Here is a 144,179-nt window from a genome sequence, read left to right as displayed (position 1 = left end):
GACACCCCGGGAACATTGAACGACAGCTTACCTCCGTCCGCGGCTCCCGCCGACAATGCGGAAGGAAGGAGGTGGGCGGGATGTTTACGTCCTGCTCAACTCCGCCCCTCCGCTTCTATTGGCCGGCTGCCGCGTGACGTCGATGTGACGCCGAACGTCCCTCCCACTCCAGGAAGTGGACGTTCGCCGCCAACATCGAGGTTGTATGGACGGGTAAGTACGTGTGACGGGGGTTAATCGTTTGTGCGGCATGTTCAACAAATTGACCGTGCCGCACATACGATGGGGGCGTTGCAAATCGCATACGATATCGTATGCGAAATTGCAACGTGTAAAGCAGGCTTAAGGAGAGCAAAATCACTTTGCTATTGGTATTACTTGAATCTCCTAGGCCCTAATGCAAATGATATATCAGATGCCAGAGTTACCTTGAGTAATTTTTTTAGCCAGTGCTGCCATAAATCTGGGCCATGCACAAATATTTTTTTTCTTTATACTTAGATTCCTGACAACAGCTTAAATTGCCATCAGGCTTTTCCATCAGTTTCTACTGCTAAATTGGAGGCCGAAACGAAAACGCAACTTTCTCATCCGGTTCCTTGAAGGATCTTTTATAATAATAGTTATATTGGTGACTGTAAATGATCCCAGAGCAAACCCATTGGATCCATGCTGCTACCAGTTTATGTCCAGCCATGTAGGAGAGAGAAAAATTCTGTATGGCCAGATATACAAAAATGAGGCCTAATACCAGTGTTCTTTGGTATGGCAGAGGCTCCTTCAAGCCTACTGTGGCACCCAAAAAAAAGAAATGCACCCCACGCTTTGAAATATGCAGCCTCCTCAATGACAGAGCACAAGGCACAGCTGGTACGATTGCATTATTTTATCATTTGTGAAATATTTTATTATTATGCGTTTTCACCCTCGCTCCAGTGCCATCGTAAGCCGCTGGTAATAGAAATTAATTTGTTTACCTTCTTTAAGAGGGAAATGTAATCACAGGGAGCGTTCCTAATCTCTGTGCGTTACAGTGAATGCTCACATAGCATGGAGGCTCTCCTCTGAATGCCGCACCATACATACACATTTCCCCGGGCGCTGTGCTGCATGCAAAACCTCCAAACAAAATTAAAGCTCCAAAAGGATTGAAGACAAGAAGGAAGAAATTAGCATATTATTGCAATAAAATCCCATGCAGCCCAAGACTGGGGGAACTAGTCATTATGTTGTGTGTGCAGCACTATTACCGAATAATCTCTATTTACTGCACATTGAACGTCAGCTGCTGCCGGGACATTGACATTCTGTAGATACTCGCCACTTCTCTCTCCTGTCCAAGGTGTACAATTCCTGCGCACTACCCATGTCCAGTGTAAATTTAAGCCGCTATGTGCCGATACAGCTTGGATTTCAGATTTCTGCTCTGTTTATGGAATAGTTGCGCAATTTTGCAAATATGAAAAGAAATAGTAAATCCTCACTATTGTGCTGATGAAGAGAAGAGATACTACTGAAACCCAAGCAACTCAAATTTATTAGGCCTAAAACACACGTCCGCAGAAAACACGTGCGTGTCTCGCGGTCCGTTTTTCGGGTCCTTGTTCCGTTTTGGATGTCCGTTTCTCCGATACGTGTGACATCAGTGTGATGGCGCATGCTTGTCGTGCGTGCGTGTAGAATGTCCGTGTATGCGTGAAATACGTACGTGTCATGTCAGTGTGCAGTCCGTGTGTCTTGAGCTGTTTCACCATTAAAAAAAACAAAAAACGCACACGGACGGTACGGATAGCACACGTACATGCTCCGTGTCACGTACGTGCAGGCACGGACCCATTGACTTTAGCTGGTCCGTGTCTGCGTGATGCCTCCGAAACGCAGACATGTCATCCGTTTAAAAAAATGCACACACGTATAAACCACACGGACACACGTTTCGTGTGGCTTTACATGTGTGTGCCTGTTACCATAGGGTAACATTGGTGCATGTGTGTTCGTGCCGCCGGTGCATGTCAAAAAGTCACAAACTCGTACCGGCGGCACGGATGCGTGTTGCAGGCCTTAAGTAATGAATTAAGCGCCTTGTTCTCCAGCAAGAGTGCAATACGTCAGTCAAAATGAATCAACCTCGTAGACTCTGATTGGCACCGATTACAGATAAAGGAGAATGTACTTAAACAACAACACAAGCAAGTGCCCTAATAGAAGGTAAAAACTAACTAATACATTTTATCAAAGTGTCAGATCTTCAGTGTTGTCCCATAAAAAGATATAATAGAATATTTACAAAAATGTGAGGAATGTATTGATTTTTGTGATGTATGGTATATGTCCCCCATCCTAGGCCCCTTTAAGGTATATACAGTATGTCACCCTCTGGTGTCCCTTCCTGGTACATAAATCCCCCATCCTGGTATATTTGTCCCCATCCTGATATATATGTTCCCTAGCCTGGTATATATGTCTCCAATCCTGGTATATGTCTCCTATTATGGGCCCCTTCCAGGTATTTATGTCCCCCATCCTGGTATATATATACCCCATACTGGTCTATATACCACCCATATTAGACCCCTCCCTGGTATATATGCCTCATCCTGGCATATATGTCCCCTTCCTGGGCCCATCCTGGTATATATGTCCCCATCCTGGAATATATGTCCCCCATCCTAGCCCCACCCTGGTATATATGTTCCCATCCTTTTATATACCTCTCCCATCTTGGGCCCATCCTGGTACGTATATCCCCCATTCTGGTATATGTCCTCATTCTAGTATAGATGCCCCCATCCTGGGATCCCACAATGTGCAGTTTTCTCTTCTGTAGCCTATGCAGAGGCAAGCAGCTGACATTGCATGCCTGGTATGATGATGCATGACATCAGTTTCATGCGATGCCAATGCCTGGCACACCAACGTCAGGTGTCAGCCTCCAATTGGCTAGCAGTGCATATTGTGTTGCAGGAACACAACAGATCTCTGCGCCGCAATACACCTCAACTGAATGTGCGTCCTCGGATGCACATCCAGCTGAAGTAAGTGGTCGGGTTGGCGGGCTCCTCTCCAGCATGGGCCAGGTCATGGTCACACCCTCTTTCACAATGACCGTTACGCCCCTGAGCAGAAGCCTCTCCCTCCTGCCTTGCCTGCACTAGTGAAGCACTGCCCCCTTTGGCTTCAGCAAGAGCCCACCTGAAAATAGAACTGATCAGCAGGAGATTAACCCATGTCGCTGCAGAATCTCTATAAAACTGACGATTTCAGGACCACGCAGAATATATATTACTCTAATAGTAAGGACCAGCACATTCTTGAGTCTTGTTATCAATCACGCTCCTTTTAGGTACATGCGACACTATGACAAGCACATTCAGAAAATGAGCTGTTTGAGCGAGGGGCCTATATAATGTTATTACACAGGGGACCACCGCTAGCTTCCTCTTCCCCCACAAATGTGGCATATTGTATTGATTTATAATTAATACCTTTTTAAAAAATCCCATTGATATAATGTGTGTTTCTATTTCTCTGCCCATCAATCTGTCTCTGTCTCTCGATCACTGACAGAATGACAGAAGACATCCTTATGGTTTAATTACAGTTGATGCAAAAGTCTATTAAATTACTGCTCATCAATGCCTGAAGAATAGGAATTGTATCTTTCAATATGTGGTTATATCAAGAACCTGCAAATGCCGAGCTGCCGAGTTGATTCATTGGCTTTGATTCCAACAAATTAGTACTCACTGAGCGTGCACCGGTTCCCTCTGCCGAGCGCCCTCTCGTATTGCACTCAGAAGGTTACACATTTGCTGTTCTCCAGGAAGGGGATGATTTAATGTCAGCAGCATTTTTAACTATGTTCTTTATAGACTTTGAATGCATCCATGATTATTTTTTTGCATTCTACAAATCGTGAGCGCCCCCTGCCTTCAGGAAGACGTCATGACAGCCACAAGTCTGCATATCTCCAGCCTTTACTAACCTTTGGCGTAATGTCTTTGATCCAAGATTTTTTTTTTCCCTATAGGCAATTATTAAGGTTTTATGTGACCGAAGCGTAAAAAGAAGAAATTACAGCCGGATGATTTTGGAGGACCGCTCGTCATATTAAGCCAAACCGAAAAAAAATAAGAATGAAAAGGAAAAATTTACTTTTAACTGTAATATGTGACATACTAAAAATGCACAATCCCTGAAAAAAAATCTTTGAACCTATTTTTTTCAGTTCATTTTTAGAAACACCAACACAAAAAGATATTTCAATATCTACATTATATACATATTTATAGATTCCAGGGTGTATCTAATTATAGAACTGCATTCACAATTCTGCAGGTTTCAGAGCAGAAATCTCCCAGAATTCCTTGCTGAATAGAAACACCTGCTGATGTGTGTCCAAAGATGCAGTGCCTTAACTAGAGTTTGATGGGTCCTGGTGCAAAGTTTGGACCTGGGCTCCCCCCTACATACACGGACACTCGGGTATAGGATAATGACGCTGACACTTGGCTCTTACCCTCAGCACCCAGGTTTCTTATGATCTGAAATCCCTCTATCAGCACCTAGCTTTCCTATGTTCTGATATCCATCTTGTCCTCAGCACCCAGCTTTCCCATGCTCTGCTATACATTTTTTCCTCAGCTCCAAGCTTCCCATATCAGAGCATGGGAAAGCTGGGTGCTGAGAGAAGATATATAGCAGAGCATGGGAAAGCTGGGTGCTGAGGGAAAGAGACTCTTTCCCTCAGCACAAAACTTTCCCATCCTATTTTGTCCCCCCTCGTATATAGTTCTCCAAATAGAATAGTGACCCCCACATAGCCTTCCATATAGTATAAAGGGACTCACATAACCCTTCATATATTAGAATGCACCCCCACAGTCCTCCATGTTTTATAATGCATTTCCCATAATCCTCCATGTATAAAGTAGCCCTCATAGCCCTCCAATTATTATAATGCAACCCCCATAGTACTCCATGTGTTATAATTCACCCCATAGTTCTCCATATATTATAATGCAACCCATAGTTTTCCATATATTATACTGCACCCCATAATCCTCCATATATTATACTGCACCCCATAGTCCTCCATATATTATACTGCACCCCATAGTCCTCCATATATTATACTACACCCCATAGTCCTCTGTATATTATACTGCACCCCATAGTCCTCCATATATTATACTGCATCCCATAGTCATCCATATATTATAGCCTATTTTTCTGCTTTTTACAACTCAGCTTTATATAGTAGCAGCAAAATAAATGCGGTTTTCATTAATTGTCCTTCCCAGTGCTTCCTTCAAAAGAACACCCCCCACACTGTGCCTCTTATGATACGTGGCTTCAACAATACCCTCTCCTATAAAATATTGCCTCCACATCATCCCACTTATATAATACTAGAAGGTGGCCCGATTCTACGCATCGGGTATTCTAGAATTTACGTATTGTGTAGTTAATGTATGATTTTTGTTATACAGTGCCTACAAGTAGTATTCAACCCCCTGCAGATTTAGCAGGTTTGATAAGATGCAAATAAGTTAGAGCCTGCAAACTTCAAACAAGAGCAGTATTTATGAACAGATGCATAAATCTTACAAACCAACAAGTTATGTTGCTCAGTTAAATTTTAATAAATTTTCAACATAAAAGTGTGGGTCAATTGTTATTCAACCCCTAGGTTTAATATTTTGTGGAATAACCCTTGTTTGCAATTACAGCTAATAATCGTCTTTTATAAGACCTGATCAGGCCGGCACAGGTCTCTGGAGTTATCTTGGCCCACTCCTCCATGCAGATCTTCTCCAAGTTATCTAGGTTCTTTGGGTGTCTCATGTGGACTTTAATCTTGAGCTCCTTCCACAAGTTTTCAATTGGGTTAAGGTCAGGAGACTGACTAGGCCACTGCAACACCTTGATTTTTTCCCTCTTGAACCAGGCCTTGGTTTTCTTGGCTGTGTGCTTTGGGTCGTTGTCTTGTTGGAAGATGAAATGACGACCCATCTTAAAATCCTTGATGGAGGAGCGAAGGTTCTTGGCCAAAATCTCCAGGTAGGCCGTGCTATCCATCTTCCCATGGATGCGGACCAGATGGCCAGGCCCCTTGGCTGAGAAACAGCACCACAGCATGATGCTGCCACCACCATGCTTGACTGTAGGGATGGTATTCTTGGGGTCGTATACAGTGCCATCCAGTCTCCAAACATCACGTGTGTGGTTGGCACCAAAGATCTCGATCTTGGTCTCATCAGACTAGAGAACCTTGAACCAGTCTGTCTCAGAGTCCTCCAAGTGATCATGAGCAAACTGTAGACGAGCCTTGACATGACACTTTGAAAGTAAAGGTACCTTACGGGCTCGTCTGGAACGGAGACCATTGCGGTGGAGTACGTTACTTATGGTATTGACTGAAACCAATGTCCCCACTGCCATGAGAACTTCCTGGAGCTCCTTCCTTGTTGTCCTTGGGTTAGCCTTGACTCTTCGGACAAGCCTGGCCTCGGCACGGGTGGAAACTTTCAAAGGCTGTCCAGGCCGTGGAAGGCTAACAGTAGTTCCATAAGCCTTCCACTTCCGGATGATGCTCCCAACAGTGGAGACAGGTAGGCCCAACTCCTTGGAAAGGGTTTTGTACCCCTTGCCAGCCTTGTGACCCTCCACGATCTTGCCTCTGATGGCCTTGGAATGCTCCTTTGTCTTTTCCATGTTGACCAAGTATGAGTGCTGTTCACAAGTTTGGGGAGGGTCTTAATTAGTCAGAAAAGGCTGGAAAAAGAGATAATTAATCCAAACATGTGAAGCTCATTGTTCTTTGTGCCTGAAATACTTCTTAATACTTTAGGGGAACCAAACAGAATTCTGGTGGTTTGAGGGGTTGAATAATAAATGACCCTCTGAAAAAACTTTTCACAATTTAAAAAAAAAAATAAAAAAAAAAATCACATTCTTTTTTGCTGCATTTCACACTTCCAGGCTGATCTACAGTCCAAATGTCACAATGCCAAGTTAATTCCGAATGTGTAAACCTGCTAAATCTGCAGGGGGTTGAATACTACTTGTAGGCACTGTATATATATATATATATATATATATATATATATATATATATATATATATATATATATATATATATATATGTTGTTGTGTGTAGTTACCAAGTGTTTGTGTAGGGGCTGTACATGTTCTGGGTGTTGTCTGGGTGTGGCGGGGGGTGAGAGCGGTGTTGTTTGTGTGTTGCGTTGTGCGTCGTTATTTGTGGAGCGCTGTGTGTCTGTATCGTTGTGTATGTGTGTTGCCCGGTTTGTGTGGGTGTGTGTGTGTGTTTTGGGGGGAGGTATGTTTTGTGCAATGTGTGTGTTGTTCGGTATGTGCGTATATTTGTGTGTGCCGCGGTGTTTGTGTGTTGGGTGTTGTGTGTCTGTGGCGTTGTCTGTGTGTGGGGGTGTCTGTGTAGGGCGGTGTTTGTGATTCCCAGTGTGTGTGGTGTGTTGTGCAGTGCGTGTGTGGCAGTGTGTGTGTGTGTTTTGGGGGGAGGTGTGCACCCCCCATCGTGGTCCACCCCTCATCGTGCTCCATCCCCCATGCTGCGCACCCCCCATCGTGCTCCATTCCCCCATGCTGCGCACCCCCCATCGTGCTCCATCCCCACTCCCCATTGTGCTCCATCCTCCATGCTGCGCATTCCCCATCGTGCTCCATCCCCCATGCTGCGCATTCCCCATCGTGCTCCATCCCCCATGCTGCGCACTCCCAAACGTGCTCCATCCCCCATGCTGCGCACTACCCATCGTGCTCCATCCCCCATGCTGCGCACTCCCCATCGTGCTCCATCCCCCATGCTGCGCACTCCCCATCGTGCTCCATCCCCCATGCTGCGCACCCCCATCGTGCTCCATCCCCCATGCTGCGCACCCCCCATCGTGCTCCATCCCCCATGCTGCGCACACCCCATCGTGCTCCATCCCCCATGCTGCGCACCCCCCATCGTGCTCCATCCCCCATGCTGTGCACCCCCCATCGTGCTCCACAGTCACACATCAGACAGTAAACACGCACACATCTGATCGCATACGCTCACACACACACCCCACTTCTCCCTGTGCCCACCGGTGGGCGGTCCCAGCAGCTGTGCTGCACGCCGTGCTCCTCTGCCGACACTCACAGATCCGATCGCATACACTCACACACACACACACACACTCACACACATCCGATCGCATACACTCACACACACTCACACACATCCGATCACATACACTCACACACACACACACTCACACACATCCGATCGCATACACACACACACTGACGATATCGCACATACGCGCTGACACACTCACAACATCCGGAGATACCACATGCTTCCGGCCATGTGATCCTCCGGCAGGTCCTGGAAGATCACTGCACAGTATCGCCGCCGAGAAGCAAGCGATATCACGGGATGTTGTGAGTATGTGGATGCGATCTGATGTGTGTGTGAGGTGTGTGTGAGAGTGAGTGTGATCTGATGTGTGTGTGTGTGTGTCTGTTCTTATGTGTGTGTGAGGTGTGTGTGTTCCGCCGCTGCAGGACGTGGATGCGATCTGATGTGTGTGTGAGGTGTGTGTGTTCCGCCACTGCAGGACGTGGATGCGATCTGATGTGAGTGTGAAAGTGTGAGTGTGAGTGTGAGTGTGCGTGTGCGTGTGCGTGTGAGTGTGCGTGTGAGTGTGTGTGTGCATGTGAGTGTGAGTGTGAGTGTGAGTGTGAGTGTGAGTCTGAGTGTGAGTCTGAGTGTGCGTGTGAGTCTGAAGTGTGCGTGTGAGTCTGAGTGTGAGTGTGAGTGTGCGTGTGAGTCTGAGTCTGAGTGTGAATGTGAGTGTGCGTGTGCGTCTGAGTGTGTGCGTCTGAGTGTGTGAGTCTGAGTGTGTGAGTCTGAGTGTGTGAGTAAGTGTGTGTGAAAGTGTGAGTCTGAGTGTGTGTGAAAGTGTGTGAGTCTGAGTGTGTGTGAAAGTGTGTGAGTCTGAGTGTGTGTGAAAGTATGTGAGTCTGAGTGTGTGTGAAAGTGTGTGAGTCTGAGTGTGTGTGAAAGTGTGTGAGTCTGAGTGTGTGTGAAAGTGTGTGAGTCTGAGTGTGAGTGAAAGTGTGTGAGTCTGAGTGTGAGTGAAAGTGTGTGAGTCTGTGTGTCTGTTCTTATGTGTGTGCGTGTGTGTGTGTTCCGCCGCTGCAGGACCTTGATGCGCTCACCTCGGGGCGAGAAGCCATTCCGTGTGGGGGGCGGAGCCTGGGCGAGTGGCCAATCCGTGCGGGGGGGGCGGACCTGAGGCGAGGCGAGCGTCCAATCCGTGCGGGGGGAGGAGCCGAGGCGAGCGGCCAATCCGTGCAGGGGGGCGGGGCCATGGCGAGCTCAGCGGCCAATCAGCTTTGTGTCACCGTAAGGACACAATTTTGGAGCAAGACAGACAGACAGACAGACAGACAGAATAAGGCAATTATATATATAGATAACTGCCACACCATTGCCCATTAGGCTCTATGAGTGCCACACTGTCCTCCCTTATGTTCTATAACTGCCACACCACCCCCTTATGAATTCTACTTACCACAATGTCCTCCCTTATGAACTATAACTGCTACATCATCTTCCTTATGAACTATGAACCTCCACTCTATCCTCACTTTATATTGTCCTTAACTCCCCAGTCCCCCACATTCTTCCTCCTCTCCATAATGTGTCTCCTCTTCACACTGTTTCTCCCAGCCTAACCCTACTGACGCTCTTCCATGCATGCTGACCCATCCCCATACTGTCCCAACACTCTGCACAGTCTCCATTAAGTTCCTTCATGCCACCCCCTCTTCATACTGTACCTGTGTAGGAGGACGGCGAATAGCGCCCTCTCCTATAAGGTGGTGTAAATATGTATTACACGTGTACAGATAAAGATAAGGTGTGATGTTATATATTGTAAATGCTGTATATAATATGTACAGGCCCCTGTGCTGTGTTTGGGAGAGGATATAATACAGGAGCAAATATAGGTGTAAGATTAGGTATAATATTAGTAACAGATAAATAGACTTAGTGGAACTAGGGAACAAGCAGCAGGTGGTGGAGGAAGGAGTAGATTAGGCAACTAGATAGTTAATAAGATTTAGTAGGAACACAGTGAGAGTACAGTAAAGGGTTGTCATAGAAATGGAGCTAAAGTGGGAGGAGTAAGAGAGGGATACAGTATGTGAGCATAGAGGATTTAGTCAGTTAGTGAGCGGCAGGAGACTTGCCAGGTAGGAGCCTGTCTGAGGTACTGGAGGGAAGCCCTCCATAAAGTGTCGAGATCTCACCCGGCTTACCGGCGGGAGATCGACTCCGGACCGGTGGGGCACTGTAGCCAGCCAACTTCAGGGGGACCTCGTACTGGTGCCAGGAGAGGCTGCACGTCCGGGGTGCAGGCAAGAATGAGACACAGCAGCCGCATGAGGAATGGATATCGGGGGAAGATAAAGCTACAGGACTTAGCTGCTAGAGGAAGCTTCCTAGGGCAAGTCAGCAGAATTTTCCCCTGAGGACAGAAGGACACAGCACGGGAGACCTATGGACCAGAAGCACGGATACTGAATGTGCAGGAATAAAGAAGTTTCAGTTGTTTTATTTAAGACTGTCGTGTGGTTATTGCCGTCTCCTCCCCATCTATAATGAGGAGTCCTACAAGGACACATGGGGTCACTCTCCAAGATAAAGATTCATCTTCACACATCCCTGTCTACAGAAGTTAGGGGAAGCAAGGCCGGCCATCACATGGCTCCCCTCTTCATCTGCACAGTATTCCTTACTTTGAATACTGACTCCCCCACCACCCCATCTATAGTAAATGTCCCTATGAGTGTGTTATGATCCGGAACCATGGAAGATCACAATAGATCATTGTCAAAAAGGTGAAAAGAGCATTGGCAACTAATCTCGCCGCCATCCCCTTACTAACCATCAACACTAGAAGTAGCTGAGGGGTGATCTAACATCCTATGCACCGCGAACCCAGGCGGAGAACTAGCTATCCTAAAGGAAAGAAGGATGACTAACTCTCTGCCTCAGAAATAGACTGTAAAAGGTACAGCAAGCCCCCCCCCACATTCAAAGACTACGGTGATATAGGAAAATACAATACACAGATGGATGATAGGATTAGCAAAGGTGAGGCCCCACTGACTAAATAGGAAAGGAAAGGAAAGGGGCTGATGGTGGCCAGAGAAAAACCCTACAAAAACCCAAATACCTGATAGTACAAAAAGGTCCTCAGATCGCACAATCTGCACTCCGTCCTATATCAGGCGCTTTTGTAAAACCAATGAACAGAAAACAGGAATAATTACAAATTCAAGAAGCAACAAACACATGGACTTATAGGAGCAAAACTCCAAATATAGCTGCAGGGAGCTTCCCAGCTAAGCCACAGAGAGGTAAGATTCCTGCATGCAAATAAACTGACAATAACCACAAAAATTGAAAACCCAGATAAGAACAAAAGAACAAAACAACTTAAGAAAGAACCAAGCACTTATCTGGGGTAGATGTGGTCAGAAGCAAGATGAAAAGGCTAGTGAGCTACAGGACAATGATCTGTGGTGCTGGAGGGACAGCATGATCATACCACTGCAAATTGAAGTGGGGAGCTCATTGGTGCTCCTCTGACTCTGGAGGCGCCAGCATGCTCGGGTCTTCATTTGTTTACCCTTTTTAAAGGCATGAATACATATGAGATGGTGATACTGCTCCGATTGACTATGGCCAGAAATATGTACCTGGTTTAAGGGGCAGATGGCAATCCCCTGTACCGGCTCACCAGCATGCTTTATATGTACATATATGTGTCGCATAATTGTGAACACTGAACTTATTGTATATAAGTTTACCACCTGCTTGCTGTCAGTAATGACAAGATAATGCTTCATACTGATATGTCATGCAGTAATGTTGTTATTCAGCCACGAGGGGCCGCTGTCTTATAGCACAACAAAAAAACTATACACTTGTAAAACACAGGAAGAGGAAGCGCGGCCATTTTGGAGGAGGCAGACTGGAGTTTAGTAGGAAAGAGACAGGATGTGTTGGAGAGTCATCCAATACCGTCCACAAAGAGAAGTATCCCTACGGGAATAGATCTGTGGCTGTGTGTAACTAATCATATCCATGACCAGATCCTCATCAGTCGGTAGAGGAATTGCTGTCCTGGATGCCGCTTTAAGGCAAGAAAAGACCAAGAACCAGCGTGAGCCGTGTTAGACACTGTGAGGGAGCCTAATCATCTGTTCCACAGTTCACTTGCCACAGGGGATCCTCATCCATCCATGTCCATCTTTTATTTGTCTGGAACAGACCTGGGTCGGCAAAATAGTTAACTGAATAGGATAACTGAAGTGACCACTAATATATATATATGAGTGCAAGCCAAAAATACATACTATATATAAGAATAAGGCTGCACATCAAACTTAGATAATGGTATAATGCCTCAAGCATATGGAAAAATATTGGAATATACAATGAAAAATGCTACTTGCTAATTTGAACATGTGAATAATGAATTGCATACCTGCTATGAATATTAGGAAAAAGGAGATATTTAGCAATCGCATTGATCAATGTAACTGAGCCCCAAAACCTCGTCAAGGTATATCTCTATATTGGGGTCCCTAGCTCTGTGACCCTAACTGTGTGTCATCTCATTGCAATTAAAAACTGCTATGGGTGGAGAGGGGTAACTAAGGACTTTCTTATATAGGAGATGGAAAAAACATGGCCGAAAGGGGCGGAGCTGTGTTCACATTCAGAAAAAAAAAAAAAAAACTACATATAACTGAATAGGATAACTGAAGTGACCACTAATATATATATATGAGTGCAAGCCAAAAATACATACTATATATAAGAATAAGGCTGCACATCAAACTTAGATAATGGTATAATGCCTCAAGCATATGGAAAAATATTGGAATATACAATGAAAAATGCTACTTGCTAATTTGAACATGTGAATAATGAATTGCATACCTGCTATGAATATTAGGAAAAAGGAGATATTTAGCAATCGCATTGATCAATGTAACTGAGCCCCAAAACCTCGTCAAGGTATATCTCTATATTGGGGTCCCTAGCTCTGTGACCCTAACTGTGTGTCATCTCATTGCAATTAAAAACTGCTATGGGTGGAGAGGGGTAACTAAGGACTTTCTTATATAGGAGATGGAAAAAACATGTTCAAATTAGCAAGTAGCATTTTTCATTGTATATTCCAATATTTTTCCATATGCTTGAGGCATTATACCATTATCTAAGTTTGATGTGCAGCCTTATTCTTATATATAGTATGTATTTTTGGCTTGCACTCATATATATATATTAGTGGTCACTTCAGTTATCCTATTCAGTTATATGTAGTTTTTTGTTTTTTTGTTTTTTTTTTTCTGAATGTGAACACAGCTCCGCCCCTTTCGGCCATGTTTTTTCCATCTCCTATATAAGAAAATCCTTAGTTACCCCTCTCCACCCATAGCAGTTTTTAATTGCAATGAGATGACACACAGTTAGGGTCACAGAGCTAGGGACCCCAATATAGAGATATACCTTGACGAGGTTTTGGGGCTCAGTTACATTGATCAATGCGATTGCTAAATATCTCCTTTTTCCTAATATTCATAGCAGGTATGCAATTCATTATTCACATGTTCAAATTAGCAAGTAGCATTTTTCATTGTATATTCCAATATTTTTCCATATGCTTGAGGCATTATACCATTATCTAAGTTTGATGTGCAGCCTTATTCTTATATATAGTATGTATTTTTGGCTTGCACTCATATATATATATTAGTGGTCACTTCAGTTATCCTATTCAGTTATATGTAGTTTTTTTTTTTTTTTTTTTCTGAATGTGAACACAGCTCCGCCCCTTTCGGCCATGTTTTTTCCATCTCCTATATAAGAAAGTCCTTAGTTACCCCTCTCCACCCATAGCAGTTTTTAATTGCAATGAGATGACACACAGTTAGGGTCACAGAGCTAGGGACCCCAATATAGAGATATACCTTGACGAGGTTTTGGGGCTCAGTTACATTGATCAATGCGATTGCTAAATATCTCCTTTTTCCTAATATTCATAGCAGGTATGCAATTCATTATTCACATGTTCAAATTAGCAAGTAGCATTTTTCATTGTATATTCCAATATTTTTCCATATGCTTGAGGCATTATACCATTATCTAAGTTTGATGTGCAGCCTTATTCTTATATATAGTATGTATTTTTGGCTTGCACTCATATATATATATTAGTGGTCACTTCAGTTATCCTATTCAGTTATATGTATTTTTTTTTTTTTTTTTTTTTCTGAATGTGAACACAGCTCCGCCCCTTTCGGCCATGTTTTTTCCATCTCCTATATAAGAAAGTCCTTAGTTACCCCTCTCCACCCATAGCAGTTTTTAATTGCAATGAGATGACACACAGTTAGGGTCACAGAGCTAGGGACCCCAATATAGAGATATACCTTGACGAGGTTTTGGGGCTCAGTTACATTGATCAATGCGATTGCTAAATATCTCCTTTTTCCTAATATTCATAGCAGGTATGCAATTCATTATTCACATGTTCAAATTAGCAAGTAGCATTTTTCATTGTATATTCCAATATTTTTCCATATGCTTGAGGCATTATACCATTATCTAAGTTTGATGTGCAGCCTTATTCTTATATATAGTATGTATTTTTGGCTTGCACTCATATATATATATTAGTGGTCACTTCAGTTATCCTATTCAGTTATATGTAGTTTTTTTTTTTGTTTTTTTTTTTTCTGAATGTGAACACAGCTCCGCCCCTTTCGGCCATGTTTTTTCCATCTCCTATATAAGAAAGTCCTTAGTTACCCCTCTCCACCCATAGCAGTTTTTAATTGCAATGAGATGACACACAGTTAGGGTCACAGAGCTAGGGACCCCAATATAGAGATATACCTTGACGAGGTTTTGGGGCTCAGTTACATTGATCAATGCGATTGCTAAATATCTCCTTTTTCCTAATATTCATAGCAGGTATGCAATTCATTATTCACATGTTCAAATTAGCAAGTAGCATTTTTCATTGTATATTCCAATATTTTTCCATATGCTTGAGGCATTATACCATTATCTAAGTTTGATGTGCAGCCTTATTCTTATATATAGTATGTATTTTTGGCTTGCACTCATATATATATATTAGTGGTCACTTCAGTTATCCTATTCAGTTATATGTAGTTTTGTTTTTTTTTTTTTTTTTTTTTCTGAATGTGAACACAGCTCCGCCCCTTTCGGCCATGTTTTTTCCATCTCCTATATAAGAAAGTCCTTAGTTACCCCTCTCCACCCATAGCAGTTTTTAATTGCAATGAGATGACACACAGTTAGGGTCACAGAGCTAGGGACCCCAATATAGAGATATACCTTGACGAGGTTTTGGGGCTCAGTTACATTGATCAATGCGATTGCTAAATATCTCCTTTTTCCTAATATTCATAGCAGGTATGCAATTCATTATTCACATGTTCAAATTAGCAAGTAGCATTTTTCATTGTATATTCCAATATTTTTCCATATGCTTGAGGCATTATACCATTATCTAAGTTTGATGTGCAGCCTTATTCTTATATATGTCAAAATAGTTAAGGCTCCCTGCACCACGACAATGAGTAACCGTGCACGCAACACATTACATTTTGGCGCCAAAACACTTGAGACTGAGATTGAAGCTGTAGTTAGTTAGATATATTATCGATTCAGGCTAAAGTTTATTGCAAGATCAGTGACCGGATCCTTTGGTGCCGCTGCCACGTTCCTTATTTCCTGGATGTTATAAAGGACTGAATATCCACACATTGGTGCCATCCTGGCCCACAAAGGACTTCAGGCCATATAGGAACTTTTCCAGTAGCAAGTTACTGAAAGACATTTTATTGCAAGATAATGGCTTAAGGTTATTAAAATTCTTTTTTCTGCTTAATAGCTGCTAAATTTGGTTAAATGGTTAGGTATACTCGGTTTAACTCTAAAAGGATTATTTCTCAGTTTTCTCTAGAAGTCACACCAGGGTGGAAATGCATTCGGTTGGTGTACAGAGATATTTGAATATAAGTTTGTGAACCATCGTGCTGCACCGGAGGTGACAACAGTCATCACAAGCATATACGGTTAGGTCCAGAAATATTTGGACAGTGACACAAGTTTTGTTATTTTAGCTGTTTACAAAAACATGTTCAGAAATACAATTATATATATAATATGGGCTGAAAGTGCACACTCCCAGCTGCAATATGAGAGTTTTCACATCCAAATCGGAGAAAGGGTTTAGGAATCATAGCTCTGTAATGCATAGCCTCCTCTTTTTCAAGGGACCAAAAGTTATTGGACAAGGGACTCTAAGGGCTGCAATTAACTCTGAAGGCGTCTCCCTCGTTAACCTGTAATCAATGAAGTAGTTAAAAGGTCTGGGGTTGATTACAGGTGTGTGGTTTTGCATTTGGAAGCTGTTGCTGTGACCAGACAACATGCGGTCTAAGGAACTCTCAATTGAGGTGAAGCAGAACATCCTGAGGCTGAAAAAAAAAGAAAAAATCCATCAGAGAGATAGCAGACATGCTTGGAGTAGCAAAATCAACAGTCGGGTACATTCTGAGAAAAAAGGAATTGACTGGTGAGCTTGGGAACTCAAAAAGGCCTGGGCGTCCACGGATGACAACAGTGGTGGATGATCGCCGCATACTTTCTTTGGTGAAGAAGAACCCGTTCACAACATCAACTGAAGTCCAGAACACTCTCAGTGAAGTAGGTGTATCTGTCTCTAAGTCAACAGTAAAGAGAAGACTCCATGAAAGTAAATACAAAGGGTTCACATCTAGATGCAAACCATTCATCAATTCAAAAAATAGACAGGCCAGAGTTAAATTTGCTGAAAAACACCTCATGAAGCCAGCTCAGTTCTGGAAAAGTATTCTATGGACAGATGAGACAAAGATCAACCTGTACCAGAATGATGGGAAGAAAAAAGTTTCGAGAAGAAAGGGAACGGCACATGATCCAAGGCACACCACATCCTCTGTAAAACATGGTGGAGGCAATTTGATGGCATGGGCATGCATGGCTTTCAATGGCACTGGGTCACTTGCGTTTATTGATGACATAACAGCAGACAAGAGTAGCCGGATGAATTCTGAAGTGTACCGGGATATACTTTCAGCCCAGATTTAGCCAAATGCCGCAAAGTTGATCGGACGGCGCTTCATAGTACAGATAGACAATGACCCCAAGCATACAGCCAAAGCTACCCAGGAGTTTGTGAGTGCAAAAAAGTGGAACATTCTGCAATGGCCAAGTCAATCACCAGATCTTAACCCAATTGAGCATGCATTTCACTTGCTCAAATCCAGACTTAAGACGGAAAGACCCACAAACAAGCAAGACCTGAAGGCTGCGGCTGTAAGGCCTGGAAAAGCATTAAGAAGGAGGAAACCCAGCGTTTGGGGATGTCCATGGGTTCCAGACTTAAGGCAGTGATTGCCTCCAAAGGATTCGCAACAAAATATTGAAAATAAAAATATTTTGTTTGGGTTTGGTTTATTTGTCCAATTACTTTTGACCTCCTAAAATGTGGAGTGTTTGTAAAGAAATGTATACAATTCCTACAATTTCTATCAGATATTTTTGTTCAAACCTTCAAATTAAACGTTACAATCTGCACTTGAATTCTGTTGTAGAGGTTTCATTTCAAATGCAATGTGGTGGCATGCAGAGCCCAACTCGCGAAAATTGTGTCACTGTCCAAATATTTCTGGACCTAACAGTAATTGTTCCAGAGCGAAGGGGGTTAGTAGGTAATCAACGGATGGTTTAGACAGATGCTCATGTGCCGCCCCCGTGCCAGCAGCCGGCGCTGCTCGAATCCGGGCCTTCAGGGGTGGTGGCTCGAGGGTCTCTGGACCCGGGGGTCTCGCGGACACGCCGATTAAATGGGGGGATGTAGATGTACGGGCTAGGTATTAAGTTCGTGACGCCACCCACGGTGTGGTGACGTGGGAAACCACCGCTGCTGTTATCGGGCACCCGGGGGAGATGTTGTGCAGTTAGTTGTTAACCCCTCCGTGGGCAGGGATGGTGGCCTCGGGACCCGGTGGCTCAGTGCAGGGGATGGTGACCGCAGAGGGTGCTGGTGTACTCACTGTTAGTAAAACACATAAGTCTCTGGTAAACCAAGGTGATGGTGGCCGGTGCCGCGGCCGGTTGTGTTCGGGTTCCCCACCCAGCTGGTGGTCTCTATCCTTTTCCTGCACTGCTTTGTGTAAGGTGGACTTTCCTAGTGTGAAACTCAGGAGTCCGCTCCCGGCTGGATGTGGCCTAAGGAGCCGTGCCTGCAGACGCTAGCCCGTGGGATCTATGGGCCCTGGCGGTGACCTCTTATCTCTAATCGGTGGGCTGTTGTCTTCTATGAGGGACTTTGGGTGGGACAGGACCTCTAGTCCTGGCCTCAATCGGTTAACCAGTTCCGCTTGGTTCCGGTCCTGGCTTCAGGGTCCGAGTACCCCCCTTTGTGCTACGGTTTCCGGGTCGGTTCCCCGTGTCGGTACCGGCGGGCTACAACCCTCTCTCGGTCCACCTCGGTTCTGCGAGCCGTCTTCCCGTCTCCTGCTGACGGAGACCACCGTCTGCCTCCTAGCCAGTGGCACCAGGGCTCCTGCCCTGGTACCGTTCAACTTGAACTTCCTTGCTGGAGCTACACTTAGCTCCAGCCCACACTCCTCTCCAACTCAACTCCAAACACTTTTCTGTTTTCCCGCCCCGGGCTGTCTGGTCCCCTGGGTGGGTGTGTCCCAACCGCCTGGTCACGCCCACTGGTGTGTCTATCTTTCCCTAAGGGTTGGGTGACTAGGGTTTCTGGTTGGCTGTGTGTTTCCTAGTGAGGGAATGGTGTAATGCGGGGACCTAACTGTGACTACCTGGTTTTACCAGGGCGTCACACTCACGTAGGTAAATTTATAGTATTCATAGTTGGTGCATATTGCTAGGGTGCTCTACTGTGCAGCACAAGGGTTGCCTTCCGGTTGAGCGTCTGTAAAATATGTTAGTTTTATTTCCAGAGTAAGTACATTCAGATAACTTAAGTAAAGTATATTTGGTGAGAGGATTAGTGTTGGAGTCAGTGTTTTCGTTCATGATTTTGCTGTATTCTGAGAATTCCCTTTCTCCTTCTGGATTTGGTGCAGAAAATTTGGCGTTTTGCTGCATTTTTCACCCATTCAATTCAATTGAATTGAAAAATTCATGCAAAAATGCATAAAAAAATGCAGAAAGATGTCCATTTTTATACTGCATTTTTCCTGTCAAGAGGTGCAGAAATGGTACAGAAATTTGTGCAAACAAGTACTCAACGTGTGCATATAACCAGAAACGATGCATCTTTTCCATGGCAAAAATGCATACAAGAGAAAAAAACAAGACAAAAACTCAACGTGAAAATAAGCCTTTAAGTTCTTCCTTATCTTCATTGCTATCATTGTGCATTCAGGACATATCATTAACCCTCAACTGGTGAGGTGTGATTTTTATCACGCAACTGATGATGTGGGGGCTTCCTATACCCCAGTGTTTAGAAATCTCTAATTTTTACAGAAAATGCAAAGATCACGTTTGTTTTAATCGTTTTCTAATTGGCGATTGATTACACATGAGTATAACACATTTTTGACACCCACAAGTATCGGAAAATGTAATACATTGATGATTCATACCAGCATTTTCCAATGAATGCCTGCTGAACAAAATTTCCCTGGGGTGTTGCAAACCCCACCTCACCAGTTGAGGCTTAAGAAGATCTTATTTATGTGTGGATCATCCCAAAAAATAAACCATTGTGACAAGTCATCTCCAAAGTCACCATCAAGTCACATTCTTTGAATCTTTAGCCCCAATTGTGTCAAAGTGTGGTTCCTCCAGGGGATCTTCTGAGGCTTTTTTGTTGGCCAGTCTAACGCTGTGTATATGACCTTTTCCATGTATATATTTTTTATTACTAGACATTGAATTATAGGATTTTATTCAAGATTTAGCTCTTCATGTAAAATATTTAATTGAGCTTGCGGAAAACATATTGTCAGTATGCAAAGAACATAGAGATCAACAGCACCAATCTACCCTTCAGTGTGAAACATACTGTCTGCGTCTGACCTCGGCTCAGTGGGTGAGGAAAAAGTTTAGTTTTGACAGATAGCAAAGATTCTTGGAGCACCTTTTCTAAGCTTTCAGACTGTCAGCAATTTCTTTTAACAAGAAAAGACAAGGACGCATCTTAAGATTTTCTCGCTTTTTTTTTTCTTTTTCTTTTTTCTTTGTAAAATGTACAGCAAAAGCTTCTGGAACCCATCATTAATACAAATATAAGTAGGAAGAGTTTCGATCTTTCCTTCAATCTTTCACCCAATTACAGGCATGAGCTTCATTTGGGATCTGATTTCAAATAATATGAATGGAGCTTAGGGATATAACCCAATGTGAAAACATTTACTTTTATGGTTAATAACACTGGTCAACAACAAAATTGCATCTGGTTTGTAATATACCAAATCATATGTATTTTTGCCTCCAGATTCCAAATATACCGTCAGAAATGGTGTATCACGTAAGATTTTTTAGATATTGCGGATATTGCAGATTTTTTAAATGTGTTTTGTGTACTTGCTTTGTGACCGCAATCCCTCTTTTGTTTTTTTTTGTTTGAAATTATATCATATGCTTTGACAAAGGATAACTCGTCTGAAACACGTGGCATTTCATATTTGCTTTTACCCAATGGATCTATGTCCTGTACATCTGGATTTTAAAGCTTGAAAATAAATACCAAATTGTTATGCACATGGAAGCTGGTATCTTTTTCTCTATGGTTTTACTAAATTCTGCTGCCTTCTGTGTCTGTGGGATAGCCGAGACACCAAAAACCACTACACCGTCAAGGAATACCTATTGTTGATATTCTGGTCCTGAGGAAGAGGTTTCATACCTCGAAACGCGTAGACTTATGGAATAAAATATTTGTCATTTAATCAACAATTCTACATGATTTCTGGCGAATGCGCGGCATTAACCCCTTCTCCTCTCCTGCTTTGAAGACTGATATAATAAAATAGGATAGACTATGATGGAAACACTCTTAGTGGTATAACCTTTTATTAGAAAAAATAACCAAATTCTAGACAGTGCAATATAGACTAAATAAATATAAAATAAATATAAAGAAATATTACATACATCATCACTATACTGCATCCAAAGTACAGTTGTATGAAATTATATCATACCAAAAATATACAGTACACAGTGTGGATATATGCAACGTGTATATGATTTACAAGAATAAAAGCAAATTATTTATCATATTGCATATGTAATCTTGTTAGAATACAGGGGATTCCATAATCTATTACCTTGTGTATCACTAAATAGGAGGTTTCACTTCAAGGGAATGTTCACCTATTAATGCCATATAAGTTTCAGATCCATGAAGAGTCGTAGCTTTTCTAAATTCTTTGTGCATATATGTGTGAATTAATAAATGTCTCTGAAATCGGCACTAGATGGAGATCACCGCATATCGTTTTACTATTGAGGGATTATTATGGAATCTATGCAATAAATGCATAACCTCCCACTAGTGACAGAACGGAAGCCCGCCATTCATTTAAAGGGAATTTGTCAGCAGGGTTTTACTATGTAAGCTGAAAAAAGCATGATGTAAGGGTTAACACATAACATTCAGGGATGTCTGTTTTGTCAAGGTCCAATCTGTTGTTTATTTTCTATGTTTGTTTCAGCAGCAAGACCCTTATCATTGCTTGGACTCGCGCATGGCAGTCCGGCATGTTCCCCCCCCCCTCTGATTGACACCTTACTGTCAATGTACAATCTTTATTGAGAGCCTGGTGTGGGCGGGATTAGCTCCCTCAGCTCTACTACATGGCTAAATCAAATAATTCTGATTGTGTCGGGACAGTTGCACCCAATAATCTAATGATACATCATTGGATTCAGGATCTCTTTGCATACATCTAAGATGAGGCAGCAAAAACCTGCTGACAAATTCCCTTTAAAGGCAATCCGTCAGTTAGTTGACAACCCCTAAACCACCACATTATTTTTTTTAGATAATTTACATTTTTGGATAAACTGTATATATTACATCATGGCAATTATATATATATATATATATATATATATATATATATATATATATATATACAGTATATGTCTATATACAGTGCCTTGCGAAAGTATTTGGCCCCCTTGAATTTTTCAATCTTTTCCCACATTTCAGGCTTCAAACATAAAGATAAAAATTTTAATGTTCTGGTGAAGAATCAACAACAAGTGGACACAATTGTGAAGTTGAGCAAAATTTATTGCTTATATTAAACTTTTGTAAAAAAGAATAAACTGAAATGTGGGGCGTGCAATATTATTCGTCCCCTTTACTGTCAGTGCAGCAAACTCACTCCAGAAGTTCATTGAGGATCTCTGAATGATCCAATGTTGTCCTAAATGACTGATGATGATAAATATAATCCCCTGTGTGTGATCAAGTCTCCGTATAAATGCACCTGCTCTTTGATAGTCTCAGTGTTTTGTTTAAAGCACAGATAGCATCATGAAGACTAAGGAACACAACAGGCAGGTCCGTGATACTGTTGTGGAGAAGTTTAAAGCCACATTTGGTTACAAAAAGATTTCCACAACTTTAAACATCCCAGAAGCACTGTGCAAGCGATCATATTGAAATGGAAGTTGTATCATACCACTGCAAGTCTACCAAGACCCAGCCGTCAATCCAAACTTTCATCTCAAACAACGAGAAGGCTGATCAGAGATGCAGCCAAGAGGCCCATGATCACTCTGGATGAACTGCAGAGATCTACAGCTGAGGTGGGAGAGTCTGTCCATAGGACAACAATCAGTCGTACACTGCACAAATCTGGCCTTTATGGAAGAGTGGCAAGAAGAAAGCAATTTCTCAAAGATATCCAGAAAAAGTGTCGTTTAAAGTTTGCCACAAGCCACCTGGGAGACACCAAACATGTGGAAGAAGGTGCTCTGGTCAGATGAAACCAAAATCACACTATTTGAGCACAATTCCAAACGATATATTTGCCGTAAAAGCAATACAGCTCATCACCCTGAATACGCCATCCCCACTGTCAAACATGGTGGTGGCAGCATCATGGTTTGGGCCTGCTTTTCTTCAGCAGGGAGAGGGAAGATGGTTATAATTGATGGGAAGATGGTTGGAGCCAAATACAGGACCATTCTTGAAGAAAACCTGTTGGAGTCTGCAAAAGACCTGAGACTGGGACGGAGATTTGTCTTCCAACAAGACAATGATCCAAAACATGAAGCAAAATCTACAATGGAATGGTTCACAAATATACGTATCCAGGTGTTAGAATGGCCAAGTCAAAGTCCAGACCTGAATCCAATCGAGAATCCGTGGAAAAAGCTAAAAACTGCTGTTCACAAACGCTCTCCATCCAACCTCACTCAGCTCCAGCTGTTTGCAAAGGGAGAATGGGCAAGAATTTCAGTCTCTCGATGTGCAAAACTGATAGACACATACCCCAAGAGACTGCAGCTGTAATCGCAGCAAAAGGTGGTGCTACAAAGTATTAACTTAAAGGGGACTAATAATATTGCACGCCCCAATTTTCAATTTATTATTTTTTATAAAAGTTTAAAATAAGCAATAAATTTATCATAAAATTAAAATTTTTATCTTTATGTTTGAAACCTGAAATGTGGGAAAAGGTTGAAAAATTCAAAGGGGCCGAATACTTTTGCAAGGCACTGTGTATATATATATATATATATATATATATATACAGTATATACACAGTACAGACAAAAAGTTTGGACACACCTTCTCATTGAAAGAGTTTTCTTTATTTTCATGACTCTGAAAATTGTAGATTCACATTGAAGGCATCAAAACTATGAATTAACACATGTGGAATGAAATACTTAACAAGAAGTGTGAAACAACTGAAAATATGTCTTATATTCTAGGTTCTTCAAAGTAGCCACCTTTTGCTTTGATTACTGCTTTGCACACTGTTGGCATTCTCTTGATGAGCTTCAAGAGGTAGTCACCAGAAATGGTTTTCACTTCACAGGTGTGCCCTGTTAGGTTTAATAAGTGGGATTTCTTGCCTTATAAATGGGGTTGGGACCATCAGTTGTGTTGTGCAGAAGTCTGGTGGATACACAGCTGATAGTCCTACTGAATAGACTGTTAGAATTTGTATTATGGCAAGAAAAAAGCAGCTAAGTAAAGAAAAACGAGTGGCCATCATTACTTTAAGAAATGAATGACAGTCAGTCCAAATAATTGGGAAAACTTTGAAAGTGTCCCCAAGTGCAGTGGCAAAACCATCAAACGCTACAAAGAAACTGGCTCACATGAGGACTGCCCCAGGAAAGGAAGACCAAGAGTCACCTCTGCTGCGGAGGATAACTTTATCCGAGTCACCAGCCTCAGAAGTCGTAGGTTAACAGCCGCTCAGATTAGAGATCAGGTCAATGCCACACAGAGTTCTAGCAGCAGACACATCTCTAGAACAACTCTTAAGAGGAGACTTTGTGCAGCAGGCCTTCATGGTAAAATAGCTGCTAGGAAACCACTGCTAAGGACAGGCAACAAGAAGAAGAGACTTGTTTGGGCTAAATAGCACAAGAAATGGACATTAGACCAGTGGAAATCTGTGCTTTGGTCTCATGAGTCCAAATTTGAGATCTTTGGATCCAACCACCGTGTCTTTGTGCGACGCAGAAAAGGTGAAGGGACGGACTCTACATGCCTGGTTCCCACCGTGAAGCATGGAGGAGGAGGTGTGATGGTGTGTGGGGGTGCTTTGCTGGTGACACTGTTGGGGATTTTTTCAAAATTGAAGGCATACTGAACCAGCATGGCTACCACAACATGTTGCAGCGGCATGCTATTCCATCCAGTTTGCGTTTAGTTGGACCATCATTTATTTTTCAACAGGACAATAACCCCAAACACACCTCCAGGCTGTGTAAGGGCTATTTGACTAAGAAGGAGAGTGACGGGGTGCTACGCCAGATGACCTGGCCTCCACCTTCACCAGACCTGAACCCAATAGAGATGGTTTAGGGTGGGCTGGACCGCAGAGTGAATGCAAAAGGGACAACAAGTGCTAAGCATCTCTTGGAATTCCCTCAAGACTGTTGGAAGACCATTTCCGGTGACTACTTCTTAAAGTTCATGAAGAGAATGCCAAGAGTGCAGTAATCAAAGCAAATGGTGGCTACTTTGAAGAACCTAGAATATAAGACATATTTTCAGTTGTTTCACACTTTTTTGTTAAGTATTTCATTCCACATGTGTTAATTCATAGTTTTGATGCCTTCAATGTGATCTACAATTTTCAGAGTCATGAAAATAAAGAAAACTCTTTGAATGAGAAGGTGTGTCCAAACGTTTGGTCTGTACTGTAAATATATATTTATTTATTATGAGGGAGAGAGCCAACATAGCCAACATATTCTGCAGCTCTTGTACAATTGAACGGGGACACGTACAGACAGTAATGATACTACAAAGTAACATAGTTCTGGAGTTACAGATGAGTGAGGTTCCTGCTCGCGAGCTTACAATCTATAAGAAAATGGGGGGGACACAATAAGTATAAAGTGCTTGTCAGCTCTAGTTCAGCCATCATTATAATAAATGGGGGTTCTCATATAAAGCTGCATGATCCTCTCATCAGCCAGTATTGTCTACTTGAAGTTACCAAGTGCTATTGGGTGCATGGAGGATGTGGAAACAGATCAATAGAAGGAACCAGATTCTGAGGAAAAAATAGAAAGGGGGAACAGTTAAGCGTTAAATCACCTATAAGCATGTCTAAAGAGATGTGTTATTAGGGCACACTTACAAATGTGGGGGATAGGTATTAATCAAATCATCTGGGGTAATGCATTCCAGGAAACTGGCACAGCACGAGAGAAGTCTTGGGGATGAAGGTGAGAGGTTTGAATGATGGAGAATGTTGTCTTAGATAAGTTGTAAAATGAAGAGCACGGGTAAGGGGAGATACAGATATGAGGAAAGAGGTGTATGGTGGTGAAGAACTGTTTTTTTGGGCGAGAGAGATATGTTTGTATTCTATTCTGTAGCAGATGGGTAACTAGTGTAATGACTGGCATAAGATGGAGGCGTCTATGCAGCTGCTGGACAGAAATCTTGGCTGCCGAATTTAGGATGGATTGGAGAGGAGAAAGTTTGGTAAGAGGGAGTTGAATCAGTAGAGGGTTGCAGTAGTCCGGACAAGAATCAACAAGCATCAGTAAGAGTTTTAACAGTTTCAAAGGTGAGAAAATACTTCCTTGGCTGCTCTTCTGTGCTACACATGCGCCGGAGGCTGACCGTCATTTGCAGTACGCACTGGTTTCTAATGAAGCTGAGGCAACTAGACCTCGCTTCAATGCACAAGCCCAGGAGACATGGCTTCATACCGGATTGCATGACTAGTAGGACATTATTGGTATACAACATGCTCATGGTTTTAACATAAAAGTTTTACATGATGTATTATCATACAGTTTAATTAATTAAAAGCATGATGCTATAGTTAATAAAAAGCACAATAACTTGCTAGTGGTGGTCTGGAGGGTATAAACTTACTGACAGGTTCCATTTAACATGATACGGCTTTATCTTGGAATAACAAAAATAATTGGAGTTATTCTTATTTTCTAAAATGTGTACATTTACAAAGCCAAAGTGCTTGTAAAGACAATTTTAAAATGTAAAGTACTTATTAATAAAATGTTGTTCCATTCTACCCAAATCTTTGTTATTGCCTACCACTTGTTTCTGACCACCGCTGCTGTTGCACTTACAAGCTCTTTTCTGTTGAGCTTCTAAGCGCTCTACTTTGGTTGGCTAAGATGGCGGGAGAGCACAATGTGATCTCCTCATCCTCAGTTCCACTCACAGGAGAGATCTCCTCCAGTGTTCAGATAAACAGTATAGTGTGGAGCGGTCTACTCGGAAAAAAGGAGATAGCATCAGCTCTTTAACACATCATTTTGGACCTATTAGTGGACATTCACTTTAATAGCAGCTCATTCATACAGTCAATACTTTATTATTTCCTAATTTCCCAATTAATTCAAATTGCTGAGATAAATATACATTACAATATAAAAGCCCTATGTATAGAATAGAACAGACAAAAAGAAGAGCAGTGTAGCGTCCGCATCCCTGTGGGGACACCGATTTACTCACCACCACGGCCAGGTCGCGTCTGCCCCCACACTCCCCCACTCCACATGTGCTGCTGCCTCCTTCCCCTCCCGATTCCTGTGCACGCAGGGCAGGTCTCTTGGCAGTGTGCTTAGGGCACGCGTGGGCACCGGCCCTCCTCTTAAAGGTCTGGTGTGCTATTTCCAAGAAATACCTCTCAGCACTGTGTATGTAAGGCACCCTCCCATTAGGGGAGGTGCCGGCACAATACCTTAGTCAGTATACCAGTCTGTCTAGCTAGTTGTCAGGGCCTGAGCTCCTGTCCCGTTATCCCTGTGTCCATCACCTGTACCTGAGTCTGCCTTCCCATACCTATTTGCCCCTTCCGTGCCCACCATACCTGTCCATACCCACCTGTCTGTCTGCCCCGGTCATCCTGCCTGTACCTGCCTACATCTGTGTCCGTACCTGAGTCCGTCACCTATCCTGGGGGTTAGCTGCCACAGTCCTGGTCACTGCCCTGAGAGTGGTACCTGGCATCTGCCTCGCGGTAAGCCCCTCACACTAAAGGGTAAGCTCGAGTCCCCCCTGTCCACTAACCCCACCGGCCATGAGTGTTACAAGCAGTCACCCATTAAAACCAATGATTAAAACTTGCATTTTTCCCGATTTTAGAAAGTCAAAAAGAGTCATCTGATTGGCTTCCCATTGGCGACCTCTCTAGATATTGCCTGTTATAATTTTCTATTCCAGTCCTGTATGTTTTATAGATGTTGGTTGTAGATATAATCCAACTAATAGCTATGAATACAACATATATTTAGCATAATAACATTATAGGACAGCTTTATGAGTATGTATAGTACATTAATGTTACATATATTAAAAAAAGACAGTAGCATTCTTGTCTATTCACAGTGGTGTTAGTACAATTGTGTATGCTCACTATGAGTGCCATACATAGATTTTTATACCCGCCCGCCCCCCACACCCAGTTCCCTAATTTTTATCATCACAGGTATGTCGCTCGGAACAAAAAATAAAAAGGCTATGTACAATTTCCGTGTCGCATTGGTAATATAATGCTAAAAATGTCATATCTGGAGGGATCCCATCCTTGAATTCCCTGGCAATGGCTATAAGGTGGCTACTGTGCTAGGAATGTCCCGGGCCACTTCTTCCTCTATCCAAACTTCATTCTAGCAATCGGTGAGATCGCAACGTTGGAGCCCTGCAGGAAGGACAACTGTGGCATAATCTCTACATATAATAATGGGTTATATATTGATTTTCTCAAATATAATGGAGTATAGTGTCAAATCAGAAAGTGGTGCGGTAGATGGAGCCCCACCAGTCCAAAGACAACAGGACCCAGGTACCATTTTTACAGATTAATATTCAGCGGTTTCATAGTTTTTAAGACTCGGGTACATTGAGTTCAATCTATCATTTTAGGATGCTATTATATTACTATAAATGTAAAAGCCTATTCCCATTTTAGGCTTTCATAGCATAGACAGGAATAACTCTGTCTACGCTCCGTCCACTGGAGGTTAAGCTAAAGCTGAGTTCACATGTCCTGTAATCATTCATTAGAACAGATGCTACCAAGATCCATTGGGAAAAAAGTTCTGCAAACACAATAATAAGCAGCAAAAAATGCAGCAATAAACGCAGCAAAAAAACACAGCTTTTTTACTGCCAAGAGATCAGGTTTTGCTTAAGGAAAGAAATGCAGCAAAAAACACAGTGTGAATATATCCTTAAATGAAATCTGTCAGGTAATTTTGTAGTACAATACTAATGTTATCTTTAAATAGGGCTTACCTTTTAGAATCAGTAACTGTTATAGCTCTCCCTCTTCCTGTTATCTTGTTGTAAGCTCCATAGAATTCAGTGGGACCTAGTAGCTATTCAAGCATATATAGCACCCCCGCGGTCATGCTACTAAAATCTGCAACCTGGTTCCTGGAGTTCTAGCTCTGGCTAAACCTGCACACAGCTAAAACACTCACACAACCCTGAACCACAGGAGGGTTGGCCGTCCTATGGTGTAAAGCCTGTCCAGGAAGTGGAAGTTGCCTAGGAGGTGTAAATCCAACCCTCCTGTAGCTAGGTCCCTAGAGGGAAGGGGAGGGGTTGGTGAGTGAAGTGGAGGAGAAAATCAGACAACTCCAGACAGAGAGAGGAGAAGGAGGGAGGAGGATGCCTGGCTGGGTGTCTGGTCTGGGTACGAGGCCTGGGGTGGCATGATGCCCAGGGTAGAAGCAGCTGGCTGCGGGGTCTGAAAGGGGACTCTGACAGAGCTGGGCACACACGCCACAAGAGAAGTACACAGAGGAGACCATAGCCAGGCTGCATGGACAGAGCCGGGACAAAGGGAACCAGGAATCTGTCCCCAGCACCAGGGGAGTGTAACATGTGAGTAAAAATCATCAGTAAAGACTCCCTGTTCCACTCGGACTTTGCATGCTTGCATTCCTTTCAGCCTGCACCTCATCCAGCACCTAGAGGACACTGGAGTTTACCCTACCTGCGGAGGGGGTTAACACGCTGCTGATTCCATCAGTCCCAGTCCCTCATAAGCAGCAGTGGCAGCATCTATTCCCTTGCCGAACTACTGCAGGTGGCGTCATGAACATTTAACTTCATTATCCCTTGTAAATAGCCCCTGCTATTTCATTAAGCGTTCCCAGGACACAGGACCGGGCAACGGCCACCAGAGTGACATTCCCATTTGTTACTGCCCAGGACCGAGAACCCCCTTCTCTGGGCAACACACATATGTAAATACAAACTGCATATTCATTGGTCCCTCCCCACACCCCTCAGTGCTGGTATCAGTGATGGTAAATCTGAACTTAATTTGTACTGCTGCCCCATCCATACTCCCCTCATCTCTCAGCAGTGATAGTGAATGCAATGGGAGGTGGAAGCAGTGAATAGTATACAGAAATTGTATTTACATACACTTGACTAGTGTGCAGGAGACATTGAATTCTATGGAGTTTACAATAAGATAACAGGATAAGGTAGAACAATAAAACGTACTGATCCTGAAAGGTCTCCTTATGCCACATGTAAAGATGACATTAGTATTGTACTGCAAAATAAACTGACAGATTCCCTTTAAGGTGTATTTTCATTTCAGAAAGTGATGGCACATTACTGGGAAATACCATCAGTTTATAATTGGAAGTTGCAACTGCTAGAACTGCATTGATCCTGAAAATGATGGGACCACAGTGCTGGTTTAGCACTAAAGCTCCTTCAAATTCTCAAGCCGGCCACACACATTAGTTGACTATGACCAGAATAATGCTTAGGCCAAACATTTGGCAAGCATCCATCTAGGCTGTCTCTCCCACACACCGGTGACTCTGCTCTGGGAGAACAGCAGTCTAAAATCGGACATGCCTGATCCACATCTCCACCAACGATCAGTTAGCTATCGCCCCCCATAAACATTAGAGTGTCAGTCGGTCCCACCCATATTGGCATTTAGGCAACGTTAGTCTAATGTGTACGGAAGCCTTTACCCTACACCCAAACACCCACTGTAAAGGAAACTGTTACATATCTCTGTTCTCTGCATAGTACCACTGTACAGGACCCTCAATGACCAGAGACGGGGTGATATATCTTAGAAAAATGTCATTGCTTTCTGTGAAACCCCTGTAACTACCCATTACCAATATAAAAAATACTGCACTTATTTGATTTTTAAAATTTCACAAAAAATAATTATTCCTTTCATTCAGTTTACATAAAAATATTACTGCATGTGGGGTTTTTTTTGGCCCAGGTAATTTTGTATATTCTGTAGCATAAATGCTTCAAAAATACAAATAATACACCCAATAAAAAACGTTAACTATAATAAAGCACAATGGAAAAGAAAGTCTAGAGTAATTATCTATGTGATGTGGATTCTTGACCTGGAAGCAATACAAAATACAATGGAGTGTTTTCATGGGTGATGAGATGCAGCGGCCATCTTGGCTCTTCTTATTTTTACTTGCGATGATTTTTTCGGTTTTACTTATTTCTCCTCTGGAAACGGCATTAATGGTTCCATTCATATCAAGATCTTCTTCTTCAGGATCCTTTGTAAAAAAAATAATATATTAAATATTATTAGTATGACTACTATTAGTTGTGGAGTAGTTTTATTACTAGTAGTATGTGCGGACACCAAATAGTTCATAGTGTTGCATAGCACAATCTAAAAGTCTTTTCTAGGACAGTTTTATAGAGTGATGAATTTGGTATTTGTACAAGACCCCAGTTGCCTAAAAAAAAAAACCTAAAGGATGTGACCCTCAGTAAACCATGATATTTACTATCAGTTTTGCTAGTTCCTTCCTAGTGATGTTAGTGTTTAGTCAGTGGAAGACCATTAGAATAAAACAGCTATATTGAATAGACATGGTGCTAGTCATTTTGACTAGCAGGTCCCAAAGGAACCCTAGTCTCCAACCTTAACGCCTATACAGGGATCTGGATTTACAACTCTCTGGGTTTTGTCCACCAAGTAGCTCCTGGCTGGAGGAGTCAGCCTGAAACAGGTATAAAGAAACTATAAGGGTCAATAACAGGAGAGACAAAACAAAGTACATAAACAACTAGCAAAATCTGATCAAGGAATAGCGGAGGTCAGATACCAGGAGGTCAGACAAAAGCTTTATCAGATGGTCTTGAGTCAGAGTAAGTTGGGTTTACAGAGTTGGGATAAAATTTTGGGTCAAGATCAGGATTAATGTAACTAAGAAAAAGCACCAGAGTACAGATATAAATCCAAACACATTAAGTGGCAACTCCTAGCAGTATGCTGGGGTTTTAACAATGAGGTTGTACTGTTCTATTGGCCCCATGAGGGAACTGGACAGCACACACTCATTCTGCATGATAGTCCCAGAAATGTAAGTATCTTTGGCTGGACAGCCCTTGTGCTTCTCAGTGATATTGGTCATGAAGTCTGGTTGGACAGCACCCATGCCTCCCAGTGATAACTGTCCTGAAGTCTGGCTGGACAACACCTTACAGTGATATTGGTTGTAAAGTCTGGCTGGACAGCACCCTTGCCTTCCAGTGATATTGGTTGGGAAGTTTGGCTGGACAGTGCTTGTGCTTCCTAGTGTTATTGGTTGTGAATTCTGGATGGACAACACCTGTGCCTTCCAGTGATATTGGTCATGAATTCTGACTGGAGAGCACCTGTGCCTCACAGTGATATCGGTCGTGAAGCCTGACTAGACAGCACCCATGCCTTCCAATGATATTGGTTGGGAAGTTTGGCTGGACAGTGCTTGTGCTTCCCAGTGATATTGGTTGAATTCTGGATGGACAACACCTGTGCCTTCCAGTGATATTGGTCATGAATTCTGACTGGAGAGCACCTGTGCCTCACAGTGATATCGGTCGTGAAGCCTGACTAGACAGCACCCATGCCTCCCAGTGATGTTGGTTCATGAATTCTGCCTGTTCAGTAACCATTCCTCCCAGTAATATTGATTGTGAAGTCTGGCTGGACATCTGTGACATATCAGTTGAGAGTTTGGGAGGCATAGGTGCTGTCCAGCCAGAATTCACGACCAATATCACTGGCTGGTGTCCAGTCAGTGATATTGGTCAAGAATTCTGGACAGAACGTGTGCCTCCCAGTGATATTGGTTGAGAAGTTTGGCTGGACAGCACCTGTGCCTCCCAGTGATATTGGTCCTGAAGTCTGGATGGAAACCACCTGTGACTCTTAAGGCCGCTTTACACGCTGCGATATCGTTACTGATATCGCTAGCATGCGTACCCGCCCCTATCGGTTGTGCGACACTGGCAAATCGCTGCCCGTGGCGCACAACAACTCTCAGACCCGTCACACTACTTACCTGCCTAGCGATGTCGCTGTGACCGGCGAACCGCCTCCTTTCTAAGAGGGCAGTTCGTTCGGCGTCACAGCGACGTCACTAAGCGGCCTGCCCAATAGAAGTGGAGGGGCGGAGATGAGCGGGACGTAACATCCCGCCCACCTCCTTCATTCTGCATTGCCGACGGCTGCAGGTAAGGTGAGGTTCCTCGTTCCTGCGGTGTCCCACATAGCGATGTGTGCTGCCGCAGGAACGACGAACTACATCGTACACGCAGCAGCAACGATAATTGGGAATAGGGGGCATGTCACCGATTAGCGATTTTGCACGTTTTTGCGCCAATGCAAAATCGCTCATAGGTGTCGCATGCAACAACATCGCTAAAGCGGCTGGATGTGCGTCACAAATTCCGTGACCCCAACGAGATCGCTTGAGCGATGTCATAGCGTGTAAAGCGGCCTTTAGTGATATTGGTTGATTGTCTGGTTGGACAGCACTCATGCCTCCGAGTGATATTGATCTTGAAGCCTGGCTGGACAGCACCTGTACCTCCCAGTGATATTGGATGTTAAGTCTCCGTTACCACCAGTGCTTCCGAAAATATTGGTGCTTTACAACAAAAACAGATGACACTGGATTTCCAGGTTGGAATGTAACAGTTATTGTATGGCAGCATTATTCTACATATCCTATATTATTTTGGTACTGAATGACCATATTGTATAGAACTACACATGTGAATTTTGTTACCTCTGTACAAGAAGTGGAACAAGATTAACAGCTTAAAAAAAATCAAGGTTTTGTGACATTTTCTTGGGAGATGTTTATGCTATATGTGTCTTCTCAGTAGTCCCAGTGATATGAATTGCTATCTGGCAAGGAATTTATTAGTATGTGGTCAAATTGTGTTTATTTTTATTTTTTTTTAATTACATAAAAACCATCAGGAGCCACCAGAACATCGACATTATTAAAGCAGTGGCAGATTGAACAAGTGAGGATTATTTTTTTTATCACATTTCTTACTTTTACCTGCATTCATGACGCTCTTGAATTATTTTAACTACTAAGTTATATACTTTTTTTTTTTTTTCAAAAAAGTTACAACTACTGTGTAAAAAATATGTCCTTGCAGGAAGTTCTTCAATTCAAGGGAAAAAGAAGGTCAAGGTAAGTAAGGCAGAAATATTTCAGTGAGAAATTGGAATAAGAAACATCTAAGGAATTAGACAATACAGAACATCACAAACTACGGTATGACAAAGTCAGCGGAGTGCGGTGCCCATTGTGGTTTGCACTGTGCAGTTACTTTATCGAGAGGCAGAAAATGAGCAATTATATTTAAAAGACTCTCAGTAAGACGCTGATCTCTAGACTTGTTCCTGGCTGTATTAATTAGGCTTATAACGCTTATTGATGGGCAGGCGGGTGGGAAGATACGCCTGTAACCGAAAACAGCTCAATGGCCCATTAGGTCAAACTCAATGACTGACAGGAAAAAAATAGATTTTTGGGAAGATTTTTTTTGTTTTCTTTGTTGTTCAGCTTTGTGTATAAATGACATAACTTAAAACAGTCCTTAAAGGGAACTAATCACCAGCATTTCCTATATAACCTAAAGCCAGTGCTATAATGGCGCTATTATGCTGATTCTATACATCACTTCTGTTGTCAGATCAGATGTATGTTTTCTGAAATATAGGCAAGTAAAGTTACAGAAATGTACAGCTTTTTGATTGGCAGCAGCTGCCGAATAGCTAATATGTGGGTCGGGTTTTGCTGTCTATTCCCGCCCTTTCTGCTACTACTTGGCCTTTGTAGGTGGTCAGGCTGCTCTGTATAACATAAAAAAGCCCTTTATTATACTCATCTGCGGGGCGGTGGGGTCTAATGGGCGTCGATGGCCTCAGGCCCGGTGCCTCCTCTATCCTGTGCAGTCGCTGTTCTCTTTCCCAGCTCCATGTGGATGACGCGTCCTACGTCATCAACACAGAGGCCTCCAATGTGATCCTGCGCACTGCTTTCTGCCTTGCTGAGGGCAGATCAAAGTTTTGTAGTGCGCATGCGTGGGTGGTTTTTGACCTTTCATCTGATCCTGCGCGTTACAGCTCTTTGCGCAGCCCTCAGTAGAGCAGATCAAAGTGTGCATGCACAGCAGGAGCGCAATGGAGGCCTCTGTGTGGATGACGTAGGATGACGTAGGACGCATCTTCCACATGGAGCTGGGAAGGAGGACAACGATGGAAGGAAAAGACGAGGCGCCGGACTGAGACCAGTGATGCCAATTGGACCCAATCACCCCACAGGTGAGGATAATAAAAGGTGTTTTTTATGTTCTACAGACCGGCCTTGGCTCTTCTATACAGTATTCTGGAATGGTGTATATAAGGACTCACTGGTGGTGGATGCAGCTTATAGGAGAAAACCCTAGCGAGAGATTCCCTTTTAAGATAATCTCTTTCAGGGTACGCTCACACGAGCGACAAAAACGGACGAGAGCAATGCGAGGAATTCTCGCATTGCACTCGGACCAATACTAGTCAATGAGGGAGAGCTGTTGGTCAGCTTTTCTTGCATCCAGATTCTGGATGCGAGAAAAGCGGCAGCATGCTGCGATTTGATCCAGAATACGTCCGAGGCTCGCCAATACAAGTCAATGGGTGCGAGGAAAAATCGGATGTCACACGGACGGCACACGGACCATCCTAGTGACATCCGTTTTTCTAAATACAATCCTATCATGTAGCACAGAACACTGTAAATTCTCCTGTACATGACTGTAAATGAGTAACAGCTGCTGTGCAAAAAAAACGGATTGCATACTGACAGCATACTGACAGCACACTGAGTGCACACTGATGACAAGTGAGAAAAATTCGTCCGACTCTCGCAAACGAGAATGGGACCGTTTTTTAATACGTTCGTGTGAGTCCAGCCTTAGCCTAAACATATTATCACTGGTCCACAGAATAAGAGAAAACAGAACAGTTAGATCGGTGAGGGTCACACTTTTGCGAATAGAATAGGAAACTTGTGTCCCTGGTTTTACACTTTAGGCCAAAGATGGTTAGTGCAGTGGCAGGTCATCCTCCCCTAGTCTGGTCTTGCAGCCTGGGGATAGACCACGAGAGAACAGAAGATAGAAACCCCCAATTCTGGCAAATGGTGGGGATTCCCAGTGGCGGCCCCACATTGATCTTAATAGCTATCACTTATTCAGTGGATAGGTGATATCTTTGGGTAGACTGGAATGGCTTTTTATAGAAGTCTTCTCTCTACCAGTGGCGTATCACTATGGCGGAAGACCACATGGCCGCTATGTGGCCCATGAATCAGAAACCTCCAGCATTACATTTTCAACTGTATCTGCATCTCATATCCAATTAGGACTTCGGCTATGAGGCCCTTGCCCATTACATAGTTTTATCAACTATACATATAAGTGGTGATTAATGTATGAGTGCTGGAGGTCCCATTGCTGGGACTTGCATTGATACTGTTAAAAGTCCCAAAGTCTCCTGTGTGAATGGAACTTTACTGTCCATGTGTGACCAAACCTCCATACACTCCTATAAGACTGACAATAACTATTGCTTTACTACTCTTTTACATCATGATTGATGGGGTCTTTGTCACTGCAGTCACTGTGATATACCTACTGCAGGGCCTAAAGTTCTTGTGTTAACCTGAAGAATAATATCATCATTTAAAAAAAAAAAAATCAAAATTTTAAACACACTTTGATTTTTTGCCACTTATCATTACATAAAATAATAATGTTAATGGTGTCTTCAGAATTACAGCTTGTTCTGCAAAAAATAAGCTCTAATAAGGCTACATAAATGAAAAAAATAAAAAATGTTGGAACTCTTGGAAGAAGGGGAGGAAAAATGTCAAAGCAGAGCAGAGCAGCCTGATGATGACTTGATGGCTCCGCTCTGAACACTGGAGTGGTGGCAGCAGGCCCTGCCCCCGAGGAGCAGCGATGGTGAGAACATGTCAGGAAGCCAGAGAGTGTACTATCCATTCCAGGCTTAAAATCTCTTCTCACCGCTGGAAAAATTACTGCTGCAAGCCTGCAGTCACAACTAAAATAGCAATGAGAGCGGGGCAATGGTGGTGACTTCTTCCAGTAGTGAAGACAGTTTTTTTAGCCTGACCAGAGGCGAAGTTTTCCGGCAACCGGGGCAAGAATTAATTCTGGTGCACCCTCCCCCACCCTTTCTAGTGGTTTTAGAAGTCGTCATGCAACCGCTCATTCGAATGCATTTTGCACACTTAGACCCGCAACACACATCCGTTTTTTTTGTACGTGTGCGGTACGTATTTGCACGTACCGGAGACACGGAGACACGGAGTCCCATGTTATTCAATGGTAGATGGCAAACACACGTAAAATCACACGGAACGTGTGTCCGTGTGGTAAGTACGTGTGTGAGCTTTTCTACACGGAAGACATGTCCGTTTTTGGCCGGCAGCACGCAGGCACGGACCCGCTATAGTCTATGGGTCCGTGCCTGCACGGACCGCACATGGAGTATGTCCGTGTTCAGCACGTATCGTCCGTGTCCGTTTTTCATCACAAAATCTGCAACACTTGTTTCCAATCTATCAGGTCAATAGAAAGCAAACAACAACACCAGGATCTCATGATGAATGATTAAAATCGTTAATTGGGTAAGAATGCGGGCCTTTATAAACGGACAGCACACGTACGTTTTTTTTGTCAATACGGACATTCCACACGCACACACAGCTCGCATACGCCATCACACGGATGCCATACGTACCGGAGAAACGCCCGAAAAAAGGAACACGGACACGAAAAACGGACCGTAAGACACGTACGTTTTTTTTGCGGAAGTGTGTTTTAGGCCTTAGGGGTACTTTGCACGCTGCGACATCGCAGGCCGATGCTGCGATGCCGAGCGCGATAGTCCCCGCCCCCGTCGCAGCAGCGATTTCCTTGTGATAGCTGCCGTAGCGAACATTATCGCTACGGCAGCTTCACATGGACTCACCTGTCCTGCGTCCGTCGCTCTGGCCTGTGACCCGCCTCCTTGTTAAGGGGGCGGGTCGTGCGGCGTCATAGCGACGTCACACGCCAGGCGGCCAATCGGAGCGGAGGGGCGGAGATGAGTGGGATGTAAACATCCCGCCCACCTCCTTCCTTCCACATATCCTACGGAAGCCGCAGTGACGCCGGTAGGAGATGTTCCTCGCTCCTGCGGCTTCACACACAGCGATGTGTGCTGCCGCAGGAGCGAGGAACAACATCGGACCGTCGCGTCAGCGTAATTATGGATTATTCCGACGCTGCACCGATGATACGATTACGACGCTTTTGCGCTCGTTAATCGTATCATCGAGCCTTTACACACTACGATGTCGCATGCGATGCCGGAAGTGCGTCATTTTCAATTTGACCCCACCGACATCGCACCTGCGATGTCGTAGTGTGCAAAGCCCGCCTTACAGTCACTTGCCGACAAGCTGCTCTTGCTAATTTCCTCAATTTCTAATGGAAAACTGAGGAGGAAGAAAAACTGTCACGTGACAATAAGTATAAAAAAATCACATAGGAATGGAGTGGCCATGTGATGACTGCTGGAACCAGCAAGCAGAGCTGAATCCTGACATTGAGTATACAACAAGCATTTTGGTATTCGCCTCATGAGTTTCAAGTCTCCTACCCACATGTTTGGTGCCTGATTTTCAGTCACTAAACATGCGGAGATTTTCTGCTAATTGCAGTAATGCTGTAGCCATCTTTGATACTGACATTATTGTGATGGGAAATCGCACTGGAAAAAAAAATTATGTGCAGTCATTTAAGCAGGACAATTACACCTACTGAGTTTCCACGCGCCTGACCCAGACAGCTAGTGTGAGGGAACCAATCACAGACGCCAGCACAGAGGAAGGGCAGGGGAAGCAGGACTGCAACCAATCAAAGACACTGTTACAAAGGATGGGCGGAGAAGCAGTACATATTCATGCATTTTAATGATCGAACTAGGAAGCAGTGTGACAGCCATGGGGAAACTCAGTAGGTGTAATGCGGGCTTCACACGGTACAATCTATCGTGCGATTGCACGAGCGATCATACCCGCCCCCGTCGTTTGTGCGTCACGGGCAATTAGTTGCCCGTGGCGCACAAAGTTGTTAACCCCCTGTCACACGTACTTACCTCCCGGGTGACGTCGCTATGGGCAGCGAACATCCACTTCCTGAAGGGGGAGGGGACGTTCGGCATCACAGCGACGTCACACGGCAGCCGGCCAATAGAAGCGGAGGGGCGGAGATGAGTGGGATGTAAACATCCTGCCCACCTCCTTCCTTCCGCATTGCCGGCGGGACGCAGGTAAGCTGTGTTCGTCGTTCCCGGGGTGTCACACGGAGCGATGTGTGCTGCCACGGGAACGATGAACAACCTGACGGGCGATTTTTTAAAAGTGAACAACGTGTCAACGATGAACAAGAAGGTGAGTATTTCTGCTCGTTCACCGCTGTCACACGCTACGATATATCAGACGATGCCGGATGTGCGTCACTACTGACGTGACCCCAACGACCTATCGCCCGATATATCGTACCGTGTGACGCCCTGTAATACCCTGGCTACATTATTGCCGGAAACCAATTGTGAGTTAGAAATGCATCCAGGGATCTTCTCCATGCTGTTCCCATTAAGTTTCAACATTTTTCCATCCATTGCAGCATTTTTACAGCCCTCTCAGACCTAAATCCAAGGTCCTCCAAAAAATTATTCAAGTTTCCCATTGCCTTGCACTAGGTTCATAATTTGGTCCGAATATGCGGATAATAGAAATTATGTGTCATGAAGAATCCGAACCCGAATATTTGACTATTCAATATTTGACTATCTCTAATAATAAATACAAATTAAAAAAAAATGTGATATATTATCTGTAAAGCGCTGAGTGTACACAGACCTGACTTTTAAATATCGAACTCTGTGGCTGCTAATTGTAGTAAAAGTGTTCAGAGCTTTGAGATCGCACCTAATTGCACTTTCACCCTGCGGTGAACAGATGGGCTTCTATTCAGTCTATAACAAATGTGCCGAGCAGTCATTAAGAAGGTCTGATGGTAAATAAAACAAAAAAATCTCTCTGGTGTGAAGGAGGCCGGGTGTTGTTGGTCAGGACTAAGGGGTACTTTACACGCTGTGATATCGGTATCGATATCGCTAGCGAGCGTACCCGCCCCCGTCGGTTGTGCGTCACTGGCAAATCGCTGCCCGTGGCGCACAACATCGCTAACACTAGTCACACGGACTTACCTTCCCTGCGACGTCGCTCTGGCTGGCGATCCGCCTCCTTTCTACGGTGGCAGTTCATGCGGCGTCACAGCGACGTCACACGGCAGGCGTCCAATAGAAGCGGAGGGCAGAGATGAGCGGGCGGAACATGCCACCCACCTCCTTCCTTCCTCCTTGATGGTGGAGGCAGGTAAGGAGATGTTTGTCGTTGCTGCGGTGTCACACATAGCGATGTGTGCTGCCGCAGGAATGACGAACAACATCGTACCTGCAGCAGCAACGATATTAAGAAAATGAACGACGTGTCAACGAGCAACGATTTTTCACGTTTTTGCGCTCGTTGATCGTCGCTTATTGGTGTTACACGCTGCAATGTCGCTAACGGCGCCGGATGTGCGTTACTAACGACGTGGCCCCGACGATATATCGTTAGCGATGTCACAGCGTGTAAAGCACCCTTAAGGCTGTGTTGAAATAACGTTCTAGAGTATTGATTGCTGAGGCATTTGGTGATTGACAGGATGCATGTCACTACATTTTTTAACATCCACTATGTTGATGAACTGCAAGAAGTGGTCTCCAAGCTGTAAATTGCCAACTCTGGGCATGCTTAGACAACTTGTATCAATATGGAAAGACCCTCAGGTTGAGGACCACTACTGCAGAAAGTACAAGTGTGTAGAACAATGTCTTCCGACTGGTAGCTCTTTGTATATTGTAAAACCATCTGCCATGGGTGTGTCATGGATGACACAGTCATGTGGTTTCTTGCAATAGAAGGTCACAGCATTTGGTTGCGCACAATGCTCCCTGACTTTCTATTGTTCCTGCTGTTAGTATTCATTGTACTAGGTAGTTTTCCTGCTGGGTTTTCATTTTTCCCCTTCATCCAGGATCCAGGGAACTTTTCTTCCGTCCAGCTGCTGATTATCAGTATTCCCCTTGTGCCTAAATACTCCCATCTTCCCTGAACTGGTGCTGGTGATATTATTCATTTCTTTCAAGCTCTGGTTGCAAGCAGGTGGCCTGTACTCATTTGTGGTATCATTGCTGAAACTTTGCTGAACTTCTACCTGAGTCATATGTGGATAAGTAGTTCATGCACTTTTCCCCTGTGTGTCCTCCTTGTGCAGTCTTCTTTAGTATTGACGAAGAGCTCATCCCATCTGTTCCCTATGTAGGGTCCTGCACTAGTGTTACCTAGGGTCAAGTATCCGCCTTGGCGCATAGGTGAGGAACCTATCTAGGGTGGTGAGGGACCCCAGGGACCAGTGGTAGGTTTGGTTAGTGGTCACCATCTCCCCCTTCCCTAGACACAGGGTTTGCCTTACGTTTCGCCGTTCACTTGGTACTCCCCCGTACCTAGCATGACAACATCTCCCAGCATGCTCTTACAATAGGCATCCTTGTGAAGAACCATTGGGTAGGGACCATTATTGTAAAGTAATGTGTGAACAAGTTCTTAGGGTCATTATATTATAATGTAGGTACATACTGTAAGGTCATAGAGCAGGAACACAGGAATAGATGTATATTGTGTACCGTACCTTTATCATGTCCTTAAGGTCTGTACGATGAAGGGTACAAAAGTGTGCGATTGCGTATTCCAAAAGGGCTCCAAATATAAAACTGAAGCAAATGCCAAGATAGACGTCGATCGCCTTGATAAAGCAGTTTGCATTGGGCAGGGAGGTCCTGGCGCCCATCATTAGTGTCGTCATAGTAAGCACGGTTGTGACACCTGCAAAATTGATCACAGTAGAGACACAACTTTAAGGCACAAAGTGCACAAAGAAGAAGAATGACTTCTAGATAACATGGAGCTGCGATATAGCATTTCCCTTATTACCAGATAGGCCAATTATGTGAATTTAAATGGGGTTGGTCACCAAATAAAAAATGGCGAGTTTTTGCTTTTACTTTATTCCCGCTGCTCCTCTAAGTACTCCATTTTTTTTAATTTATTTTATATATCTGCCATATGGCTCCACAGATATGAGCCTATTAATTTAGTGATATAGTTTATGATCCTTACAAAGGGGCGGAGCTCACGGGAATATCTGGGGGCGTGTCTTTAGGCTTCTTTGCATAATTAATCTATGAGCACCACCCCTTTATTAAAGATCAAAACATTTAACACTAAATAAAAAGGCCCATATCTCTGAAGCCATAGGATGGAGTAAAAAACAAAAAAAAATAATAAATGGAATTCTCAAGGGAACAGTGTAAATAAAATAAGGGCAAAAGCTGGCCACTTTTGACCTGGTGACATGATCCCTTTAAAAGGAATGTGTTTTTAAAAAATGTTGATACACTTTATTCAAAGCACCTTATCTCTAGTTAAATCAAAATATCCAGAAATCTTGCAATTATCACACTTACCACAATTTCCTTTGGGATCAATAAAGTGTATAGTATCGTATTGTATCGTATACTAGAGATTCATATATTCAGATCTTTACAAAAGACTTTCAGTAGTCTCATTACTATCACTGACAGGAGTACTGTTCTGCCTTCGTCCACGTGTGAGCTGTGTGGACTCCGGCATACAGCTAACCTTCATCCACTGTTTCAATAAACAGACTCTGTTGCCTTTAAGTCTTTATTTATTAAATGATGATGGATAGGTGGATGATCATAAGAAATGGATGATTGATTGGTAAAAACTATAACAAAAGATACAAATCCATATCAGTACAGGCATATCACAAATAACAGAATGACATACATAGTAGTACTGGTATTTACAGAATCTGCATAACACAGAGAGCAATGCATATGACTGAACACAACATTTACACTGCTGAAGCTGCCCTACACCTGCTCTGCATGTATCACAGCCTATGCAATCTGAGTAGATCCACTGCCACTTCACAGTGCCTACATAACAACTGTACACATATTCCAACACAAATATGTAGTCTAGTACAATGATTCCTACCGGGATCCATTAGTCAGGAGGAACGATTGAAGAAAAGGTACTGGAGCCAACCATAGCACCTCAGAATCCTATGGAGGCATCAAGACATCTGCGTCTCCAACTCAGTAAGGGAAGGGAAAAAGGGGCAGTCCAAAGAAGTATCTTTTCCTTAAAGCAACAGGCTCAAAACCACAGAAATACTGTAGAGAGGTATGAGGAAAACATAAGAAAGCCAACAGTGACCTCTTGTGGGCAACAAACGATATTACCCTTATCCTATTTAATGAATAGGAGACAGAACACTCCCCGCTTGGCGTTAACCAATGCCACTATTGGACTCCTGAGGGGATAACAACAACACAAGTTCAGTGACTGGTCTGGTGAACAGTTTGTTCTCTCCGAGCTTGCTCACTCTGACCTCTACCTTGCGTACTCTCCCATCCTTGCTGGGAAAGGGTTTGGTGACTAGGCCGAGTGGCCACTCATTTCGGTGTGATTGACTGTCCTTTACAAGTACCACATCGCCAAGTCTGATGTTTGGATGGTCTTTCTGCCATTTTGTTCTGGTTTGCAGAGTGGAGAGATATTGTTTCCTCCATCTGTCCCAAAAGGCATTGGACACGTTTTGTACTTGCCTCCATTGTCTTCTGTAGAGGTCTTTCTCGGTGAATTCTCCAGGTGGCGCTCCTGGGACACAGGTTTTCTGTGTAAGTAACATGGCAGGAGTAAGAACTGTTGAGTCTCCAGAATCTCCAGAAAGAGCTGTCAATGGCCTAGCATTCATGATAGCTGTAACTTCGGCCAAGAACGTAGTCAAGCTTTCGTGGGTAAGTCTGGTGTTTGCTTGCAAGAGGATAGAATCTAGAATCTTGCGTGCAATTCCTATCATTCTTTCCCAGGTGTCTCCCATGTGCGAAGAGTGTGGCGGGTTGAAGGTCCAGGTGCATCCTTGCTCACCTAGGTACCTCTCTACATTTGTAATGTCTAGATTGGAAGGGATTTGGAGTTCTCTTGCTGCTCCAATAAAGTTCGTGCCTCTATCAGAACGAATGTGCTTCACAGGGCCTCTGATAGCGATGAAGCGTCGAAGTGCATTTATGAAACTTGAAGTGTCCATAGATTCTATTACTTCGATATGAACAGCTCTGACAGACAAACAGGTGAATAGAACTGCCCAACACTTTGCTTCGGCATGGACCTTCCTAGTGCGTCTTGTAGCTACGGACCAGGGGCCGAACACATCCAGTCCAACGTTGGTGAAAGGGGGTTCAGTACTGAGCCTGTCAGGTGGAAGATTAGCCATCTTCTGGTTTTGAAACATGCCACGAAGTTTGCGACACGTAACGCAGTTGAAGATGAGTTTGCTCACGCTTCTCTTCGCTCCGACTATCCATAGTCCAGCCGTTCGTAGACTCCCTTCGGTAAACAAACGACCTTGATGTCTCACCAAGATGTGATGATGTTGAATGAGCAAGGTTGTGACGTGATGACGTCCGGGAATTATTACCGGGTGTTTCTCTGAGACTTCTACCTTAGCTTCTTGAATGCAGCCACCTATTCTCAGCAGCCCATCTTTGTCAATGAACGGGTCGAGTTTCCTCAACGCACTGTCTCTAGGAATGGGTAGTCCTTTGTCGAGATTGTCTATCTCCTTGTTGTAGGCTTCATTTTGTACAACATGGAGTATTGTAATCTTGGCTTTCTCTAGGTTGGGAGCAGTAAACGCATGCTTGCAGTGATGCCAACCTTTACTGCATCTCTGATTTGTTGGTAGTTCGGACTTGTAAAACTGAGTCACGTGTAGTAAAAAAGCGATGGCTCTAACAAGTGAGTTCCAGGTTGAGAATCTACTGAACCGATGAGATCCGAGGTGACGTCCTGAAACCACTGTATGAAGAGCTGACACTTGAGGACGAAGGTCTTCATCGACATCTGGATCCACCAGTTCGAATGTATCGGGCCTGCTGATGTAGGATGTTGTCCGGTACAGGAAGGCAGGGCCTGTGAACCATGTAGTGTCCTTAAGGTGACTTGGTGCAACGGATCTAGTCGCATGGTCGGCGGGATTGTGATGAGTAGATACGTAATGCCACTGATCAGGGCAAGTTGATCTTCTTATTCTCAACACCCGGTTGCTGACGTAGACGTAGAAGCGTCGTGTTTCGTTGCAGATGTATCCTAGTACCACCTTGCTGTCAGTGTAGAACTCTGCATCTTTGATCTCCTGATTCATTCCATCTGAGATAAGTTCAGCCAGCTCTACTGCAAGGACGGCAGCACAGAGTTCCAGTCTAGGTATCGTGTGTTCACGGAGTGGCGCCAGTTTTGTCCGACTCATGACGAAACCAATATGGATCTGTTCATACACATCGGTGGTTTTAAGGTATACTACTGCTGCGATTGCTTTGACTGATGCATCGCAGAAGATACAAAGTCTTTGAGACTTGACTTCTGTGGATGGCACAGGAGCGTATGGTCGGTTCACATGAAGATCGGTCAAGGCCTCGAGAGACTTCTTGAGCTTGTGTCTGAGGGAGACAAATCGACTGTAGACCTGTTCCCTGTTGTTGGGTAGGCGTTGTCTCCGTGGTCGGAATGGTAAGGGTGCCACCCAGCTGTTCGACTTGTCTTTGGTTATTTCTTGGTCCATGATATCCAAGAACATCCTGTCTTCTATGGACATTGCTGTTTTGTTGTCCTCTTTGGTCCTGTGGAAGACTGTACAGCCTATGTGGTCTTGTTCGCCCTCACAAGCGTGGTCTTCGTTGGAAGGAACTGCGAAAGGACATGGCAGAGGAGTACTGCTTGGTAATTCCTTTACCAACAGACTGTTGTGACATGGTCGGAAGAAAGACGGACGTCCATTTTCTAGTGTGTTGGTGAGCATACTGTTGACTGAGGCTGGCTTGTGTGCTCCTCCTAGACAGACATCTCCTACTATGACCCATCCTAGGTCAAGTCTCTGCGCATATGGAGCGTTCTGGAAGCCGTTAATGGACTCTCTAGCCTTATGCACGCGTAGCAAGTCTCTTCCAAGGAGTAAGGCTATTGGAGCTTCTGAGTCCAGTTCTGGAATCAGGTGAGCTATACGCTTCAGATGGGGGTGATGAGCTGCTACCTCTGGTGAAGGTATCTCGGACCTGTTGTCAGGAATCTGGTTGCACTCCAGTATGGTAGGTAATGATAGGCAGGTCTGGCCATCTATGGATTCCACCTTGTACCCGCTTGCCTTCCTCCCCGCCGTCTCAACGGTACCTGAACATGTCTTCAAGGAGTAGGGAGAACCGGGGCCTGCAATGTTGAAACTGCTGAAGAAGATGGACTTGGCAAGAGACCTGTTGCTCTGATCGTCCAAGATCGCATAGATCTTAATTGCTTTGTCCCTGCGGCCTGCTGGGTAGACTCTGACAAGGCAGATTTTTGAACAGGACCTTCCTCCTGTGAGTCCTTTACAGATCTCCGTACATTGAGAGGTAACCACCGTGGTGTCTTCATCAGTGTTCTTCTGTTTTCCATCGTGTTCTTCTGCTTGCGGCAACACTCGTGTAGGTGGTCCAGGGTGTAAGGCTGTATTGTGATCCGTGCTGTCACATTCTGCACATTTCACGCTAGCTTCGCAGTTCCTGGCCATGTGCGATGTTGCAGCACAGCATTTGAAGCAGATGTTGTGTTCCTTGAGGAAGCCTTTGCGATCCTCTAGAGACTTCTCCCTGAAGGCTCTGCATTTTAGTAGAGGATGTGGTTTCCGGTGTAGAGGACACTGTTTACTGATATCCTGGGGTTTGTTCTCTTCTGGAGGATGCTTACTCTCTTTGTGAGCAGGACCTGAGGAGACAATGTTAGTTTTGTGGACTGCCACGGGTGTCCTACTGGGTTTGACACTGGGGGCAGTGGTACACGACAGAGTAAAATCAAAACTAGGGTCATTTCTGATTTTAGCTTGCTGAGCTACAAAATCTACAAATACAACAAAAGGAGGGAATGGCACGTTATGTGTTTGCTTATACCGTGAACCGTGTGAGACCCACTTTTCTTGTAGATTGTAAGGAAGTTTTTGCACTATCGGATTGACACCCCTAGCGGTATCCAAGAATGCCAATCCGGGCAAATCTCCTTCCTCTTGGGCAACCTGTAACTCCACTAACAGATCACTTAGCTCTCTTAGCCTTTGAAAGCCTTTGGGTCCTATCTTAGGGAAGTCATCAATTCTTTTAAACAAAGCATTTTCAATAACTTCTATGGACCCATAGCATTCATCAAGTCTCTTCCACACCAAGTGTAGACCTTTGGGTGGGTTTTTAATGTTAATGTCTCTTAGTCTTTTGGCGTGTTCTACCGATTCACTACCAAGCCATTTTACCAGGAGGTCTAACTCCTCACTACAAGAAAGGTCCAAACCTCTTATGGTGTTCTGGAACGAGGCTCGCCACGACCTATAATTCTCGGCACGATCATTGAACTTTACAAGTCCTTTTGTGACCAGATCTCGACGAGCAAAGAACTTTGCAAAGTCCATGGTGGCTTGGTCAGTGCTGGTGCGAGCCGGTGTATGGTCATGTCTATTGTGTGGTGTATCACCATACCTGTAGGGTGTTTCCGCCTTCGGAAAGTCAGCATAGTACCTCCCCGGAGAGGAAGGTGTCTCTTTGTGGTAAAATGGTAGTTGTATCTTCCGCTCTGTGGGATAGTAGTTTTGGTGAACCTCCTCGTGCTGTACACTCTCTTGCTTGAAGCGGTGTAATTCAAGGTTGGATGGCTGGCCGTCTGCGTAGTCTGTTTGGTGAAGCACATCTGAGCTGTCATCTATCCTGGAGTATTGGTAGATGTATTCTGCGACGCGCTGTGCTGGATCCTGCTGGTTTAGGTCCGGCCCAAGAACATCGCTACGTCTTCCTTCGGGTTGCTCTGCCGCTTCCAGGAACTCTGCCTTGGCTATTGCGGCCGCTGTCTCCTTTTCTACGGCAAGTCTTTCTAAAGTCAGTTGCAGACGTGCATTCTCTGCTTCTTGTTCTGATTGCAGACGTGCACTCTCTGTCTGTTTTAGTTTGAGTTGCATTTCCTGTTCAGCGAAGGAGGACCTCACTTTAGCTGCTTCGGCCTCAGCGCGGGCGACGGCAGCAAGCTCCCTAATTGAGGACTTAGTAGAGCTTGCCCGTGACCTTGTCTTCAGGGAAGACGCTCGGCTGACAGACATTGTGCACTTGGCTGCAGACTATTTTAGCGGGAAACAGAGTCTATTTGCGGACGGCCTTCCGCGTGGTGGAGAGTGGAATGGTGGTTTCTGGCGTACTGCGGTCTAGTCACTGCGGCTGTATGGTGGCTGCTGCGACATCCATATGCGGTACAGCGTGGATGTTAGCGGTCCCGTACTACAGCCTGCGACCGGCTATCTTTACTGGAGCTGGACTGCGCTCTTGTTCTATGTAGCTGTATGGCGGCTGCTGTAATACTCGTGTGCCGTGTAGCGTGGGTGTTAGCTGTCCCGTACAGTTCATACAATCGCTGCCTGCGACCAGCAGCCCGTTTTTACTGTTCTGCCTTCGTCCACGTGTGAGCTGTGTGGACTCCGGCATACAGCTAACCTTCATCCACTGTTTCAATAAACAGACTCTGTTGCCTTTAAGTCTTTATTTATTAAATGATGATGGATAGGTGGATGATCATAAGAAATGGATGATTGATTGGTAAAAACTATAACAAAAGATACAAATCCATATCAGTACAGGCATATCACAAATAACAGAATGACATACATAGTAGTACTGGTATTTACAGAATCTGCATAACACAGAGAGCAATGCATATGACTGAACACAACATTTACACTGCTGAAGCTGCCCTACACCTGCTCTGCATGTATCACAGCCTATGCAATCTGAGTAGATCCACTGCCACTTCACAGTGCCTACATAACAACTGTACACATATTCCAACACAAATATGTAGTCTAGTACAATGATTCCTACCGGGATCCATTAGTCAGGAGGAACGATTGAAGAAAAGGTACTGGAGCCAACCATAGCACCTCAGAATCCTATGGAGGCATCAAGACATCTGCGTCTCCAACTCAGTAAGGGAAGGGAAAAAGGGGCAGTCCAAAGAAGTATCTTTTCCTTAAAGCAACAGGCTCAAAACCACAGAAATACTGTAGAGAGGTATGAGGAAAACATAAGAAAGCCAACAGTGACCTCTTGTGGGCAACAAACGATATTACCCTTATCCTATTTAATGAATAGGAGACAGAACAAGTACAATGAAAGGTAACAGCTCCTAGATATATACGGTAGTAGATAACACAGAAGCCACAATAGGTGATATCTGTAACATCTGTACATGTTTCCGCTTTGGCTGCTAGGTGGCACTGCGCCTTTCTTTTGGTTGATGAATGACAAAGTAAACCCTATAATGGTGCAAAATGTGTAGCTGCTCAGGGGACCAAGAGGAAAGGTGGTCTATTTCTACCTCCAAAAGCAGGTGGCATTGTGCATTACGGTGAGTTATCAGACTGGAAATGGCCCATATATTGTTCTTACACAGGCGGCTCTTCTTTCTGTGTCTGCCAGTGTCTCAATGTGATTATCCAATTAGGTGTCATGAGGGTACCACGACGGAGAGTGATCCATCTGCTATTTCTGGTGTCAGGAAATCACAGTGCAGGGCTTCATACACACTTGCTCAGGTTAATACTGCAAGCTGTGCATTCTTCTTTATTCAGTGTTGCTAGGGTTAAGTAGATCCTTTGGTCTCCTGAACCATGAATGAAAACTAAAGCCAGCTGTTCTCTATTGCTAATTACCTCTTCTATAAAGACTTCCCTCCTAGCCTAGGTAATCGCGGGTGATAGTTTCTGCTTAGCTTGCCTCCATAGGGAACGTGTGAGCTGAGGACCAGGAAGTAATTCAGAGATCATTTGTTGTGTGAAAGCTGTGTTGAGTTTTTCTCTTTCTTGGTTCTTTTTAGTTTTTTTGCCTCTGGTTCGTTCTTTATTAATGCCTCTTGTTGTTTGGATTACTTTGTATGATTGCTGTTTATTATAGGGGTACTTCTCACATAGCGAGGTCTCTAGCAAGATCGCTGCTGAGTCACAGGTTTTGTAACGTACCAGTGACCTCATCAGCGATCTCGCTGTGTGTGACACTAAGCAGTGACCTGGCCTCTGTTGTGAAATCGCTGGTCGTTACACACTGTTCTGGTTCATTTTTTGCTCGTTGATCTCCTGCTGTGCAGCACACATCGGCGTGTTTGACGGCGGGAGACCAACGAGCACTGACTCTGTGTAAGCAGCGTACGCTGGTAACCAGTGTAAATATCGGGTAACTAAGCAAAGTGCTTTGCTTGGTTACCCGATATTTACCCTTGCTACCAGCGTACACCGCTTAGCACTGGCTCCCTGCACGCATAGCCAAGGTAAATATCGGGTAACTAAGCAAAGTGCTTTGCTTAGTAACCCGATGTGTACCCTGGCTACGTATACAGGGAGCCAGCGCTAAGCAGTGTACGCTGGTAACCAGGGTAAATTTCGGTAACCAAGCAAAGTGCTTTGCTTAATTACCCGATATTTACCCTGGTTACCAAGCGCAGCATCGTTACAGGAGTCCCTGGTGGCTGGTGGCTGGTCGCTGGTGAGATCTGCCTGATGGACAGCTCACCAGCGACCATGTAGCGACGCACCAGCGATCCTGACCAGGTCGTATCATGGTCGGAATCACTAATACGTTGTTTAGTGAGACAGTACCCTTACCCCTGTCTGTCTAATCCTCTCTGCGTCTTTAATCTAGAGCAGTACTAGTGTTACTGCTGCCCTGTGCACTATAAAGGGCTGAGTCCAGAGAAAGAGAGGGATAGGCAAGTGATCGGTGACAGGGTGAAATAACCTGAATAGGGACGTTAGGTAGTGCTGAGATCAGCCTCAGGTGGGTATAGGAGGTGACCCTGCTCCCTTTTCCCTAGTACCAGGGCCCACTGTTGTATCGTGTACCCTGCGTGTTGTGGCGCCCGCCGGGGGTTCCCGTGTGCCTAGTGGAACTTTGTTAGTCACTGCGTGACATTGGGAAGACTAATCTGATTTTCTTCTGAATATGTACAAAGTTTTGTTCTGATGCAATTTCAGAATTTATCTTTATAATGGGCAGACCCTTGTTCTTTGTTACATCCTTTGTATGGCTATATCAGTTAAATGGCATTTTTCTGCTTGGCTGCAGCCACCCCTAGAGGGAGCTGCCTGCTAAGGGCCCTCATTGACCCTGATAATAAATGTGCCTATAGTAAGCTCGTGAGGTCCCCCTAGTGGTGGCTCCCGGCAGCCTGATCTCCAGCCTGTATAAACATGTGTCATGAAATTAATATGTAGAAAATTTTGGAACTAAAAATTTTATTTTAAGTATTAAGATAACTGTCACAAATAGAGATAAAATGGTTACCTACCTATACAAACTCTTGCAGGCACTGAAGACTGACTGATCCAAAAGGACACCCAGGAGAGGACGACTAAAAGAATAGACGGTACATAGGTCTCCAGGATGAAGTATAAAATATTTCTCTTGAGATCAAAGTGGAAAATCAGCTTTGGATATCGTCCTGTGAAAAAAAAGATGAATGTGTTAACATCTATAGGGCTTGATTCATCACTTGAAGGTTTTTTTGGCACTTTTTTGTGGTACCTGTTGAATTTATCTATGCTAAATTTTTCAAATTAGCGCACGTGGTTTATGAATTTTGCTAAAAATCAAAAAAACTTTTTTTTTCCACTCCATTTGTTTTGGGCCTTTTTAAAGCAAAAAGTTGCTTAGTCTGAAAAAACGCTGCATAATTTGTCCACAAATTTCAGGCAAATTGAGCTTCTGATGTAGCATAAATCCTAGGTCATATGAAAAGGCTCGTTTTTACCACGATTTGGTGCGGTTTTGGCTGCGTTTTGCTGCGTTTTTGATCTCTGCGTTTTTCTACGTTTTTCCAATGCATTGCATGGGGGGAAAACACAGAAAAACGCAGGAAAGTATTGACATGTCCATTTTTTTTTTAAGCTCAAAAGCGCAGCTAAAAAAAAAAGTTGTGTGCGAACAGCAAAAATGAAAACTCATAGACTTTGCTGGGGAAGCAAAGTCATGCAGTTTTGAGGCCAAAAACGCACCCGAAAAACGCGCAAAAACGCCGCGAAAAACGCACTGTGTGCACATAGCCTTAGACTCCTCACCATAGACAGCCAGAATGGTTTGTCAGTCTCCGCAAGGAGAAAAGTTTTCCCTGAGACACCAGGCGTACATAAAATAACTCAAGGGGGAAACTAGAGTACATTTGTGAAACAAAAATTGTAAAAATCACATTGAAAACAGCTGGAAACTCAAAACCCTGGGATAACAATGACTAAATAAAATAAAAGTTGCAAATTTAAAAAAAAAAAAAAAAAGGTGCAAATGAAAAAAAGGTAAAAAAAAAATAGACAAAAAAAATACAAATGCAATAAAGTATCAGGACTTTTTTTATTTTTACACAATTGCACCTAAAGAACAAAAATAAAAGCTGAAGCCAAAAAAGACTTATTTTTTAAAAAAAAAAAAAGCAGCATATATCAAATAATGAATATGGTGCAATCATGAAAGGGCTCGCTCACATGAGCAATCCGATGAAGAAGAGATTGCATTTGGACCAATGCTATTCAATAATGTAAGGTAGATCTGCCTTTTTTTACACCTGTATTTAGCATGAGAAAAAAAAAATTACATCTGCAATTTGACTCCGAAATTGGTGCGAGGAAAAAAATCAGATGTCGTACAGAGCATCAGTATGGCATCCGACTTTTAGTGATACTTTACAATTCTGAAAGATGGCAAACCGTAAATGGTCCTGTAAAAGATTGATAGCTGCTGTGTTAAAAAACGGATTGCATATGGATGACAAGTGAGACGCAAATCATCCTACTATCCTGGATGAGAATGGAAAAGATTTTTTATTTTTTTTTACGCTCATGTGACCCTATACTTAGGCCTTATTCACACATATAGGAAATAGTGCTTTGTCTGGTGCCTTTTTTACACATATTTCCTTGCACCATTGTATGAAGGTGGTTGGATCCCTGCCCCTGTAGACAAAAGCATATCATTGTATACAATGTATATAATAGAATTGGTAATCTAAGATAGACTTGTTATAAAGGATGTTGTAGGAAATGTCGCCATCTAGTGGCCAGTTTAGGTAGAATTTGTAGCAATAGGTGATAGGATAAACAGTAGTTAAAGGGGTTGTCCACTACTTGGACAACCCCTACTCATTCCCCTTGTTCACTCACATAAAAATAAATAAGCCAATACTCACCCCCAGTGCGGCTGCGGTTCAGCGATGTCTGAAGCTGAGTTTCCGGGTCCTGTGTGACATTGTTTTGACAAGTGAGCCCCACGGCCAATCAGCATCCAGCGTCTGTCGACGAACATTATTGCTACGGCAGCGTCACACGCTCATACCTGCTCTGCGACGTCGCTGTGACCGGCAAACCGCCTCCTTTCTAAGGGGGCAGTTCATTTAGCATCACAGCGATGTCACAGCAGCGTCACTAAGCGGCCGCCCAATCAAAGTGGAGGGGCGGAGATGAGCAGGACGAACATACGAACATCCTGCCCACCTCCTTCCTTCCTCATTGCTGGCGGGACGCAGGTAAGGAGAGGTTCCTCGTTCCTGCGGTGTCACATGGAGTGATGTGTGCTGCCGCAGGAACGATGAACAACATCGTTACTGCAGCTGCAACGATATTTGGGAAGAGGGGGGGGATGTCACCGTTTAGCGATTTTGAACGTTTTTGCAACGATTCAAAATCGCTAATAGGTGTCACACGCAACAACATCTCTAAAGCGTCAAATTCTGTGACCCCCAACGAGATCACTCGTAGCGTGTAAAGCCACCTTTAGGCCTCCTTCACACGTCCGTGTCTCCGGTACGTGTTTGGTCCATTTCCTCACGTCCTGGAGACACGGGCACACGAAGACTCATTAAAATCAATGGGTCTGCACACACGTGCGTGTTTTGCCATGGACCGTGCGTACATGTGGAGCATACGTGTGCCCGTGTGCTCCACACGTAGACATGTCCATTTTTCTCCGGCATCACGGGTGTCATACGGACCACAAACGGACCGCACGGATGTGATCCGTGTGACACACACCGGAGAAAACACACGTGTCTGTCAAATAAAAAGAATTTCTAAACTCACCTGTCCCCAACGCTGCTGTCTCTGCCGCTGCTGTCACTTGCTTCCGACCCCCGCTCATTATGTTCATCGCATATTCACTCCACTGCGGCCGGAAGCAGCAGCAGCAGCGGGGAGTCAGCAGGACCGAAGACTGAAGATCAGAACCACGCACAATGCCAGGGACAGGTGAGTAGAAAGTTCCAGTTCTCCCTGTGTTATCACGGATAACACACGGAGAACACACGTGTGCCATAAACACGGCACATGGAGGACAATACGCACCTTTGACATGTCCGTGAAAAACGTGTGTGATTTTCACGGACGTGTGAAGGTGGCCTTAGAGAATGTTTTCAAGTGCTGTGCCCGCAGTATCAGTGTGATGATAGTACTGTGTGTAACGTTTAGTAAAAGACTTGGCGACTATAAGCTGTAGCCAGCACCAGAGGGTGGAGAGGAGGCGCCGGACCGGAGAATAGCGACACCCATCAGACTGGACCGCCCCTTAGGTGAGTATTATAAAAGTGTTTTTTATGTTCTACAGAGCAGCCTTGGCTCTTTTATATAGTATTCTGGAATCCTGTATATAAGGGCTCACTGGTGGTGGCCGCCTCTCATAAGGGGAAAACCTGGTGACAGGTTCCCTTTAAAAAACAACCCTGAGTCTGTGGCAATGACTCCCCTATGGACGGGTCCTGTTTCGTTAGACAACCTGAAACAAGGTATGACTTGCACCCTGGAAGACCTCAAACCCAGCCAGGACCCCCACAACCATGAACCCCCTCACTCTGTGGTGAGGGCTGGGGTGCAGACAACTGAAGGGATCCCCTCTCCCGTGACTAACGCCCCGGGCCATCCTCACATCGTAATACACAATAATACATTTCTCTGATTATTGCATTATGCATTTTTTTCTGCTTTTCCCCCTTGATTTAATGCATTTTGGTGCAGATGTAAGCCTGGGGGTCACACGAGCATCTAAAAAAAAAAATCAATCCCATTTTCATACAGAAAAGTGGGACGATTTTTCTCACTTTTGATCCGTGTGCTGTTCTTCCATCCGTTTTTTTATTCAGCAGCTATTAATCATTTGCAGGACCATTTACAGTTTCCCATCTTACAGAATTGTAATGTATCCGTAAAATTCGTATGTTACACTAATGGTCCGTACGGCATCCGATTCTTTTTTCGCACTGGACTGATTTTGCTGAGAGTTTTTTCTCACGCCTAATATAGTAGAAAAAAAAATGCAGATCTGCTCTGCTCCATAGTATAACATTGCTCCGAGTACAATCCCTTTATTTATCAGATTGCACTCGTCTGGTTTATACGCTCGTGTGAGCGAGGACTTAGTGCCTTTTTTTAGTACAGAAAAGCTTTGATTCTGCATCCAAAAATGCGACTTTTTTTCGGTTCCCCATAGAAGCCTATAGAGAAACACAGCATAAGATGTACTGTTCAATAGTGTTTTTATATACAGTACACAATGGATGCGAGTTTTCACAAAATTACGTCCACTATGCTTAGACAGTTTAAGGCACTCATGTGTTCTCTATGATAGCACACGGAGAGATGGAACTTTTTATTCACCTCTCACGCCGCTGCTGTTGATGTCCCTGGCACTGCGGTCACACTTGCTTCTGGGTCCGTGGTGCAGAGAATATGCAATGAGCATAATGAGTGGGCCCGGAAGCAGGAGACAGCAGCGATGGAGACATGTGAGTATAGAAAAGCATTTAATCTAATCTAATATATAAAGCTGAATGTGTGTGTATGTGTGTGTGTGTGTGTGTGTGTGTGTATATGTGTGTGTGTGTGTGTGTGTGTATATGTGTGTGTGTGTGTGTGTGTGTATGTGTGTGTGTGTGTGCATGTACGGGATTGGCATCCGCACCGTTGCAGCTATAGCCACAAAATTTTGCACACTCACACGTCTGGATCCCGAGAGCGTCATAGGCTATGTTAATTTTTACCCCGCTCTGTACAGTTATTCACCAAAAAACCTTCCTCCATTAAAGCAAATGGAGCTGGGAGCCACAGTGCAGCCAGCACTTCAGAAGAAGCCACGCCCTTATATGGAATGTTGGCGTGTCACAATGCAGCCAGGGAAAGAGACAGACACAGACAGGGAAAGAGGCAGACACAGACAGGGTAAGAAACAGACATAGACAGGGTAAGAGACAGACACAAAGAGACAGACACAGACAAAGAGACAGACTGACAGGGAAAGAGACAGACAGGAAAAGAGAGGGAAAGAGAGAGACAGGTTAAGAGACAGACACAGACAGGTAAAGAGGCAAACACAGACAAAGCGACAGACAGACACAGGGAAACAGACAGACAGGGAAAGAGAGGGAAAGAGACAGAAAGAGAAAGAGAGGGAAAGAGACAGACAGGGAAAGAAACAGACAGGGAAAGTGGCAGAGATAGATAGACAAGGAAAGAGATAGATAGACAGACAGACAAGGAAAGAGATTGAGACAGACGGAGAAAGAGACAGAGACAGTCAGAGACAGACAGGGAAAGAGACAGACAGACAAAGAGATAGAGAAAGAGACAGACAGACAAAGATAGAGAGAGAGACAGAGAGATATATACAGAGGGGGAGACAGACAGAGAATGGGAGAGAAACAGAGAGACAGTTACTATCCCGGGCGTTAATATATTCTATTTATACATTCTATCCGAGGAATGTTAATACATTCTATTTTGTTAACAGCAGACACAGGGAAACAGACAGACAGGGAAAGAGAGGGAAAGAGACAGAAAGAGAAAGAGAGGGAAAGAGACAGACAGGGAAAGAAACAGACAGGGAAAGTGGCAGAGATAGATAGACAAGGAAAGAGATAGATAGACAGACAGACAAGGAAAGAGATTGAGACAGACGGAGAAAGAGACAGAGACAGTCAGAGACAGACAGGGAAAGAGACAGACAGACAAAGAGATAGAGAAAGAGACAGACAGACAAAGATAGAGAGAGAGACAGAGAGATATATACAGAGGGGGAGACAGACAGAGAATGGGAGAGAAACAGAGAGACAGTTACTATCCCGGGCGTTAATATATTCTATTTATACATTCTATCCGAGGAATGTTAATACATTCTATTTTGTTAACAGCAGACACAGGGAAACAGACAGACAGGGAAAGAGAGGGAAAGAGACAGAAAGAGAAAGAGAGGGAAAGAGACAGACAGGGAAAGAAACAGACAGGGAAAGTGGCAGAGATAGATAGACAAGGAAAGAGATAGATAGACAGACAGACAAGGAAAGAGATTGAGACAGACGGAGAAAGAGACAGAGACAGTCAGAGACAGACAGGGAAAGAGACAGACAGACAAAGAGATAGAGAAAGAGACAGACAGACAAAGATAGAGAGAGAGACAGAGAGATATATACAGAGGGGGAGACAGACAGAGAATGGGAGAGAAATAGAGAGACAGTTACTATCCCGGGCGTTAATATATTCTATGTATACATTCTATCCGAGGAATGTTAATACATTCTATTTTGTTAACAGCAGACACAGGGAAACAGACAGACAGGGAAAGAGAGGGAAAGAGACAGACAGGGTAAGAGACAGACAAAGACAGGTAAAGAGACAGACACAGGGAAAGAGACAGAGGGAAAGAGGGAAAGGGACAGACAGGGAAAGAGAGGGAAAGAGACAGAGAGGGACAGACAGAGAAAGAGACAGACAGGGAAAGAGACAGACAGGGAAAGAGACAGACAGGGAAAGTGACAGCGATAGATAGACAGACAGGGAAAGAAATATAGACAGACGGAGAGAGAGACAGAGACAGTCAGAGACAGACAGGGAAAGAGACAGACAGACAAAGAGATAGAGAAAGAGACAGAGAGATATATACAGAGGGGGAGACAGACATTATAATTACATTTATATCTATTTGTTTTGTGGTTTTTGTGTGCAGAATACATTTTTGTTAATACATTCTATTTTGTTAACCTGGGCGAAGCCGGGTAGTACAGCTAGTTTCATAATATTTATGAACATGAACCCAAAATAATTTTTACTCCAGAAATGATGAGCAAAGACAATGATGAACCGGGGCCATAATTGTCAAAGTTTATCTTCTGCTACTCTTTTAATTTACGTGAGTTTGATGTTTTTTGTACATCATCCCATAATATTCTATAATAGTGAAGGCCGGTTGTTATCGTTTATCCCTAATAGAAGCACCGAGGCGGCAGGGACAGACTCCGTCACACGGACGCCTCCTTACCTCTACGCTGCCCCGTTGCTCCCTGGCCACATATAGAGCGATCTGTAAACTCTTATTTCCGATAAACTTGCTTATTGAACCCATCTTAATACGCTACAAGACAGACCAGTTAAAAAGTATTATTTCCTCCGAGTGCATTTGGAGCCGTCTAGGACGCTGGAGGCAACAGAAGTGAAGCAGATGTGGGTTACATAAGGCATCTTATATTTTAACCTATTGTAAGTGAAATCTACAGAGCACTACTCTTTTTTAACTAGGATGATTTAAGACAACACCGCGCCATTATAATGCTAAGATTTTAAAAAAAATGTCTATAAGATGCATTGCAATATTTTTCTGTATCACATCACCGTGTGTTACACATCATGCATCATGTGTCTATATCTATATATAAAGGAATAAGTATTAATATTTAAATGCTCCTTCCCTCCTTTCTCCTGCACAGCCAGTACCTGCCACTAGGCGGCGTACATTGCATAGGAGTTTATAAAGCTGCCTAAATCTGTCTGCAGTGAGCTCCCCCTAGTGGCAGCTGAATGTAATAAGTATGTATACATGCACTTTGGGTCTCTGATGTCTCAAACTGCACAAAACCAGGGCAATGTAAAATAGTAACTTTTGCCACCATGCCAGTCTCAGCTTAACCATGCTAAATCCATGCCAATGTGTGTAACAGGGACTGTGCATGTTGTGATTTCACAGTACAGGGATAATGCATATAGTGATGTCAAAGTTCAGGGTTAATGCATGTAGTAATGTCACAGTACAGGGATAATGCATGTAGTGATGTCACAGTACAGGGATAATGCATGTAGTGATGTCACAGTACAGAGGTAATGCATGTGGTAATGTCACAGTACAGAGGTAATGCATGTGGTAATGTCACAGTACAGGGATAATGCATGTAGTGATGTCACAGTACAGGGATAATGCATGTAGTGATGTCACAGTACAGGGATAATGCATGTAGTGATGTCACAGTACAGGGATAATGCATGTAGTGATGTCACAGTACAGAGGTAATGCATGTAGTGATGTCACAGTACAGGGATAATGCATGTAGTAATGTCACAGTACAGGGATAATGCATGTAGTAATGTCACAGTACAGGGATAATGCATGTGGTAATGTCACAGTACAGGGATAATGCATGTAGTGATGTCACAGTACAGGGATAATGCATGTGGTAATGTCACAGTACAGGGATAATGCATGTAGTGATGTCACAGTACAGGGATAATGCATGTAGTAATGTCACAGTACAGGGATAATGCATGTAGTGATGTCACAGTACAGGGATAATGCATGTAGTGATGTCACAGTACAGAGGTAATGCATGTAGTGATGTCACAGTACAGGGATAATGCATGTGGTAATGTCACAGTACAGGGATAATGCATGTGGTAATGTCACAGTACAGGGATAATGCATGTAGTGATGTCACAGTACAGGGATAATGCATGTGGTAATGTCACAGTACAGGGATAATGCATGTAGTGATGTCACAGTACAGGGATAATGCATGTAGTAATGTCACAGTACAGGGATAATGCATGTAGTGATGTCACAGTACAGGGATAATGCATGTAGTGATGTCACAGTACAGAGGTAATGCATGTGGTAATGTCACAGTACAGAGGTAATGCATGTGGTAATGTCACAGTACAGGGATAATGCATGTAGTGATGTCACAGTACAGGGATAATGCATGTAGTGATGTCACAGTACAGGGATAATGCATGTAGTGATGTCACAGTACAGGGATAATGCATGTAGTGATGTCACAGTACAGAGGTAATGCATGTGGTAATGTCACAGTACAGGGATAATGCATGTAGTGATGTCACAGTACAGGGATAATGCATATAGTGATGTCACAGTACAGGGTAATGTATGTAGTGATGTCACAGTACAGGGATAATTCATTTAGTGATGTCACAGTACAGAGATAATGCGGATGTGAATACCGCTGGCCCGTTTTTCAAATCAGCCACCTGAGCAAGGTTAATATATTAAGTTAATATATTATCTAATAGTAAATTCAGAAGATGTCTCCCATTTTGGCCCAAATCAAGATTTTGTCTCACATCAAAAAGTCAATAATCATCACATGCATCAAAATGTAAACTTTTCACCGCACATGGCAATATTGAGAAATGCTCAGAAAAGTGGGAGCTGTCAGCAACTATTAAACAGATTTCTAAAACATTTTTTAAAATAACCACATCGTAGTTGTAGACTACTTTTTCTTACTTTCGGACTGTCCACAAAGTGTAAACGTTATGTGCACCATTTGATAAACTTGGAATAATTCACTTCAACAAATAAATTAAAATTAAAAACCCAATAAATGTGAGCCTTTAGATCAGTGTAGACCACATTTTGCCGGTATGATTTCACCTTCTGCCGAATGCGTTGGTTGCACGGATCAGAAATCGAAGAGACTTTCTAACCAATGTTGCATTTTAAATGATTGACAGCATTCATATTCTGCCCTGACCAATACAACATATGACATTTTTTTTTCCCAATCTCAACCCATGTTTAGACCATGCTCATGTTAACTCCATAACTTATCCATGTTGTGAGCCCCGGACAGGTGCAACTGGAGGGCAATGCCCCTCAGATGCTGAAGCTGATGACTTTGGAAGGATGTTTGATGCTGTTTTTACCTGTTTCATATACGGCTTCAGACACAGATGTGTAGTGATCTTCTACGGTATACTGCGCCAAGCGGAGGGTATTAAGTCCTCGCACGGAGTCGTTGCCTCTTGTCCAGTAGAACATGACGTCATTTATGTTATAGCCCCCTGGAGATAACACCAAATCAAATAGACATAGAATGTTTCATAGAATGTTCATAGCTCAATCACAAAAATAAAAGTTTGAAAACCTCTTTAAGGAGGATCTTTCATCAATTCTAACGTGTGTTTTAGTAAATACTCAGATTCCTCAAGAAAATAACAATTTTGGAACATTTTTTTCCTCCTGGAAATCTTGAAATAAGGGTTTGGCTACATGAAGATACAAGTTGTGTGATCAAAGGTCATATCAGGCTTCCACCAGGGAGTGCAGAAGCAGAATGGAGATAGAACTTAGACTAAAGTCCACAAGGGGGCACATGCACCAGTGAAAGGGAAGTCAGCAAGCCTAAAGGGTGCTTTACACGCAGCGACATTGCTAGTGATGTTGCTGGTGAAAGCACCCTTCCCCGTTGGATGTGCGTCACGGGCAAGTTGCTGCCCATTGTGCACAACATTGCTAGGACCCGTCACACATACTTACCTGCCTAGCAATGTCGCTGTGGCCAGCGATCCACCTACTTTCTAAGGGGGGGTTCGTTCGGCATCACAGCGGCTTCCCTAAGCAGCCGCCCAATAGAAGCAGAGGGGCGGAGATGAGCGGGTGGAACATCCTGCCCACCTCCTTCCTTCCTCACTGCGGGCGGCTGCAGGTACGGTGATGTTCCTCGATCCTGGGGTGTCACACATAGCGATGTGTGCTGCCGCAGGAACGACGAACAACCTGCGGCCTGCAACAACAACGATAATTGGTATTAGAACGACGTGTCAACGATCACCGATTAGGTGAGTAATTTTGATCATTAACGGTCGTTCTACACGCAACGACGTCGCTAACGTGGCCGGATGTGCGTCACGAATTCCATGACCCCCAACGACATCTCGTTAGCAATGTTGTTGCGTGTAAAGCCCCCTTTAGTCTTAACCAGGAAGTCACATTTGAACAAGGGAGTGAGCAAGCCATAAACAGGTGGAAGCACAAGGGTCAGGAGCCATTAGGTCACTTCAGAAGCCAAAGAGGGGAAGCAGAACCGTGGTCAGGAAACGTTACCGGGGTCAGAAACCAGGAGAGCAAGTAAGTAAAAAAGAGGGGGAGGTGACCGAGACACAGAACGGGGCAAGGGTCTGGGAGAAAAGGCAGATAAACAGTACAAGGAAACGGAGGACAGGGAGAGGTAAGCTGGGTAGCAGGATGGATCAGGGCGAACTCACAAAAACCAGTTGTACACACTGCAGAGCAGGAACTACTACTGGCGGCGTTCCAGAGGTCTCCACACCTTAATAAAGCGGCGTGAATCCCATAACAAGGCACAACAGAACAGATCCCTCCCACCTGATTTAACCCCATCAGAGTCAAGCTACAGTCATGACAGGTCACTAGTTGTTGCTGCTTCATCGCGGCACAGTGCAAGTGAATGGGGTCGAATTGCAACCCCCCAGGGTACTGTTATCGTGAAAAGCAGGTTGCAAAAGAAATAGTCTTGGTTGGAATTTTTGCTACTTTCTTATCATGGTCTCAGTACCCTCGATCAATGTGAACCCTTTCTCTTGTATTGCGCTGTGTTGCAGCAACACCCAGCGATCTTTGGTCACACAGCATGTGTTAAACTTTTAAACTAGAAATGCTATTAACAATTTAATTTACCACTATTAATATATCACAATAATTTAATAGAACATGTCTCACAGCTCTCGAGTTGCAGGGTGCACGTTTGCTTATCCATGGGATACTTTGTTAGGTCCATACTGCATGCAACCGTCGTCGTTATCCTGCAAGAAAGGAGTCCAAAGTAATTATGGGAAAAAAAGAACATATGCCACTAATAAAAACTACTACCGTATAAGGCTATGTAGTGCATTCCAGAAAACTAGTGTAGCACTAGAGAAGTCTTGGAGATGGAGGTGCGAGGTTCATATTATGGAGAACATTAGTCTGGGATTAAATGCAGAACGGAAGGCACATGTACGGTGATATACAGAGATGAGGGAGTAGATATAGAGTGGTGGAGAACTGTGGAGAGCTTTGTGGGTGAGAGAGAGAAGTTTGAATTGTATTCTGTAGCGGATGGGTAACCGGTGCAATGACTGGCACAAAGTGGAGGCATCGGTGAAGCAGCTGGACAAACAAGAACCCTGGCTGCCACATTCAAGGCAAATTGGAGAGAAAAAACGTTTGGGTAGAGGGAGACTGATCAGTACACAGTTGCTGTAGTCCAGAGGAGAATGAATAAAAGCAACAGTAATAGTTTTAGCAGCTTCAAAGGTGAACAAGGTCAAATTCTGCTGTCCCAGCAAAGTGAAAAAGATTTCTGAAATCTCATGCACATGTTGCTTATTTTTTTTCCATGCATATTTGAAGCAGTTTCAAATCTGAAACAGCTCAATTCTTTCAGTATTTTTTCACCCATTTTTTAATAAATGGGGGGGAAAAAGCATAAAAAATGTACGTATTTTAAGCAGAATTTTACCTGCCAACACATCAGTATTTGCAGCAGGCTTTTCTCCTGCAAATTCTGAATTAATGCACATAGACTTTCCCTACATAATGGTCACTTTCTCTTTCACTACAATATTTATCTTGACTTTATTGTGTACTTCTTTAATACGTTGTTTGTACGCATATACTCTAATTTTATTTTCTGTATCCCTGATTCTCTTTTATTCATCAATAAAAAATATAATGCTACTGAACAAGAACTCTGGTCTCATAAATGTGCCATAGTAGATGTATAGTCCAATGTTAATTTGTTCCTTAAAGGGGTATTCCCATCTCCAAAATCCTAGCCCAATATGTAGTAGGTCTAATAATTAGAATATTAGCAAATACCTCCAATTAGAAATGTAGTATAGTTCTTTTGATTCACTATGCCGGTTACCTCATGTTCAGGGCATTGCAGGACTTTAGGTATCAATGGTTACAACCACTAACGACTAACTAACTAACTGTGACTATATGTGTGGTCATAACCATGGATACCTAAATTCCTGCAATGCCCTGAACATGAAGTAAGCGACATAGATAATCAGTAGAACTATATTACATTTCTAATTGGAAGTATTTGCTAATATTATTATCATTACACCTACTACATATTGGGATAGGATCTTGGAGATGGGAATACCCCTTTAAGCTAAAGAAATCTTCAGTTGGATATCCCCATGTTTTATCATAGTATCTATGGCAAAAAAACTAATTAATTTTTTTATTAGAATGTTCACTTCACCTTGGAAATTTGGTTTTAAGACTAAAAGTTGAACTACTAAATCTAAAAACATATTTACCCTTTTGGACATCAAGAATGGGACATTCACTTTTTTTGTAACACTAGTATACTATAATATAGTCTGTACTTTGGAAGAATATTAGAGTATTAGGCTGGTTACTGAGTGTATAAAGTAGAGCAATGTTCACACCTTAAAGCGTAAAGTACTGTCCCATTTGGATAAATTCTTATAAGACGATTTTCTACAGTAATGTCATGAAGAAATGACTTTTTGGAGTCCACTATGAAAGTGTCCGGGACCCACAACAGTTCCACCAGACGACCATCTAAACTTAAACTCTTGTTGCCTTCAAAGCAGAGTCGTTCATCCGTCCAGCGCTGTCTTAGGAATATAGTGGCTGTGTAGTCCTACAAAATGTAAGACAAATGTATAAATGTCACAGAATGGATTCTAATTACTAATCCATTAAAAGTCAGCAAACAGCCAATAAATGTAGATGCTGAACTAGTGGATTTACAGCAATCTGTGTGAGAAAAAGGGAAGTGGGGAACAGTGTGAGATACAAATAGTGTGAGATCAAAGTCAACATGGGGAGAAGTCTGTGTGAGATCAAAGTTAACATGGGGAGAAGTCTGTGTGAGCTCAAAGGTAACATGGGAAGTAGTCTGTGTGAGAATGAGGCAACATGGGGAGCAGTCTGTGTGAGATCAAAGTCAACATGGGGAGAAGTCTGTGTGAGATCAAAGTCAACATGGGGAGAAGTATGTGTGAGAATGAGGCAACATGGGGAGCAGTCTGTGTGAGAATGAGGCAACATGGGGAGTAGTCTGTGTGAGAATGAGGCAACATGGGGAGCAGTCTGTGTGAGATCAAAGTCAACATGGGGAGAAGTCTGTGTGAGATCAAAGTCAACATGGGGAGAAGTATGTGTGAGATTGAAGGTAACATGGGGAGAAGTCTGTGTGAGAATGAGGAAAATGGGGGGAAGTGTGTGAGATCAAAGTCAACATTGGGAGACGTCTGTGAGACAATGAAGGTAACATGGGGAGAGGTCTGTGTGAGATGGAAGGTAACATGGGGAGAAGTCTGTGTGAGAACAAAGGTAAAGGGGGGAGGAGTCTGTGTGAGATCAAAGGTAACATGGGGAGAAGTCTGTGTGAGAACAAAGGCAACATGGGAGATGTCTGTGTGAGAACAAAGGTAACATGGGGAGAAGTCTGTGTGAGAACAAAGGCAACATGGTGAGAAGTCTGTGTGAGAACAAAGGTAAAGTGGGGAGATGTCTGTGTGAGATCAAAGGTAACATGGGGAGAAGTCTGTGTGAGAACAAAGGTAACATGGGGAGAAGTCTGTGTGAGAACAAAGGTAACATGGGGAGAAGTCTGTGTGAGAACAAAGGTAACATGGGGAGAAGTCTGTGTGAGCTCAAAGGCAACATGGGGAGAAGTCTGTGTGAGAACGAAGGAAATATTGGGAGAAGTATATGTGAGATCGAAGGTAACATGGGGAGAAGTCTGTGTGAGAACGAAGGTAACATGGGGAGCAGTCTGTGTGAGAACAAAGGTAACATGGGGAGCAGTTTGTGTGAGAACAAAGGTAACATGGGGAGAAGTCTGTGTAAGAACAAAGGTAACATGGGGAGAAGTCTGTGTAAGAACAAAGGTAACATGGGGAGAAGTCTGTGTAAGAACGAAGGTAACATGGGGAGCAGTCTGTGTGAGAACGAAGGTAACATGGGGAGCAGTCTGTGTAAGAACGAAGGTAACATGGGGAGAAGTCTGTGTGAGAACGAAGGTAACATGGGGAGCAGTCTGTGTGAGATCGATGATAACATCGGAGAAGTCTGTGTGAGTTCTAAGGCACCATGTGGAGAGGTCTGTGTGATAAAAATGGTGACATGAGAATAGTTTGTGTATAAAAAGGGATTGCATATAAATCCTTCAGCAGTAGGCTGTCTTAGTAAAAAATATTTCTGACTGCCATAAAATGATGCTAAGAGCTGCAAGGCTGCTATTCCTATACAGTAAGCTTTCAATGGGCCTGTTTTCAGCCTGGCCCTAAAGCTGTACCTCCGATACTCTCGTAATAGCCATGCTAATAGTAAAAATGGCCATAAAGAGTAAGTTATATGTTATCATGATTGACAACTTTTCTGAGTTATTTTTCATACATTTACATGATACTGGACATTTTTTTAGAACTCCAGTATTCTCGTACTACACATTGATATAATATTACTCTACATACAAGTTTAAAAACCTAATCTAGAAGAACAATGATCGGGAACAATTTACGTATTTATAACCACAGATTTTAACTTTCCATTCCAAGTAGAATGATGGCTGACGTCTTACCATGTTAATTTCTGATATTGTATCAATGCTGGCAATGTCCAAACTCATCCCCACTGTCACAGGCCCATCTGTATAAAATTAATCACAATGAGAATTAGACGGAGAATCATGCAGGTGAACAGCTGCCTGCCTTTCATCAATGGTAAGTGAGCAATGAAGGTGCACAATACAGAAGAATTAAAAACTAAGCTTTACTAACAAGGACATCTTTCCAAAGAATGCTATATGTCTAAATAGAGATATAGGCTGCAATGTGTGTCCATAAGGAATATCACTTTTTTGGCCATTATATGTCTTGTATTCTGAATTTTTATCAGTTTTTCCCCTTTTCAGGCTCTATTTATTATTTGCAATTAACGGTAAGTTGGTGGAAGGAGATTCACTGCTATGGTATTTTCATACAGCGTACATATAAAAGGAGGGATCCTGTTATTTTTCCCTTTGGTAGCACACAACAAATTGTAGCAGAGATGTATAGGAAATTTTACTGCAGCATTCAACAGTGCTACTATGAATCCAGCTCTGGGGTGAGGCAAAAGACTTGTTAGAAGGCTCAGGACAATCTATGTTTTCATTCTACCTTGTTCTCCTCCTCCCCCTCTCTTACTCCAGCGGTCTTCAATATTCTGTCTAACCTGACACCTCACTGTGCTTGCTGTCCGTCTTGTCTTGAGCAAAAATAATTTGAGCTGTCATTGGATGAAAAGCTCAGGAGACAGGGGAGAGGAGAAGTCGCTCATTAGGGGGGAAAGAAGAAAAAATAAAATCATAAGATATATTATGGTTTTTATACTCCCCCTTACTATTGATTTAAGCAAAGTTTGTTGAAAGAAAAGTTCCTATTAAAGTCGCAGTAGCAGTTGATGATGACATCTCGTCTTTCCATGACATAACAATTATGACAAATAATGACTTTCTGGTATATTAAAAAAAGACATCCATTCTTTTTCCCATCTCCAAGATCCTATCACAATATGCAGTAGGCTTAATAATATTAGAAAATACCTCCAATTAGAAATGTAGTATAATCGTTCTGATACAGTGCCTTGGAAAAGTATTTGGCCCCCTTGAATTTTTCAACCTTTTCCCACATTTCAGGCTTCAAACATAAAGATAACAATTTTAATTTTATGTTGAACAATCAACAACAAGTGGGACACAATTGTGAAGTTGAACGAAATGTATGGCTTATTTTAAACTTTTGTAAAAAATAAATAACTGAAAATTGGGGCGTGCAATATTATTCATCCCCTTTACTTTCAGTGCAGCAAACTCACTCCAGAAGTTCATTGAGGATCTCTGAATGATCCAATGTTGTCTTAAATGACTGATGATGATAAATATAATCCACCTGTGTGTAATGAAGTCTCCGTATAAATGCACCTGCTCTGTGATAGTCTCAGTGTTCTGTTTAAAGCGCAGATAGCATCATGAAGACCAAGGAACACAACAGGCAGGTCCGTGACACTGTTGTGGAGAAGTTTAAAGCCGAATTTGGTTAAACAAATATTTCCACAACTTTAAACATCCCAAGAAGCACTGTGCAAGCAATCATATTGAATTGGAAGGAGTATCATACCACTACAAATCTACCAAGACGGGGCCATCCATCCAAACGTTCATCTCAAACAAAGAGAAGACTGATCAGTAATGCAGCCAAGAGGCCCATGATCACTCTGGATGATCTGCAGAGATCTACAGCTGAGGTGGGAGAGTCTGTCCATAGGACAACAATCAGTCGTACACTGCAGAAATCTGGCCTTTATAGAAGAGTGGCAAGAAGAAAGCCATTTCTCAAAGATATCCATAAAATGTGTCGTTTAAAGTTTGCCACAAGCCACCTCGGAGACACCAAACATGTGGAAGAAGGTGCTCTGGTCAGATAAAACCAAAATTGAACTTTTTGGGCACAATGCCAAACGATATGTTTGATGTAAAAGCAACACAGCTCATCACCCTGAACACACCATCCCCACTGTCAAACATGGTGGTGGCAGCATCATGGTTTGGACCTGCTTTTCTTCAGCAGGGACAGGGAAGATGGTTAACATTGATGGGAGGATGAATGGAGCCAAATACAGGACCATTCTTGAAGAAAACCTGTTGGAGTCTGCAAAAGACCTGAGACTGGAACGGAGATTTATCTTCCAACAAGACAATGATCCCGAACATAAAGCAAAATCTACAATGGAATGGTTCACAAATAAATGTATCCAGGTGTTAGAATGGCCAAGTCAAAGTCCAGACCTGAATCCAATCGAGAATCTGTGGAAAGAGCTGAAAATTGCTGTTCACAAACGCTCTTCATCCAACCTCACTCAGCTTCAGCTGTTTGCAAAGGAAGAATGGGCAAGAATTTCAGTCTCTCGATGTGCAAACTGATAGAGACATAGCCCAAGCGACTTGCAGCTGTAATCGCAGCAAAAGGTGGCGCTACAAAGTATTAACTTAATGTGGATGAATAATATTGCACGCTCCACTTTTCAGTTTATTATTTTTTGTAAAAGTTTAGTTTAAGCAATAAATTTCATTCAACTTCACAATTGTGTCCACTTGTTGATTCTTTACCATAAAATTTAAAATTTTTATCTTTATGTTTGAAGCCTGAAATGTGGGAAAAGCTTGAAAAGTTCAAGGGGGCCGAATACTTTCGCAAGGCACTTTATATCCATGTCTCTTACCTCTTGTCAAGGGCATTGCAGCTTGGGTATCCATGGTTACAACCACTCATATAGTGTCAGTTAGTTAATTAGTTGGTCATAACCATGGATACCTAAGCTGAAATGCCCTGCACATGAGGTAAGATACATGGCTATATCAGAAGAACTATACTATATTTCTAATCGCATGTATTTGCTAATATAATTATTATTATGCCTACTTCATATTGGGATAGGATCTTGGAGAGGGCAGTACCCCTTTAAGCAGTATACCTTATTTAAAATTGTATACAGTCTTTGTAAATAGTCCATTTAGCTTGTGCATGAAAACTTTACCGTTACATATTATATACAGACATGTGCAGGAGTAATATAAGGTGTTTAAAAAAATCAGATACGGTTGCAAATGCCAAATAGCCCTGTGCATTGACCTGGTCACTTTTTACGGGTACATCAATAGGCTTAATTTATTAAAATTATGATTGTTGCCCATCATAATCAATTATCACGATGGGCCTGATTCTTCAAAGCTTTGAAAAGTCACAATTTTTGCACAACTCAAAACAGTGCTAAATTGTTTAGTCTTTTGTTGTTCTCACACCTTTTATGCCCAAAGTGGGCGGAGCAGGTGTGCGACGGGGCGTCTGGCGTGCGCTACGTCACAAATGTGACTCCAGCATGCGCCTCCTCATATGAATCAGGAGCATCTAATTCCAGCACATCTCCTCATCAAGACCAGTTTAACAATCTTGATTAATTGGGCCCTTATTTTTAAATTTGTAGACAGTTCTGGTAAAAGGAAAGCTGTGCCGTAGTTAGTTGTGATAAGGAACAATGACAGTTTTCCTTTTAGACATTTAAAATATTAGGTCACATACTGTATGTCTCAATTCAAGTTTTTAAACTATATACTCTATATACAGAGGAGGGGAGGGTGTCCTGTGCTGGAGCCTGTGCACCGCAGGAGCAGCAAATGAAAGTGAACTGCTGCGGCGTCCCATCTGCTGTCTGCCGGAAGGGGCCCTGTGCGACTGGTGGCCATGGTTCTCATCTACTCTGCGGTCCCCTGGCGTCCTCCTGCGTCGCTGGGAACTGACCAGCGTGTAAGCAGCGCAGTGCATGACACTAAAGCGGGCTTTACACGCTGTGATATCGTTAGCGAATTATCTTCGGGGTCACGGTGTTTGTGACGCACATCCGGCGTCATTAACGATATCGCAGTGTGTGACACTTATGACCGACCTTAAACGATCGCAAAAGCGGTGAAAATCGTTTGCCGCGGAGAGGTCGTCCTGAAACAAAAAATCGTTCTCTGCTTATTAGCGATGTTGTTCCTCGTTCCTGCAGCACCACACATTGCTGTGTGTGACTCCGCAGGAGCGACAAACATCTTACCTGCGTCTCACCGGCAATGCGGAAGGAAGGAGGTGGGCGGGATGTTACGTCCCGCTCATCTCCGCCCCTCCGCTTCTATTGGATGCCTGCCGTGTGACGTCGCTGTGACGCCGCACAAATTGCTCCCTTAGAAAGGAGGCGGTTTGCCGGCCAGAGTGACGTCGCAGGGCAGGTAAGTCCGTGTGACGGGGACTGATGAGGTTGTGCGCCACAGGCAGCAAGATCACAGCGTGTAAAGTACCCTTTACAACAGCGTCAGCTATCAGTGTATTCTCTGCTTCCCATGCCCAGGACCGTGTGCATGGGGAGCAATTTTCATGGCCTTAATCGGTGGCCGGCACATTGCAGTACAGGGACCCGACTGATCTCTGTGCTGCAATGTATTTCAGCTGGATGCACAGCCTCCAACACACATCTACCTGAATCATGGTCTGGGGCAGCCGGCCCCCTGCACCCCCGGGTCCGGTCACAGTAGCGACCTCTGCAACAGCGGTAGTTACGCCACTGACAGGGGCCCCCCAGGGACCTTGGGCGGGCCCCCTGGGGGAACCTCCGCTATCCCGCCAGGCCATTACGAGTAGGCTGGAGCTGCAGTGCTGGACTCGGGGTGGGGCCCTCTGGGGGATTCTCCGGTGTCCTGCTGCGCCAGTCCGACCCTATAGATATATATATTTATATACTGTATATTATATATAAATAAATAAATAGTTCTGCGATTTTTGATACTTTTTTGCGTAGAATTAGTCTTAAATAGTTTACAGCATTTGGGTTTATACAAAAAAGGATAAAAATCCTGAACAAGCAGCCTGTTCCCTTCAGGTCACATTTGGATGATCACGTAATATTGATGGAATAACATCTGCTACATGTGTTCACTTCGGAAAAGGATTGTCCACTATTTTTACATTAATGGCCTGTCCTTAGGATAGGTCATCAATGTCTTATCGGCCGTGGTCTGAAACCCCGCACCCCCTACGATTTGCTGTTCTCAGTGCCGGCGGCGACAGCAAGCAACTGGAAATGCTCAGTTTCGGCTCTGGTGCGTCTTCTGATAGTGGCCACGGCTGGGTACCGCACATCCACTTCCCATTCTAATCAATAGGAGGTGGATATGCAATACGCGGCCACAGCAAATATCAGAGGACAGAGCAGCTCCGGAAATTAGCATTTCCGGCTGCCTGCTGCCTCCGGGACCGAGAACAGCTGATCGGTGGAGGTGACGGACGATCAGACATTGATGACCTATCCTAAGGATAGGCCATCAGTGTAAAAGTAGTGGACAACCCCTTTAAGATATTCTCAGACCATGTAGTCATATGAGAAAACTGCGCTAAATTTTTTTCCATGTGTTTTTCACAGTTGTCCACACCAAAATGCACAACAGAAATACGTTTATTTTGCTTCATTGCTTTTCTTAATGCATTTTCCCTTCTTTTTTTAATGTAATGTTGGGGTGGCTTTGATGTAGCTTTTTTTAATGCGTTTTTCTCCTTAGGACAGAAGCGCTGCAATTCCGCACCTAAGGCTGTGTGCGCACGCTGAGTATTTGGTGCAGAAATTCTTTGGACCAAATCGGCATCTTCTGGTAGAAAAACGCACCAAAAACGTGGTGCATTCTTGGTGCGTTTTTGCCTTGCTTTTTTCATAATGAAGTCAATCGGTGGAAGGGCTGAAAAACACAGTCAAGAACGCACCAAGAATTGACATGCAGCAGATTATTTTCGGCACCAAATCTGCAAGGAAAAAATAATCAACGTGCACACAGCATTTCCCGTGCAGACAAAGTCTTTAAGACACCGGTGGAGTTTTTGAGGTTTTCCTAGGTAAAACTGGTGGCCTTTTCCTTTAGGCAAAGTTGCTGATGGTTCTGCCATCAGTATAATTTTTCTAGTGTTTCAACTATATCACACTTTACTAACCCTTAAGTGGTTAAAAGAAATAACAAAAGACTTTACAGTACTGTGCACTATATTCATTTTTTTTCGATGGTTTGGTCGTGCCTGTTCAGCTACATTCCAACTGAAAAAAGCATTGTGTGCACATATCCTTGAAGAGTTTTTGAAAAGTTTTGGTGGTTTTTCATTTCCTGAAGTGTTCTTTACAGACATTTGATGTGACAGTGCTTAGATTGTAGAAGTTTCCTTCATGGTCCACTTCAATGAAGTGAAATGCTCTCTCTCTTTTTTTCTAGACAGAAGTTTTTCAAAACCTCTTCAGGAAAAAAAAGTTCAAAAATTCCCCATATGAAAAGCAGAGTAGATTTACCATAGAAATTAATTGAAAGAGTTTTCCTAGAATTTTTGAAGCAGTTTTTGAAGAGCATTTTGGAGAGTTTCTGCAAAAAAAAAAAATCAGAATGAACTAATGTTATCAAAATGTGGTCCCCCTACTATATAAAGCTCAGTGTATGTATGTGTGTATGTTTGTATGTGTGTATGTATGTGTGTGTGTATGTCCGCTAAAGGAATTTGCACCGTCGCATTTATAATCACGAATTTTGCACAGACACTCCATGTGACTCAGGGAATGTCAGACTATAATTTGACGGGAAAATTTAACCCCGCGCTTTACAGTTACTCTCCAAAATCCTGCTTCCATTAAACTGAATGGAGGGGGGAGGTACAGGCTATTAATAGCAACTGTCAGTGGTTGCTATAGGAACAAAATAAACTGTTAGTATAAGAAGCTTATGTGTGAGGTAATAAGATGTCGGTGGGGAGACAGAAAAAGACAGACAGAGAGAGACACAGACAGAGACAGACGTGGAAGAGACAGACAGAGACAGACGGGAAAAGAGACAGCCCTGGTAAGAGACAGCCCTGGAAAGAGACAGATGGGCAAAGAGACAGCCCTGGAAAGAGACAGCCCTGGAACGAGACAGACCAGGAAAGAGACAGACCTGGAAAGAGACAAACCTGGAAAGAGACAGACGGCAAAGAGACAGACGGGGAAAGAGACAGTCCTGGAAAAAGACAGCCCTGGAAAGAGACAGCCCTGGAAACAGACAGACGGGGAAAGAGACAGACGGGGAAAGAGACAGATGGGGAAAGAGACAGATGGGGAAAAAGACAGACAAAGACAGATGGGGAAAGAGACAGACAGGGAAAGAGAGAGGCAGACAGACACACACATAGAGACAGACACAGAGATAGAGAGAGACACAGATGGAGACAGACAGACTGATACAAATACAGACAGAGAGATAGAAACAGACAGACAGAGACATAGACACAGACAGACACAGACGGAGAGACAGTGACACACAGACAGAGACTGGGAGAGAGACAGTTACTATCACGGGCAACGCCTGAGTACTACAGCTAGTAAGGAATAAAACTAGGTTTCAGAAAACACTGAAAAGAGGTGATCCTTCTCATGTAGGTAGTACATGAAGCTACATAATGGATAAATTCGTAAAATTTTCCCATTTAATCTTCTTTGAGTTGAGTTCTCCAACATATGTTAAGGTCTCCTTTTTCATGGAGTTAATCATATGTGAAATGGTGACCAATTTATCATAGGATGTAGAAGATCCCAAGACCCCACCTTGCACTGTCCTTGATGGTCTATTCAGTGCCGTTCTCAGGGCAGTGTCGCACTGTTTAATGCTTATTACATATAGATCAGTGACCTTTGCTTCACGTCCTTTTCTGGTCTACTGCTTGCCAAGTGTGATAAGTGTGTCTTCTGATTGTTCCTAGCAGCAAAAAAGCATTAGCACATGCCATCTTGCCAACAGAAGAGCAGCTGTGCCTGTCAGCTGGCTTTACAGTACTATTTTTCTTAATTTGTGGAAGACAAGCTAGAAATATGTTTTATGCTGTGTGCTGTCTTATTGCAGGACTGCAATACAGTGGAGTTATAGTGTCATACTAGTCCAGTTATTAAATGGGATGAGCCATCTAGGCAATAGTCCATGTGCCCTATTGGGTAAGATGGATGGTCAGGTAGGTCATAGACGAGGTCCTCTCCTCTTCTCAGGAAATCCTCTATGAGCTATTTTAGAATGGTTCCCAAACTGGAGCTTCTGGTTCACAAATGTATTACATGATTTGCCATTTTTTTTAGGTTTAGTGAAATGTGGATTTGGAGATCAACTGATCACTGGGTTGACCTCTTTTTTTTACAATATGCTTGTTGATCTATCACTTAAAATAATATCTGTCTAATATGGCATATCTCTAAATTGGACTATCACAATATACAGGGGTCCAACCTTTTAAGCCCCCACCAATCCTAAGGTGAAGTGGATGCAGCGCTCACGTAGAGCTGTGATCTCCTTCTTTGGTTTTTCCATGCAGACCTGTAGCGGCAGCCCCATTCAAGAACCCAACAGCCAGAATCTCAGGTATGGAGGGACAAATTAGAAGGGTACATCTCATGAGTGTGTCACGGGTGCCAGACAGTCATGTGGTTTCTGGTCATAGAAGGTCACAACGTTTGGCTACGCAAAATGCTCCCAAACTTTCCATTGTTCCTGCTGTCAGTATTCATTGGTATAGGTAGCTTTCCTGCTGGATTCATCTCTCCCCTTTTGGACATAGCAGAAGCTTACCTTCCACCTAGCTGGTGATCATCAGCAATATCTTGGTGCTTAAATACCCATTCCTTCCTTGGACTGGTGCTAGTGATATTTTCAGTTCATTCAAGCCTTGGTTGCAAACAAGTGGTTTGTACTCCTCTGGTATGGTTGATGAAAACTTTGCTGAATGTCTACCTCTGTCATCTGTAGATAAGTAGCTCATACATTTTCCCCATGTGTCCCCCTTGTGTCTCCTATAGTTGTTTACTGGGGTTAACTAAGAGCTCATCCCATCCATTCCCTATTTGGGGCCCAGTACCAGGGATACCTAGGGTCAAGTATCCGGTTCGGTGCATAGGTGCGGAACCTATCGGTGAGGAACCCCTGGGACCAGCAGTAGGTTTGGTCGTGGGTCACCTTCTTCCCTTTCTCTAGACACAGAGTTTCCCTTCCCTGTCGTTGTTCACTTGGTCCTTCCCCGTGCCTAGCGTGACAGGTTATGAGTCTGTGTCAACTTTGGTAGCAGCAAATTTGGTGCACAATTTTACATGGACATTATTGGCAAGTCATGCAGAACCAGACTATCCCAAAACTTTTGCCAAACTTTGCAGAACACGTCATTAGAATGTCACATCCAATCCTAAACCATTATTGCCTCCACCAAACATTACATATGATATTAAGTACGGTCCTAGCACCATCCAAACCAAGGTTCAGGTATCGATGAAAATGTGAGCTATTGTGATGTGATTCATCTACAGCCCCTGACAGAAGTTTTGTCGCTTATCCATGTTATGTAAATAAAAGCTTATAACCTGACTTTAAATTCATCCATTGGTTTCATAAATTACTCTTTTGAAAGCTGAAATCCTTCCAAATTTGATTTAGGTTATGAAAATAAAGTTGCTGCAAAGCTGAAATATTGATCATTTAATGAACACAGAAAGGTCAGATTTTGGCAAGACAAAAGTTTTGTCGCCTTGTCATATAATGCACCCAATCCTAGTTTACATCCTCACCTGTGCTCACTAAATGATTGGTTAATTAGTGGGTGTGTATAAAAAGAAACCCAGCACCCCAGACCTTCACTTGAACTGTAACTTGACCTCTGACAACATGCCAAAAATCCACCCTGCAACCAAAGCCTTGATTATCAAGAGGCTGAAGAACAGATCCACTGCAGAGGTGGCTAGCACCTTTAATGTGTCTCAGCACAAAGTACAAAGAATTAAAAAAGAGACTCCTTTCCTGTCCTGGAGAGAAAATTTGAATATTTTGCAGAGGGGCATGGCAGCTATAAGTCCCCTTACTAGCATCCAGTCAGACTGGCTTGCAAAGTCTCCATAAGGAGAATAGTGTTCCCCCGTGGTCCCACAAAGCTTCTCATAGAGAGATGAGACACCCCATACTTTGCACTGATGAGGGGCAAGCACCCCGAAACACCATGTCTGCAAATTGGGATTCTGATCTGGCATATATAGCCTAAGTTATTTGTAAAGGATTGTTAAAAATCCACATTTAACTTTTGGGATCGCTACTTCCAATAGGTGGCGCTGTGCTAGAGTTTGTCTTCTGTCCTGGAGAGAAAATTTGAAAAAAGAGACTAGAGATGTTTTTGACAAGCCTAGGTCCGGCAGACCCTGCAAGACAATTGCTCAGGAGGAACGTTTGTTGGTTAGAAAATCCAAAGCCAGCCTCTCTTCCACTGCAGCAGAGCTCCAAAAGGCCTGGTCACCTCATGTCTTTGTGTCAACTAGAACATTTTTTAGGATTCTGTCTCGAAATGGCCTCCATGGTCAGTGCCCAGAAGCCAGCACTAAACAAAAGGCAATTAAAAAACCACGTAACATTTGCCATGTCCTACAGCCTGCTAAAGATATGGACGCTAGAAAAGTGTCAGAAGGTGGATTTCTCTGATGAATCTTCAGTTGAATTACACCACAGCCACTGCAAATACTGCAGGAGACCTACTGGAGCCCATATGGATCCAGAAAACAGTTAAATTTGGTGTTGGAAAGATCATGGTCTGGGGTTACATTCAGTATGGGGTGTGCAAAGCATTTCCAAGGTGGAAGGCAATATCAATAGCCTAAAATATCAATAAGTATTAGCTACCTCTTACATTCACAATCATAAAAGGGGTCAAATTCTGTAGCAGGATGGTGCTCCATCTCATACTTCCATCTCTACAACAATGTTCCTCCTGGCAAAGAAGATCAAGATGCTCAAGGACTGGCCAGCCCAGTCACCAGACATGAACATCATTGAGCATGTTTGGGGTAGAATGAAAGAGGAAGCTTGGAAGACAAAACCAAAGAATATAGATGACCTCTGGGAGACATGTAAGACTGCATTCTTTGCTATTCCTGATGACTTCATCAATAAATTGTATGAATCATTGTTAAACCGCATGGATGCAGTCCTTCAAGCTCAAAGAAGTCACACAAAATATTAAACATGGCTCTAATAGCACCACAACTTCATTCACCAATGTTATGCAACATATCTTTGTATTAGAAGTTAATTATTTGTTTGACTTTCACATTACTTTCTGTGGGCGACAAAACTTTTGTCTTGCCAAAATCTGACCTTTCTGTGTTCATTAAATGATCAATATTTCAGCTTTGCAGCAACTTTATTTTCATAACCTAAACCAAATTTAGGAAGGTTTCAGCTTTCAAAAGAGTAATTTATGAAACCAATGGATGAATTTAAAGTCAGGTTATAAGCTTTTATTTACATAACATGGATAAGGGACAGAACTTCTGTCAGGGACTGTAAGGTTTCAGGTTCCTAACAAATAATTCCTAGGCTCCAGTCTTCTTAGCTATATGGTCACGAAATATAAAAGTTATAAAGATATTTTCATTGGGGTATAATGACCCCAATTTTTTGCACATTTGATGACATAAATATTAACTATTTGTATCATGAAGAATGTAAAATTTGCATAAAAAAAGTGCATCAAGTTTGAAAAACGGTCATGGTCTCCGAGTAGATATGTTTTAAGCCTCATTTATTAGCTAAACTAAGGGGAAATTTCTCAGATTTACGACACACATCTGTGCTGCTCTATTAAGATGTGAGTGCCTTTTAATAATTTTGTGCAAACCTCTCCAACTACCCTCGCCACTTTTTCGTAATAATTTATGACATGAACATGGACAGGAGTTGAAGGATTTCACATTTCCATTAACTTTATTCTTGTATAGCTTTTTTCTTCTGTCTCCAGAATAAATTTGAAGGGAAAGCTCAAGACGCATTCATTTTGTGCACAATAGTTTTTAATAAAAGAGGAAAGAAAGAAAACTGTTTTGGGTGCGTATCACAGAGTGACATTACTCAGTTGGACAGCTGCCACCGAGCCACAGGAGCAGCACTGCACCAGCGTCATTAAAACAACTCACGAGTGCTTTGTTCATGGATACTCATTCTAACTTCCATCAGCAACACTGTCAGTACTTGTTTTGTGTCATTGTAGCGCTGCAGTAGCCTCACTGTAATCCGTTTAATCAAGATCATCACTGATCATCCTTCTATACAGTAACGCTGTGCTGTTAGCTAACATTGGCGATAAATTAGAAAATATAAGCTCTAGCTTCTTGTATCGCATCACGTTTTAAGCTTTCACGAGTGTGTCATATCCGCATGTTACCTCTAGAGGGATCTGGGATTAATTGCAGGTCTCCTGTGGAGTCCCCTTAAATGTTTTCTTGTATTGAAGAGAATTTACTTTCATTTAATTTTACAGGGGTTAAGAACGTTTTCCATACTGGCTGAGATTACTCATAGCCTTATTCAGAGCTGCAGCATATTATCATCACTCCCTTCTGCTATATTTATCCACTCCTGGCATCTCTCCATGCCAGTTATAGATCTTCTATACTAACCACTTTGGAAAAACCTAGTCACTGGAGAAGCTGAGGTGTTTGTTTCAGTTGCAGCTGGGAAGTTTCCTGCTGAAGAAACTTAGGAGTGCTATTTGTTATGTCTTTTCTCACCCGTTTGTCTTACCTTCCTCGTGTTTTTTTATTGTAGTAGCAAGACTGATGTCTTGCTGATCTACACACAAAGCAGGGTGGGATCAGGGCCAGCGAGGGCTTAGGCATGTGACAGCACATGGGGGGAAAGACCCATCTGGAAAGCAGGGATCAGACTCAGGTGAGTGTTAGGAAGTGACCCCGCCAAGGCCTTTCATTGTACTTCTTCCCTAGTTTTCCCTTTGTGTAGCTCCGCTCACCCGGTATCCTATCGCACCCACTGTGACATCTTCATCATGTATGTTGTGTCCAATCAAAACAACTTGGTTTTTCCTTTTTTTATGCACAATTTTTTAAAAATTGATGACAGGCAAAAATGTTTACAAGCAATTAGAAAAAATACTAAATTACGATATATATAGACTAAAAGTCATATATACATGAGATACGAATATGTACTCAGCTAGTATTTACAGTCTAAGGTTCAATGATGTACAGTCAAAGGTACAAACAATAATTCTTCTCAATCAACAAACTCTCCTCCAGTTAAAAAAAAACATACTGTATGGACTGTCCAATATTCTGTTGAGAATGACAATCCTGCTGCTTCCTCTCCTACTGGAAGGCTTGACCATGGTTGAGTCTTAAAGGGAATCTGTCAACCCTCCTAAGGTGTCTACATGAGCATGTAGGTTGAAGTAGAAGTTGAATTAGATAATTTCTTGTTATCTGCAATCAGAAGTCTTATTCCAGAAAAATCCACTTTAACAGGTAAATGAGCTGATAAGATCTAGTGGCCAGACATGGATCTCCTTAAGAATCTGCCTCTAGAGCTTACTTTAAATTAAAGGGGGCATTACCAATGGGAGACATGTAATGACTGACAGTCTGCTCTCCTGATCTACATGTCTCACACTGGTAATGCCCCTTTTCATTTAAAGTAATCTCTGGAGAAAGATTCTCAGGGAGATGTGTTTGGCCCATAGACCTTAACAGCTCATTTACATATAAGGAAAAATGTGGATTTCTCTGGCATAAGATAAAAGAAGCGAAACACCCAAAGAAAAGGTATAAATACTATGGACCAGCAGAAAGAGAAGTCAACGACCGAGCACAAACTAGACGGTACGAATCCAGAAGCATGACATTTGAGAACTGCAATAAGTTGAATGGTTCCCGAGAAATCCTCATTGTTCTTAAAAGGAACCTGTCACCAGATTTGGTGAATATAAGCTGCGGCCACCACCACCTGGCTCTTATATACAGTATTCTAACATGCTGTATATAAGAGCCCAGGCCACTGTGTAGAACGTAAAAATCACTTTATAATACTCAACTTAGAGGCGGTGTGTTGCAGACCAGGACGGATGGGTGTCTCTGATCCAGCGCCTCCTATTTCTGCCATCTTTGTCCTCCTTCTTCTGAAGCCTGGGTGCATGACACGTCTTCCGTCATCTACACTAGCCGGAATTGAGATCCTGCACAGTCGCACTTTGATCTGCCCTGAATAGGGCAGATCAAAGTATTGCAGTGTGCAGTTGGGCAATGCAAAGTGCTCCTGCGCGAACCGCAATCTCCCTGCACAGGTGCAAAATTCTCTCCGGTTATGTGGATGACGCAGGGCACGTCATCCACATCAATCACATCGGGAGGATGGTAATTACCAGGAGGGACAGGTGCCACGGCAAAGACACCCGTCAGACCAGAACGGTTGCATTTGCATACAGTGCGGGAACTATTCAAAAAATGTTTGGGGGAATATGCAGGAGGTCAGAACATAATATACCACTTTTGAGAATGCAGCAAGTGCCAAGCAAGGTGCTGGGATTAGCTCATACACTAAAAAAATTGTGACAGGTCCCTTTAACAATTCAATCTGATCATCAAATAGCTCATCGTTCTGATGAGGTTGGTATACTTTGAAACCCATGTTCTATTTGTATTTTACGTTTTCAACAAAATTGGTAATCTGAGTCTAAAGGCTGCTTTACAAGCAGCGACATCGCTAGCGATGTCGCTAGTGATCGCACCCACCCCCGACGTTCGTGCGTCACGGGCAAATCCCGTCACACGCACATACCTTACTAACGACGTGTGGCCGGCGAATAGCCTCTTTTCTAAGGGGGAGGTTCGTGCGGTGTCACAGCAACGTCACACAGCGGGCCACCAATAGAAGTGGAGGGGCGGAGATCAGCCGCATGAAAGTCACTCTTACCTCGTTGCCGGAGGACGCAGGAACGCTGTTGTTCATCGTTCCTGGGGTGTCACACGTAGCGATAGTGATGTGTGCTGCCTCAGGAACGATGAACAACCTGCGTCCCAGAAGTTCAACGACATTTGGAAAATGAACGACGTGTCAACGATCAACGATATTGAGGTAAGTGAGATCGTTAGCAGTCGTTCGTAACTGTCACACGCAACGACGTTGCTAATGAGGCCGGATGTGCGTCACGAAGTCCGTGACCCCAGCGATATCTCGTTAGCGATGTCGTTGCGTGTCAAGCGGCCTTTAGTAGAGCTTGCTCATTTTTCATAGCAGGGGGAACATTTTTATAAAGGATTGTACGGCCACATTGGATTTTTCAAAGTAAGTAAATTGGAGCAGGATGGAGACGTTTTCAGTGAGTATGCCCTGGAGTCGGCTTTAGGCTGCAAAAATGTTATCATCAAATGAGAAATTAAAACAGAATTTTTCATTAAAAATTTATCTATAGGTTCACATTATGAAAGCATAAAAACGTCACTTGGCCATGGGAGTATTAGAAGTATTGTTGCGGCTTTCCCTTCATTACTTCTCAAGTAATATTAAATCCTCTCTAATGTTTCGGGAAGATTTCTGACTTATAAACCTTTGTATAGATAAGAATTTTTTAGAGTCACTAACCCCTACTTCATAACAACGATATTTAATATAAAAGTACAAATTGTGAAAGCCGATGAAGTTTTAATCTGCAGCAATAATTGTGCTTTTAAACTGCAATCACAATGTAATACAAGACCCGATTATCAGTAAATTGTTTGTTATAATAGGATAATTGCTTTTTAATTGCATATTCAGATGGTAGAAAGCATTTACTAGAAAAATGCCAAAATCGCTAATTGTGTTTTTAAACTAGTGAGTAAAAAGCCAATTTCTGCCCAGTAATTTAGCACCTGTTATTTATCTTTTTAAGACTCAATAGTAACTTTTGGAGATTAGTAACTTTTTTCTTAAAGAGGTAATTTTTCCCTTTAAAGGGGTGGTCCAAAATGAAAGTTGATTTTAATCCTTAATGTCTATCTATTTAATGTAATAAACTGGACGGACCTCGAATGTAAAAGTCAAAATCCACGCGGTTTCAAAGAGAAACCGTGCACTGACCCCAGGCCCGGAGTTTTCAGGTAGTTTCGGGTGACGATCTGGGTCCAGCACTCTGGTAATAAAAATAAAATAAAGGAAAAATAATGAAAATAAGAATAAAGCAAGGGCTTCATACTTACGGGACTCCGCATAGCTGTGACTCTGCTTCCAGGCCGCTCACTCTATCTCTGGGGTTGCTCATTATCTTCATGCTTCCCTTGCCGATGGCAGTCCCGACATCTCTGATTGGTTGCAGTCAGACAGTGCCCCCAGCTTGTGTCACAGCGTATCTGACTACAACCAATCAGAGCCACTACATGTGTGTCTAGATTGATGTAAAAATAAATAAATAAATAAAAATGAATACTGGCGTAAGGTCCCCCCATATTATGATATCTAGCACAGATAAAGCATATGGCTATAGGCTGCAGCCCCCAGCCGTGCGCTTATCTTGGCTGTGTATCAAAATAACAGGAACCGCATGCAGATTTTTAAAAAATTATTTAAATAAAAAATTTAAAAAACTGAGGTGCAGTCCCCCCCTATTTTGATACCCAGTCAGGATAAAGCCGACAGCTGGGAGCTGGTATTCGTAGGCTGGGAAGGCCCCAGGTTATTGGGGCCCAGCCAGCCTAAAACTAGCAGCCTGCAGCCAACTACAATTGTCGAAAAAGTTTGAGCAGCAAAAGTGGATTTCATTGAAAGTAAACAGGCAACAACTTCAATTAGTGTAAATTTATAAGAAAAGACAGAAGTCTTTAAATTTGCCTAAATATATCCATAAATCCCATGATCACAAAGATAAACAAGAAAAAGCTCTATAATGAACATAGAAATTTATTAGAACATAGAGTACATGGGATATAAAAGTACAGAGAAATATATCAAGACCAGGAAAATGTCACAAAAAGGTGAAAAACACCCCATGTGGGGCCACATGTCAAGACAATGTATATACTTGCTCCCTGATAAAAAAAAAGTGCTGAGTGAGAAAATCACATATACAAGTAAGAAAGCCGTTTGCAGCAAAGCACTTTACTACATACACTGAACAAAGTCAGAGGGCTGCATGCTGCAAGACAGTAAAGCATGAGTATCACCACAGCACTGCACTTAAAGTGAGGGAGCTTACCAGGATAAAACACCTTGCATGTGGACACACATGGGGACAAGTCCCAACACGTGTTTCGTGTGACTTCCGATCCGACAATCCCTCAAATTTACCCCTGTCATCCCGATTGCCCTGGTGCAGTGCCAATCGGGTTAATAAGAGGTTAATAACAGCTCACGGCTGCCGTTAACCGCTAGATTAGTAATGGGAGGTGTCTATGAGAACCCCGATTACTAATCTTTAAGTGAAAAGAAATAAACACAAACACCGAAACAATAGTTTATTTGAAATAAAAACAAAAAATACCCTTTTTCACCCACTTTATTAACCCCCAAACACGCAGGTCTGACGTAATCCACATAGGGCTCCATGATGATTCCAGATTTGCTACATCTGAAGTGACAGTGCGGGCATAGAACATGACCTCCCGCTGTGAGCTTCAGGAAAAGAATGAGCCGCTTCACTCTCTGCACCTTCAGACTAATTTCTTCTAGCTGGAGGAAATGAGCACTGCTGCTCTCTCTCTCTCTCTTCCTTTGGATGTGAGTGATGAGTCCAAAGGTGGAGAGAGGGAAGCGGCCACTGATTGGCCACTGGAATAGGGAATAGGGTAACGTCACACACTTACTCTGGCACTGGAGGTGAGTAGAAGTTTTATTATTCTAAATCAGGGAAACATACAGATTGACAAGTGGTTTTCCGAGTAGTGTGCAAACACTTTATTATTTATACTGACTCAATCCTGGGGCAGCGTGGTGGCTCAGTGGATAGCAATATAGTCTAGCAGTGCTGGGATCCTAGGTCATCCCACACTCCTACTAATAGAGAAATTAGTTTATCAGCCCTAGTGGGGACAGTGATGATATTCAGAAAGCGCTGTGGAATATGATGGCGATATACAGGGGTAGGACATATAATTGGTGCAACCTGCGCAGCCGCACAGGGGTCCAAGAGCTAAGGAGGCCCATTTCTACCTCCTATTTAGTCAGAATCATGTACTGAGCCCACATATTGTTCTTACACAAAAACCACAGCCACACCATGAGAAGGCAGACGCAGGTCCCAGTGTGCTCCAGGACTTTCCCTTCCAGGTATGTTACCATCTAAGTAACTCTAGGTTTCATGGTCCATTTACATGTACACTCTTTGTGGAAGCTGGTGTGGCTCAATTGTGTCTTCTGTGGTCTTCATATACTTTATGAGCCCCTGATAATTAGCAATCAATTATACTGCCATCTTGACCAGCATACCGCCTCCTATCCCTGACACATGATGAACATATAGTTCTCCTGGTTGGTATGTTGTGCTGCCCCCTATATCAATTGTGGTTAAAGGACGATACCATGTTTATCTATTCATTTCTTTGAGCATTCTATTGGTACTTATTTGTTCACAATTAGACCCTGGACTAACTGTGACCTGTAGTCTCACCTGTGATTGTGCCGCTACTCACCTACCCTGTGTTCAATAAAGTTCATCACTTTCAAATATTGGCGTTGTTGTCGCAATTTCCCCTTTTTTCATATGTCACATATTGTTCTTGCAGGGGCCCTTTTCTGTCTATGGCCACCAGTGGCGCTACACAGATAAGTAATATTTATATTAGTTGCGTTGAGCTACTTATATTATTCTTGCTTGAGCACTAATGAACCTAACTTGCAGTTAGTGCGAGTTAAATAAAATTGATTGAAAACTATTCCTATGAACTTTTTCACAATGGAAATCTTTATATTGACTACTGAAAAAAACAAACCTATTTTATATGTGAATTTTCAAATGAAACTGATTTTTAAAGAGGGAAAATAATAATAAATACAGTATAAACTATCTCCATATTTTCCACAAAGAAATAACAATGTATCTTCTGCCTTGTTTTACGTTAGAACTTTACAGCCGCTACAAAGAAACAGAGACATTAATCTGTAAGAAAACAGCCGAGGTGAAATAAAATTAATGCCCGGGTTTTAGAGAATGTAAAAATCATCAAACGTTTTATTGTCTGTTGGTTTATTGTAAATTTATTTAAACAATGAAGCGAATTTACGCTTCATAAGGAACACATCGCTCATAAATCTCCATTTTATTGCATTGGCCAATAAATCACCTGTAATTCCACAGCGGAAACTTTCAATTTAAGTCAGTTGTTTTTTATCCAGATTCACTTCAATGGATCCTTACGAGGGATGATCGAATACTTCATTTATTCGGCTTCGCGAACATTTTCCGAATACCTCGCCGCTATTCGACTATTCGCGATTATTCGATGCGCAATGTAAGTCTATGGGAAACCCGAATAACAACTATTCGGTACTATTCGGGCTTCCCATAGACTTACATTGCGCATTGAATAGTCGAATAGCTGCGAGGTATTCGGAAAATATTCGTGAATATTTGAGGTATTCGATCATCCCTAATCCTTACCTTAGCCTACACAAACTAAAACATTTTATGGGTTAAAAAATGAAGTTTTAAGGTAACTATTGTAACAATTCAGTAATTAGTTAGGGTAACGAGCCCAGCTAAGTAGGGTTACTGAGTCATGGTCTCAATGAGCCACCTTTCCTTACTTAGCATATACAGGGAACTGAACTTTTGCCCCAGATATAGAAAAACAAAGCTATAGCTCTGGTATGGGGTGCCACTTAATATGAAACACCATAAACTTGGGGTATAAAAATCCTCTGAAGATTCTCTGCTGTTATTTTCTATATTAATATCGCATAATTAGTAAAGTGATAATTTCTTCAGGAGCGCAGTGCTCCCCAGCCTGTCATTGTGAAAAAGAATTCTCTGACGTCCTGAAAAAAAGAATTGTTGCTCTAAATAAAGATGGCCAAGGCTATAAGAAGATTTCCAACACCCTGACACTGATCTGCAGCATGGTGGCCAAGACCATATAGCAGTTTAACAAGTCAGGTTCCACTCAGAACAGGCCTCGCCATGGGTGACCAATGAAGTTGAGTGCACATGCTGAGCGTCATATCCAGAGATTGACTTTTTAAAGTAGACATATGAGTGCTGCCAGCAATGCTGAAGAGGTTAAAGGGGTGGGGGGGTGATCCTGTCAGTTCTAAAACCATACGCCATTGTCAAGAACAGCCATGGGTTTACACAGATAGCCCACCCCTGTTCATCAATCTGTGATGAACACACACCTTGCAACCCCACCCTGATGTCTCTAATATGTTGGAGCCACACGATATGGCCTCATCAATTCCACCAACGCGTGACGTTCCGCACCCTGAGAGGTACATAAGATCAGCTTGGCACAGTGTTACACTGACACTCCCTGTCCACTCGTGCATATGTACCCGCGAATTTTGCCAAGGAAAACCTGCAGATTTATCTGGATCTTTTAGATAAATCCGCAGGTTTTAGCAAGTACAGACACTCCCCATGCTATCCTATGGGACATGGGGAGTGCTGTGTCCATGCTGCGGTATGTGCGGCTGCGGAATATGCTGTGGATGTCCCACAGCTGCACGTAACTGTATGTCAATTATTCCTGTGGAAATATCTGCAGAAATCCCGACTCTACACTATGGAGATATAGGCCGTGACTTCCGCAGGTAAGACGCACAAATGTCCGCAGTTTTACTGCAGCTATTTCGCTGGAATCCCACAGCAATGGATAACTGCGGATTACGGGGATCAGCTGTGGGAAACCTGCGGACCTACCTGCAGAAATATCCGCAGGTACATAGTCCCGTGGACACATAGCCTTAATCTTGTGTAAAATAAACATTGACAATGGTTTGCCAGTAAGAGAGCGGGAGCAGAAAAAGTGTATATACTGTAGTCTGTGATTGCAATGTCCATTAAACAGAGTGTTGGTTACCATAGCCAAATTTCATGATGTCACTTTGACATTGCTGAGACTGGTTTTGTGTTAAAGTGCATAAAAAGGGCTGGATACAGTCCTAGGAGACCTCAGAGTGTTACACACGCTATCCAGGATAATTGGAGGATTTGGAGCACTTTCACTTCATTCCTTTATTGGTCCTGTTGAAGTAATTATTACTACTTCAAAAGTTTCAGGGCTTCTATCAGCACTGGGAAACTAAAACAAGTTATGTGGTTAAACTTTCTTCCAGTATTTAAAATTCCAAAAAGTGGACCCTTTATTATATCCCACATACAATTCATGCATGTAGGTGCTTACAAAATAGTAAAAAATTGCAGAATACAAGTTAGCATAGTAAATATTGACACTGCAAGCATCCACCCAGCTTAGCCAAACCTCCTAAGCTGTTCTTTGTCTAAAGAGTGGACTCCCACTCCCTATAAGCTTTTTGGCAGGTCTGAAGATTTATAACTCCTTCCTTACTTTAACAGTCCAAATCAACTTTCTCAACTGATACGGATGAATCAAAAAGAAAATGAATTTAGAAAATGTATTCCATCTCTATAAAACACAGAGCAAATGTGGCTAAAAAATGGCGCCATGACAAAGTATGTATTGGGCATGTCTTCATTGGATGACGGGACTTGACAGAAATCTACAGTCTGAAGTTTCTGAAAGTTTATCACCATTAAATGAATTAAAAAATGAATAAGGCAAAGAGTAAAATCCAGAGCCAACATTCAAAGCTTCACATACATCCAAAGTGATAAAAGAAGTCTTGCAATGTTGACAAAAATGAGCAATAATAATGAAAGATCACTAAGGAGCAAAAGCACAATTGGGGTCTTATCTGATAAAAACGGAATAAAAGAGAAAGAGGTATGTTCACCTTTTCAAGTTGTGTGACACACAACAAGACATGTGCTTAATGGAGCAGCTGCTGCAGATACCCAAGTGCACAGGACAGTGCAGAAAAATGACGGAAGACTGATGGGCGGATCGGACTGTAAAAGTCCGGACCCACGCTGGTTCCAAGGTACTCGAGTGCTGGGCCTAAGTTGATCCGGCACTCGGGTAATACAAGTGAATAATAAAAATAATAAAGCAAGGGAGCTGTACTTACTGAGTCTCCAGCACGGCTGTAACTGCTCCTGCTCAATCACTTCCGGGGCCTGTCGTTACTTTCATTGCATATACACTGCTTTCCACATGCGTCTGTTATTCGTTGCAGTCAGATGCGACTAAACGCTGAGTGACAGCATGTATGACGCTTCCAATTACAGGCGCTGTCTGCGGGTCTATATGGTAGAGAACAAAAATTGCCATAGGGTCACCCCATTCCCCATATTATGATACCCAGCACAGATAAAGCATACGGCTACAGGCTGCAACCCCTACCCGTGCGCTTATATTGGTTGTATATTAAAATAGGAGGAACCGCATGTGTTGTTTTTTTTTAATTACTTAGCTAAATAATTAAAAAAAAAACAGAATGCTGTCCCCCCAATTTTGATACCCAGCCATGATAAAGACCGACAGCTGGGTGCTGGTATTCTCAGGCTGGGAAGACCCATGGTTATTGGACCCCTCCAGCCTAAAATAGCAGCCTGCAGCCGCCCAAGATTGTCACATCCATTAGGGTAAAAAGGGGTTAATTGCAGTTCACAGCTGCCACTAAGCCCTAGATTAGTAATGTGAGGCATCTATGAGACCCCACCCCATTACTAATCTGTAAGTCAAAACAAATAAACACAAACACTGAAAAATCTTTTATTTGAAATAAAAGACAAGGCCTGGAAACAGTGTACAGCCATGCCAGAGCCTTGGTAAGTAGAGCCCGCTTACTTTAATCCCCCTATCCCTTCTACCACCAATTTTAATCACCAGATTCTGATCCCCATAGACTTATACGGGGACCAGCATCCAGCTAGATATCTGGGACCAATCCCGAGACAGAACCAGGGTTTTTTTTAACCCGGTTAAACCCGCCGGTCCCGGTTATCTGCCAGTTTCCCCATCACTACAGAAGACGTGTTCACTCCGCACTGTTGCTGAACACTTTCCAAGGGATGATTCAGGACATATCATTTGAGATAACTGTTTTTTATTCAATGTATTTAAAAGCCATTACAAGCTTCTTCTTCAGGAGATGGATCCTGTGGCTCTTTTCCTGAAGAAGAACCTTGTAATGGCTTTGAAATGCTTTAAATAAAAACCACTTGTCTCCACTGGTGTGTTCTGGATCTTCTCTTGGAAAGTCTTCACCAGCAGCGCGGAGTGACAACGTCTTCTGTCCTTATTCTGCAAAAATGAACAATAAGTATTCAAAAATATTCCTATTCTAAAGGGCCATTTACACGCTGCGACATCGCTAATGATATATCGTTTGGGTCACGGTGTTTATGATGCACATCCGGCGTCATTAGCGACATCGCAGCGTGTGACACCTATGTGCGACCTTACACGATCGCAAAAGAGGTAAAAATCGTTGGTCTGTGAGACGTCGTTCACTTACCAAAAATCATTGTCTGGTCAGTAGCAAGGTTGTTCGTCATTCCTGCGACAGCACAAATAGCTATGTGTGACACCGCAGGAACAAAGAACATCTCCTTACCTGCGTCCACCGGCAATGAGGAAGGAAGGAGGTGGGCGGGATGTTTGGCCCGCTCATCTCCGTCCCTCCGCTTCTATTGGGTGGCCGCTTAGTGACGCCGCTATGACGCCGAACGAACCGACCCCTTAGAAAGGAGGCGGTTTGCTGGTCACAGCAACGCCGCTAGGCAGGTATGTGTGACTGTTCCTAGCGATGTTGTGCAGCGATGTATACGTGACGCACAACCAACGGGGGCGGGTACGCTCGCTAGCGATCTCGCTAGCGAGATTGCAGCGTGTAAAGTACCCTTTAGACTCAACTATTGTAATAATACCAACAAATGATTCTGTAGCCAATGGTCATTGAGTACAATCAGAGGTAGACATATCATTGGTGCAGCCTGTGCAGCTGCACAGGGGCCCAGGGGATTGGGGTGCCCATTTCCACCTGCAAAGCAGGTTCAATTGTGCATTTTGATGAGTTATTGGACTGAAAAGAGCCCCATGTACTGTTCTTGCACAGGGGCCCTCTTTTGTCTATGTCCACCAGTGCGTACAATGATCCCATCAGCTACATCAGCTTGTAGGACGTAATGCTGCTCACCGGTTATAGCTGGTGTAGAGAAATATTCAGGATTATTTATACTCGAGCAGAGGGTTACTGCGCTAAATTTTGTTATAAAAATGTCTGGATGGTTTGTGCCTATTTACAGAATACGCCATGCTTTTCTGTGTCCACCGCGGAGCACAGACCATCAGGATATGTTATGTCAGTGCTGCCACATCTATTAAATGTGAAGAGTATTGAATGTGATGAGATGAGGCACATGGTGATCTGCGCTTTACAACATTAAAATAATACCTGTCCCATGTAATCATTCAAACAAGGCTGGATATTCTGCAGTGTATGCTCGTAATGTCTCCATTTTATGTTTCCATAGAGAAGTAAGGAGATGGGAACTATTTCTGGCTATAAAAGAATCTATACTATTATTTTGCAATGTAATCATACCAGGCCATTATATAACAGTGATGGGTTACAGGGAAGTAAGTAAAAAAGACCAACTGATGTCCAAGATCAGTGAGTAGAAGGGGTGTCCATTGCTGCAGAACTTGCCATTAGGACAAAACTCCAATTAGGAAGTCAAGCGTAGATAGCTGACCGGCATTATATGGACACTGCACAACAACTAATACAAAGTGAGCATCCTGACATATTTGCGGAGACATAGCAGATTCCGGTAGGTTTTGGGGTCACTTTCAGAGTGCTTATATGTAGGACCTACAACAAATCCTATTTAACCACTTCTGGACCACCCACAAAATTTAAACATTCAGGTGGTCCCTCTGTAAATGAGTGGAAAAGCTGCCCTCACTCCCCCTTAAAGATCTTGTGATTATTTAAAATGTTATTTTTTATATTTTGTGAATAGCAACAGTGAGTTAGCAGCAGACAGGGTTAATATTGGGGACCAGCCAACGACGGGAGGTATTAAGATGGCACATAGGAATTGGCTTCTTGTTTGTTATCCAGACAGGGAGTAGTGTTAAGAAGTAACAGACCTATGGTCTAGCGACTAGCTGCTTGCAGACTTGCATAGAAACCATGTGAAGTATGAAGAGGGAGACTATCAAATATCATATATATATATATATATATATATATATATATATATATATATATATATATATATATACATACATTCTGAAGGAAAGCAAAAATTACATGGCAGTAGGATGAGGTCATTATAACAGGCCAGTAGGGAGGTTTGATTAATGGTACAGAACATTACTCAGGGGGAGAAGCAGGATGAGGTCCTTATTACAAGTAAAGATTCAGGAGACCTAGCCAACAGTACAGAACAATGCTCATAAGGAGAAGCAGAACGAGGCCCTTATTACAGGCCTAGAGGCTAACTAATGGTACAGAACATCGCTCAGGGGGAGCAGCAGGGTGAGGTCCTTAATATAGGCCAGGAAGCCTAACTAATGGTACAGAACAATGGGAGCAGCATAATGAGGTCCTTATTACAGGCCCAGAAGCCTAACTAATAGTACAAAACAACGCTCAGGGGGAGCAGTAGGGTGAGGTCCTTATTACAGGCCCAGAGGCCTAAGCAACAGTACGGAACAATGCTCAGGGGGAGAAGCAGGATGAGGTCCTTATTACTGGCCAGGAGGCATAACTGAAATACTGCAAATGTGTACTGCGCATGTGCCAGCCATAATATTGTTCGCAGTGACAGGGGGGGGATCTTTTTACATAACTGCCATGAAACCACACAGGGGAGGAATAATAAAGGGAGTCCCGACCCACATAGTCCTGCCCCGATGCACACACCAATCAACTGCTGCACTGATTTCTGGAACTCAAATAAAACATTTTACTGCAATGAATCATCCAATCTGGAAAGTGAAGGTATGCGATTTCATTCACCTTCTTAGCACCAGTATGGCACTGCCTGGACTTTATATGTACAAATCCTGGTGGTTGGCTCCCTTTAAGAACACAAGTATAAGTACTCTTGCTTGCACTTCTGTCAGCAGGTTTTTCCTAGGTAATCTAAAAATCACAGATTTCAGTGATGCCTGTCTTGTTAAGATCTGTGCTTGTGTTTACCTGCAATGTTTGTTTTAGCCCTAGAAGATTATCCTTGCTCGACTACATTGCCTTGTGCCTGGTAGTCTGAAACGTCCCTTGCTGTGATTACCAGCTCACTGTCTATAGATATTGTACATTCAGAGTCTACTGTGGGTGGGGGCAGCTTTCTCAGCTCTGCTGCATTTCTATATCTAAAAACTCTGTGTCAAAACCGTTGCACCCAGTAATCTAAGTGATACATTGTTGGATTCAGGTTCTCTTTACCTACAGCATTTTGTTCTCAGATGCGGTAGCAAACACCTGCTGACATATTCCCTGTACGGCAAGCCTGTGTATCGATGTGTAGCTAGGGGTGGGTTAGGGTGCCAATTGCTTTGGGTGCTGCCTAGCCACTCTGCCTTTTCTAGGTGACTCCTTCCCTTTGTGAGAGAAAGTAGAACTATGAGTCTTCTAAAAGGTCCATTTTAATTTAATTTCTCATGGTCAGCTTTGTATTATTCTATGACCATACATATCCATTAGGTTGAAAAACTCAACTTGCTTTTTGGTTGCACATATGGCAGCTGAAATCTATTACAAACCGGAGGATTTAACATCTGGCCAGGAGTGACCATGTTTATTAGTATCGCACAATACTGATTTTCTCATTCTTGCATAGGAAGAGAAAATAGAATATAGAAAGCTATAAAAAATGCTAAAAATCCAATAAAACAGTTTAATAATAAAAACTGCTATCACCTGTAGTTTTTACATCTGGTGTAACAACACTGCTTTTCTGGTTGAATACCAAGATGGCCACTGGCAGCATGTATGCAAAAATTATATGCTTTCAATGATAGTAAAGCCACCGCTTTAACCCATAAGTAAAAATATACAGTGCCTTGCGAAAGTATTCAGCCCCCTTGAATTTTTCAACCTTTTCCCACATTTCAGGCTTCAAACATAAAGATAAAAATGTTAATGTTCTGGGGAAGAATCAACAACAAGTGGGACACAATTGTGAAGTTGAACGAAATTTATTGCTTATTTTAAACTTTTTTAAAAAATAAATAACTGAAAATTGGGGCGTGCAATATTATTCATCCCCTTTAAGTTAATACCTTGTAGCGCCACCTTTTGCTGCGAATACAGCTGCAGTTTCTTGGGATATGTCTCTATCAGTTTTGCACATGGAGAGACTGAAATTCTTGCCCATTCTTCCGTTGCAAACAGCTGGAGCTGAGTGAGGTTGGATGGAGAGCGTTTGTGAACAGCAGTTTTCAGCTCTTTCTACAGATTCTCGATTGGGTTCAGGTCTGGACTGTGACTTGGCCATTCTAACACCTGGATACGTTTAGTTGTGAACCATTCCATTGTAGATTTTGCTTTATGTCTTTGCTCATTGTCTTGTTGGAAGACAAATCTCCGTCCGAGTCCCAGGTCTTTTGCAGACTCCAACAGGTTTTCTTCAAGAATGGTCCTGTATTTGGCTCCATCTTCCCATCAATTTTAACCATCTTCCCTGTCCCTACTGAAGAAAAGCAGACCCAAACCATGATGCTGCCACCACCATGTTTGACAGTGGGGATGGTGTGTTCAGGGTGATGAGCTGTGTTGCTTTTACACCAAACATATCGTTTGGCATTGTGCCCAAGTGGTTTGATTTTGGTTTCATCTAACAAGAGCACCTTCTTCCACATGTTTGGTGTCTCCCAGGTGGCTTGTGGCAAACTTTAAACAACACTTTTTATGGATATCTTTGAGAAATGGCTCTCTTCTTACCCCTCTTCCATAAAGGCCAGATTTCTGCAGTGTACGACTGATGGTTGTCCTATGGACAGACTCTCCCACCTCAGCTGTAGATCTCTGCAGTTCATCCAGAGTGATCATGGGCCTCTTGGATGCATCTCTGATCAATCTTCTCCTTGTTTGAGATGACATTTTTAAGGGACGGACGGGTCTTGGTAGACTTGCAGTGGTATGATACTCCTTCCATTTCAATATGATCACTTGCACAGTGCTCCTTGCGATGTTTAAAGTTTTGGAAATCTTTTTGTAACCAAATCCGGCTTTACACTTCTCCACAACAGTATCACGGACCTGCCTGTTGTGTTCCTTGGTCTTCATGATGCTATCTGCGCTTTAAACAGAGCACTGAGACTATCACAGAGGAGGTGCATTTATACGGAGACTAGACTACACACAGGTGGATTATATAAATCATCATCAGTCATTTAGGACAACATTGGATTATTCAGAGATCCTCAATGAACTTCTGGAGTGAGTTTGCTGCACTGAAAGTAAAGGGGATGAATAATATTGCACGCCCAACTTTTCAGTTATTTATTTTTTAAAAAAGTTTAAAATAAGCAATAAATTTCGTTCAACTTCACAATTGTGTCCCACTTGTTGTTAACAGATTCTTCACCATAACATTAAAATTTTTATCTTTGAAGCCTGAAATGTGGGAAAAGGTTGAAAAATTCAAGAGGGCTGAATACTTTCGCAAGGCACTGTATGTTTAAAGGGTATATATTTTTTTTATAATTAAAAGCATGTATTTGGGGCTTAAAAATCACTTTTGCAATTGGTTTTCATTAAAACTTTTGCACCGCTTGGCAGTTACAGGCTTTTTGACCCTCTACACATTCAACTTTGATGTGGTCTATGATCATAAATTAGCTGAGACGTGGTCACAAAAACACAGATGAAAGAGTTCCAAATTCTCCGGTCAGAAGGCACTCACTGTCAGATTCTCAAAAATTAATTCTGCAGCCATCAATAAACAATGCAACACAAACTATAGAAAGGATATTATGCAAACGTGTTAAACCCAGTTGCAAAATGTAGCAACAAATATATGCATTTAAAGAGAACTTGTCACCAGATTTCATGATTATAAGCCGTAGCCACCACCAGTGGGCTCTTATATATAGCCTTCTACTGTATATAAGTTCCAAGGCCGCTCTGTAGAATGTAAAAAACAATTTTATTATACTGATCTAGGGGGCGGTCCGGTCCGATGGGTGTTGGTGCTCTTGGTTCGGCGCCTCCTTTCTGCGGCAATCACCATCATGCTTCTTCTGAAGCCCGTGTGCATTACATGTCCCACGTCATCCACAAAGGCCGCCATTGCAATCCTGTGCAGGCGCACTTTGATCTGCCCTGCTCAGGGCAGATCAAACTATTGTAATGCGCAATCCAAAAAAGTAAAGTTTATAAAATTAGCTGCCTGATAAGTGACAGCAGCTGAGGAGCAGATAATATATTCATAGTTATCCCCTCCCCCTGTTAGAATTAGCATAAGTATTATACAAGCAATTCACTTTGTCTTGATGGGGGTTTCCATTCTCCGGTGCCGGCGCCTCCCCTTTCGGCCATCTTCGTCCTCTTTCTGAAGCCTGGGTGCATGACGTGTCTACGTCATACACAATCGCCGGTCCTGCGCAGGCGCACTACAATACTTTGATCTGCCCTGCCCAGGACCGGAATGCCGTCGAGTGTGGATGATATCGGACCTGTCATGCACCGCGGCTAGAGAAGAAGGAGAACGGAGACGCCCATTAGGCACACCGTGCGACCGTTAGGTAAGTATTCTAAAGTATTTTTTATGTTATACTCCCGGCCCGGGCTCTTATATACATGTTAGAATGCTATATATAAGAGCCCGGTGGTGGTGGCCGCAGCTTATAGGCCAAAAAAGTGGTGACAGGTCACCTTTAAGTAAAAACAAATGTCCCAAAAGGTGGACAACCTCTATAAGTCCTGTATAAAAGACATTTATATTACATATGGAGGCACATGCTGAATACATGCAGTACATATAACCTCACAGATTTGCTGTGGTTCTCAAAATGTTAAGGGGGCTTTACACGGTAGCGATATCGCTAGCAATTTGTAGCGATAGCGAGCGTGTAAGCACCCGCCCCCGTCGCGCATGCGATTGTTTGTGATCGCTGCCGTAGCGAACATTATCGCTACGGCAGCGTCACACATACTTACCTGGTCGGCGGCGTCGCTGTGACTGCCGAACAATCCCTCCTTCAAGGGGGAGGGACGTTCGGCATCACAGCGACGTCACCGCAACGTCACTAAGCGGCCGGCCAATCAAAGCGGAGGGGCGGAGATGAGCAGGACGTAACATTCCGCCCACCTCCTTACTTCCGCATTGTGGCCGGCGGCAGGTAAGGAGACGTTCCTCGCTCCTGCAGTGTCACACATAGCGATGTGTGCTGCCGCATGAGTGATGAACCACCTGGATAAACAACCCTTACCGATTTTTGAGTTTGGGACGACCTCTCCATGGTGAACGATTTTCACCATTTTTGAGGTTGCTTAAGGTCGCTGGTCAGTGTCACACGCTGCGATATCGTTAATGACGCCGGATGTGCGTCACTAACAACTTGACCCCCAACGACCAAACATTAATGATATCGTAGCGTGTGAAGCCCCCTTTACACTTTGAAATGCAAAAGATGAGACCTGCTGCAAATGTGTTAAAGGAAGATTTTGCCACAGACTTGTGTCAGATTTTCCAGGTGTTTGCAGCGGGATATTTTCTGCATTTTCTGAACTCCCTTTATACAGTCCTGCTACATTCATTAATATATCAGGTATAACCTCAGCACTTGTAGACGGGCTGCAGAAAACCGCAAGAAGATGCTTGAAAACACAATGAAATAAAGGTCTTCCTTCATTTATTCTATTTGTGATGACAAATTCTTTCTGACTGAAAGAAAGAAGCTGAAAGTGAATCACTGTCATAGACGGAGACAGAGCAAAGAGGACCGTCACTGGTCCAATTAAATCCACTCTCCAATTAATATGGTTAATGTCAAAAGTCTCTCCGATAAGTCAGAGAGGTCAAAAAGTCAGACAGAAGTCAAAAATTGTTATGTTGCCTCAACAGCAAGAAATTAACTTAAATGGAATTTGTCAGCATGTTTTTGCAATGTATCCAAGGGAAGCATGAGGTTTACTGATTTCTGTAATCTGTCATTTATTAGGCTGTGTGCTATTGTTTCAATACAATGAGTGTTTTATCAGCAGTAGATAATCACTGCTGGCCTAGCTGCCTCGCTTCCTCCTGCTCTAAAGGCCCAGTCACACACAACAACTTACCAGCGATCCCGACAATGATACAACCTGATAAGGATCGCTGGTAAGTAATGTGACGCCCTGGACTAGCCAGGTAGTCACATACATACCAACATACACACACCCACCCTAGGCAGTTACAAGAGTCAGACAAAAACCCTTGTTGCCTCCCTCCAGGGTCTGATGTCCACACCAGGTGGGGCGGAGCCAGGCGGTTGGCCCCACCCACCAAGGAGTTCACAGGCCTGGAGGTGGGAAAAGTGTCAGATCAGTTTTGGAGGTGAAAGTGAGAGGAGTAAACACTTCAGGTGTCTGGGTAGTAGCCCAGGCACTGACAGCAAGGTTGGCAGATGGTGGTGGCCGTCTGCAGGAGTTGGTGGAACTCCGCAGAGCCGTAAGGACCGGGGTCAAGCGTCGGCCCGCCGGAACTGGACCGGGGAACGGAGTGAAGCTAAGCACATAGGCAGGGCCATCGGACCCTGACCAGGCTTGGAGCCGCCATCAATAGTCAAATCCGAATGTGACAGGAACCCCAGGGGTTTCCTAACAACCAAGTCCCGATTGAAGGCAACAGTCCACCCAGAGAGGATATATAGCCACCGCCACAGGCTAGAGATCCAAGGGCCAGCGCCAGAACGGGCTCCTACGGCACCTATACGCTGGGGAGCGGACTACCGGTGGGCAACCACAGGAGTCAGAACATCTTCACAGGTGCAGGGAAAGACAGCCACTATCAGCCGTCTGGGGAGAGCACAACAACAACACTGCAGCCGGCTGCGGAACCCGTCCATCCGGCCTTTTTGGTTTACCAGAAACTCTGTCAGTGATTGTCTGAGTGAGTACACCAGTGCCGCCAGGCACCGCGCCGCGCTGTCCCTGCAACCCTGCACCCCAGCCATCCAGCTTCCCCGTTACACCACCAGGCCCCGGGATCACCAACCCCCTACCCACGGAGGGGACAACATTCTAGCTGCACCCTACCATCTCTCCCAGGATCCCCGTTACCAGCAGCGGTGGTGCCATCTTCACCACGTCCCGTGGGTGGCGTCACGAACAATCTCCCTAACCAAACCACCCCTTTTCACTCACGGGCGAGGAGCGCTGCTTGAGTCCCCGGGTCCGGCCCACTGCTCGAGCCACCGAGCAGCAGAAGCCCCTGACCCGAGCGTAGCGAGCGCGGCCCCTCCACCCACGACAGTAGCTGGGAGGTCGCTGGTGAGATGTCACACAGTCAGACCTTACCAACGACTCAGTAACGATGAGCGACCTGTATAACGATCTCGGCGGTGGTGGGACCCTGTTAGGAAGTCGTTGGTAGGCGTTAAACACAGCGATGCATCCTGCCCAGCAGGACATCGCCGTTGAAGAAAATGGTCCTGACCATTCGGCAACAACTAGCGATCTCACAGTAGAGGTCTGATCACTAGTAGGTGTCACACATAACGAGATCGCGGGCGAGATCATTGCTACGTCACAGAAACTGTGACTCAGCAATGATCTCGTTAGCAATCTTGTTGTGTGTGACGGGGGCTTAACCCCAGCCCTAGCATAAATTAACAGCCAACTGTCAATACACCATGTACACAGAGAGCCTGGTGTGGGCGGGTTTAGCTTTCTGAGCTCTGCTACATGCTACATCTAAAATTATGATTGTAGCACAACTGCTGCAACCAGTAAACTGTGACACATTGCTGGAATCAGGATCTCTTTAACTACATTTTGCTGTTCCCAGATGAGTTAGGAAAAACCTGCTGACAGATTCATTTTAATTGGATCAGGCATTTCTGCTGTTTGTTGGGATTAATTTTTATGATGCTTTGTCGTAGAAATGGTCTGGTAACTTTGTTCTGTGAGTCAGTACAGTTAAGGTGATACCAAATTTATGTAGAGTTTTTTTTTGTTCTTTGGGATGTTTTTATGAGTCTACACTGCTATCATTGTATTTACACATAGAAATAACAGAGCATTTCAACAAGCACAAAGGTCCGGACAGTGAGAGCTATGATTAGGACAATTGCCTTGAGAGCAAATGATGATATGGGCTGGTGATTTTGCCACGATTTTTATCAGCAGCTAATTAGAAGCTAAAGGGGATTGGGAGAGAAGTGAGCAGCTAAATGCTGTATAGAAATCAGTGGCTGGAGTGAGCTGACTAGGATGTTAAGAGTTAACTCTTCCCCTGGAATCTAACTATTACACACAATTGGTTAGGGCCTGGACAGGAAATGGTTGCTGAGCTCTATGGAAACCAGCTGTATAATATGTAAGATAAAAGCACTCATTGCAAGAGAGAATAAAACAGCAGAGAGAAAAAGCAAGTCAACTGCAAACTTGCTTATTTTCATACTGTCTAACTAATTAGTTAAATCAACTTAATACTGTTTTAACCTTTGTTTACTTTACAGAATTTCTATAGGACTGTTTTTAGCTTCTTACAGAAAAGGCTGCAGACTAAAGGGGGCTTTACATATCGTTGGGGTCACATCGGTAGTGACGCACATCTGGCGTCGTTACCGACATCGCAGCATGTAACACAAATGAGCGACGATCAACGAGCACAAAAACGTGAAAAATCGTTGCTCGTTGACACGTCGCTCATTTCCTCAATATTGCTGCTGCCGGTACGATGTTGTTTGTCGTTCCTGCGGCAGCACACATCGCTATGTGTGACACCGCAGGAGCGACGAACATCTCCTTACCTGCCTCCACCGGCAATGCGGAAGGAAGGAGGTGGGCGGGATGTTACGTCCCGCTCATCTCTGCCCCTCCACTTCTATTGGCCGGCCACTTAGTGACGTCGCGGTAATGTCACTGTGACGCTGAACGCACCACCCCCTTGAGGGAGGGATTGTTCGGTCGTCACAGCGACGTCACTGCACCGGTATGTGCGTGTGACGCTGCCGTAGCGATAATGTTTGCTACGGCAGCGATCACCACATATCGCACGTACGACGGGGGCGGGTGCTATCGCGCTCAACATCGCTAGCAATCGCTAGCGATGTCGCAGAGTGTAAAGCACCCTTAACAGTGAGAACTAATTCATGCTTAACTTAATAGATTCATTTGTATGCTCCTAGTATATGTATCTAGAAAATAATGAAGTACACCAGCATCCCTGCATATCTAGAGTTGTGCAGGGGTTGATTGTTCCATGGTTGCTGCTTATAAAAGGAAGACAAAGCAGGATGTGCAGCACTGATCACAGAGATCATAGATCATTTTAGGACTGTGACATGGTTCTTATGATTTATTAGCACTAATAAAATAGTGTTGGAAGTGGACCCATTGGATTCCCTATTGCTCCTTTAAATTGTTGAGGGATCCACAACCCTATTTCAACATGTGGGCATCCTGAAGTGGGTCTCTTCACTTACCGTAGTAGTCGTCTATGGGGAGAACATGAATAAGGAAAACTCTTCCACAACTATGCTGCTGTCTCCCCACCCCCCACTCCAGTAAGAATAAATCCTGCCTTGTTCTGTTGATTTGTACTTATTTAAATACGTGTTAATAATTCATTAGAATATATATTGCTTTGACGGATGAAATCTGAACACATAACCAGAGGGCAATGAAAATAAGCAAATAAAGCAAATAAATACCAAACTGTCTGATGTAGTTTAGTGCAATCTCTGGAAATCTCTCTAGGGGACAATATCTTGGAATGTTTTACCATCGCTTGAGCCGATTATTCAAAATAATCAAATTTATTTGCACTTACATTTGCCTTATCTTGTTTGCGTAGCCGTGACTCAGTAATAAACTTTCTCGACACAGTGCAAGAACTTAAATAACATGAAAACGAACAGTACCACGCATTTCTAAATCCAGGTTAAAAAACAATGTCCTACTCCAAATTCATGTCTGGTTGAAATAGCGTATACAGTCATGGGAAAACTAAGTACACCTTCTTTGGATTGTTTAGATTTTACATATTAGGAGTAATAAAATAATATTTGGTCCAATTAGGAGGTCTTAAATTTTAGTAACTACAACCTGGGATGAATATCAACACATGGAAATGTACACTATGTTATTAATTATATGCCAAAAACTAAGTCAAAATGCAAAATCAGTGTGTGAAAAATTAAGTCCACCCTATTCAGGTATATATTAAAACAGTGCCATAGAACGAAGAAACCTGCAATGATCCTACAGAGCCATTTCTTGATGCCCATTTGTGATACCAATGTGATATGACTAAAAGAATGAGTGTGATTAGATAGGAATCCTAATCAAAAGATAGTGATCACAGGTATTATTTGATCCATCCAAAATTCAGTATCAAAGAGGTGTCCTCTGGTTGAACCTATTTCACCATGATGAAGAATATACGTGTTAGTAGATCTTGAACAAACCACTTATGAGGAAGGAACGTTTACAGTTCAACTTACAGGAAACTCGTGGTTAGCTAAAAACATGTGTAAGACAACTGGCATGTAAAATTGACGGCTCATTGCAATATCTCCAGGAAACTGTGGTCGGCCAGTGGTCAACTAACAAAATGTGCAGGAAGCTACTGGTGCCCACAGCCACGTGTGGTCAGGTTACATGACCATGACTCAGCAATCACATGCTGGTCACAATTGCAATACTGCATTTGCACACGATGTACAAATTTTGTATAAAAATACAGGATTCGCTTAGTGAGATTAGGGACATTTCCAGGATGCTCAAGTGGATGCACCGCTCCTGTGATGCAGAGGCAGGGTTGTTTTCCTTCTCATTAATCGAGTCCCTCCGATGAGAAAAGGAATGCTACAACATACGGTAATGTTGATGCATATTTCTGTTCTTGTATAAGATTCTATGACTATAAAGTAGTTCTAATGCCTATGTACCATTGACTATTCATGTACTATTAAAATAAATAATATCTTGCTATAAAGAATCTTAGTATTCGTGCCTGATTAGGATATCAGTGAGCGCTTCGTAAGTACGGGCTTTCAGCCCCCTTTTTAGGAGAATTTAGCAAGACACCATTCACCTGTAAAGGGTTAAAAGGCCATTTTCAAATAATTTGGAGCACTACTTTCTACAGTGAGAAAGATTATTCACAAGTGGAAAAGACAATTGATAATCTTTCCAGGAGTAAACATCCTAGCAAATATGCTCCAACGACAAACCATGCAATTCTCAGAAAAAAAAAACCAAAGGGCTACAGCTCAGACGCTAAAGGCCTCAGCTTAAGTGTTCAAGTTCATGACAGTAGAATAGGAAACAGACTGTACAAGTATGGCTTGTTTGAATGGGTTGCCAGAAGGAAGACTTTTTTTTTCTAAAAAAACCACGCCAGTATGGCTAAAGTTTGTAAAGATTCATCTGAACAAACCAAAGACTACTGGAATAATGTCCTTTGGGCAGATGAGAACAAGTTTGGCCACAATGCCCTGTCTCACATTTTGTTCAAGTCAAATAGCATATCAGCGCAAATACCTCAAACCAACTATCAAGCACAGTGGTGGAGGGATGATGATTTGGGCATGGACCCCTTGCAGACTTTGAGTTGACCATGAACTGCTCTGTATACCAAAGTATTCTCGAGTGAATTGTGAGACCATCTATCCAAAAGCTAAATCTTGTATGAAACAGGGTCATACAACAAGAAAAATGTTCTTTAGCACAAGAGCAAACCTCCATCAGAATGACTGAAAAAGAAAAGAATCAAGATATAACAATGGCAAAGGCATAAACTGACCTGCGGTGCGTGTTTCAGATCCGAAATATGTCAATTTTCTTGCAGGTATGCTGAGTTTTATCTGTGGATTTTCCTCATAGATAGAGGTGGAAAATCCTCAAGTAAAAAAAACATGCATTTTTAGTGATTTTTCTCCATGGACATGTACTAAAAATGCATGTAATCCACACATTATTGTATCAATAAAATTTCGGCAAAGTCAAATACCAGAAGGTATCAAAAACAAAGCAGCTTTTTTAAAGCATGAAATACCAATAATGGACAAAAACCACAGCGTCGAAAACACTACTGTATAAAATACATGTATTTTTATATGACCAAACTGGAAGGATCAAAGCTAAAAGATCAACTTAGCAATATAAGAGTCCCAGAGAGATCAGCTTACAGGAGCAGGGCAGGTAGCAGAAGTATATTGGGAAAGTTAGTTAGGAAGAGTTAGGACAAATGAAAGGAGGTCACAGTTAGTGGAAAACACCTTAATAGATATCCACTATAAGATTTTCAGTGCAAATTTAAGTTTGATGGGAATAAACTAACTCAGAAATTTGAGCATTAATTTGCTTTTCAGTTCGTAAACTTTAGATAGAAAAGCATCAGTATGATGGCAGGAAATTACAAGTGAATGTATTTAGTTAAATTATGCCGTGAATTAAGAGATTTGTCTAGCATTTGTCACCCAGAGAACTTCAAAAAGGAATACAAAAGGGATTTTATTATGCCATTGGTGTATTGACGCGGATTCAATATTTTCCACTTGTTTAAGACAGGTAATGACAGTTTTTGGTTGACTTAACTCCAAGAATGGGGCCCAGAGTGAGACTGTTTTAATTTTAAGAAAGATGTCTTGGCGACAAAGGTTTCATTATTTCTTTTTTTTTTAGCTCTTCCCAAAAAGGATCGATTGGGCAAGTTAACAATAATTGTAAGATTGTTCAAATAGCAGTTAAGCATCACTAGCAAAGGTCAGAGTTACTAAAAAGGTTTATACCAACTTTGCAATCTATCACCTATTCACAGGATACTGTAGGTGATAGTTTCCTGATCGGACCTTCACCTCTGGGACATATAACAATCCAGATCACGAACTCCACAGACTTTCCCAACATTGAGACCATCAGCAAGCAGCAAGTTACTCCCTATCCTGTGGTAGGTGATGTTTTTACATAGTTAAACAACTTTATGTTATTAAAGGGAACCTGTCACCAGATTTGGCGACTATAAGCTGTGACAACCACCAGTGAGCTCTTATATACAGCATTCTAGAATACTGTATATAAGAGCCCAGGCTGCTTGGTATAACATAAAAAACACTTTTATAATACTCACCTAAGGGGCAGTCCGGTCCGATGGCTGTTGCTACTCTCCGGTCCAGCACTTCCTCTCTCCGGTCCGGTGCCTCCTCTCTGCTGCGATCTTCGTCCTCCTTCTTCCCATCCCAGTGTGGATGACGAGTCCTACATCATCTACACAGGCCAGTATTGCGGTCCTGTGCAGGTGCACTTTGATCTGCCCTATTAAGTGGAGATCAAAATACTGTAATGCGCAAGAATGAGGAAAGGGTAAAGACCGCCTGCACATGTGCACTACAATATTTTGATCTATCCTGAGCAGGCCAGATCACAATGCGGCTGCACAGGACCTCAATACCAGCCAATGTGGATGATGTAGGACACGTCATACACACGGCCCTCAGAAGATGGAGAATGGCAATCACCGCAGAGAGGAGGCGCCGGACCAAGACCAGCGACATGCATCGGACTAGAACGCCCCCTATGTGAGTATTATAAAAGTGTTTCTTACGTTCTACACAGCTGTCTGGGCTCTTATATACAGTATGTTAGAATGCTGTATAAAAGGGCTCACTGGTGGTGGCTGCAGCTTATAGTCACCAAATTAGGTGACAGGTTTGATTTAAAACACCCACAAATGATTCTTTTCAATGAGCTTTCTAGAGTCTTGAAAAACACTGGAGATTATTATTTATAATGCGCCTTATTATGCAGTCTGAAACCTCAATAACTGCTGTCATCACGTCTTGCTGTGGGTCTTTTGCAGTCACTCCAGGCTTTTTGCCCACCTGCATCATCAGGAATTTGGTGGCAGCCAGTGACTGTTTCCTCTTTCTGATATATCCAAGTGCAGCCTGTGTTCCTTTTCTGTTTGACCTTGCAAACTCTGCTCCCAGCTGTATCTTTAGAGACATTCAATGCCTTTATGTCTTTTTGCATCCTCTTGCTTGTTTGTGCAAGGCAAATGATCTATGCTTTTCTTGCACCAGCCTATTGACAACCTAAGAATATTAATAAATTTCGATGTAACTGCCCATGAGGAATGGAATAAGACTCCTCCGTAACACTGCCAGAAGATGTTTTTTTGGCTATGCTTGTACGGTATTCTAGAAGGCTGTATATAAGAGCATACTGGTGGTGGCAAATATAGGGGACAAATATGGTGACAGGTTCCCTTTAACAAAGACACAACTACCAATGAGCGTTGACAATATGCAGTTTGACAATTGGAGTACTGCTTACATTTCTTGAGTTGTTTGGCTTACAACAGAGATATCTGCTACATTGGATTAGTGCTACTTTGCCTTATTTACGTCTGTCTGTCTGTCTGTCTACATCTATGTGTATCTCTCCCTTTCTGCTTGTTACATGCAATACTTCTGTGTTGCCCAGGGCTATGGGGTACTTGGTCCCGGGCCGTATATGTACGGGTATGCTGTGTCACAGTCACATGGCCGATGCCCGATCCCGTGACCCTGGGGACGCTTTTTAAAAGGGATTATATACAGGGGAATGAAAGAGTTTGTATTGTGACGTCACTTGCAACTTGCGGTTATAGTGATGGAACCGCCGCTGCACAGTCTAGTACCTTTGGGGCTGATGGTGGTGGCAGCCTGGATGGTAGGCCCTCCTCAAGTAGGGCTAGGCCCCAGGAAGTGAATGGAGGGGTTCGTCGCAGAAAGAAGGGAGACCACACGATGGGGATGCAGTGTAACTTCTGTTTACTCACAGTGATGTTGAGCTGTGGCCCTAAGGACGGTTGGTTCAGACCCCTGGTCCCTTTTGTCCCAGTGCCGGTGTGGTGACCTGGTAGTCTCTTTCCCCGACACCTCTCACTGGTTAGTGGGACCCCGTAGCCTGGAGCATTTCTGGGTCCCTTACTGCCTGTCGGCAGTCTCTCGTCCGTACGGCGGACAGTGCGAACCCTGTAGGGTCGGTGTTCTGTTCCTGGCTCAGTCTTAACTGCTGGTGCCCCCGGATTCTTGGATCAATGAGGTCTGTGAAGGTCCCCTCACTGTGCAGGTGTTTGTCAGGTTGCCTGAAGCTGTCGCCTGACCTAGGGCCCTGTGCCTCATTGGTGCTCTGGTTCCAGAGGTACCTGGCTGTATCCTCCCTGGCAACCACTCTCCTTTACCACCTAACCTAGGTCACTGTTACATGACCCTGTCTGGAGACACGTTCGTCCCTTTCAACTGTCACTACCGGACTCCCTTGTCTGAGTGTCTGTCTGTGTCTGTTTGTCCCCTCCCACCGGGCTGTCGGCTAGTGAACTGGAGTGGCTCCGCCTCTGGGTGGCCATCCATTGGGTCCCAGACTAGTCAGTCATCCCTAATGGGGAATGGAAACTGGGGATATTATGTGTTTTGGTGGTACCGGCACTGGTCTTCCAGGTTCCTAGGGGTAGGTCCTGCATCTTAGTCAGGATGCATTGCCTAGTAGTGCCCTAAGGGGTTCAGGGGCGCTACACTGCTTCTCTAAATACTTTTAGTATTGGCCTCTTCACATCAGATCACCATCAAATATAATCAGAGACAGACCAGGGAAGCTACTGATCATGTGTGTCCACCACTGAAGGTGACCTTCCACTTCAGACACAGGAGAATCAGCATAGGCATATTTAGGGTATGTTCTCACGATCAGGCTTACCAGCGCTTTGGATGCAGCGTGTTTTCACTGTGTCCAAATCGTTGTGTTGTGCAGTACAAGCACAGTGGATGGGATGTACAGAAATCTCATTCCCTCTGTGCTTGTTTTCTAAGCAGCGTCAACTGACATGCGTTCCGAGCCGCAACATGTCAATTTATTCTTGCGGAGATGCAAAGGTTCTCAGCAGGAGAACACAGCATAAATCTGCTGATCGTGGGCACGGACGTTGCGTTCTCAAGCACAGAACACTAGCATCACCGCAAGAGGAATGGCACTGTGTCTAGAACGCTGGCACTCCGGATCGTGGAAACGCACCCTTACAAATGAAAATTTAATGTATTTCCAAAACAACTAACTTTTTCATTGCTGTATATTGCAAATATGGTTCTTCTTAAATACACTACTCAGCTTTGAACAATTATTTTCATGACAACCCTTTTAAGACTGTAATCCTCTGTAAAACATATACAGTAGAACCTGGCATAACGAGTAACCCAGTTAACGAGTATTTCGCTCAACAAGCAAAGCTTTCTGTAAATTTGTAACTCGGTTTACGAGAAAGCTTTGTTGTACGAGCAAAATACTCACCGCACACACTTCCGGTTCCATACACCCACCGCGCTCTAACCCGCTCTTGCAGTCCACACAAACACACACAAGCACGAACAAAACACACACAAACAAACACGCACGTGCACACATACAGTATTATGCTCACCTTACCTTCCGTTCCATTGCCGGCCTCATGGTTCTTCTCTCGCCGGTACATCGCGACGAGGGAGGAATCCTCGCGGCGACCTACAAGATCCAGGAGGCCGGCGATGGAACGGAAGGTAAGGTGAGCATAATATGTGTACCTTCCGTTCCATCGCCGGCCTCCTGAGTCCTGTAGTTCGCCGGTATAGGCTGTGTGTATCGGCAAGCATCGCAACAAGGCAGGAACTTCCTCTGTCAGCCGCTACTCAAAGGCAGCGCGCTAACCAATCAGAGGCAAGCGGCTCCTGCCTTTGACGTCAGCGCTCTGGCAGCAGAAGTTCCTCCCTTGTCATGATGATAACCCGATACACAGCCCGTACAGCAAGTCCCAGGAGACCGGCGATGGAATGGAAGGTAAAGTGAGCATAATATGTGTGTGTACGTGTGTGCTTGTGTGTGTGTGTATGTGTGTGTTTGTGTGAGCTTGTGTGTGTTTGTGTGTGTTTGTGCATGTGTGGAATGGCATAATAGGGGACCAGGAATGGACATTTAACAAGTTGTGGAACGAATTGTCTGCATTGCAATGATTTCCTATGGGAAATCTTGCTTTGCTGAAAGAGTAACTTGGTTAACAAGCACACTCCCATAACGGATTGTTCTCGTTAACCAAGGTTCCACTTAATGGCCATTCATTTATTGACCACCTTGTAAGATGAAATTTTTCCTGTAGTGACTGCTGCAAAGGGAATGTGTAATCAAACAACCCTTTCTTCTGAAGAGGATAGACTGGTTCTGGAATGGGTAGAACAGACATTGACCCTATCCTGGGATCAGTCTATTTGATAGCTCAGCTCTACACGGAAGCACATTTTATATAGATTAAAGGGAGTCTGTCAGTAGGGACAACCCTCCTAAGTCATCTATATTGACATGAAGGTCATAGGAAGCTAATAAAATGATACCTTGATATCTGTGAGCTGATGTCTTAATCCATAGAATTCCTTGTTTTTCTTATATGTATATGAGCTGTTAAGATCTCTTGGACAGACATAGATCTCCATGAGAATCTGCCTCCAGATATTATATTAAAGGGTGTCACATCCCCACCGGAGTCCGCTCCTGCGACTTCTGCTCCGATCGCCAGACGACGCCATGTTCCCACCATGGATAGTGCTGGTGATGGGAGAGGAGTCGGTGCCCGTGGCTCTGCGGAGCACAGGCCCCGCTCATCCACTAGGCTGGGTTTCCCTGGAACCTGCAGTACTACTAGCTAACTGTAGGTGGCGTGTGTCTTCCAGCTGAAGTTGCCAACATTCACCTGCAGCCAATGGGAAGACACCACACCCTTCTTATTCCCCCTCCTGTCACATGACCACTGCCAGAGATAGTTCTGTAGTCCTGGTTCATGTGCTGTTTGTATTGTGATTCCTGTGCGCTGACCTTTGCTTGTTGTTTGACTACTCTCCTGCCTGTCGTTTTTGTACCTTGCTGCCAGTTCCCGATTTGACCTCTGCTTTGTCTCCTCACTACACCCTTGCCTGCCGATTCTGTTCCTGTTTAGCATCTCCTGTTTTTTGACTCTGCCTGATGACCACGGACTACAGCCTACCACAGGTAGTGATCTTTGGGGCTCTGTGTAATTCCAAATCCCTGTATAGGGGTTAAAGGGTTGCAGACTTCTTGGGGTCCTGCTTTGTGAGCAGCTTTTCTCTAGACTCCCCTTACAGCCAGTCTGAGTCTGTGGCTCCAATCAGGCATTACAAAGGGTCAGGAGGTTTTTGCTAACTCATCTGAGAGCAGCGCATTGCAGGTAAAAATGACACTGATTCCAATGATGTATCACTTATTTTACTGGGTTCAGTAGTTGTGACAGAATCAGAGTTTTTAGATTTAGCAATGCAGCAGAGCTGAGAAAGCTGCCCCCGCCCACATTGAGTTTTTTATGTACAATGTCTATAGACAGTGAGCTGCTAATCACAGTAGGACTTGAGATCACACAGTGTTGTAGTTAATAAGGTCCTGGTGCTAAAACAATCATTGCAAGTAAATAACAGCAAGTACCTTGATAAGAGAAAAATCTCTGAAATCTGTGTTTTAACCATACTAAATGATGTCTCAGATTACATAGCAAGAACTAGCTTACAGATTCCCTTTAAATGAAAGGAGCAGTTACCAGTGTGAGACATTTAATTAAGGCAGTCTGCTCTCATAATTACACTCAGCTCTGCAGTGCAATCAGATCTATCACAAATTCCCTTTAATAGTCCACGTCTTCTATTTAGATGATTTTTACATAAGATATATAATGTGTGATGACTGTCACTAGTTGGCATTAGATATTACTTGCATGCAGTAAATAGAGAGGTTGTCAGACAGGCCGAGCTCATTAACCAGGAAGGCACAACAGTACACCGGGGGGGAAGGCAGACAGAGATGAGGTCAACATACAAGTTGTAGGTCAGTGTTCCAGGAGAGTACATACAAAATACAAGGAGCAGGCGGTGACATGGTCAGAAGGAAATCCGAGGTCAAGAGCCGGGAAGTCACAACAATAATAGGGGGTGACAGGCAGAGACGGGTCAACAACAGTCTGAAGTTGAGAGGCCAAGCTCTGAACACTGAGCACCATGGGAGCCAACAGCACTACTGTAACCAGGAAGTACGACTGGTAGCGCGTGACCTAACACACTCTCTAATGAAGCAGAGCAATCACTGGGATCAAGAAGTATCTGCGTGAGCACCTCCCAGGACTAGTGTGAAACTCAGTGCTGTGAAACAACCAGCAGAGCATTCATCCTGCAAAATGATCTGCACCATAAATATATACTGGCTCTGCAGGAGAGCATAGAAGAACAATGCAGAATTTTCTGCACATAGGAATTGTGACATCATATGTATATCTGACCTTATTATTATGAACTATATATATTTTTTATACTATGGGTTAAAGTATCTCTACAAAATGAGTATTACAACATCTATGTCATTCTCATAGTGCTCGCTAACAGCTGCTTTTGGAAAACCTCATCACATGGCAGCCAACATGATACACAAGAATCAGCAGATTATCTCATATAATTTATCACATTTATCACACAATGTTACTATATTTACTTATAAAAGATATCCCGGTACTCACTATCAAAGAAGGGGCGCAGATATTTGTTGTATCCTTTCATAAGCTTCTGGATTGTAGGGGGAAGGATTTCTCCCTCCTTTCCATCTGCATTAATGGTGGGAAGATACCTGGCACTGGTCGAAATAACAAATAAATAATTAATATATTTCAACTACTACTTCGCACATAAATGACTAATGAAAGAATTTTACATTTAAAAGGTTGTGTTACATTTAGATAAGTATAAATCTTAGATGTTGTCTCCTTTTCACTCAGCGCTCTGACGGTCTATAGGGTGTCTTGTCATAATAGGCCCCTATTTACATGTCCCCTCTCTGAATGCATACAAGGGGTCATTGGACCCTTATCCTATTGTCTTCATTATTAGTTTCCTGAGCCCCCACTAAGGGGTACTTTGCACATTACGACATCGCATGCCGATGCTGCGATGTCGAGTGCGATAGTCCCCGCCCCCGTCGTACGTGCGATATCTTGTGATAGCTGCCGTAGCGAACATTATCGCTACGGCAGCTTCACATGCACTCACCTGTCCTGCGACGTCGCTCTGGCCGGCGACCCGCCTCCTTCCTAAGTGGGCGGGCCGTGCGGCGTCACAGCGACGTCACACGGCAGGCGGCCAATAGCAACGGAGGGGCGGAGATGAGCAGGATGTAAACATCCCGCCCACCTCCTTCCTTCTCATAGCAGCCGAGACGCAGGTAAGGTGATGTTCCTCGCTCCTGCGGCTTCATACACAGCGATGTGTGCTGCCGCATGAACGAGGAACAACATCGTACCTGTCGCTGCACCCGGCATTATGGAAATGTCGGAGACTACACCGATGATACGATAATGACGCTTTTGCGCTCGTTCATTGTATCAAAAAGGTTTTACACACTACGACATCGCAAGTGACGCCGGATGTGCGTCACTTTCGATTTGACCCCACCGACATCGCACCTGCGATGTCGTAGTGTGCAAAGCCGACCTAAGGTTGATCAGAGGGAAAACTAGGGACTCTTTTATTGGGACAGGACCACACTTGGATACTTTCCTTGTCAAGACAGACAACCTCACATGGGGCAGAACAGGGTGCTAAGGGATACCGGTCTGGACATTGTCCCCTCCATGGACTCCATGGAATTCATTAAGGATGACACTGAGCCATTGTTATTAACTACACTGGTTTATCTGGGCACCGTCACATCTGTTATGTTATATATTACACTTTTTTTGTGTTTTTTAGGCAAAGCTTCTATTTTTACTTGGTGGCAATAAGTTAGGTATTCCCTGATCCAATACATATCAATTCCTGATGATTTATACATTTATCTGCTTGGATTTCATTACCTCCCTAGGGGGTATTGTTTTTTTAAAGTTTAGAAAATCCATCTGAATATAGTAATTTAAAGAGAATTCTGAGTCAGACGGACCCCTGTCAAGATGAAGAACATCAAAGAAACATTATTAAAATTAATCAACATTATTTCATGATACTACTAGTAAAATAAAGAAAAAAAAAAATATATATATATATATGTACACACACACACACACACACGCACACACACGCATTGTTGAAACCATATGTTTACATACACTATCTAAATAGACATATCTGCAGATTATTCTCACTATCTGACATGAAATCAGGAAATCAGAATAAACCTTTCCCGTTTTAGGTCACTTAGGAACCAAAATTATTTACATTTGCCAAATGCCAGAATAATAAGAGAGAGAGAATGTTTTAAGGTATTTTTATTACTTTCTACAAAGTCAAACGTTTACATACACTTAGGGGTACTTTGCACACTACGATATTGCAGGTGCGATGTCGGTGGGGTCAAATCGAAAGTGTCGCACATCCGGCGTCGCTGTCGACATCGGAGTATGTGAATCCTTTTTACTACGATTAACGAGCGCAAAAGCATCGAAATCGTATGATCGGTGTAGCATTGGTCATTTACATAATTACGGAAGGACCGATGTTACGATGTTGTTCCTCGTTCCTGCGGCAGCACACATCGCTGTGTGTGAAGCCGCAGGAGCGAGGAACATCGCCTTACCTGCGTCCCGGCTGCAATGAGGAAGGAAGTAGGTGGGCGGGATGTTTACGTCCCGCTCATCTCCGCCCCCCCTGCTTCTATTGGACGCCTGCCGTGTGACGTCGCTGTGACGCCGCACGACCCGCCCCCTTAGTAGATGTCGCAGGGCAGGTGAGTGCATGTGAAGCTGCCATAGCAATAATGTTCGCTACGGCAGCTATCACAAGATATTGCAGCTGCGACGGGGGCGGGACTATCGCGCTCGGCATCGCTACCATCGTCTTGCAATGTCATTGTGTGCAAAGTACCCCTAAGAGTACTATTCCTTTAAACAATATGGGACAGCCCATATGATGATGTCATGTCTTTAGAAGCTTCTGATAGGTTTACTGGCAACATCTGAGTTAATTAGAGACACACCTGTGGATGTATTTTAATGCACACCTGAAACACACTGCTTCTTTGTGTAGCATCATGTAAAAGTCAAAAGAAATCAGAATAGATCTCAGGAAGACAATTGTGGATTGCACTTGCACAAGTCTGGTTCATCCTTGGGTGCAGTTTCCAGATACCTGATAGTGCCTGGTTCATCTGTACAAATAATTATACACAAGTACAAACAAGATGGGAATGTCCAGCCATCATACTGCTCAGGAAGGAGACGGGTTCTGTGTACCAGAGATGAACGTGCTTTAGTCAGACATGTGCATATCAACCCAAGAACAAAAGCAAAAGGCCTTGTGAAGATGACGGCAGAAGCTGGTAAGATTGTGACGTTATCCATAGTGAAACGAGTACTGTATCAACATGAGCTGAAAGGCCACTCTGCCAGGAAGAAGCCATTACTCAAAAGAAAAAAAAACATGAAAAGCCAGATTAATGCTTGTAAATGCACACAGGAACAAAGACCTTCATTTTTGGAGACATGTTCTGTGGTCTGACAAAACTAAAATTTAACTGTTTGAACATAATGACCATCGCTAAATTTGGAGGAAAAAGGGAGAAGCTTTGAAGTCTAAGAACACCATCCCAACTGTGACACACAGGGGTGGCATCATCATGTTGTGCGGTTGTTTTTCTGCAGGAGGGACTGGTGCTTCACAAAATAGATATCATCATGAGGAAAGAAGATTATGTGGCAATAATGAAGAAACATTTCAAGACATCAGCCAGGAACTAAACGCTTGTGTGGAAATGGGTCTTCAAAAAGGATAATGACCCATAGCATACTGCTAAACTGGATATCAAGTGGCTTAAGCATAACAAAGTCAATGTTTTGGAGTGGCCATCATAAAACCCTGATCTCAATCCTATTGAAAATGTATAGGCAAAGCTGAGAAGGTTGGTGAGAGCAAGGCAGCCTACAAACATGGCTCAGTTACACCATGTCAGGTTTCCAGGTTTTCCAGTTCTCTTTTGACTGCCCTTGCCCTCGGTTAACATGGAGGTTACCGTTCTGTTGCCCTACTTCCTGTCCAGCGGCTTAAAAGGCCGCCTCCCAGCCCAGTCCAGTGCCTGAGTATACTGCCTGCTGTGTGCTCCTGCTGTGTTTTGCTGCTTATTCCGGATTGCCTCTGGATTCCCCTAAGAAGACTACCTACCGATTGATTCTGGACTGTACCCGGCTCTCAAGGCTGTGCCCGGATTCCGTTTACCATCTTCGGTCAGCACTCCGCCTGGTTCTCTTTGTGGTTCGTAACCATTTTGGACAAACATTTCCGTACGGACACTCATTGACTTTACCGCTTGCTCCTTATCCCGGCCGCTGCGCATTTAGGCCTTCCGGGGTAGATTGCCGGACAGTCCCTGTATAGGGGTTCGCTCCGGTGGTCTCCCTGGGGGAGTCCGGTGCGTGGTCCCGGGAATCCCCTGCGCGTCCATTCCGGAAAGTATTGTCTGTGTTATTGTATTGTTGTGTTTGTTCTGTTTCTACCGTGGTGACATACTATAAAACATCTTGTACCCGGAACTCGTCTCTGATTGTCATTGCCCTACGCTATCGAAATCCTCAGAACATAGAATAAGTATTACACACCAGTTCTCTCTGGAGGAATGGGCCTAAATTCCTACTAACTATTGTGAGAAGCTTGTGGAAGGAGATCCAAAATGTGTCACACAAGTCATACAGTGTAAGGGCAATGGTACCAGATACTAATGAAATGTATGTAAACTTTTGACTTTGCAGAAAGTTTTAAAAATGCCTTAAAATATTGTCTCTCTCATTATTCTGGCATTTGGTAAATATAAATGATTTTGGTTTTTAATTGACCTAAAACAAGAAAGGTTTATTCTGATTTCAAGTCAGATAGTGAGAAAAACCTGCGGATGTGTCTGTATAGAGAGCAGAGGGAAAACTTCTGGTTTCAACTGCATAAATATATATATAAATATATATATATATATATATATATATATATATATATATACACACACTGCTCAAAAAAATAAAGGGGACACTTAAAAAACACAATGTAACACCAGGTCAATCACACTTTTGTGGAATCAACCTGTCCAGTCATGAAGCAAAACTGTTTGTGCATAAATTTCTCCTGCTGTTGTGCAAATGGAACCGACAATAGGTAGAAATGATAAGCAAGACAACCCTATAAAGGAGCAGTTCTGCAGGTGGTGACCACAGACCATTTATCTGTCCTCATCCTTTTTGCCTGTTGTTTTGGTCACATTTGGATTTTGTCATTGCTCTCACCCCTAGAGGCGGTGTCTACAACTCACAGATGTTGCTCAGGTAGTACAGCTCATCCAGGATGGCACATCATTACAAGCTGTGGCAAGAAGGTTAGCTGTGTTTGTCAGCATAGTGTCCAGAGCATGGAGCAGATACCAGGAGACAGGCCAGTACACCAGGAGACCTGGAGAGGGCCGTAAGAGGACAATAATTCAGCAGCAGTGCTACCTCATCCTTTGAGCAAGGATGAACAGGAGGAGCAGCGCCAGACCCCTGCAAAATGACCTCAGCAGGCCACTAATATCCATGTGGCTGCTCAAACTGTCACAAACAGACTGAGGGTACTATGAGGGTCCAATGTCCACAAGTGAGTGTTGTGCTTACAAGGCGATTGGCAGATTCGACACTGATGCCGGTTCACACTGAGTACATGTGACAGATGTGACAGAGTCTGGAGACACCATGGAGAACATGGTCTACAAACTCACCTTGACCAGTGAAGGCCAGCAAGACTGCAAATAAGGCGACATTCACACTTCCGTCTTTTTGCATCAGTTGCAATCCGTCGTCTTGAGGATATATGGTATCCTGCAATATATTTTGCAGGATTCCGTTTTTCCCCATAAACTTTTATTACCGACGGATTGCGACTGATGGCATTTCATTGCATCCATCCCCCGACGGATCCGTCATGGAGTGACTGACCATCAGGTGGGAGCAACGCACAATGCAACGTTTTTTGTGTGTGGCGCATGCCCACAGTAAAAAACCATGATCGACTGTAAATTCAGTTCCAGTTTGAGTGGCCAGAATGATCAGCTGATCACCAGGCGGCCGGCTTTTGTGAACGATCAGCTGATCGCCCAGCGGCCGGCTTTTGTGAACGATCAGCTGATCACCCGGCAGCCGGCTTTTGTGAACGATCAGCTGATACCCTTTCAAACAGTAAAAAAAAAACAAAAAAAGAATGGATCCTTTTTTTGCTCCATCAGTCAAATCCATTGTGCCACTATCTCCAACGCATCCATTGCATCAGTCACACAACTGATTGTGACTGATGCAAAAAGACAGAAGTGTGAATGTAGCCTAAGACAACACGAGGTAGCAGACAAGTGTAGTGCCCCTGAGACACGTAGGGCACTATAAAGAACTGCATCCTCTTGGGGATGCAGGACCTACCCCCTGGGACCTAGAGTATCAGTGCCAATACCACCAAAGCACAACCAAAATCCTAGTTCTCCACTCCACAGCGGCCATAGAGGGTTAACCATGTAAGGGGATGGTCGCCATGGAAAGGAACGAGTCCCAGGATTAGCCAGCCTGGTGGGAGGGGTCAGCAGGCAATCTAGAGAAGTGATGCACACAGAGAGGTGTGTGGATGTGCCGGAGCTGGGTCCGTGCAGCGGTGACCCCGGGGCATGGGAGAGAGGTGGCCAGGTCGGGTACCGGAGATACCACTGGGACTGGAGTACGCACGGGGCACAGGGCCCTAGATCAGGCGCCAGTTCTACGCGGCTTGCTAAATACCTGCCCGTTGAGGACACCTTCATTGACTTTACCGAACCAAATAATCCAGGGGCATCAGCAGTAAACTGGGATTGGGGTTTGGACACTTACCTCCCCACAGGGTCCGCACTGCCCGCTGTACGGTGAAGAAGACTGTACCCCAAAAGGGACAGTTGGGCCCCAAATGCTCCACGCTACGGGGACTCAACCAACAGAGAGTGCCGGGGACAGAGCAACCTGGGTCACTACATTGGCACTGATACTTCAAGGGACCTGAACCAGTAATCCAAGGGCCTGAATGAGTAGAGACTGTTCAAGACAACCTGGTGTGGTGTCCGTTATTATCCCTCATCATCTCCCAGACACGGCCCTACCTGCGGAGGGCCTAACACCATTGCTGCAAACACCACCAGCTCTGGGAGTACCCACATTTAGCAGCGGCTGTTCTCCATCATTAACCGCAACCCGCTGGTGGCATCACAAACATTAACTTTATAATCCCTTAGAAATAGACCCTGCCATCTTATTAAGCCTCCGCCATTACCCGGGTCCGGGATCACTCGAGCCACCGACCATCCGGATCCGAGCAGCTCGGCTGCCCCGGGGTGCAACACAAGCAGGTGGGGAAAGACACAATATAGAGCACTCATACGTTTTTTTTAACAAGAAATTGGTAGCTGCAGCAGTAGCAACATCAGAGCTCTGCAGAAACAAGCTCCTTCAACATGGCAGCGAAGGAATGACTTACAGGGAGGAGTAAGGGGCGGATATTTATAGCAGAAGGGAGTGACTGCAGCTGAGGTTACAACAACCTTTTAGATCACTGCAGGTGGATAGAAATTCACCCTAAAGGCTGCTTTACATGCAGCGACATTGCTAGCGATGTCGCTCGTGAAAGCACCCGCCCCCGTCGTGTGGGTGAATCGCCCACCCCAGGGCTATGGGACACCTGGTGCCGGGCCGGACTAGTCCGGGGGACGTCAGTGGTGGCGGGGCCCGACTCCGTGGCCCTGGTGGGTGTCAGTTTAATATGGCTGGTGACTTGGGAGCAATTAAAGTATTTGTTTCGTGACGCCACCTGTGGTCTGCGGCTATTAAGCCGCCGCTGCTGTGTGAGGTCTCCGGGGTGATGATACGGCAGCAATGGTGGTACTGCTCCCCACAGGTGGAGCGGAGCCCCGGGGACACTGTTAGTGCTCGTGAAAGTCTATGGTGTTGTGTGGCTAACACGGTGCAGGGCCGACAGGCAATGAAAGAACCAGGCACAAACAACAGTCTCTTTACCTTCTCCTCTTTTACTTTAGGAACAGTCCAATCCTGGGAGACCGTCACAGGTGGTGAAGGGGATCCGGTCGGCCTGGAAGTACTTGGGGTGATCTTTCTGGCCAGCTGAGTATGAGGCCTACTCCTGTTCCTTTCTTTACTACGATAGAACCCTGCTTCTCTGGATCCAGCAATGGCCCTCTTTGCTGCTGGGACCGGTGGTACGTCCCTTTCCCGCTGTGGTAGGCTGCGCAGGCCCTCTCTGGTGCTTCTCTGCTGAAGTCCACACCGGGCCCTGATGCTGCAGCTGTACCTTCGGGCTGTTTATGGGCCAGGTGCTTGCAGCTCTCCTGCTCTTCGGATTCGGCTACCAGGGAGTATTTTAAGCCCTGGTGGCCACAGACTCCGATGTCCGAGTCTCTTCTCTGCCTCTCTGCTACTCCTGCTTCCCTGGGCCAAGCTGTTCCAGCTCCAGGCCCCAGATCCACAGGACAGCACACTCTGCGTCTGCTTCCTTTCACTTCTCTCTACAGACTGAACACTACTTCCTCCCTCAGGTCAGACTTAAGGAATGCTCCCTGGAATTCCAGGTTCAGAGCTCCCCCTGCTGGCCGGAGGGAGAACTGCGTTGGATGTTAAACTTGCTGGCCAATGGACCTCCCAATTACCTCCAGGCTCAGCATTAACCCTTTGGGAGGGCAATGCTGTTGTGGCGACCAGGTCCTGGGGCGCCACACTGGCGTCACGGGCAAATCGCTACCCATGTCGGCCAAAATCGCTAAAACCCGTCACACATACTTACCTTCCTAGCGATGTCGCTGTGGGCGGCGAACAACCTCTTTTTTAAGGGGGAGGTTCGTTCGCCGTCACAGCGTTGTCACACAGCGGCCCGCCAATAGAAGCGGAGGGGCGGAGAACAGCCGCATTAACGACACACCCACCTCATTGCCGGCAGGACGCAGGTACGTTGTTGTTCGTCGTTCCTGGGGTGTCACACGTAGCGATGTGTGCTGCCTCAGGAACGAAAAACAACCTGCGTCCTGCACCAGCAACGATATTTTGAAAATGAACGACGTGTCAACAATCAACGATTAGGTGAGTAATTTTGATCGCTAACACTCGCTCATAGCTGTCACACGCAACAATGTTACTAACTACGCCGGATGTGCGTCACAAATTCCGTGACTCCGGCGACATATTGTTAGCGATATCATTGCGTGTAAAGCCCCCTTAACTCCTTCAGTATTGAATGGAGTTAAATATGCTCCAACTCAGGGCAAATAACGAGCAGGCAATAAAGCGGATCTGCGATTCACAATGCACTGTGACCATCTGAACCCAGAACGCCCTAAGATCACATTAGGCCATGACATACTTGTGACAGCTCCAAATTGTGTCCAGCTACAGTTCAACCATGCTTCCCATGTTGCAGAGGCAAAGACGATGCTGCTGACCTGAACTGTCAATCAGGAGTGCCTCACCCAGAAAGTAGGAAGGTTGGGGAGCAGTGCACTCCACAAAACTAATGATGGCATTAACCATTTAAGAAAAGAGAATACTGTATAAAATCAGTAAAGTAACATCATTCCGCCTGTAAAACACAAGATTTGTGTGAAAAAGTACAACTTTACCTCCATAAAATTGATAGAAGTCCTGAGATGGCCAATTGAAGACAATGCATTTTAGCACTGTAAGGGGAGCCGAGGCAGCAATATTTCCTGCAATGACAAAGAAAAGCATTAGCATGTTAAGCCTAAGCACTTCTGCAAAAAAAAAACAAAAAAACAATTGAGAGAGAAACTGTGGTACTCCGCATCAGCAAATAAACAATATATAAAGCTGCTCAATCCCACTCATTACTTTGTTTATATTTGATCAGATTGCATCTGGTCGTTGGGGGGACCAGATATATGGGTACGTGTGTCCTCATAATGTATATAGGAGGCAATGTAGGTCTCATGATGTTTGTAGGAAGCTGTGTAGGGGTTACAAAATGTATATAGGAGGCTATGTGGGTATCATAATGTATATAGGAGGCTATATGTGGGTGCTCCTACTGTATTTAGGAGGCTAAGTAGGCTCATAAAGTATATAAAAGGCTATGCGGGGCTCATAATGTATTTAGGAGAGTATGTGGGGCTCATAATGTACATAATGTATATAGGAGGCTTTTTGAAGGCTCATGATGTTATTTCGAGTCTATATGGGATCTCATACTGTATTTAGGAGGCTAAATGCAAGCTCATACTGTATTTAGAAGACTGTGGGGGCTCATGCTGTATATAGGGGCTATGTGGATCATCACACTGTATATAGGAGGGTATGTGGGGGCTCATAAAGTGTATAGAAGCTTATCTTGGGGCTTATAATGTATATAGGAGTCAATGTAGGCTCATATTGTATTTAGGGGCTATGTGAGGGCTCATAATTTATGTAGGAGGCTATGTGGGGCTCATAATGTATATAAGAGGCTATGTAAGGCTCATAATGTACCGTATATAGGAGGCTATGAGAGGTTCATGCTGTGTATAGGAGGTTATGTGGGGTTTATAATGTATTCAGAAAAACTACTGTATATAGGGAGCTGTGAGGGCTCATACTGTATATAGGGAGCTGTGAGGGCTCATACTGTATATAGGAGGCTTTTTTCTTATCTTGTGCTTTTTGGGTTTTGTTTGCCATTTAAGACTAGTTTCACACTTGCGTTGGACGGCTTCCGTAGCATTGTGCTGTGTGACGGATCCAACGGATGCGTTGCAAATAGTGGCACAACGGATGCTACGGATCGTACAAAACAACGGAAAGCTTTTTTTTTTTTTTATTCTTTACAGTTTTACCGGCAGCAGACTATTGTGAACGATCAGCTGATCGCTCTCAATAGCCGGCGGCTGGTCGCTCAGCTGAGCGCTGTTACTTACCAGCAGCCGAGCATGCCAGCAGGCGGTCGCTCAGCTGAGCGCTGTCACTTGCCGGCAGCCGGGCATGCCGGCGGGTGGGCACTCAACTGAGCGTTGTCACTTGCCGGCGGGCGGGCGCTCAACTGAACGTTCTGCCACCGCGAGACAAAATAAAGTTTGCGATATAAAAAAAAAAAAAAAAAAAGAGCATGCGCAGTGAAATCCTGAGGATTCCGCTGCTCAAAACAACGTTACATGCTGCGTTCCTCCCGCTGGGCGGAAGCAACAGAGCGACGCAACGCAGGTCCTTTTGGCACAATCCGTCAACCATACAAGTCTATGGGAAACAGCGGAATCCGTTAACGTATTCCGCTGTTTTCCAAAAGGGCGGATTATAACGGAAGGAAAACAACGCAAGTGTGAAAGTACCCTTATAGGGAATCTGTCACCACATTTGAGCTATTTAACCTATTAATATGGGAATATATAGATTGCTGAAAATAGTCATACCTGTGTTTCTCATATCAGGTGACACCTTGTTGAAAACTCATCTTTTATTTATGTTAATGAGCTCTTCCAGGCTATGGGGAGGACGTAGCCAAGAGATAAACCTGCCTCCATACTTCATTAGCCTAGCTATCTCCTCCCATCAGCGTCACTGTGTCCTTGTGATGTCTGCTTCTTGTGCTGAAATCCCGCACCTGCAATTTCCAACGTTACACTTTATAGTTCCGCCCTCCTTGGGCATAGTCTTCACGTTCTTTGTGCACAGGTGCGGTAGATTGCTGCTTCTTGCGCTCCTAGTATAATTGATTTATGGCACCTGCGCAGAGTGAACATGAAGCTTATGCCCAAGGGATGGCAGAACAATAAAGTGTAACGTTGTAAATTGCAGGGCATAGGCGTAGGATTTCAGCAGAAGAAGCAGACATCACAGGTGCTGAGAACAGATTGGCTAATGAAGTGCGAAGGCAGCATTCTCTTCCAGGCTACGTCTGCCCCATAGCCTGGAAGAGATCACTAACATAAAGGAATAAAAGATGATTTTTCAACAAGAAGCCATCTATTTTCAGCAATGTATAACCTGTATTTCCATATTAATAGATTAAATAGCTCAAATGTGGTGACAGATTCCCTTTCGCGTACTGGAAATCTTTTTTGCTGAGCAACCAATTATTTTCTGCACTTTTTTATATGTTCTCCCCTCTCCAATCAACTTCTTGATCAAAGTTCTTTCTCCTTCGTTACAATGTTCTGAATGATCCATTTTACTCCCTGAGCAAAGGCTAAAATCTGCAGGTAGAACATTTGCTGTCCTCCTTCTTTAAATAAGGGCCATATTGACATCTGTTTCTTCCCAGAATGAATGACCTCACTAATTGAACTCCGCACTGCTATTAATTTGAACCCCCCTTTCATTTAATGAATGAATTACACCCAATTAGGAGCGTGCATGTCATGACTGTTGATTTTGCTAATTGCTCATTACTTGCCAATACTTAGACATTAATTTTTTCCCATCTTGTATGATCTTTTCTCCAAAAACAGTAATTAAACACATTAGTGAACTTAAAATGCTGTAATTTTGCACAAACTTTTCAAATTGGTGTCAGTAATAAAAACGATTTGATTCAGCGGACAACCTCCTTTATGATTCATAGTCCTCTATATCGTTGTGCTCATTTATCTTTAATGAGTGCAGGGAGCAAACAGCTAAACAATCAGTGAACATCATCATGCTAAGGAGGATAGATAGAGTCACTTGAAAGTCTGAGTGAAGAGAGAACAGTATGTGTGAGAGGAGGAAATAAGGAGGAGCAGACTATGTAAGAGGAGGAGATGAGGGAGAGCTGTCCCTGTGAGAGGAGGAGACCAGGGGGATTTAGTCAGTGTGAGAGGAGGAAACCAGGGGGAACAGTATGTGTGAGAGGAGGAAACCAGGGGGAACAGTATGTGTGAGAGGAGGAAACGAGGGGGAACAGTCTGTGTGAGAGGAGGAAATGAGGGGGAACAGTCTGTGTGAGAGGAGGAAACTAGGGGGAACAGTCTGTGTGAGAGGAGGAAACCAGGGGGAACAGTCTGTGTGAGAGGAGGAAACCAGGGGGAACAGTCTGTGTGAGAGGAGGAAACGAGGGGGAACAGTCTGTGTGAGAAGAGGAAACCAGGGGGAACAGTCTGTGTGAGAAGAGGAAACTAGGGGGAACAGTCTGTGTGAGAGGAGGAAACAAGGGGGAACAGTCTGTGTGAGAGGAGGAAATGAGGGGGAACAGTCTGTGTGAGAGGAGGAAACCAGGGGGAACAGTCTGTGTGAGAGGAAGAAATGAGGGGGAACAGTCTGTGTGAGAGGAGGAAACGAGGGGGAACAGTCTGTGTGAGAAGAGGAAACTAGGGGGAACAGTATGTGTGAGAGGAGGAAACGAGGGGGAACAGTCTGTGTGAGAAGAGGAAACCAGGGGGAACAGTCTGTGTGAGAGGAGGAAACGAGGGGGAACAGTCTGTGTGAGAAGAGGAAACCAGGGGGAACAGTCTGTGTGAGAAGAGGAAACTAGGGGGAACAGTCTGTGTGAGAAGAGGAAACCAGGGGGAACAGTCTGTGTGAGAAGAGGAAATAAGGAGGAGCAGACTATGTAAGAGGAGGAAATGAGGGAGAGCTGTACATGTGAGAGAAGGAAACCATGGGGAATAATCTGTGTGAGAGAAAGAAACCATGGGGAGCTGTCTGTGTGAGAGAAAGAATAAGGGGGAACAGTCTGTGTGAGAAGAGGAAACGAGGGGGAACAGTCTGTGTGAGAGGAGGAAACGAGGGGGAACAGTCTGTGTGAGAGGAGGAAACGAGGGGGAACAGTCTGTGTGAGAGGAGGAAACGAGGGGGAACAGTCTGTGTGAGAGGAGGAAACAAGGGGGAACAGTCTGTGTGAGAGGAGGAAATGAGGGGGAACAGTCTGTGTGAGAGGAGGAAACGAGGGGGAACAGTCTGTGTGAGAGGAGGAAACGAGGGGGAACAGTCTGTGTGAGAAGAGGAAACGAGGGGGAACAGTCTGTGTGAGAAGAGGAAACTAGGGGGAACAGTCTGTGTGAGAGGAGGAAACGAGGGGGAACAGTCTGTGTGAGAAGAGGAAACCAGGGGGAACAGTCTGTGTGAGAAGAGGAAACTAGGGGGAACAGTCTGTGTGAGAAGAGGAAACCAGGGGGAACAGTCTGTGTGAGAAGAGGAAATAAGGAGGAGCAGACTATGTAAGAGGAGGAAATGAGGGAGAGCTGTACATGTGAGAGAAGGAAACCATGGGGAATAATCTGTGTGAGAGAAAGAAACCATGGGGAGCTGTCTGTGTGAGAGAAAGAATAAGGGGGAACAGTCTGTGTGAGAAGAGGAAACGAGGGGGAACAGTCTGTGTGAGAGGAGGAAACGAGGGGGAACAGTCTGTGTGAGAGGAGGAAACGAGGGGGAACAGTCTGTGTGAGAGGAGGAAACAAGGGGGAACAGTCTGTGTGAGAGGAGGAAACGAGGGGGAACAGTCTGTGTGAGAGGAGGAAACGAGGGGGAACAGTCTGTGTGAGAGGAGGAAACAAGGGGGAACAGTCTGTGTGAGAGGAGGAAATGAGGGGGAACAGTCTGTGTGAGAGGAGGAAACGAGGGGGAACAGTCTGTGTGAGAGGAGGAAACGAGGGGGAACAGTCTGTGTGAGAAGAGGAAACGAGGGGGAACAGTCTGTGTGAGAGGAGGAAACGAGGGGGAACAGTCTGTGTGAGAGGAGGAAACGAGGGGGAACAGTCTGTGTGAGAAGAGGAAACGAGGGGGAACAGTTAGTGTGAGAGGAGGAAACGAGGGGGGGACAGTCTGTGTGAGAGGAAGAAACCAGGGGGAACAGTCTGTGTGAGAGGAGGAAACGAGGGGGAACAGTCTGTGTGAGAGGAGGAAACAAGGGGGAACAGTCTGTGTGAGAAGAGGAAACTAGGGTGAACAGTCTGTGTGAGAGGAGGAAACAAGGGGGAACAGTCTGTGTGAGAAGAGGAAACTAGGGGGAACAGTTAGTGTGAGAAGAGGAAACCAGGGGGAACAGTCTGTGTGAGAGGAGGAAACAAGGGGGAACAGTCTGTGTGAGAAGAGGAAACCAGGGGGAACAGTCTGTGTGAGAAGAGGAAACCAGGGGGAACAGTCTGTGTGAGAAGAGGAAACTAGGGGGAACAGTCTGTGTGAGAAGAGGAAACTAGGGGGAACAGTATGTGTGAGAAGAGGAAATAAGGAGGAGCAGACTATGTTAGAGGAGGAGATGAGGGAGAGCTGTCCATGTGAGAGAAGGAAACCATGGGGAATAATCTGTGTGATAGAAAGAAACTATGGGGAGCTGTCTGTGTGAGAGAAAGAATAAGGGGGAACAGTCTGTGTGAGAAGAGGAAACGAGGGGGAACAGTCTGTGTGAGAGGAGGAAACGAGGGGGAACAGTCTGTGTGAGATGAGGAAACAAGGGGGAACAGTCTGTGTGAGAAGAGGAAACAAGGGGGAACAGTATGTGTCAGAGGAGGAAACAAGGGGGAACAGTATGTGTGAGAGGAGGAAACTAGGGGGAACAGTCTGTGTGAGAGGAAGAAATGAGGGGGAACAGTCTGTGTGAGAGGAGGAAACAAGGGGGAACAGTCTGTGTGAGAAGAGGAAACTAGGGGGAACAGTATGTGTGAGAGGAGGAAACGAGGGGGAACAGTCTGTGTGAGAAGAGGAAACAAGGGGGAACAGTATGTGTGAGAGGAGGAAACAAGGGGGAACAGTATGTGTGAGAGAAGGAAACGAGGGGGAACAGTCTGTGTGAGAGGAGGAAACGAGGGGGAACAGTCTGTGTGAGAGAAGTGAAAAATAAGGAGCAGTCCATGTGAGAGGAGGATACCAGAGGAAGCTGTCTGTGTGAGAGGAGGATACCAGAGGAAGCTGCTGTCTGTGTGAGAGGAGGATACCAGAGGAAGCTGTCTGTGTGAGAGCAGGAAACCATGAGGAGCAGTCCATGTGAGAGGAAAGAAACATAGGGCGAGCTCAGTGTAAGAGGAGGGGAAATATGGGGAGCGGTCTGTGAGAAAGGAAAGAAACTTTGGAAGCAGTCTGTGTAAGAGAAGAGTTGACTGTGCTAGAGGAGGGAAACATGGGGAGCAATTTGTGTGGTGGGGAAAACCAGGGAGACTAGTCTGTGCAAGAAGAGGGAGCTTTGAGGAGCATGGAGGGGGTGTCTGTCTATTTGAGTCTTAGTATTTTTGTTATGTTAATATTGTTGGAGCCAGGAGTGGGTGTAATCCATTGCACACTAGGAATGCAGTGATAGTGTACTAGTTAATGCACAACATTCACCATATTTACTGCCCTAGACCAGAATACTAACAATAACCCATTCCCTGCTCAAAGCAACCAGGAATACTGACACTAACCCATTCACTGCCCTCTATCACCAGTGATACAGACATTTATTGAGGATTGGCTGATCTAGAAGGAACTGCAACCAGATCATTGATTTTCTTTCTCTCCATTCTCAGAGGTTTAGGAAGCATTGGTCACTATACCACTCTACAGTCAGATGCAGCCATTAATACAGCAGCCGCTACACGTCCACAGACTCCATACCCTAACAAATGATTCTCAGTTGGGGACTGGACCATATAATAAACTTACTATACTTAACATTTTCATTTTAGTAAATATAATGAATAAATGGTAATTAATATTTTAGTCATTAGAGCAGCCAGTATATAATATACTGTATTTCTGCAGATATACCGTACTGTGTTTTAATTATTTACCATATAACACAAAGAAAGATGTTAGCTTTACATAGAATAATAATCTATTTTGCATATATTGTATTTAAAAAATGGCAATGTGCCTTCCATTGAAAGTAATTATTATTAAATCATATTCCCAAATAAGAGCATTTAATGTGCCCTGGGCCTTTCAGTGCGGCTCGGTGAGCTGGCATTATCCTAACATACAGTATCACTTGGATGTAAATAAGCAAAACTATTCAAATTTACTTAATTTCACACCTAAGTGATCACGGATGTGGATTCAAAATAGCTCCAGAGTGGAGACAAGGAGGAAATCTGAGGGAGAGAGATATACCGTACTAGCTGGGAGTACTGGGAATATCTCAATCAGTATAGAGACATGGGATCAAGCTGCATACATATCAATAACACCAGTGATGCAGCCATTATGTTACCATGAGCTACTCCATGTGATCAATGTGGATCAAGACCCATATGATTATAGGACAATATACGCCAACCAAGAGGTCCAGGAGAATGGTAGTCCCATAAACAATATTCACAACCTATGGGTAGGTGCATACAATTGTTTTCTCTCCATCCGAGAAAAATGGTCATATTATACTGATCAGAGTTAGACCAGAGTTTGGCCAGAGTTGAGCAAGAGCTGGGCCAGAGTTGGGCCAGAATTGGACCAGAGTTGGACTATATTTGGGCCACAGTTGGGCCATAGTTGGATCAGAGTTGGGCCAGAGTTGGACCAGAGATGGATCAGAGTTGCGCCAGAGTTTGACAGAGTTGGGCCAGAGTTGGATCAGAGTTGGGCCAGAGTTGAATCAGAGTTGGGCCAGAGTTGGGCCAGAGTTGGATCAGAGTTGGGCCAGAGTTGGGCCAGAGTTGGGCCAGAGGTGGATCAGAGTTGGGCCAGAGTTGGAGTAGAGTTGCGCCAGAGTTGGCCCAAAGTTGGATCAGAGTTGGGCCAGAGTTGGATCAGAGTTGCGCCAGAGTTGGGCCAGAGTTGGACTAGAGTTGGGCCACAGTTGGGCCACAGTGGGATCAGAGTTGGACCAGAGTTGGACCAGAGTTGGACCACAGTTGGACCACAGTTGGATCAGAGTTGGATCAGAGTTGGACTAGAGTTGGACTAGAGTTGGATCAGAGTTGGGCCAGAGTTGAACCAGAGTTGGGCCAGAGTTAGACCAGAGTTGGATTGAAGTTGGATCAGAGCTGGATAAGTTTTTCTTGAATGTGGAGTAGAATTTAAAACAGTTTTTTCCTCATCTCCAATCTGTCAGTCTGTGAAAAGTTTTTTTCACAGACCCATAGAGTTGAATGACCAAGTGCCATCTGATTCTCGGAGACAAATTGAACAGGCTGCAATTTTTACAACAGTTCAGTTGGTTCGAGGTAAAATAAACATCCAATATGTTGAATAACATTGGTCTGATTTTTTTTGATGGATCGCACTTGGACAGAAAATATGGTTGCGTGCACAAGTCCTAGTGATTATTGGAGGTCTGACTGCTGTGTGCATAGAGTGGTACTCTACTTTTTAGTAAATCACCATTTCTAATTAAAGCGCATTTTCCAATCAATTGAAATACATTTTTTTTTAGCAAAAATGATAAATAAAACCCAAAAAATCATTAGGAAAGCTAATGGATCCTCACAGCTAAAGGTGAGAAATCAACTCATCATCACTGGTGTCAAACTGTACACAGTTTTCCTAGGATGTCCAAGTCATTTGTTAGTGTTTTTAAGGCTACGCTCACACGAGTGTATGACTCGGATGAGTGTAATGCCAGAAAATCTCGCATTGGACTCTGACCAATGTTAGTCAATGAGGGAAAGCAGTTGGTCAGCTTTTTTCTCATCCAAATTCTGGATGAGCAAAAAGTCGCAGCATGCTGTGATTGTAAGCGAGACCCGTGTCACCCGCACGCATACACGTCTATGGGTTTGTGAGAAACATAGAACTGTACTCAGATGACAACTGAGTGCAGTGTAATATACGCTCAGGCTGACAATTGAGGAGATGGGAAGATTAGTCCCTCCCTTTCCTCCATAGCTGTGATCCGATCCGATAAGGGGGAATAGGTAACCCTTTGGTCTGTCTTTTTTGGAACTCCTCTGAGCTGATTTATCACCACCTCAAAGTTCGTGATGAACTTTAATGTGGTCATAAATGAGCAGTGAAAAAAACAGATAAAAAAAAGTTACAAACTCCTCATCAGAATCAGATCACTGCTGCTTTCTCAGCTAACTCACTGCTATGTGCAGGGCTGTCATAGCAAAAATAGCAATATTTTTTTAGGAAAATTAACAGTAATCCCCCTATTTATTGCTACAGTAGTAGAAAAATTGTCCCATCTGTACTATTATATTTTCAAAAAACATTTTTAAAAATAATATTGGGTGAATCCGGGTGAGCAGAGGGAGATTTCCCGTTTGTGACCTTCTCTTGTTGGCCACAGCATCTACAAAGAGTGTGTTTTGCTCTGGCAGATTGGCATGTTAATTGCTTTAATGGGCACGGTGTAACACTCAATTTTCCCTGCGGTGTATAATTCAACTCTTTACTGTCGGATTCCCCTGCAAATAATCATCAGAGATCACATTTAAAAAAAAAAATGTTTAAAAAGAACAACCCCTTTAAGTGCTCCCACTAGTGCTGATGTTTGGGCTAGAATTAATGGGAATCCACTAATGAGATCTATACCATACAAAGTCGTAGTCCATTCACTCACAGCTGATACGCGGGTTTAGTGCCATTTACACAAACATTCATTCGGCTTAGATTCAGCATATGTGACTGCTTGGTAGAATTTGCTTCCATTACTGTCTATAAAGAGCATTTAGGATGGAGGATTACATGCTGACGATGCCGGGCACATCTGGATGGCAGGCAGCCAGTGGTGGAAAGCAGCTGCAGACTCTGGCTCCGTGCGGGGTCTTTTCTAATAAACCATTATTTAATGTCGCAATGTTATTTTTTTTTATCATGCAGTAAATTAAAATTATTTTTTTTTCCACTATGAAATAAAAAAATATATCTAAGACTGAAAAAAAATATTTTTTTCTTTTATTTTTAGACATCTATAAAGGCATACATAATACAGAGGCAGCTGGCCGGTCTCTATTCCCATGATCTCCTATTTCTATAATGACATGTTGCTCCAAAAAGTGGATGTCAGTTGATAAATAATGTGATAAATAGGCAATCAATTACCGTAATTCAAAAATTAAGTTGTTTTAGCCCAAAAATAAACACTCCAAAATTACCATTCACTAGGTGTCTCCCTTTGTTGATTGCTGCCTGTTGTAAAGTGTAATCCTTCCCTAGGACAGTTGGGTGGGTATTTGACATTCTGCTCCTGAGCTCCTGTCTGCCAAACTGCAGACAGACAAAACACAAAGGTGCGCTCTCAGTTCATGGTAAATAGGTTATTGGATAATGATAGATGCAATGCATCTAAATGGTCTTAAAGATGATGTTCTCCGGCACATCGGCGTTCTCCGATGGTCAGGTCCCTTCTACCCTCCGATCCAGCAACATTCACATCTGCATGACTAAATTCTCTGCCTAACCAGCCCAGTATAATGCTATTTACTAAAATCAATGTTTAGAAAAAGTATTTAGAGGCTCCGCTTTTCCTATGATAATTAACGCTTTGACTAGTAAACGAGGCGCTTTTTCCCCGGCTAGTTGGCCTTCTTTCCATGTTATCATGCACATCATGATAACATGAGTTCCATAAGCCAGTATCATCACCAGTCCTTGGAAAACTTGCGCATGCGCGTGGCTCATTTGAGCAGCGTAACTGCGCCTCTCTGAAGATGGATGTACTTCTGAGACGCACACTACCCATGAAAGTGCAGAAACTGTTCTTCCGAACATGTGCAGTGCGCTTTTCTGAAGCCAGGATGTGTACACCCAGCTTCAAAGACGCAGTGATGCTGCCAAAATGAGCCGCGTGCACGTGCGACATTTCCAGGAGCTGCAGTCCATGTGCGGACCTCTGAATGAGCCCTTAGAGTTTGTATGGTTCACCCACTCTTCTGTGTATTGATGTTGCTATTTGATGATGTTGCCGTTTATTGTATTTGTTGATGTTGCTGTTTGTTGGCTTTATTGATTTTGCCGTCTGTTGAATTTATTGACGTTACCATTTGTTGGATTTGTTGATGTTGCTGTTTGTTGGATTTATTGATGTTGCTGTTTGTTGGATTTGTTGATGTTGCCGTTTGTTGGATTTGTTGATGTTGCCGTTTGTTGGATTTATTGACGTTACAATTTGTTAGATTTGTTGATGTTGCTGTTTGTTGGATTTATTGATGTTGCTGTTTGTTGGATTTGTTGATGTTGCCGTTTGTTGGATTTGTTGATGTTGCCGTTTGTTGGATTTATTGACGTTACCGTTTGATGGATTTGTTGATGTTGCCGTTTGTTGGATTTATTGATGTTGCCGTTTGTTGGATTTGTTGATGTTGCCGTTTGTTGGATTTGTTGATGTTGCCATTTGTTGGATTTGTTGATGTTGCCATTTGTTGGATTTGTTGATGTTGCCGTTTGTTGGATTTGTTGATGTTGCCGTTTGTTGGATTTATTGATGTTGCTGTTTGTTGTATTTGTTGATGTTTGTTGGATTTGTTGATGTTGCCGTTTGTTGGATTTATTGATGTTGCCGTTTGTTGTATTTGTTGATATCGCCATGGGTTGGATTTGTTGATGTTGCCATTTGTTGGATTTGTTGATATTGCCGTTTGTTGGATTTGTTGATGTTGATGTTTGTTGGATTTGTTGATGTTGCCATTTGTTGGATTTATTGATGTTGCTGTTTGTTGGATTTGTTGATGTTGATGTTTGTTGGATTTGTTGATGTTGCCGTTTGTTGGATTTGTTGATGTTGCCATTTGTTGGATTTGTTGATGTTGCCGTTTGTTGGATTTATTGACGTTACCATTTGATGGATTTGTTGATGTTGCCGTTTGTTGGATTTATTGATGTTGCTGTTTGTTGGATTTTTTGATGTTGCCGTTTGTTGGATTTGTTGATGTTGCCGTTTGTTGGATTTGTTGATGTTGATATTTGTTGGATTTGTTGATGTTGCCGTGGGTTGGATTTGTTGATGTTGCCATTTGTTAGATTTGTTGATATTGCCGTTTGTTGGATTTGTTGATGTTGATGTTTGTTGGATTTGTTGATTTTGCCATTTGTTGGATTTGTTGATGTTGCCGTTTTTTGGATTTATTGATGATACTGTTTGTTAGATTTGTTAGCTACATAAAAGCAGCAGTGAAAAATACTGGCCGCATCTCTATTTAAATGGATTTTGTTTAAGGACTCTTGTGGCAAAATCTACAATGTCCGCAAGCAAGATTGTGGTAATTAACCCAAGGTTTGTGAAAGGGCAGATGAGAGACAAATAAACTCCAATTTCTCTTGTCCCTGCTGGTTAAAGAACTTGTCAAGGATTAGAAAAACATATCTGCTCTCTGCCAAGAACAGTGCCACACCATTGTACAGGTTATATGTGGTATTGCAGCTCAGCTTCATTCACTTTAAAGTAGCAATACAAGACACAAACCATGAATAGTGATGCTATTTTTGGGGAAATATAGTCATAGTATTTTATTTATTCTTGGACAACCTTTTAAAGGAGTAGTGGGGTTAACCAAGCCAAAAAGATGAGTTTTTGTAATTCCAGCTATGAGGTCCACTTTTGGCGATGTACACTCTTACTGAAATCTCCAAATATTTGGATCATAGTATTGGGGCTGAATGATTCTTTTTGTTTTTCAGATGCAGCCGCTCCATTCAGAACAGAAAACCTACATCTACAAACTCAGGAGAACTTCATATCACGCTATGAGGCAATACAAATAAGAAATTTGGGAAATTAAAATTCTCCACATGCCTCCTGCTTAGCAGTAAAGTAATATTTTGGAATTGATTTTATACCGTTCCAAAATAAGAACTCAGGGGCCTGAAGGAGCTGTTGTTTAGATGATGCAAATGTTCCAATGCACATAACTTGTATTATAAAAATAAAATACAGAGTATTAATGGATCAGAAATCAGAGAACCGCTTTTGGCTGGGTTTGCACATACCCTTTGAGGGCTGGGCAGCACAGCACGGTGGCTCAGTGGTTAGCATTACAGTCTTACAGCGCTGGGGTCAAATTCCACCAAGGACACCATCTGCAAGGAGTTTGTATGTTCTCCCCGTGTTTGTGTGAGTTTCCTCCGAGTTCTCCGGTTTCCATCCAAACTCCAAAGACATACTAATAGGAAATTTAGATTATGAGCCCCAACAGTGATGATCACATCTGTAAAGCGCTATAGAATTATAGTGCTATATAGGTGCGTAAAATAAATAAATTATAGCAAGATATGCCCCAGGATGGCCATGTATACAATCAGCGATTTCTCTCGACTCTTCATACATCTTTATATCAATGGGGACAGAGGAACCCGAATTGGAAGTCAACACTCATTTTTTTTTTCACGGAATATCTGCCGTCAAGAAAGAATCTTAAGACCCACTTACATACATTGTTAGATTTTTGGGGTTATCCCATTCCCAAGGATGGATCAAGAAACTTTTGTGAACAAGGGAGATTTTAATATAATCAGATTGATAGGTTTGGTCGGATTGGATGGTAGTTGGCCAAATCTGGCTTTAAGAAAAGATATTACACCGGATAGAGTAATTATGGTATTATGTCTATGAAACGAAAAAGGGCCAATTCTGAAAAGTTCGGAGGGAACACTTAAGTTTCAGTTTTCGGCTTCTGATTCTCAAACAATGCTGTAAAAAGATATTGGTCAAAAATCTGGCTATAATCTGTGAACAGATAGAACCAGAAATTGTTCTTCACTACAACTTTTAGCTTCTTGATACAACAAACGGAGATTGTCATTGCCAAAAATCTTATCACATATACATCTATTATCTATTTACTGCTCAGATGCACAAACTAAATAGGCAAATGAAAAAAATCAGTTATTCTACATTTGGATCTAATGTGCTTTCATTGCATCTGTAGTATACAGATGTAGCAAAGGTTTCCATGACTCGAATAACACAGCGATGCGAACAAATATAAACAGTCAATGGCTCATGCTATGGTAGGTTATTATAATCCTCTTAAGTGAAATAACGTTGTGTCACAAGCTAACAGAATAGTGTATAGTGGTTCATGCGAACGTTTGCTACATCTGTATTTGTGTTTTTTTTTTTAATTTACTTTGTTTCTATGATTTGTCGACATGTGGAGTCATATGGAGCATTTTATGATATTTTTTGAGAAGTGGGTCCTGCGAGAAGAGTGTCTTGCGTGTCATGCCAACTTTTGCTACATCTCTATTTATATTGTTTTGTTAGTTTTTTTTATTTCCTACTTGTTTCTATGATTTGTAAACATGCAGTCATATAGAGCATTTTATGCTTTTTTTTAGAAGTAGGTCCAGCAAGAAGAGTGTCTATCGGGTTATGCTAACTTTTACTACATCTGTATTTATGGTTTGTTTTTTTTTATTTCCTACTTGTTTCTAAGATTTGATGACATGTGGAGTCATATAGAGCATTTTATGTCTTTTTGTTTTCTTTCAGAAGTAGGTCCAGCAAGAAGAGTGTCTTGTACGTCATGCTAACTTTTGTTCAATCTGCATTTATTTATATATATATAAATAAAAAATATTATATATATATATATATATATTATTTCCTACTTGCTTGTTTGTTCCTACAAGAAGAGTGTCTTGTGGGCCATGCTAACTCTTGTTCAATCTGCATTTATACATATATCTTCATATATATATATATATATATATATATATATATATATATATATATATATATATATATATATATATATATAAATATATATATATATATATATATATATATATTTCCTACTTGTTTCTATGATTTGTCTACATGTGTAGTCATATACAGCATTTTATGCTTTTTTTAGAAGTAGGTCCAGCAAGAACAGTGTCTTCTGGGTCATGCTAACTTTTGCTACATCTGTTTTTATGGTTTGTTTGTTTTTTTATTTACGCCTTGTTTCTCTGATTTGTCGACATGTGGAGTCATATACAGCATTTTATGCTTTTTTTTTAGAAGTAGGTCCAGCAAGAAGAGTGTTTTATGGGTCATGCAAACTTTTGCTACATCTGTATATGTGTGGTTTTTTTTTTTTTTTAATTTACTACTTGTGTCTATGATTTGTTGACATAGAGCATTGTATGGGAAAATGCTTTTTTTAGAAGTAGGTCCAGCAAGAAGAAGTATGTCAATGGGTAAAACATGAATGAAAAAACCTGGCGCGTCGAATACCGCTCCGAATTTCCATAAGCCCCTTGCTACATCTATAAATATTTCTGATATGTTTTTCCATCTCTTTTAACACTAGAAGTCCCAGAAATTTCAAGCTTCCCCCTGAAGTCCCGAAAAAGGGTCAAATGACTGATGGTAAACTGAATAGAACTAACTGGAAACTAAATGGCTAAACTCAATGGAAAACAACAACCTCCTGTGGTGCGACAGTAATGGCCTTAATTACAGAACAAAAGACAGTGATTATAGGATGTTAGCTAAAATCCTTCAGGTCATTCGACCTGTCTCTGGGTTCCAAAGGTAGAAATGTTAAATGACCCCTCTCTGGGACTTCCAGTGTTAAATCCACTTCCGCTCAATAAACGGCAGCGTTTTCTGAAAAACATTCATAGTCTTCGAGTTGACACGATTCAATAGCTTTAGATCCAATCATAGGGGAAAAAACCCACTTAATAAACTGAATTGTGCCAAAAGGCAAACTCCACTCTGCAGCACTTAGCAAACCCAGCTCTGCTACCTCCGCAAAATGATGAAAGGACTAATGCGAGTTAATGTAATTCAGTCATCCAGAACATTTAGTGACCTCCTTTAAGTATTAAGTTATCCGCAGAAAAATCCACATTGTTCCCCTGAATCGCTGTCAGTTCCCAATACATTCCCGCTCCGTACGATAAATCACCGGAATTTCATAACTTTTTACGAGACGTCGCATTAGTCAAATTTATCTCTCTTCTGGAGTTCATTACTTTTTTCGCAAACCATCTGTCATGTCTTTAAACAGATTAGTATGTATAGACTCATCAAAGGCAATAAAAGTCTGCTGTAACATCAAATCTGTTCGGATTGTGCCCGGTATCCCAGCCTGACCCCATTCCTAATACTCCACACACACATGGTGGATAGATCTGACACATAAGGGTTGGAGGATTATCATTCATATCCATTAAGAACATGCAGACAATAAGTTGTGGTACATACCTATGAGTTGCTCTTGCGCATGGTGTTTTGTATTAGGGGATGCAAGCAATATGGGATATCCCCTGTGCGGAAAAGTCACTCCAGTCTTGGTGAACAGCAAGGGTCAGGAGTCAGGATCACAGCATGGTGGTGGTGTGCACAGCAGCCAAGCTCTGGAGGTTTGCAGCTGCACAAGATAAGAGGGAAGGCTTATGTCAGAGGAACAGGCTGCAGTACAATAGGATCGGAGGCAGTGTAGGGTGAAAGAAAGGGGAGGTTCCGTACCGGCATAATGGGACCATGACCCCTTAGGTGGCATCTCCAGTCTGTTCGCCTTGGTTCCATATTTTTTTTAATGTTCTTCATAGAGAGCAAATAATAATTATTGTAGGACATTTAAAGGAAAAACAATTTAATCAAATTAGGACATTTCATTTAATGGGACAACTCTTAGGATTTGTTCACAAGGAGCAAACTCTTCTCCAAAATCCATCTAAAAAATGTAATTGAATAAGCTCCTTATCGATTACAATGCAAAATACGCCCAATAAATAAAGCAACATCTCAGTTTTTTAAGGCTATGTTCCCACGATGAGCTTTTGGTGCATGTTTTTTGCAGCGTTTTATGGTACGTTCCCACAATCCAGATAACACTGCGTTCTAGGCGTAATGTCATCCCGCCTGTGGAGATGTGAGTGTTCTCTGCAGGAGAACAGAGCATACGTACCTATACCACCCCAGCGTCAGCAGCTAAGACTGCTCGGATCCAGATCCGCGGCGGCTCGAGGGGTCGCGCGGACACTCGAAATAAAAGGGGGTATTTACAGGGGATTTTGTGTTAAGAGTTCGTGACGCCACACACGGTATGTGGTAAGGTGGAGTACCACCGCTGCTGCTGGGAGCGCCTGGTGGCGATGGGATGGCAGCCAGGTGTTTAACCCCTCCGTGGGTAGGGGGATAATGCCCCGGGGCTCGGTGATGGTGAGAGGGGGATGCCGTTAGGGAGGAAAGGGTCACTGTGTACTCACTCAGTTCAATAACGCTGACACTGACAACTTGTAAACCGGAATTCTTAGCACCACTGTAGCAGGGAGGGAGCACGTGTACCGCCCCGCGGACTCGGCTGCGACCGCCGAGCCGCTCGGGTCCGTGCTCGTACTGCTGGCGGTGGCTCGAGCCTCTCACGGACCCGGGGGTCACACTGTTCTGAAAGGGGGAGGCTGGCGCTGCACGCAGGGGATGCGGGGATGCTGGTGTTGGGGTGGTTTTCGTGACGCCACTCACGGGTTGTGGTGATATGGGACACCACCGCTGCGGTAAAGATGGTGGGGCTCCCGGGAGAGATGGCAGGGCGCAGCTCGGTTGTTAACCCCTCCATGGGTAGCGGCGGTGTGTCCCGGGGCCTGGTAGCGGGGGCGGTGCGGGGCGCCGTGCTGCAGTTTGGTGCGATGCTGTGGTATTCACAATTAAGTCACTCAGAGGCGCTGGTAAACCAAACAAGGTGGAAGACGGGTGGCCCACGGCCGGCTGCAGCACTGGACGGTGTGACAGGGTCCTCCTTTCTCCTGCACCTAAGCTTGTGTGGACCACAGTGCCTAAGCATGGGTGGTCCGCTCCACGCCGGGTATGTCGTGGGAGTTCCTTTGCTCGCAGGCGCTGGCTCTCGGATTTATGGCCTCTAGCGGTGGCTGTTATCCAGTCCGTTTTGGGCTGTTGCCGTCAATCGGGACTTTGGGTGGGAAAGGACCCCGTGAGGTCCAGACCTCAATCAGTTAATTTGACTAAATGGTGGCCTACGGCCTAGTCAGGGTCTGAGTACCCTTCCTGGTGCTCCGGTAGACTGTTGGTTCCCCGGTTCAGGTCCGGTGGGCTCCAACCCAGCTCCAGTCCCTACGGTTCCACCGGTTGTGTTCCCGGTTTCCTGCAGGCGGCCCTGCTGTCTGCCTGCCTGACTGTGTATCGGTCCTGGGCTCCCACCCAGGCCCCGAGCAGCGCTGTATGTCACACGTCTGAACTCCTCCACTACCACTTCCTAACTCTCCTAGCAACAACTGAACACTGTTTTTCCTGTCTCAGCCCAGCAGACTCCTCGGTGGGTGTGTCTTTCTGCCTGACTCCGCCCACCTGGTGTGCCTGTCTAGCACTGAGAGAGGCAATCAGGACTTGATTGATGGTTGTTACCTTCCTAGTGTGTGGGGGGTTCTGTGGTGTGTGTAATGACCTGTGACCCCTGGGCTCCAGGGCGTCACACTCCCCCTTGGTTTAATGCAGACCGTCCATGGGCTGTCCGTCACACCGGTTTATTTTTGTAAACTGTAAAAGATAAAAAGGGATTAACACAAGCATTTTTTTTCATTCTTCCCTTACGGGAGGCACATTCTTGAACTGTTACAAACGGGAAAAACTACATTTTTAATAATGACAAACGGGAACGGGTCCATGTCCTTCCGCCTTCCCACCCAAACAACCTAACCTTGATGCTGCTCCTAAAAAACGGGCAGCCCCCCTTTTCTCCAGTCCGGAAACGGGAACTTGGCCTAGGCCACCCAGGCGGGAACAGGTTCGAGAAACGCACCCGGCAGTCCTGCAGGGACCCCACGTTCAAGGGGACCCCTGCCCCAGGAGGATGGGCACCGGTTCCGGTGGTGACCGAACCCCAGCCTACTCTGCTGCGGGTCCTTCCTCCAATCAGCCTCTCCGGAGACTGACAACACGAGAAGGGCATGGAGGGGGCAGGAAGGGACAGGAGGTGACAATATTTTCAAGGCCCACAAGTTTATGGTATGGCCTGCAAGTTCTCGGCCGTGTCCATGAGTAGTCTCTCATGCAAACAGGGAGGGGACAAGGTGACAAAGGTGACAGGGCATGTCCCAACGGGGACGGGGCTCTTCATAGCCAACGGGCTACCACAAACTTGTAGGTCCCACGGGGACTTGCTGTAGGGTCCCAACGGGGACTGTCAGTTGGGTCCCAGGGTTATCCACAACACTTGACTCTGGTACAGCTTCCTCCTGCAGCTTTCCCACAGTCCACCACCGGACAGCACGAGCCCCCAATGCCACCCTCACTCAGGGGTGACACTCCCACAGGACTCCATTTTCAGCTGCCGGCGGTGCGGGTACAACTGCTCCTCCGACCGGACTCTTTAATCTTGAGGGCCAACTGGAACATCAACAGGGTCCCCACGGGGACCGACAGCAAGGTAGCTGGGAACCGCTACCCTTTTAACTTTTCTTTCCTAAGCAGCAATCTCGTGGCGCAGCTGCCGTTGCTGCCGCTCCCAGTGTAGAGCACCTTCTGCTTGCTGCGGGCCTGCTTTTGTGGGGGACGGGCCCAGCCAGAGTCCCTCCATGCCGGCTACGACCGGCGCCTTTGGTACTGAGGGACCCCGCTGTGACGTGGCCTGCTCTGCCTCTTGGCAGCTACATCCACGTCGTGCCTCAGCTAAGGCCGGGTGTCTGGGAGCAGTGGATGTGACTTGCGGTGCTGGCCTCCGATCGAGGGTCGCCTCCGCTGCGGCTGGGCGGACTGCCGGGGCCGTCGTCATCTTCGGTGCGGCTGGGATGGAAGCCGAGACGGGTGCCAGGATGGTGACGAAGGTAAGACTTGGGCCTTTTTCCACAAACGCTGCGGGCTCCGCTACTGGTGACGGCTCGGTCGGGGCGTTGGCCGCGGACAGGGGCAGTGAGGGAGGTGGCATGGTGGACGTCAGCAGGCCGGGCCCCTCAGCCGTATCGACCGATCCCTCAGGGTCATAGGGGCGTGGGTCGCTTACCCGCTCCTCTGGAACCACCTCCACTTCGGATGCCCGAACGATCACGACCAGGCCTTTCTTCTCCGACGTCCACTCCGCCATCATGGAGTGGACCATGGCCTGGAGCTCCTGGCACGTCTTGCTGCTGGGTCCAGGAACGTGTTGCGGCAGAGTCCTGGCGTCCCTGCACTCTGCAGCACTAGTTACATGCCGCCATTCTTCACCCATCCCCCCTTGGTTCTTTCTGACACTTCTTCTTTTGGGGCGGGGTTTTTTTGTTTCGCACCTCCCCTGCTCGGGGAAGACGACTCGAGCGGGAACTTTTCGCGGATCTTCAAACTTTTCAGCGGGACGCCGCCGACGGGGATCACAAGGCGCACTTCTACGGGTGAGTAGACTGGATCTATCCTGTTCGTGACGCCAGAAGAGTCGATGTGTACCGCCCCGCGGACTCGGCTGCGACCGCCGAGCCACTCGGGTCCGTGCTCGTACTGCTGGCGGTGGCTCGAGCCTCTCACGGACCCGGGGGTCACACCACTCTGAAAGGGGGAGGCTGGCGCTGCACGCGGGGGATGCGGGGATGCTGGTGTTGGGGTGGTTTTCGTGACACCACCCATGAGTTGTGGTGATATGGGACACCACCGCTGCGGTAAAGATGGTGGGGCTCCCGGTAGAGATGGCAGGGTGCAGTTCGGTTATTAACCCCTCTGTGGGTAGGGGCGGTGTGTCCCGGGGCCTGGTAGCGGGGCAGCTGCGGTGTGGGGCGCCATGCTGCAGTGCGGTGCAATACTGTGGTACTCACAATTAAGTCACTCAGAGGCGCTGGTAAACCAAACAAGGTGGAAGACGGGTGGCCCACGGCCGGCTGCAGCACTGGATGGTGTGACAGGGTCCTCCTTTCTCCTGCACCTAAGCTTGTGTGGACCACGGTGCCTAAGCACTGGTGGTCCGCTCCACGGCGGGTATGTCGTGGGAGTTCCTTTGCCTGCAGGCGCTGGCCCTTAGAATTATGGCCTCTGGCGGTGGCTGTTATCCAGTCAGTTTTGGGCTGTTGCCGTCAATCTGGACTTTGGGTGGGAAAGGACCCCGTGAGGTCCAGACCTCAATCAGTTAATTTGACTAAATGGTGGCCTACGGCCTAGTCAGGGTCTGAGTACCCTTCCTGGTGCTCCGGTAGACTGTTGGCTCCCCGGTTCGGGTCCGGTGGGCTCCAACCCAGCTCCGGTCCCTATGGTTCCACCGGTCGTGTTCCCGGTCTCCTGCAGGCGGCCCCTGCCATCTGCCTGCCTGACTGTGTATTGGTCCTGGGCTCCTACCCAGGACCCGAGCAGCGCTGTGTGTCACACGTCTGAACTCCTCCACTACCACTTCCTAACTCTCCTAGCAACAACTGAACCCTGTTTTTCCTGTCTCAGCCCAGCAGACTCCTCGGTGGGTGTGTCTTTCCGCCTGACTCCGCTCACCTGGTGTGCCTGTCTAGCACTGAGAGAGGCAATCAGGACTTGATTGACGGGTGTTACCTTCCTAGTGTGTGGGGGGTTGTGTGGTGTGTGTAATGACCTGTGACCCCTGGGCTCCAGGGCATCACACACGCTTGGATCCCCTGCCTGATGGTGTTGCTTGTTAGCCTGTGACCTTTCCCTTGGCACCTTCTTTACTGGTTGGCCCCTGTAGTATAGAACTAGTCGGGTCCCGCACACCCGTATGGCTAACGGAGTGAGCTTTCTCTCAGGGTTCACGCTTGGGATTTTTTGGACTGTGTATTGGGAAAGTCCTATCCCCCTCGTTGCACTAGTACCTGATTTTGGAGCGGGTGGAGAGTGAATTTTAAAGACTTCGCCTTCGTCGGGTAAATTACCAGGACGCTTGAAGCTACTTCCCGGCCTGGGGTTCACGTACCCCACCATTCCCTGGCCCCTGCCCGCAGATGGGTCAAGGCCGCCGGCTGCCCTCCTTGGCAGTTCCGTGCCCCTTGACATGATCCCCTGCGACCGGGGTTCCAGCTCATACCAGTGTAACGGGGTGCCGGGGGTGCCTCGGGAGTCGCTGTGATGGCCGCTTCATGTATCAGGCTAACCCCCGGCCCAGCCGTCACTATTGGGACAGGGGAATGTTTTGTGGGGCAGAGTGTGGATGGCAGGAGCGCGCTGACCGGCTCAGGAAGACTCTGCAGACAGGCATCAGCTGAACCAAACGGCATTTTATTACACATGTCTTCAAAACAGTCTCGGTACACAAATCTTGCAGCGTCAAATCACAATTCCTGCCGGGGAAACTGTTCCTGTTTTCTCTGTTCAGGGGCCTTGCCTGGCTACTCTTGCTTCTTCACCTAGACTCACACTCCGGTTAATGCAGACGTGACCCACACACTTCTGCTTCGCCGGCTAAGCCTCTTCGGGTCCCACCTGTACACTGCTGGTTCCCGATCCGGACACTTTCCTTTTTCTCTCTCTCTGGCTAACTGCCACAATCGCTCCCACACTCTGCCCCTGTTGCTCCTTCTTCCCTGTCCCGGCAGATACTGCACTTTTTCTCTCTACAGCAACCTCTCCCCCTCCCCCTAGACTGTCCGGCTCCTCCTCTCTCCTGTACTGTTCCTATGGGGACAGCCGTCCCACCCTGACATCTAGGGGAGAAAACCTGTTACTACTATCAAACACAATTAACATTAACATTAATATTAACATCTTTAGCTACCCCAGCGTGGGGTGTCTTCAGGGGAAAACTGCAGCTCCGTGTAAGGGGTCCGTCCCTTACATTCCTCCCCTCTTTTTGCCTTAGCCTCCCGGCAAGGCTCGAATCTGTAAGACAAAACCTCACCAGCAAGGCAATCTCTTGATAAAACTTTAAAACCTTCACATAAAACACTATCAATGGGCACGCAAGTCCGGCGCCCGGAGTCCCTCCAAGGCAGCTCCCGGTCTTTGTAGCAGGTTTGCCTGGAGGCCCTCAACAGGCGCTCCCGGTCTTTGCTGGTCTTCTGCCCGGAGGCTCTCCCAGCATTCCCGGTCTTTGTAGGCAGAAAGCAACAGACAATAAAATCTCCGTCACAATCACGGAGGGAGTCTTTGCACAGTCCGGCATCAGGCTCCTTCCGGGCTCAGTAGCTTAAACGTTGCTGCAACTATAAATCTTCACCGGTTCTTAACACATATATGTCCATCACCTCCGCTCGCGGTGATTCACGCGGGGTGGTAGGCGCGCAGCCATTCAGCCCGCTGGG

The 144,179-nt window shown here is 44.1% G+C and overlaps 1 protein-coding gene across 1 annotated transcript; it reads right to left on the bottom strand.

Annotated features, from left to right (window-relative positions):
- Window positions 1–28,323: 28,323 nt before the first annotated feature.
- On the bottom strand, window positions 28,324–137,369 carry LOC142310822 (gamma-aminobutyric acid receptor subunit pi-like). The gene is made up of 10 exons (XM_075348546.1): window positions 137,224–137,369; window positions 120,893–120,979; window positions 111,783–111,895; window positions 67,193–67,260; window positions 65,028–65,245; window positions 63,301–63,383; window positions 61,485–61,622; window positions 51,818–51,970; window positions 42,021–42,214; window positions 28,324–31,429 (listed from the first exon to the last, which is right to left on the bottom strand). The coding sequence occupies exons 2-10, from the start codon at window positions 120,940–120,942 to the stop codon at window positions 31,160–31,162; spliced, it is 1,287 nt and encodes a 428-aa protein (XP_075204661.1). The 5' UTR covers window positions 120,943–120,979; window positions 137,224–137,369; the 3' UTR covers window positions 28,324–31,159.
- Window positions 137,370–144,179: the final 6,810 nt, after the last annotated feature.

Source organism: Anomaloglossus baeobatrachus, chromosome 5, assembly GCF_048569485.1.
Source record: "Anomaloglossus baeobatrachus isolate aAnoBae1 chromosome 5, aAnoBae1.hap1, whole genome shotgun sequence".
In the NCBI taxonomy this organism is placed as follows: Eukaryota; Metazoa; Chordata; class Amphibia; order Anura; family Aromobatidae; genus Anomaloglossus; species Anomaloglossus baeobatrachus.
Note: the sequence above shows the minus strand (reverse complement) of the source record. Positions and strands in the feature narration are given on the sequence as shown.

Coding starts and splice junctions, on each gene's coding strand:
- LOC142310822 (XM_075348546.1), bottom strand. CDS start 120,942: ATGCATTGTCTTCAATTGGCCATCTCAGGACTTCTATCAATTTTATGG. Junction 67,261..111,782: donor TCTGCGCCCCTTCTTTGATA/GTGAGTACCGGG, acceptor AATTTTATACAG/ATGGGCCTGTGACAGTGGGG. Junction 42,215..51,817: donor GCCTGCAAGAGTTTGTATAG/GTAGGTAACCAT, acceptor TCAATTTTGCAG/GTGTCACAACCGTGCTTACT.